Source organism: Arachis hypogaea, chromosome 14 (genome assembly GCF_003086295.3).
Source record: "Arachis hypogaea cultivar Tifrunner chromosome 14, arahy.Tifrunner.gnm2.J5K5, whole genome shotgun sequence".
NCBI lineage: Eukaryota > Viridiplantae > Streptophyta > Magnoliopsida > Fabales > Fabaceae > Arachis > Arachis hypogaea.
In genome coordinates, this window is record NC_092049.1 from 136,541,700 (window position 1) to 136,685,878 (window position 144,179).

Consider the following 144,179-nt stretch of genomic DNA (forward strand, 5'->3'; position numbering starts at 1 on the left):
ATGCACTCTTTTTCCTGAAAAGGTTTTTTAATGAGGCACCAAGTTGAGATCCAGACTCTATCCGACTTAAAGGGATGAAAAAATTCCCACATGTATATATTTGCACCTTTACTTCGAATAAAGTTTATTTAGATATTCTACAAAGAATTCAAGACGCATTAATCTGAAGAATTCATCGTCCGATTATAAAGCGACAGGTCGGCAGAAAGTGAAAAACAATTTCACTGCATGACCACGATAAAGATAATCCGTCCGATAAAGGTGAAAGCACGATTCACCCAAAGGACGATCTAAAGATGCCAACCACTTTCTACAAATCGGCAAAGATGAACACAGAATAATGTAAGAAGTTATCGAAAGCAATCCAAAAAGAACCTGACGAGGTCATACGGATAGCTAAAATAATAACTTAAAAGACTGGCCGACGTCCAGAAGTCGGACCAAGTCAACTCAAGTTATAAGTAAACCCTGGAAAGAGGTCTGGCCGACCCTTTTAAAGAGGACTACTTTAACTTAGAAGGGCTCGACCTAACAAAGTCAGCCCAAAATAAAAAGGTTATAAAAGTAATCCCTGAAAGAGACCTGACAAAGGTCCAAGAAAGAGGATTACAAAAATAACCTAGAAAGAGATCGACCTAACGACGTCGATCTCCTACAAAATATGAAAAGTTATAAAAGTAATCCCTGAAAGAGACCTGACAAAGGTCCAAGAAAGAGGATTACAAAATAACTTAGAAGAGATCAACATAAAGAAGTCGGTCTCCTACAACGAAAAGTTATTGTTCCGAGGGTTACCTGAAACTGTAGGTCGATCTCGGACGAGATCTTCTGTACTGGTCGGAGCTGTTGTGTCCGACTTGTTGATGGTGGCCAGAGCCGCCGCGTCTGACTTGTTGGACTGGCTGCACTGCTGATCCTTCGTCACCGGAGGGTGGGGGTACCTGCAAGAGACTCCGATACTTAAGTTAGCATGGGTATTAAACAGGTTTTTAGTAGAATCAGAGTATGAGTTATACCTGGGTGCTCCAGTGTATTTATAGTAGTTGTAGAGTGACCGTTCTGGAAATAAGATAGTTATCTTATCTTATCTTATCTTATCTTATCTTATCTTTGAATGAGGTCATCTTATCTTCTGGGGAACCGCCTTTATCTTTCTAGGCTTTAGCTGCCTTTAGATTGGGCTGTGTTCCTTCGTTTGGGCCTACTTGGGCCTCTGTAGCATTTTGTCCGACCTCTTTGTGAAGAGGTCCGATATTGGCCGAGCTCTTTGAGAAGAGGTCGGGTAGTCTGACCTGAAGAGGTCGGTCGGCTTGTCGCTAAACATCCTGGGTCGGATAGCTTGACCCAGGGTATGAACAGTGCCCCTGCTTGAGTTCGATCTTTCCATGAGACCGTGCTTTCGGAGCTTTGATCTCTTTGAGGAAGTCGTGCTCAAGCATCCTGACTTTGGTCGATCTTGAGTAGTTTCTCCTTGTGCGAGTTTGGCATTGCCCCTTTTTGGTTTGTTGAGAGGTCTTTTCAGCCTTCTTCCGACTTGTTTGTCTTCACTGCTCGAGCTTTTTGGTCATAATCCAACAAATTTTTAGGTAGTGTTCCGATGGGGAACCTTTTTATAGTTTGTTTGGATGACTTTTTAGCTCTGTCTTTGAGGCTGTGCTTTTCGCTTTTTAAGTAGTGTCTTTTTTCAAGACTTCGTACTTTTCAGCGAAGCACTTCTGGCTTTGGTCTTTTGACCTGCCTTTGTGAGATGTCTTTGTCCCTTTTTGTGGATCTTTGTAGAGTGTTGGTACTTTGTTGTCCGACCTCTTTTGATCACTTCTGGTTTTATCCACTTTCGGCTTGGTCGAGGTGGTCCTTGGGGCTAACTTGTACGACGACTTTTTAGTGTTCTTGTAGAACACTTTTTACTCAGTCTGAACAATTTTGATAGCTTTGTCGTGGAGCCGTGGCTTTTTGGGCAAAGCTATGTCCCTTTTAGTGCACGCTTTTCGTTGGTCCGACTTCTCGTGTTAATCCGAGCTGTAGCTTTCGTTGGTCCGACTTCTTCCTGTCGGTCCAAGCTGTAGCTTTGGTTGGTCCGACTTCTTCCTGTCGGTCCAAGCTGTAGCTTTCGTTGGTCCGACTTCTTCTTATCGGTCCAAGCTGTAGCTTTCGTTGGTCCGACTTCTTCATGTCGGTCCAAGCTGTAGCTTTCGTTGGCTCGGGCTGACTTCTTCATGTCGGCCTCTTCTAAGTTACTTTTGTAATCCTCCTTCTTGGACCTTGTCAGGTCTCTTTCAGGGATTACTTTTATAACTTGTTTGTAGGAGGTCGTCGTCTTCTTTCTAAGTTATTTTTGTAATCCTCTTTCTTGGACCTTTGTCAGGTCTCTTTCAGGGATTACTTTTATAACTTGTTTGTAGGAGGTCGACTTCTTTGCATCGTCCTCTTTCTAAGTTATTTTTGTAGTCCTCTTTTTTGGACCTTTGTCAGGTCTCTTTCAGGGACTACTTTTATAACTTTTTCATTTTGGGCTGACTTTGTCATGTTGGACCCTTCTAAGTTAAAGTAATCCTCTTTAATAGGGTTGGCCAGACCTCTTTCCAGGGTTTACTTATAACTTGGGTTGACTTGGTCTGACTTCTTAACGTCGGCCAGTCTTTAAGTTATTATTTTAGCGATCCGTAAGACCTCGTTAGGTTCTTTTTGGATCACTTTCGATAACTTCTTACATTATTCTGTGTTCATCTTTGCCGATTTGTAGAAAGTGGTTGTCATCTCTAGATCGTCTTTCGGGTGAATCGCATTTTCACCTTTATCAGATGGTTTATCTTTATCGTGATTGCGCGGTGAAATTGTTTTTCACTTTCCGCCGATCTGTTGCTTTATAATCGGGCGATGAACTCTGCTTTCACTTTTTTGCCGACCTTGTCGAAATCGGGCGATGAATTCTGGTTTCATCTTTGCCGATTTTTATCGTGATCGGGCGGTGAATTTGGTTTTCACCCCGTCGACCTTGTCGTGATCCGGCAGTGAAATTTGCGTTTCAGATTAATGCGTCTTGGTATAGCAGTGAATTTTGTTTTCACTTTGTCGACCTTTGTCGAAATCAAACGATGAATTCGGTTTTCATCGTGGTCGGGCGGTGAAGTTGGTTTTCACCTTGCCGACTTGTCGCTTTGTAATTGGACGATGAATTTGGTTCTCATCTTGCCGACTTTGTCGTGGTCGGGCGGTGAATTTGGTGTTCACCTTGCCGACCTGCCGTAGTCGGGCGTCTTGGTAGGAAACTTTTTAGGGAATCTGCAATCTTTTAAACAATAAAATGAAGATAAGAGTGTGTACATGTTAGTACTTACCTTTCTAGGTCGGACAATCTTTTTGGATCTCAGTCTGGCGCCCTTTTTGGATTGCAGGCATGCCATGACCTTGGTAGCTCTTGCCCCTCGAGGTTGGACACTTTGTAGCAACCTTTCCCAATTCTTCTGAACAATTTGGTATGGTCATTTCCAGTTGGCTGCTAGCTTCTCTTCTCCTGACCGACCTATTCTGATGTCATTTTGGATTAGGATGAGATCGTTGTTGCTAGATTACCTTCCGATTGTATCTTGAGGCCATTTGATGTTTTAACGCCTCTTCCTTGATCCGAGTTTTTTCTCGGGTTTTTGGAGGTAGGTCAAGTTCTTCCTTTTGAAGTTGGGAGTTGTCCTCTTCACTGTAGTGGATCATTCTGGGCGATCATTCTTTGACCTCCACTGGGATCATTGCCTTCATTTCGTAAGCTAATCGGAAGGTGATTCCTTTGTAGTGGAGTGTAGGTTTGTCCGATATGCCTATAGGACTTGTGGGAGCTCTTCAGGTGGGGCTATAGGGAAGTTGGCATGCTTTTGATATAAAGCTTTAACTTTGTATTTGGATTTTTGCTCTGAAGAACTTTGGTTCTTTCTGCAAAGAGTTTGCATCTTTGATCGTTTGTTGTCACTTCTCTTTGTCATTCTCCTTTGAAAAGAATGTGTGCTTTGCTTAGGGTTTGGTTGTTGTTCCTGTTTCTTTTCATCGTTGCCTGACTCCTTTTGTACAAAAGTTCTAGCTTTTGTTTTGACTTTTTGTGTGAGAGGTGTTCGGACTGTTTGGGTATAGGTTGTCGACTTCTTTTTTCTGTGTTCTTGCCCTATTGTTGCCTCCAAAGGGTGCCCCTGGACCTTTGTGTGGGTCCTGGGGTTTCCCTTTTACTGCTGTATCTGACACCTGATGTTTTGTTGTTATTGTCCGAGTTGTTTCCTTATTTGCCCGAGTTGTTTGGTAGTAACCCCATAGTTGACCTATGTCTTTGAGATGTCTACTAAGATCCCAGACGGCATGTCTGGTTGGCTGGATTCCATAGTTTTAATGCGTGTTACTGTGGCTGACCCTGAGTACATTCCTTATACCGCCTTCGAGATCGACTTGTTGTGGTCTTGTAATGTAGCCTGGATGAGGCTTCTGTTATTGCCCCCTGGTTTGGTGTTGGCTAGTTTTCAAAATGCATCAGCTCGGGCATTCTGCTCCCGAGGTATGTGTCGGACCTCATATCCCCGAATTGACCGAGCTGTTGGTGCTGGCTGGTTTTGAAAATACATAAGCTCGGGCTTTCTATGTGTCGGACTTCATTTTCCCCGATTTGTCCGAGCTGTTGGTGCTGGCTGGTTTTGAAAGTGCATTAGCTCAGGCATTCTGCTCCTGAGGTATGTGTCAGACTTCATGTTCCCCGAATTATCTGAGTTGTTGGTGCTAGCTGGTTTTGAAAGTGTATCAGCTCGGGCATTCTGTACTCGGGGTATGTGGTGGACCTCATATTCCCCGAGTTGTCCAAGTTGTTTTCTATTTTTGTCCAGGGTCCCCCGAATTGTCCGAGATGTTCTCTGGTTTTGTCCAAGGTCCCCCGAATTATCCGAGCTGTCATCTGTAGGATTCTTCCAGCTAAGTTTATTTTCTGTAGGATGCCTTTTATGGGCTGGTTGGTCCGAACTCTGATAGTGTGAGCTTGAAAGTATGGGTGGAGTCGTTGAGAGGTGAGTATGTGGGCTCAGGCAAACTTTTTCTATCTTTTGATAGTTTAGTTCGGCCTCTTGTAGAGCTTTACTGATGAAGTAGACAGGTTGTTGCCCACTTTCGTCTTCTCTGACTAGAGTTGAGGCAATTGTCCGGCTTCCCACTGCGAGGTATAATATGAGTTCTTCACTTTCCCGTGGTCTGGAAAGAATATGTGGTTGCCCCAAGAATTTTGAAATCTCAGAAGGCTTGTTCGCACTCCGTTGTCCTTTTCAACTCGTCCGACCTCTTTGGTGTGAGGTGGACGTTCAACTCGTCCGACCTCTTTGGTGTGAGGTAGATGTTTAACTCGTCCGACCTCTTTGTTGTGAGGTGGACCTTCAACTCGCCCGACCTCTTTGGTGTGAGGTGGACCTTCAACTCGTCCGACCTCTTTGGTGTGAGGTGGATCTTCAACTCGTTCGACCTCTTTGTTGTGAGGTGAACCTTCAACCCGTTTGACCTATTTGTTGTGAGGTGGACCTTCAACCCGTCCGATCTCTTTGTTGTGAGGTGGATCTTCAACTCGTCCGACCTCTTTGGTGTGAGGTGGACCTTCAACTCGCCCGACCTCTTTGGTGTGAGGTGGACCTTCAACTCGTCCGACCTCTTTGTTGTGAGGTGAACCTTCAACTCGTCCGACCTCTTTGTTGTGAGGTGGATCTTCAACTCGTCTGACCTCCTTGTTGTGAGGTGGACCTTCAACTCGCCCGACCTCTTTGGTGTGAGGTGGATCTTCAACTCGTCCGACCTCTTTGTTGTGAGGTGAACCTTCAACTCGTCTGACCTCTTTGTTGTGAGGTGGACTTTGAACTCGTCCGACCTCTTTGGTGTGAGGTGGACCTTCAACTCGTCCGACCTCTTTGTTATGAGGTGAACCTTCAACTCGTCCGACCTCTTTGTTTTTGATTGGGCGAGGTGGTGAGATCTTCTCAGTGTTGCATATTTCTCGGTAAACATTCACAAGAGATAGGTTTCTCAGTGGGTTGGTCTTCTTTCTTCCTGGACTCTTTATCCTTGTCCCGTAGTGGGTTAGGAGAATCTGGTTTTTGAGCTGTCTCCCCATCGGGAGTTCTCCTCCATATTGATATATTTTTTCGCCCTTTCTTGAACTTCGTTTAGAGATGTTGGGTGCTTCTTGGATATTGAGTAGTTGAAAGGTCCTTCTCGCAGGCCATTAATGAGACCCATGATAGCTGCTTCTGTTGGCAGACTTTGCATGTCCAGGCATGCTTTGTTGAATCTTTCCATGTAGTTGTGAAGACTTTTCCGATCTCCTTGCCTGATTCCTAGTAGATTGGGGGCGTGCTTGGCCTTGTTTTTTTGGATGGAGAATCTGGCCAGAAATTTTTTGGCTAGGTCGTCAAAGCTTGAGATGGGGAGGATGACCCCAGCATTCTTCCAAGACAATCACAAAAGCTCGCTCAGCCTCATCCAACATTTCCCACGTATATCTGGAGACCCTCACATCTTTTTGCCATTCCAAGGGAAAAGCAGGTTCGTCATTTTCATCCAGAAAAAAGGGCCGAGCTCCTTCAATAGCTCGGACCTTGAAAAAGTAATTTTTAAAATCACGGAATGACTCGTCAAACATGGAAAAGACCTTCTTTCCCTGGGTGAAACGAAAGGAGACCTAAGCCGACTTCTTTTTTACCACACCGGACTTAGTCAAGACAAACAGATAGAAAAAGAGAGATTGGGAAGCAGGAATACCAAAACCATTGCACAACAATTGGAAAATTTTTATGAAGCCCCAGGAATTGGGGTGAAGTTGAGAGGGGGCAACATTACAGGACCATAACAGGTCGGTTTCAAATTGAGTAAAAGGAAGGGTGATACCCAGCTGACCGAAGAAAAAATCATAAACATAAAAGAAAGGGCGATCATCAACAACCCGAGTAGAAAAGCAGACTCTCTCGTCAGAAGAGGGAGGGACAAGCTCATAGTTCTTCTCATCGCTGGGATTACTACAAACACTATGAAACTGCCTAAGCTACGCACAAAACTCAGAATCAACTAGAGAGACACACATAAGAACCATCGAGTCCACCCAATCGGCTATACCCTCAGGAACCTGGGAAGGCATCTCTACAACGTTATTTCGGGAAGACATGAGGCCAACTAAATCCTACAAAAAGAAAAGGAGAATGAATTACTCAAAAACATCTCGGACAAAGGGGCATAACATCTCGACGGGCAAATACACAGAAAAGGAAAAACCCCAAGACTCAAACTGAAAGTCTTGGGGCATCCTTTGGAGGCAATAACAAAGCAAGATATCAAGGAAAATCTACTTACGTTCCGGCACCTCGCAAACAAAATAGAAGATCTCAAACAGCAAGCATTTTTTCATAAGAGAGAGACAAAACACAAACAATATAGAAAGTCATCTTCCTATAGTCTATCAGCAAGAAACAAACATCAAACATACCAGGCAAAAATCGTCAAAGATGCAACCTTTTTTTAGAATCAAACAAAATTATCATTCCAAAGCTTCAAAATCAAAAGCACTTCACAACATGCAAAAGCCCTAAAGGTATCAAGCAATAGGAAAAGCGAAAAAGACCATGCAAAAGACGAAGAAATTACGAGACACACAGTGATCAGGCACAGCGAAAAAGACAGAAAGATCCAAACTTTCTCCAGCCAAAATAAAAACTTTCTCAAAATAAATGGCGTAAAGGAGGGAAGGAAGATGAACCAAACCTGGAAAATGAGAGAAAGCTGCAAAGAAAAGCAGAAAAGCGGAAGGCAAAATCCAGAATCACCCCTTCCCCCACGAAAAAGGAAAAGTCACAAAGCAACGTCGCTGGGATTGAAACGCGAAAACTACAGGCGGAGGCTTCAGAAAAATCAAAGGAAAAAGTTGAAAGTGAGAAAGTAAAGGGAGAAGTTACGAAAAAGAAGCGAAGAAGAGAAACTGTTTTTTGATCGAGAAATTCAAAATAAAAGCCAAGAGAGAATGGGGGCAATTAAATGCCAATTAAATGCGGATATTAAAACCGCTTGCGTTCCCTAAAAAGCGCGCGCTTTTAGAGAAAAACGTTCTACATTCAAAAGCTGCTACAAAAAGGAGTCGACAAAATGCTTGAGTTCGGCTTCGCTACGAGAAGGACCGAAGTCAAGGACTCGACCTCGACAAAGAAGACCGAGCTCAAGCAGGGGCACTGTTCATACCCTGGGTCGAGCTACCCGACCTGGGATGATTGGCGACAAAGCGACCGACCTCTTCAAGTCAGGCTACCCGACCTCTTCTCAAAGAGGTCGGCCAAATCAACAGGAGAGCCCAATAAAGGGCCCAAATAGAGGAACACGACCCAAATCCAAAGGCAATCCAAGCTATAGAGATAAAGGCGGTTCCCTTGAAGATAAGCTGACTTCACCCAAAATAAAGATAAGATAAGATAAGATAACTAACTTATCTTATCAGAAAGGTCAGCCCCATCTATTATAAATACACTGGAGCACCCAGGTATAACTCATACTCTGATTCTACATAAAACCTGTTTAATACCCATGCTAACTTAAGCATCGGAGTCTCTTGCAGGTACCCCCACCCTCCGGTGACCAAGGATCAGCAGTACAGCCAGTCCAACAAGTCGGACACAACAGCTTCGGCCGCCACCAGCCAGCCGGACACGTCATCTCCGACCAGTACAAAAGATCTCGTCCGAGATCGACCTCCAGTTTCAGGTAACCCTCGGAACAATAGTCAAATTTATTTTTAAAAAATCACTTATTTTTAAATTAATTTTTAAATAATTTTTTTAGTCATATTAGTATTTGAAAGATAAAACGCAAGTCAAATTGGTCTTTCTATCAGTTAGACGATGACGTGTCACGTTAAGTGTCATATGACATAATGACGTGGTAGGTTAATATCACGTGTCACAAGATGATTGGTTGACATGTCAGGTCAGTGACATTTACCATGCCACATGTCAAGTGACATGTAAAAAAATTATTTATAATCAAAATAGTACTTGAAAGTTCTCACATAAGTCATTTTCATCTTTAAAATTTTAAAAATTAATCAAATTAGTCCTTATATATATATATATATATATATATTTAATTTTTTTATACTACTAATTTTAATATTATTTTATAGACCTTAATAAACAAAATTCTCTTTACATAAAATAATAACAATAATTAAATTATAAAATTATTTTGTCATTTGTATTTTAAAATTTTATATTTTTAAATTATAATTTTTTTATAGTGAAATTTTTTTATTTACATGAGTTTATCAAATTATTATTAATTATATATTTAAAAATTTAATATTTTGAATCTCACTAAATAATATAGTAGTTATTTTAAAATTTAAATCTTTTAGATTTTTTTAAATTATAATTTTTATTATTGTATAATTTATATGGTAGAACTCAATAATTAAAAAATCGATTTGTAAGATCAATTGTTGAATTTTAATATTTTAAATAGTTTTTTAAATAGCTACTATATTTATTTAGTGAGATCTAAAAGATTAAAATATTTAAGACCAATGCTAGGGAACCAAAAGGGTATTAGCCAAAAATCAGCCAAATACCTTTGGCTGAATCCAAAATTTCTACGAGTTAATATATATGGATGTTTCTTCTGCTAAGTATCGGAATGTTTCTTTTCCATACTAAATGGATGTTCTTTTATATATTTTTCGAATTTTTTTATATTGCAAATGTGAATGTCTTTATTTCTTTAAGAATTTCATATTTTTTTAAATTTTATAGATATTTAATTATTTTTGCTAAAATATAATTAGATGTTTCTTTTGTTAAGTATTAGGATGTTTTTTTTATACTAAATGAATGTTTTTTTTTTATATTTCTGTAATTATTCAATTTTAGCTAAGATCAAGTGTGTAGTTTACAGTCTCTTTAATCATCAAAACGGCACCTAAATATCCACCAAACTATAGGAGAACGAAATGCGCATTCCCCCTACTCATCATCAAGAAGATCTGAGGAATATCAACACCCTTCATGAACCACAAGAAATCCGACACGTTGAACTTCCCGCTCAGCTCCACCGTGTCCTCCCCCACCTTTCTCAGCGCCTCCGCCTCTGCCTCATCGTCATCATCGATATCACGTTGTTGGTCAGCATCATGAGTTCTGCCCCAATATCCACGGCCTCACCGGCCAACCCTTTCTTCGCCAAATCGCTAAGGAACCTCTTCCTCTCTTACTGCCTCACGTGGAGGAGCTGGTGGAGCATTTTGCCGCCCAGGAACTCTAACATGCACACCTTCTTCATGAACTTCCAATAGGATCCGTACGGTTTGTGTGTTGGGGGGGTGTCGGAGAAGGAGGTTTCGTGGATTTTGAGGAACTCTCTGGCGGCTTCAGCGGTGGAAGCCATGACGCAAGGCGGAGAGGGTTGAGAGAGAGAGAGAGAGAGAGAGAGAGGGGTCTGTGTGATTGTTGGAGGTAGGTAGGTTAATGTGAGAGAGGAGAGAAAGGTTTTCATAGGTTTTAATTAGGTTTATCTAATCAATTTTAAATTTTTTAAATTTTGAATTTAAAAATTTAAAATTAATTAATTATTAATATAAATTATTGTGGTTTTGTTTAATTTTTGGCTGGTAAGCTTTTGGTTCCATATTCTTTTCCAATATTTAAAATAACTTCGATATTTATTTAGTGAGATCTAAAATATTAAAACTTTTAGTATATAATTAATAATATTTTGATAAAATTATTTATATAAAACAATTTCACCAAAAAAATTGAATTTGAAAATAAAAAATCTAAAAATACATATGTGAAAATAATTTTGTAACAATTTAATTATTTTTATTATTTTATTTGAAATTTTTTTATTAAGGTGTAAAAAATAAGATTAAAATGAGTAGGATTAAGAAATATTAAAAATTTAATATTATAAAAAAAATTTATATAAGAACTAATTTAATCAATTTTAAAAATTTTAGGGATGAAAATGACTTACATATGTATTTTTAGGGATTAATTTGATTATAAATAAATTTATGACATATCAAATGACACGTGGCATGCCAGATGTGACTGATCTAACACGTCAACTAATCATCTTATGACATATAACATTAACTTACCATGTCATCATGCCACGTGATATTTAACATAACACGTCATAATCTAACTAACAGAAGGATTAATTTAATTTATGTTTTATCTTTCAGGGGCTAATTTAACTAAAAAATTATTTGAAGATTAATTTAAAAAATAAATAATCTTTCAAGAACGGTTAACCCCTTATTTCAAACCTTATCTTATCGAGAAGAATAGCCTTTCTTTAGTTATCCTCCACAAGCATCTCTCTCTTTTCTCTGCTTTCTATTTCATATATATATGTAGTATAGTTCTTTCACTATATTTTTGTCACTATTTTTGGGTGCAATTTTTTGTTCTTATAAAAGTAACTTTTTTAAGTATACATAAGAGCAGGTGTAAGACTCAGAATTTTCTAAAAATCTTATTATGAGCCAATTTCAATTTATTTATTTATTAAAGATTTTAATTTTAAAAATTATTTTATTAAAGCTAATTAAATCAAATTTTAATAATTAAATTAAAAATTTTATCTATACAATTATTGGGTAATTTTCATATTTAAATTATAAAATTTAAAATTCGTAAAATAATAAGAATTTACATGATTTGATTTAAATAATTGTGATTTTAGAAATTAATACTTTAATTTTTATGAGTAATGAAAATTAATTATATTATCTATAGTGATCGAATTAGAATTATTTATTTAAAAATAATTTGTAAATTGATAGTTAATTAGTATTTTTAATAAATATTAGTGTTGAATTAAAATAGGTTTTTAATTATCCTATTACTCTTAATTTTATAAAATTGTTATATTACTCATATAAATTTTATCCTAATTCTAAATTCCCAAATAAAACCCTAATTGAGGCAACAATCCCTAATTCTTTCTAACCTACCCTAACCACCCTTGTTTCCCCTTTCTAACAACATATACGGCAGCAGCAGTAGGAGGCAAAAAAGAAAGAAAGAAAGAAAGAAAATGAATGAATGAATGAATGAAAGAAAGAAGGAAACAGGAAAGGGAAGAACGGAGAGGGTGAGAAAAGGGGAAGAGGGAGAGGGAGACTGTGACTGGCGCCGCCGCCGCCTCGCCCAGCTGCCATGCTTCTCGTCGTCGCCGCCGAAGGGGAGAGGGAGAGAGAGCGCCGTCGAACAGAACACGAGAAGGGAGAGGATCTGTGTTCTGTTGTTGACGTCGCACCACTGCCACGCCGCCGTGCTGTGCGAAGTCACCGCCGTCGCCTCGAGCCTCGCCGTCGCCTCGAGCCTCGCCGTCGTCGTCCTCGGCCCGAACCCTTGCCGCCGCGACTGTGGTTGCCAGAAACGGTGTTGTGGCCATCAGAACTGCTTGGAGATTGCTGCTGCTTCTTCTATCTCTGTTCAGATCCACTGCCGTCGCCGGGAAGACTCTGCCGTTGCCCTCGCCGGAGCTCCACACCGCCGCCACTGCCACCAGAAACCGCCACTGAGGCCTAAGTCTGTTTGGTAAACTCTAATCTTGCCTCAGATCTTCTTTTCTGTTAAGTTGGTTCTACTGTGAGTTGTTACTGGTTATACAGTCACCGCTGCTGCTTGTATGGCTACGCCGTGGTGGTTATAGCTGCCGTCACAGTCACCGCCCGAATGCCCTGGAATTTCTATTTTCTTGCCCCAATTCAAGTCCAGTGTCTCTATCCTGGTTTAACCTTTTTCCCTGGTTCTGTTTCACTTTTACACGCTAACCTGCCTTGGTTTCATTTATCTGTTTGTTCTGGTTTTAATTCCATTTCAGTTTCGGTGTTGTCTTGAACTTTCAGTGTTGTTCCTGCATTTGATTTCATCAAATTCGAATCCTGCTGCAACCATTGTCATTACCGTAGGAAAATTGACGCTGCTGCAAATTAGGAAGAAAAGGGGATTGTCGCGTTTAAATTCCACGAGTTTGGCTAATCGAGGTAGGGGCGTTTTCATTAAACTCATTTTTATTCTTAAGAGTTGTTATAAATTGATATTTAAGCAAATAAATATTTTTAGCCATTATGGAGTCTTATGAATTGAACTGAATTGCCTTGAATGAATGTGATTGCTTGTTTATCAAGTATAATTTGAGAATGAGAAAATGATTTGATGTTAGAGTTAATTTGGGTTTGAAAAATGGCTTGAGATTTGTGAATGACTCGGATTTGAAACTGTTGAAAAGGATTTGAGTAAATGTTGGTTGGCTTTGTTGGAAATGAATTGAGATCTGGAAAGGATTATAATATTAGAAATAAGCTTGATTTGTTGAAAAATGAGTTTAAATTGAAAATGGGCTGAGATATTGAAATTGGTCTGATTTTAAAATTGAATTGAAAGGAGTTTGAGAAATGGTTTTGTTGGGACCCGAAAAGGGTGGCAGAATCCGAATTTTAGAGGAGATGCTGCCGAAATTTTATAAAATTAGAAGTTTCATTTGAAGTAATTATTTTAAAAAGGTTTAGTTTTAAGCATTATGTGGTTTAAGATTACTTTATTTATCAAAAAAAGAATTATGTTTTGGATTGAGATTGTTGATTAACGGAAAGAAGGATGATGAGGATTGATTTGAAATATGATTTTTGAATGAATTTGGAAATGGGATATGGATTGACGAATGATGATGATATTGAGAATGGCTTAGATATTGATGAATGATGAATGAATTATTTATATGGCTTATGAATTTGAAATATCTGAGATACGAGGTTCCCTGGATTAAGTGCCGTGGCTTGCCACCACGTGTACCAGGTTGAAAACTCGATACTCTGTTGATCCTACGACGTAAGTGTGACCGGGCACTATATAAATTCCCGGGAATGTTACCCCCATTGAGCAATATTGATTATTTGAGAAAAAGCTATGCATAGACTCTTGGAGATGCACGTCGGGGGACAGTCTAAGGACAATTCAGACTTGTCGGGTTGGTTGGATAACCGACAGATGAGCCTCATCAGCCATAGGACAGGCATGCATCATATGCATTTGTATGCTTTACTTGGGTTTGAACTTGTTTTGGTTTGCCTAATTGCTAAACTGTTCTTAACTGCTACTTTAACTATTTGCTGTAACTGCTACCTACTTGTGCTTTCCTTGTCTGTCTTGCCTGTGTTTGTTCTGGCGTGCTACATTTGAGAATGAATTTTGGTGCTGAATTAATGATTGTGTTGTTTGATTGCCTGGTTGGCTTCTGATTGAGATTTTCTTATAAGAAAGAAAAGGTTCCGAATTTCTGAAAGATTAAACATTGTTTCTTTGAAAAGGTTTTGGACGATTACCTATTGGTTTTTAAAAGATTCATAAGGCAATGATAATCACTGAGCTTGAAAACAGTTTTTTTATTGAATATCTTCTTATGACAACTTTGAAACTCCGTGGTGAGACCATGTGGTTAGGTTCTCACCCCCCTACAGCTTTACCTTTTCAGGAACCGGTTGAAGCATTATGAAGAGTTATACTGCGCTTTGTTTATATGTTGTATTAATTAGATTATTTTCTTCCCTCGTCTCTATTATTACAAGTTTGTAAGAGGGATAGGAGTTGTATGTTTTATATGTATACTATATTATGAGATATTATGTAAGGAGTATTGTATATAAATCTATGCCTACTTGTAGTTTTTTTTAGATAAAGTATTTATTTTCGGTTTTCAAAGAAATCAGTGATACGATGTCGAGTCAGAGGCTCCTATTGTAATATTTAGTATATAAAGTAGTCGTAATACTTTTTGCTATCAGAGTGGCGCAGCCGGAAGCGTGATATTCTGGTAGTGAGGGTGTTACATTTTGGTATCAGAGCAGTTCATCCTAATTAGAGCCTTGGGAATGGACTGACTATGCTTCATTGCATATGCTGAGAGTTTGTCATATTGTAGGTCTTGTTCAGTTAACAAGAATTAAAGTTTTATGAACATGACTGTCTATTGATTAATGCTGTTAGCTTATCGTTGCATAACTGCTGATGTTAAGTCTGGCCAACTTAATGTTAATGGTTATGTCTACGAAGAAGTTAATGGGTTATCATAGATAAAGTAGGATTGATAAGTGATGCAATTCATGGGCTTTGGGAGCGTTAGAAATTAATTTTGAAGTTAATTCCGTTTTGGCGTATAATCCTTTAATCGTGCTTGGTGTTATCTCCTTCTCTATCAATTGCATTGGAATTCCTTATTCATTATTTCCTTCGTGAAATGTGATTGATTTAACTGCCAACCTTATCTTACCATTCATACATTGCCTTTGCTTGGTTTGTATTCGGTTGTTGCTTGAAACTTGAGGTATTTATTCTTATTACTGTTAATAGCCATCTTTATAAATTCTGTACTCCTTGAATTGATCTTGGATTTATTCTGGTGCCACAAATGATTCGCAGATCTCTGGAAACATTAGTGATTGATTTTAGCTACCCTCACTTGTGAGCCTTGTATTTCTTTCTAACTGGATGGTGTCAATTTATGTGCTGTGAATCGTACTATTGTATCTGACGTATCATTTATTTCTCTTTTCTTCATTTTGGAATCACTTGCTTGACTACATCTTGAAAAGCAATTTGAATTTTCTTACGCATAATCTAGTTGATCGGTTTTTAGTTTTCTCTTTTGGTTCTTATAATGTGGTCATCGATTTTGAATTCTTTTACATGAGCTAGAAAAACCCTTGAATTGACTCGAACCTGCATCGTTTATTTAATCCTCTCGAAAATTTTGTTTCAGACCTTTCTAAAGAAGTTTTAATTTGATTTGTTTTCTGTTTTAATATATTCCTGTAAGTTTGCTTGAATCTTTTGAAATATCTCTCTTAAGAAGTACATGCACAGCCCTTTAATTTTAAGCGGTTTTGAACTCTGAGAGTTACTGTCATAGTAAACTAATTATGCGGTTTAATCCTTCCGCTCTATGTTTTGCATTTCATTTGTATCTTGTCCTGTTGTGATACTTTGTGTCTTATAGCATTCTTTTTTAATTTTTACTTAGGATCTTTTAAAAGAATTTCACTTTTGTTTTTCTCTATTCGATTATGCCCACAACTATTCTTTGAAAATCTCAACAAGATTGTCCTTACTTTTGCATGTACTTTCTTATGTGGATGTTGAAAGCTTTTATGTGATTTGAATATAACTTAAATTCTTCCAACCATACTACAGTCTTTAATGCAAATTCTACTTGATTGTATACTTGAGTATCTTCTAAGATTTTGCATTTTCCCTAGTTAAAATTAAGAAGTTTTTTATACCTTATTTTGACTTAAACTTGTCTTGACATAATGCAACACTTATGTTTCTAAAATTTCTTTTGAAAAACGTTTGTTTCATATCTTCTTTTAAAAAGGTGAAATGATTTTCTTAGTTCTATCCATTGTGAATGGATGTCCTAATTAAGTGTGTTTCATGTCATCCTCTTAACATCTTGTAAACATTGTCTTGAATCATGTTATCTTCTCTTTTGCGAACTTTGTATGTCCTTTATTTGGCCTAAACTTGTTTCGGCTGGATATGTTAGCTTTTCTTATGGTTCCTATTGAAGTTCTTTGGTTTAGACCTCCTAAGAAAGATGTAAATTGACTCTCCTTCTGGAACATTTCATTGTTATTGTGCATTCCTGTTAATTTACGATTCTATTTATCCTTTCGACTTCATGCGAACGCTGTCCTTGTCATTTGATTTGCTCTTCCTAGGTGTTATATCCCTCTAAGTAAACTCGAGTTCTTCGGTGACTCCTAGACATGGGTAACAATAGGTTAGTTTGCTAGTACACAGCTTGTTAACGTAGGAGGTGAATTAGAAAATGTTGCAGGTTATGGCGTTTGATTTTGCACTGATGTGTTTGAGCACGTGTCAGGTTGCTAAGTTTTCGAACTAAGATCGATTGTTTAGGTCGCCGCTTAATAATGAATGAGTTTAAAACCTTGATTGAGTTTGTTGGAAGTCAAAGATAACGGTTGAACGTGGATACAGATGAGAATTTAAAAGGAATGGAAGTTAAGAAATTTTCATGTAAGATAAAGTGTGTGTACGAAAATTTTTACCTCGGATTTCTCTTTTCTAAATAGAGTTTGACTTCTATCTGTGGTATAACTTTTTATACACGTTTGTTTGAATATGAACCTCGAGAATTTTTGAACAAGCATTTGACTTTCTCCCAATTTTTTTTATTACCTTTGGTTGAGTTGTGTACCTAACTATCTTTCTAAAATATTTAAGAAAATATTTTTGCTTTTAATCCAACCGGTGTCTACTTCGTTTTATAAATTCTACATAATCTGTTTTAACATGAAATTGTATAAAAATAATGCCATATTTATACTTTTATTATTTCTTTTACAAAGTGTTTGATGCATACTTTTCCTTTGAAAATGTGAAATAATTTTTGAAATGTTTTTCATTCTCTATGAGCAATTCATTCGAAAGTATTCTTAATTCTACTCGAGACTTATGAGCCTTGTCTTTGGTCTTAGATATTCTTTTTTCTGTAAACCTCATATTCCTTGACTCGACTTAATTTTGCTTTAAACTACTACACTACTTTTCCTTTTGATATTCTATCGGATTTTGTTGATTCGGGAATCATTCTTATGTATTCCTGATTACTTGTGATTTTAACAATCCTTTCAAACCCTGGCGGATTTTGTCGCTTATTTTTTTTCCAAGGTCTTGTATTCTTTTGAATAAACTCAATGATTGCCTTAGAATCACGTATGACTTTTAAGGGTAGCAAATGAAACTTTAAAAATGCTATTCATAGACATGAAAGATGAATTGGTAAGCGTGCAACGTTATGAGGAGTATAGCAGTTTGTTCGTCGTAAAAGTTTACGGATGTTAGGATTGTGGCGGGTTTTGGAGTTGTGAAATGATTGATGGAATTGGGGGGCTGAAGTTCTAAAATGGGTAAGAGATCTATGAGCGAGCGTTATATCTGTTGTTTTGTACCAGCCTATTCTATAGTCCTTTTTGCCACACAAGCTACCGTTTTGTTTTGTAAACACCTATCTTGATTTGCACCCTATTTTGTTTCCGCAAGTTTTTGTAAAGTTTTGAACATTTATATATGCATACTAAGATTTTATACTTCTCTATTAAGTGTTTAAAAAGTAGAGTGCAAAGACTATGTATTACTTTAAATTTTCGAGGACGAAAATTTTTATAAGGTGGATAGGATGTAAGGCTCAGAATTTTCTAAAAATCTTATTATGAGCCAATTTCAATTTATTTATTCATTAAAGGTTTTAATTTCGAAAATTATTTTATTAAAGCTAACTAAATCAAGTTTTGATAATTAAATTAGAAATTTTATCTATATAATTATTAGGTAATTTTCATATTTAAATTATAAAGTTTAGGATTCGTAAAATAATAAGAATTTACATGGTTTGATTTAAATAATTGTGATTTTAGAAATTAATACTTTAATTTTTATGAGTAATGAAAATTAATTATATTATCTATAGTGATCGAATTAGAATTATTTATTTGAAAATAATTTGTAAATTGATAGTTAATTAGTATTTTTAATAAATATTAATGTTGGATTAAAATAGGTTTTTAATTATTCTATTACTCTTAATTTTATAAAATTGTTATATTACTCATATAAATTTTACTCTAATTCTAAATTCCCAAATAAAATCCTAATTGAGGCAACAATCCCTAATTCTTTCTAACCTACCCTAACCACCCTTGTTTCCCCTTTCTAACAACATATACGGCAGCAGTAGTAGGAGGCAAAAAAGAAAGAAAGAAAGAAAGAAAAATAATGAATGAAAGAAAGAAGGAAACAGGAAAGGGAAGAACGGAGAGGGTGAGAAAAGGGGAAGAGGGAATCAGATTTATCAAAATATATATAATTATAAATTTTTTTCACAATTTTATTTTTAATATAATAGTTACATAAAAGAAATATAACAATATCAATAATATATTATAAAATTAAAAAATACCAATAATTTATAGTGTGTTTAGTTAAAAATTATCACATATCTTATTAATTAAAATTAATTCTTTAAAAATTTTAAAAAATTTAAAAATTAATTATAAATTATTATTTGAGAGACGCAATAATTATTATTTAGAATATAAGATATAAGATATCTTTATAAATTTTTTAACACGTAAATTTAGAAGAAAAATGAATATTTTTTATAAAAAAAGAATATCTAAAGTACATAATGTGATTACCAAAATATAACTATGTAAGTCATTATTAATATAATAATATAAATGTTAAATATGTTAATATAAAAAAATAATTTTTTTTAAATAAATATAAAAATTATTATATAAAAACTAATTTAAAATGTACAAAAATCTGAGAGTATAATATTAAATTAATTAAGTAAAAGATATTAATGAATTAAATAATTAAATATAAATTTATTACATAATAAAAAATAATATATATAAAATTACTAAATTATATAATATATATTTTTTATTTTTTAAACACATATCTTATATATAAATATAATTTCTTAAATTTTGGGGTTATCAAAACCACTACTCACCATTCTCTAGGTCTGTTCCTGTTGTTCCTGCGTAAGAGGAAAAGTAGCTGCTGAACCGAAAGCATAAATACTATTGCTAACAAGGAAAATAATATTTGTATATCTTATTATTTAATGGTATAGATATTAAGTGAAGTCTAAAGTGACTTATTATAGCAGCTGCGGTAGTTATAAACTTTACCAGTAACTAAAACCTATTGCTAAAGTTAAAAACTTAATATCACACTTCTTTATATTTTTTGTGGTACCTTTTACGAGTTTAAACCCATTTTGGTTCTTGAGATTGGAAGGTTGTACTAATTTAGTTCCTGATTTTTTAATTGTTACAATTTAATTCTCGAGATTTAAAAAAGTACACTAATATAATCTCTCGTGCAGAAACGGTTCCAAGTGCATTGGTGTGGGGGCAAGTGCTCCCACTACAATTTGAAATTTTTTTTAGTAGTATATCATAATAATATTTATTTGTCCCTATTAAATTATTAAATTTGATCCTATAATAATTTTTTACTCAACTTTTGGTACTTAATCGTCAATTTAAAAATTTTATATTAGATATTTGTTAGAATGATCAATTCTCATATTTAAACGAAATTAGTGTTTTTTTTAAAAATCAACTCAAAAGAATATTATTTATCTTCTTTTCAAATTAGTTTTAATTTTTGCGTAGCAACTATATTAATTGAAAGAACTTTTTTAACTATGAATATCAATAAGAGTCGGCTTCTAATTGTGTTGGGAAGTGAATTTTTAAATAATTGTTTAGTAATATATTTGGAAAGAGAAAAATTTTGATGGTAGTATTAAGAAAAAAATTACTTAATTTTTTAAAAATATAAAACCTAAAAGAATAGAATTTTAAATTATATATTATTATTTAAATGACTATTTTAGTGTTTTAATTTGTATATTAGATATTTTGAAGGCTAATCATATTTTACAATAACAAAATATAATCATAACAATAATTATGTTATATGTACATAAAAAATAATTATCTGTATAAAATATATATTAAAATATAAAATATACATTAAAAATAAGTTAAACAATACATATATTTATATACAGATATATAGTAGTTAATAGATAATTTAATATTTAATTTTTTATATACACATATTATTTTTATTATAAAAATTATTATCATGTTATATAAATTTTGCCCCCACTACCAAAATTTTCTAGATCCGTCACTGCCCTCGTGTATCTTCCGTCGCTGGAATTCAACACTGTTAGTGGCGTAGCTCAAGTCTTGTCACGCTAGACATATTAAAATGACGTGGTATGCGTTTTGGCGCTAAAGAAGGCACTAAATGACGTCGTTTGAGGGTTTGAACAATACTAAAATGTTATATCCCTCCCTTTTGATATTGTTCAAACCCTTAAATGACATCATTTAGTGCTCTTTTAGCGTAAAAACGGGTACAATGTCGTTTTAATATGTCTAATATGGTAAGACTTGAGCTATCTCTCTAACGACGTTGAAGAGGGACTACATTGGTGCAATTTTTTGAATTTGGAGGACCAAAGTGTAGCAATTGAAAAGTCAGGGACCAAATCAGTGCAACTCGCCAATTTCGGGACCAAAATAGGGTTTAACTCCACCTTTTACCTTTAATTTTTAAATTAATTTTTTTAATATTAAAAATGTATTACTTTAATTTTAGCAATAAAAATAACATTAATACTTGTTCAAAATTACAAGAATTAGGCCGTTTTTGAGTCATATATCAACGTTCCAATAAAAAACATACAACTCGAGATGCTTTTACTATGAATACCATTTTTTCTAGCTTGCAATGACCTATAAAGCGAAAAAAATCATTGATAATAATTAGTGAAAACTAAACTCTCTTTGCAATCATTTTTACCATTTCGTTGAACGATCATTTAATTATGAATCAATCAATATGATGCACTAAGGTTTTTCTTAATGTAGACTAAAGTCTAACTCTTAACTTCAACTCTATTTTATTCAAAAGGGAAAAAATATATACATATAGCTATCTTGTATTTGTGTTTGAGTATCCAAACGCGACCTATATGAATTAAATTCTCAATATAAAACATAATTGAGAGGAATGCAGAAAAACGAAGAACACATTATACGAGATAAGTCTCAATGTAGTCTCTGAAGTTGCACTCGAGCCTCATAGTAGTCCCTGAACTTAAAAGTTCCTCAAAGTCATCCCCGAACTTGCACTCCGGGACTCAAAGTTGTCCTTCCGGCAATTTCTGGACACCTGGCGCAACCGGAAAGCTGAGCTGGCAGCCTTCGTGACACGTGGGCTTTACAACGGCTAGCTGATGTGGCAGAGTAAAGTCTCCCGTATCAATTTGGTCCCTCAGTTGAAGTTAAAACCCTAATCCCCAAATTTGAAGGCCACAATGCTCACTCTATTCTCTTCTCCTCGGTTCTGTGTTCTTATCTTCTCCATCTTTGAAGCCCGACGTGTAATACCCAGTCTAACCAAAATTTAGTAAATAATAAGTTAAATAGGAGCGAATATGGTTGGAAGATTTGGCAATTGGAATTTGATAATTTAAATATGATATTTGGATTCAGTGAATTTTTCCGAGTCGGAAAATATAGTTTTCTGCGTAAAAGTGCGCAGTGGAATTTTGACCGGCAGTACCGGCTGAGATCTGTCTGGTACTACAACTGAGGAAATTGATTACGGGTAAATAAGATTAAGAAATGAGGAATTATAATTAGGGAAGGTAGAAATATTTAAAGTGCGATTTAGAGCGCTAATCTTAAAGGTTTTGGCCCAAAATTGGGCCAATGGGCAAAAATAAGTGAACCGGGCCTAAGTGGGCCCAAGACCCAACATATATAAACATTAGTTGTGAGCATTTCAGCTCATTTTACCCTAAAAAGAAGGGTTGGGGCGCTGATTTGAGAAGAGAGAAGAGAAGAGAGAAAACCTAACTCTCTTTGATCTTCAAACCACCATAACTTGAGCTACGGAGCTCCGATTGACGAGCCGTTTGCGGCCACGCGTTTCTCTTCTCATCCTCTACAATTCTATCTAAGTTTGGTGGTGAGTATTTCATTCATCTCTGCCCAGTTTTCGAAATTCCCCACTGTTACACGTTTTTGGGTAGTTAGTGTTGAAATCTTGTGATTTTGGGTGTTTAGGGATACTCCAACATGGATTCTAAGTAAGTTCTATCCCTACTTCATATGGGCTGAGGTAAGAAGTGCTCAAACCCTTGTGATTTATCATTTTTATGAGCCCCAGGTTGATGTATGTATGTGACATTGGTTATATTAGTGTATTTGGTGATGTTGGTGCACAATTGGGAGATTGGTATTGCTTGAGGAGCTTTGGTAAGGCTTGGAGCTAAGGTTGGTGAAGAATTCCAAAGAAGAGGCTCAATTGGTTTGGCTACAAGAGGTACGGTTTAAGTTTCATTTAAATACCGTGTGTTGTGATGAGAATTCCTAGGCTAGATGCCCCTAGGATTAAGTTTGGATTGTGTAAATGGTTGGTGCTAATATGCATAGTTGATATGTAATGTGAATTAATGATTGGGTTGAGAATTGTGTGACCTTGTATGCTTGGTGTATTGAGAATTTGATGTACTGGGTAATGAGTATTGATTTGTGGTTTATGCATTTAAATTGTGAAAATTGGGCCGGAGGCCGTGAATTTTGGGCCGGAGGCCGGAAAGAGGTAAGAAAGGTAAGTCGATGTGTGCATTGTATGATGACACAAGTGATTGGATGAATTTCAGATAATGAATATATGAATGATTAGGTTGGTTATTGAATAATAAGGTTTGAGAAGTTGAAGTGTGGAATTTGGTAATTTTGGGTGAAATTATGTAGACGAGGTATGTTTGGTTCGGTTGAGATATATTATGTGATCATATATGTGATTATGATTATTGATGCCTTGATGGTATGATGATGCATTAGAGATATGTATGTTGTGATATATGCTTGGGGAATGATTAAGGTTGATTTGTGGGTGAAATCACGTGATAGTGAGTATGATATTGATTACGTATAATGATGGTTGATTGGAAATGGTATTATTGGAAATTGGGATGAGGAAGGATGTATGACATGATATTGTGTTTGTCCTTTAGCCATTTGATTGAGAAGTGTTAAAATGGTTAGATGTGGTTTTGGGGATTTTTGGTAAAGTGTCAATGTGTGAGTTGAGGATGGCTTGATGTGGATTTTGGTACATTTTGATTGATTTCAAAAAGAGTTGAAATTGGCATGTTTTGGTTGATTTTGAAAAGAGTTGAAAATGGCTTGTTTTGAAAATGGCACCTAGTGGTTTTGTATGAAAACATGGTTTTTGGGCATACTTTGACGGGACATAACTTGGACTACGGATCTCTGTTTTGTACCAAATCTGTTTAGAAATGAAATTGGATCCGGGATGTCCATGCCGTTTGAAGAACGGGTGAAAAATGATTTAAAATGAGAAAGTTATGTCCGTCGGAAGATTGGGGGTTGAATCTGTAAATTCTGCAGCTTTTAACTTAGAAAATTTTTAGCAGAATGACCCTCCACGCATAGGCGTACTTTGCGCGTACGCGTCGTTCTTCAAGAAGGCACTATCCACGCGTGCGCGTGGTGTGCGCGGGCGCGTCGATGCGCTGCACCAAATGCCCAGCTATTTTTCTGAAAGTTGTAACAGAGTTGTGCCAGTTTTGTGCCTGGGACGCAAGACCACCCACGCGTACGCGTGGCTGACGCTTGCGCGTCGTTTGGCTATTTTTCAACCCGCGCGTCCGCGCGTATGACGCTTGCGCGTTGATGAGTTTTGTGGCCATCCACGCGTGCGCGTGGAGTGCGCGTACGCGTGGCCCTGTTTTCATGCCAAAGTTGATTTTTAAGTTTTAAAAGCCAAATCTCATACTTCTAAGCCTCCGATCTCACCTCTTATGTATTAAATCATTCTGATATGCCTAGCAATGAGCTAGGGGATGTGGTAACTTGCGAGTGAAGCAAGGGGAAAAGTTATGATCAATGATGATCAAAGATGATTATATGAGATATGGAGGATGACGGTGGAAGTACCGTGTATGCCATGAACCGGAGGGCTAAATGGCCCGTTCTTGATTGGGCCATGATCCGGATGGCTGAGTTATTGCCGGGTTACGGCAAAGCCATTATTGTTTATGGCTGAGTATAAATGCATATATGATTAATGAATGAATATGTTAAATGGATAATAATGAAAAAATATTGAAATGTGATGTGCGACCCCGGGTAGTAGGCAGTGGCGTTGTCCACTTGCTCCGGGTATGAGACGGGAAAGGAGGATTATGATAAACGAGTTTAATCGTGGGGTTTTGAATAAATGTGTATTTGTGATACCTGGGTAGTAGCAAGGGTCGTGGTTCGTCCCGCTTGCTCCGGGTCATTGTCTGAGGACTGATAATAATGAAGGGTGATTATGAATAAATGTTTATTTGTGATACTTGGGTAGTAGCAAGGGTTGTGGTTCGTCCCACTTGCTCCAAGTTAATATTTGAGATTTGGTAACAATGAATGTTGATAATATGAATTGAGATTGAATGAATATATGTTTGAGATGCCTGGGCAGTAGCAAGGGTTGTGGTTCGTCCCACTTGCTCCGGGCCAATGCTTGAGATACCTGGGTAGTAGCAAGGGTTGTGGTTCGTCCCACTTGCTCCAGGTCAGAGATTGCGATGCCTGGGTAGTAGCGACAGTAGTGGTGAATCCACTCGCTCCAGGTTGAGCTTTTAGACACCCGCCTGGGTAGTAGCCGCAGTAGTGATTATTTCACTGGCTCTGGGCTGAGCGGGCAGTAGCAAGGGGTGTTTGTACAACTGAGAGGCCCCTCATGCTGGTGTCGGTGGGTGTGAGGGCTGTTCTTGATGGGATGAATTGATGATGTGATTGCATGATAATGTATTGATATAGAACTGCTGAGGCAGAACAACTGGTGATGGTTTTGCTTATGATTCTGAGTCTGATTCGTGGAAGAGTCAGCGAGTTGGGAAACATGTGAAACATGAATTGAATTTAGCACTCCCTTATGATAGTTGCCTATTCATGGATTAGCGAGAACCTAGGATGAATAATTGGTGAAGAAGTTTAGGATGCTTAGTGAGTTTTTGTTGCAGTACATTGAATTTATTTGGCACTTTTACCGTACTGGGAACCCATGGGCCCGGGGTTCTCATTCCGTATATATCTCTTGTTTTTCAGATACAGGTCCAGATGCTCAGAAGTGAGTTGTGGGTCGTCTGAGAGACGGCGAAGATCTTTATTTCCTCTACTTTGTGTTTTGATTAGAATCTCTCCACCTTTGTTTTGGAAAGTTTATATTATGTATTGAACTCTTTGAATTTGCCTATAGAGGCTCTCATGTTTCCTTCGGGAGAGATTAGGATATACTGTTGTCAACTAATTTCATAATGTACTCTAGCCGACCTAAATTTCGCGGGTCGCGACTAGTAGCTATTTACTTATGTTATATATATCTATCTGTTATCTATCTCTTAATCTCCTCTACGCCTTGTCCGTATATCGTTTTCGGATTCACGGTTTATCTTTTGTTGTCAAAACGTGAGAGATACGTCTTCGCGATTTTATTTCTACTCTTTTCAGGCTTCTCGATTAATACTCCTTTCGAAATTACCTATATTTATTTATTAAAAATCCACCTGAGAGTCGTACCACCGTAATATCATTGACTTATGACTCGAGCATAAGGATTTGAATATTAGGGTGTTACATTATGGTATCAGAGCAGTTCATCCTCGTGAGCCTGAGGGATGGAATTGCTTATGCTTCAATGCATACTCTGAGTCTGTGCCTGTGCTAGTTAGGGTATCTAATCGATACATCTAGCATGAAGTCCATGAGTGTACCTTTGGTACTTTGAAGCACTATACTTCTGATATTGAGACTGATCAACTTGATATCGATTGTTTGGTGTGTATAGGAACCAGATGGCACCTCGTAGACCCGGTCGGGGATGTGAAAGAGATCGTACTAACACGCAGGAACCGGAAATCAACCCGAATAACCCGGTAAATCTTATGGCGGCATTGGAGAATATGGCTGCTGCTATGCAGGCCACTACGGAGGCTCTTGGGCAACAGATGAACAATAATGGCAATGGCGGAAGGGAAGCTCAGGGTCCTATGACACTGGCAACCTTCTTAAAGGTTAATCCACCTAAGTTCAAGGGAACCACCAATCCGACTGAAGCTGATAGTTGGTTTCAGGCCATGGAGCGAGCACTGCAAGCGCAGTTGGTGCCTGAAGAGCAGCGTGTTGAATTCGCTACCTATCTACTCACGGGGGAAGCATCGCATTGGTGGCAAGGGGCTCGACATCTCCTGCAACAGGGGAATGATCATATCATTTGGGATGCCTTCCAAGTGGAATTCTATAAGAAGTACTTTCCGAATTCTACCAGGACAGCCAAGGAATTGGAGTTACTGTAGCTAAAGCAAGGTGCTATGTCCATATCTGAGTATACAGACAAATTTGAGGAGCTATTCAGGTTTTCCCGCATGTGTCAAGGAGCTCCGGGAGACTTCGAGGAATGGAAATGCATTAAGTATGAAGGAGGGCTCCGGAGCGACATCTTAAGTTCAGTGGGACCAATGGAGATCCGAACTTTTTCAGAGTTAGTGAATAAGAGCAGAATTGCTGAAGAGTGTGTGAAAAGGAGGGTTGCAGAGAAGGGAAGTAATAGAGAGCACAACCAAGGATTCGCACCAAGGGGTCGAGAGTTTAAGGAGAGAGGATACGTACAATACTTTCCCCAAGGACAGAATAACTTTGCGACGAGTAAGGAGTCCCAAAGGAATGGTAAGGGAAAACGGGCAGCGGCTGCTTCTGATGTTTCAAGCTGTCAGAGATGTGGAACTCATCACCCAAATAGGCCGTGCCGATTGGGGTTAGGTGTATGTTACAAGTGCGGGTTACCAGGGCATGTATCAAGAAATTGCCAACAAGGAGAGAGTCAGGATGCGGGCCGATTACGACAGTAAGATTGAGGTAATTACCTTAATACAAATGGATAAATGCCTGTGATGTAAATGACTTTCTGTTGAGAATGATGTGTTGTGTTTGTTATGTAGTTGGTTGATTTCTGGATTTTTGGTGAAATGGATTGAACTCATGAATTTTAGTTCCTTTGATTTAAATAGATAAGGGATGGTCCTAAATGATGGATTTGGAAACGTTAATTCGAATTGTCGGTCAAGTTAAGTGGTGGTTTAGTACTTGAGGAAATAAGTGATGGAACTAATACTTGACGAGAAATCAAGGTGGCATAGCGGAAGCTTGCTAAAGCGTTAGCATAATATGGTAATAATAAGGAAAAGTAGAGCATGATTGGAAATGCTTTATGCTTTGAGTACTTAAAATTTTAGTGAGCTTATGCAGATAATGATTCTAGGTAATTGGAATTAATTGTGGCTGTGAGCCTTGATGGTTCTGAAACGGATGAGGAAATTATCATTGATGCATAATTGGATTTAGATGATGAGAGAGTGCGAGTTGTCGTGTTTGAGAGATGAGTACCATGATGTTTGGTCATAGTGACCTTGGAATTAGATTGAGATTTATAATGATTGGTTTTGAAAGACGAATGTGAAAGCCACTAAATTGAAATACAGATGCAGTACTGAGATTGGTTTGAGGGAGCCCGTGACGGGTGGTAAACTCCAATTTTTGGGGAGGTACTGTTGAAAATTTTTCTCCAAAAAATTTGAAAGAGTGCTGGTTATGGTTTTGAGGATAATTTTTTTATATGAGTAACTTTAACGAAAGAGATGTGTCTCGAATGCTTTTATAGATTATTAAAGGAAAGCGGATTCTCATGATTTTTGTTAAATTGTTATTTCAAACTCATTTGCTTTCTAGAAATGAAAGGGGTTTTTGATTGATGAGTCAGAGACTTTATAACAGCAAGTCATGTAGAAATTCGAAGGTTTGAGAATAAGAAAGTAAGTTTGGAGGTTATGCTTGGAGTTGAGCTGTGATTAGTGGTAATTGGCTTGGCAAAGGGAGAGGATAGTGATGGATGGAATTTTCGAGGGCGAAAATTTCTGTTAGGGGGGTAGAATGTAATACCCGGTCTAACCAAAATTTAGTAAATAATAAGTTAAATAGGAGCGAATATGGTTGGAAGATTTGGCAATTGGAATTTGATAATTTAAATATGATATTTGGATTCAGTGAATTTTTCCGAGTCGGAAAATATAGTTTTCTGCGTAAAAGTGCGCAGTGGAATTTTGACCGGCAGTACCGGCTGAGATCTGTCTGGTACTACAACTGAGGAAATTGATTACGGGTAAATAAGATTAAGAAATGAGGAATTATAATTAGGGAAGGTAGAAATATTTAAAGTGCGATTTAGAGCGCTAATCTTAAAGGTTTTGGCCCAAAATTGGGCCAATGGGCAAAAATAAGTGAACCGGGCCTAAGTGGGCCCAAGACCCAACATATATAAACATTAGTTGTGAGCATTTCAGCTCATTTTACCCTAAAAAGAAGGGTTGGGGCGCTGATTTGAGAAGAGAGAAGAGAAGAGAGAAAACCTAACTCTCTTTGATCTTCAAACCACCATAACTTGAGCTACGGAGCTCCGATTTGCGAGCCGTTTGCGGCCACGCGTTGCTCTTCTCATCCTCTACAATTCTATCTAAGTTTGGTGGTGAGTATTTCATTCATCTCTGCCCAGTTTTCGAAATTCCCCACTGTTACACGTTTTTGGGTAGTTAGTGTTGAAATCTTGTGATTTTGGGTGTTTAGGGATACTCCAACATGGATTCTAAGTAGGTTCTATCCCTACTTCATATGGGCTGAGGTAAGAAGTGCTCAAACCCTTGTGATTTGTCATTTTTATGAGCCCCAGGTTGATGTATGTATGTGACATTGGTTATATTAGTGTATTTGGTGATGTTGGTGCACAATTGGGAGATTGGTATTGCTTGAGGAGCTTTGGTAAGGCTTGGAGCTAAGGTTGGTGAAGAATTCCAAAGAAGAGGCTCAATTGGTTTGGCTACAAGAGGTACGGTTTAAGTTTCATTTAAATACCGTGTGTTGTGATGAGAATTCCTAGGCTAGATGCCCCTAGGATTAAGTTTGGATTGTGTAAATGGTTGGTGCTAATATGCATAGTTGATATGTAATGTGAATTAATGATTGGGTTGAGAATTGTGTGACCTTGTATGCTTGGTGTATTGAGAATTTGATGTACTGGGTAATGAGTATTGATTTGTGGTTTATGCATTTAAATTGTGAAAATTGGGCCGGAGGCCGGAAAGAGGTAAGAAAGGTAAGTCGATGTGTGCATTGTATGATGACACAAGTGATTGGATGAATTTCAGATAATGAATATATGAATGATTAGGTTGGTTATTGAATAATAAGGTTTGAGAAGTTGAAGTGTGGAATTTGGTAATTTTGGGTGAAATTATGTAGATGAGGTATGTTTGGTTCGGTTGAGATATATTATGTGATCATATATGTGATTATGATTATTGATGCCTTGATGGTATGATGATGCATTAGAGATATGTATGTTGTGATATATGCTTGGGGAATGATTAAGGTTGATTTGTGGGTGAAATCACGTGATAGTGAGTATGATATTGATTACGTATAATGATGGTTGATTGGAAATGGTATTATTGGAAATTGGGATGAGGAAGGATGTATGACATGATATTGTGTTTGTCCTTTAGCCATTTGATTGAGAAGTGTTAAAATGGTTAGATGTGGTTTTGGGAATTTTTGGTAAAGTGTCAATGTGTGAGTTGAGGATGGCTTGATGTGGATTTTGGTACATTTTGATTGATTTCAAAAAGGGTTGAAATTGGCATGTTTTGGTTGATTTTGAAAAGAGTTGAAAATGGCTTGTTTTGAAAATGGCACCTAGTGGTTTTGTATGAAAACATGGTTTTTGGGCATACTTTGATGGGACATAACTTGGACTACGGATCTCTGTTTTGTACCAAATCTGTTTAGAAATGAAATTGGATCCGGGATGTCCATGCCGTTTGAAGAACGGGTGAAAAATGATTTAAAATGAGAAAGTTATGTCCGTCGGAAGATTGGGGGTTGAATCTGTAAATTCTGCAGCTTTTAACTTAGAAAATTTTTAGCAGAATGACCCTCCACGCATAGGCGCACTTGGCGCGTACGCGTCGTTCTTCAAGAAGGCACTATCCACGCGTGCGCGTGGTGTGCGCGGGCGCGTCGATGCGCTGCACCAAATGCCCAGCTATTTTTCCGAAAGTTGTAACAGAGTTGTGCCAGTTTTGTGCCTGGGGCGCAAGACCACCCACGCGTACGCGTGGCTGACGCTTGCGCGTCGTTTGGCTATTTTTCAACCCGCGCATCCTCGCGTATGACGCTTGCGCGTTGATGAGTTTTGTGGCCATCCACGCGTGCGCGTGGAGTGCGCGTACGCGTGGCCCTGTTTTCATGCCAAAGTTGATTTTTGAGTTTTAAAAGCCAAATCTCATACTTCTAAGCCTCCGATCTCACCTCTTATGTATTAAATCATTCTGATATGCCTAGCAATGAGCTAGGGGATGTGGTAACTTGCGAGTGAAGCAAGGGGAAAAGTTATGATCAATGATGATCAAAGATGATTATATGAGATATGGAGGATGACGGTGGAAGTACCGTGTATGCCATGAACCGGAGGGCTAAATGGCCCGTTCTTGATTGGGCCATGATCCGGATGGCTGAGTTATTGCCGGGTTACGGCAAAGCCATTATTGTTTATGGCTGAGTATAAATGCATATATGATTAATGAATGAATATGTTAAATGGATAATAATGAAAAAATATTGAAATGTGATGTGCGACCCCGGGTAGTAGGCAGTGGCGTTGTCCACTTGCTCCGGGTATGAGACGGGAAAGGAGGATTATGATAAACGAGTTTAATCGTGGGGTTTTGAATAAATGTGTATTTGTGATACCTGGGTAGTAGCAAGGGTCGTGGTTCGTCCCGCTTGCTCCGGGTCATTGTCTGAGGACTGATAATAATGAAGGGTGATTATGAATAAATGTTTATTTGTGATACTTGGGTAGTAGCAAGGGTTGTGGTTCGTCCCACTTGCTCCAAGTTAATATTTGAGATTTGGTAACAATGAATGTTGATAATATGAATTGAGATTGAATGAATATATGTTTGAGATGCCTGGGCAGTAGCAAGGGTTGTGGTTCGTCCCACTTGCTCCGGGCCAATGCTTGAGATACCTGGGTAGTAGCAAGGGTTGTGGTTCGTCCCACTTGCTCCAGGTCAGAGATTGCGATGCCTGGGTAGTAGCGACAGTAGTGGTGAATCCACTCGCTCCAGGTTGAGCTTTTAGACACCCGCCTGGGTAGTAGCCGCAGTAGTGATTATTTCACTGACTCTGGGCTGAGCGGGCAGTAGCAAGGGGGTTGTAGCTCAAACCTACTTGCTCCGCAAGGGGTGTTTCTGTCTAATGGTTAGCTACCAGGACATGTCGGGTTGGCTATATAACCGACAGATGATATCATCAGCCATAGGGCAGGCATTCATCATTTGCATATGTTTGAATTGTTTGGGTTTGCCATTTGTCTTGGATTTCTACATCATATATGCCATGTTACCTGACTATATGCTACTTGTTCTACTTGTATCATGTTTGTGTATTACCTGCCTGTATTGCTTGTGTTTGTACAACTGAGAGGCCCCTCATGCTGGTGTCGGTGGGTGTGAGGGCTGTTCTTGATGGGATGAATTGATGATGTGATTGCATGATAATGTATTGATATAGAACTGCTGAGGCAGAACAACTGGTGATGGTTTTGCTTATGATTCTGAGTCTGATTCGTGGAAGAGTCAGCGAGTTGGGAAACATGTGAAACATGAATTGAATTTAGCACTCCCTTATGATAGTTGCCTATTCATGGATTAGCGAGAACCTAGGATGAATAATTGGTGAAGAAGTTTAGGATGCTTAGTGAGTTTTTGTTGCAGTACATTGAATTTATTTGGCACTTTTACCGTACTGGGAACCCATGGGCCCGGGGTTCTCATTTCGTATATATCTCTTGTTTTTCAGATACAGGTCCAGATGCTCAGAAGTGAGTTGTGGGTCGTCTGAGAGACGGCGAAGATCTTTATTTCCTCTACTTTGTGTTTTGATTAGAATCTCTCCACCTTTGTTTTGGAAAGTTTATATTATGTATTGAACTCTTTGAATTTGCCTATAGAGGCTCTCATGTTTCCTTCGGGAGAGATTAGGATTTACTGTTGTCAACTAATTTCATAATGTACTCTAGCCGACCTAAACTTCGCGGGTCGCGACTAGTAGCTATTTACTTATGTTATATATATCTATCTGTTATCTATCTCTTAATCTCCTCTACGCCTTGTCCGTATATCGTTTTCGGCTTCACGGTTTATCTTTTGTTGTCGAAACGTGAGAGATACGTCTTCGCGATTTTATTTCTACTCTTTTCAGGCTTCTCGATTAATACTCCTTTCGAAATTACCTATATTTATTTATTAAAAATCCACCTGAGAGTCGTACCACCGTAATATCATTGACTTATGACTCGAGCATAAGGATTTGAATATTAGGGTGTTACACGACGATTATGGCAGCCTCGAGCTATGGCATAAGTACATAGATATCACACAATTGTGGCATAGGATTTACCCAATTGTTATGAAACTAGGCAGTGTATATTGGATAGAAATAGTGCCACGATACAAAAATTATGTAATCATGTAGCAGAGGAATTTCGATGAACAAAGCTGAAAACCACTCGGGCAATTTATTTATTTTTCCACTGTAACTCTTAAAAGGGTGCCTAATGATGTTAGTATATGGCATTGCGTTAAACATAGATCTTGTGGAAACCATGCTTTTCACAGAATATAGAATGTAAAGCCTTTCAACGGAGCAAAGTTAGCTTTTGTATCTTCAATATCTATCTGCCTACATATCTTCATTTCCAGAATGAAGAAGTGCCATTTACAACTATATGTAATCATACCTAGTCAGAGCCGTCCAACAAGACCCAATGCTAATGTACTCAGTTGCTTCTAACTGGTATTAGAAACTGATGAATGTCTGTGGAAGTGAATATCAGCTACATGAATGAAACCCTCTGCTTTAGAACAAACAGTAGCTCAAAGGGAGAATAGTATAATCTTATGATGACCAAAACAAAGAGCATCAGAAGCACTAGAAGTATGGAAATACAACGCATCACCTTAGATATTCACTTACACACAGTTACTCAATATTTGTGCACTATTCAACAGTAACTGCCCTATGATAGTTACTCAGTTTCAGATCAACTCCGATCTCGCTGGGAAATGGTCACAGCAAATTTATACCTTCTTTGCACCACCTTAGATAAATAAACATTTACACTCAACAGAACCAGAAAACAATCCCAAATATGCCACAGGGATAGTTTACATATTAACACACAAAAGGTAACATGACTTTGTTTTTCTTGTTCATCAAGGACTCTTATACATCAACATCACATTGGAGATCACTAGCTAATCCTAACTTAAAAAATGTCTTGAATGCAATGCGGATGACGAAAAATGTGAGGATAAGTAAGAAACAAAAATGATATCCATTGTAAGTAAATACAAGCTAAAGATTTCATCCATCTGGTGACCTTTAAGGATCTGATTTAACCGTTTGTATGATTTAAACAGAACTTAATAATACACAAATGGCTTGATCAGGACAACCCATCAAATTGCTCTTTCGAAGTAAGGGCATGAGAACATCAGTAAAATTCAGACAGTTTCTCACCAATAATTTTTTCCATTAAACAAATCTTCAAAACATAGCAACAAGTACGACCATCAATTTGATTAAAGAATCAAGTAAACTTCTACAATTAAGAAACAAAACCAGCACAAATCAACAGTAATCAGAATAAAAACGAGGAAAAGGAAAATTGATGAAAGTTTCAATGAGCTGCACTGCAGAAGACTGAGAAATAACATCAGGTATCATTTCTGATTTGAATTTTTCCTTTTTTTTCCCCACCGTAACAAACCTAGTAACTGATCAAACCTTAGCACAGAGCCCAAAACAGAGGCGTTCATAGCCATAGATTACATTCGAAAGAAACGGCCTGAACTTTGGTGAATGTTAAATTAACAACAACATCAAAACACAGAGAAAGCACATATTTTTTTTATTTTCGGCTTACCTGTGTCAGCGAAACTAGCCTTCCCAACTCTGGGTATGAAGGAGATGACAACAGTGATGCTCCAGGGCCTGAGTTTTCGACTGAAATCAGTGCGGTTAATGCAATCGCACATGCGCCATTGGTGACTGTCTTGGAGAAGAAGAAACCTCACTCTCTGTTGTGTTTGTTTTGTGTTTTGAGAGGAGGGAGGAAGGAGGAAGGAGGAAGGAGGCTTTCAGCATGAAACGACGTCGTTTCATCTCATTTTGGCGCCACAGCCAAAACAGTGTCGTTTCAGTAAGGCCCACGCGTCACGAAGGCTGCCAGCTCAGCTTTCCGGTTGCGCCAGGTGTCCAAAAATTGCCGGAAGGACAACTTTGAGTCCCGGAGTGCAAGTTTGTGGATGACTTTGAGAAACTTTTAAGTTTAGGGACTACTATGAGGCTCGAGTGCAACTTCAGAAACTACATTGAGGCTTATCTCCACATTATACGGTTCTTTTAATAATTATTGCAAGAAGACTAGTGGCTTCTGTGCTGTTTAGGGAATTGGTTGAAAAGAACTCAAACAATGCATGTGGAGATGAACTTGATGAGGAAGTCACAAAGGATCAACAACAAAACATAGCCAGTGATGATGAACTGCGTGGGATCTTCTGTGATGGCAGTGACAGCATTTTGTTCTTCTATGATCCAAACAAATACGCCTTAGAACTGCAAGAAAGCGACCTCTACTCATTTCTTTGAACAGAGATGTGTAGTTTTATTGACAATAATGTAAAATATGATGGGACATATCAATTTTGTTCTATGCATGTTTCCATATCTCAATAGCTTCAAATTTTACAAGGGATGTTAATCATAATTGCTAAAAGAAATTTAAAAGCATTGTTGACAAGAGTATATGACTATGCAATAATTCACAGTTAATAAGATCCTATTTGTAGTCATATGTGAACCATCAACATATATATAACGGATTAATTGCAGGAATCAATATACCAATTACTTCAACATATCTAATTGTAGTTAATTGTGCATTCTTAAAATCATCTGATGCAAACTTCTTTTGCAATCAAAAGAACCAGAATTCTACAGATTCCTTTCCATACTATGCTAAACTTCACATGCTTCACCCAAAAAACATGTTTATTGTTAGAAACAAGGGCAGACGAAACTTCTGGAAAGAAACGCAAACGGAACTGCCAGAAAGAAACATAAACTGAACTGCCACAAGGAAACACAGACGAAACGCAGACGGAACTGCCACGAGAAAATGCGGACGAAACTGGCGAAAGAGAGCGAAAACTATATGATTTCTTCATGAGAATAGGTAAGCAGCGGATGACAATGGTGTTTGATCATTCGACTCGAAAAAAAACACAAAATAGAGAAAATAGGCTAGTCGGTGAGGTGAAAAAAGCATCAAAGGAGTGACAAAAGGTTAAGAAAAATGGCATAAAAAAAAAGTGCAAAAACTACGGTGATTTCACCGCAAGGAAAACAACCTATCCTCTTCAAGGAGGATACCATGGCTCTGATACCATGTTAGAAACAAGAGACTAAACTGGAGGAAGGATTTGTGTATTATTGAGTATAATTAAGTTGTCTATTCAAGTTGTCTGAAATAATACAATATAGAATGGTATTTATATAAGTACTAAGAGAATCGAAATACTAAAGATGTGATATCCTATAATAAATATTCAGATATGCTAAATAATGCTAATTGATCATAATTGATCCTAATTATATTCTAACATTTATGAATACTGTATAGATGGATATGTTAACCTTTCATACTCATTGGTAATTGCTCTCTTTTTTTCAAGGCTATGGTTTTGTTCCCTTAATGGGTTGTTCTGTGCTTGCAGTGCTCCCTTTGATAGAGGTTATTGTCCCTATTTACAGGTGCTGTTGTAATTTTATTTTTTACTCTCCATTCGATTCCTATGAGAAAAATTAGTGCTCTTACTGTGAAAAAGAGAGAGATTGATCATCATTGCTTCTCCTTCCTCCTATGGTGTTGTTGACTTTAAATATTGAAAAAGAAGAGAAATAAAAGCAGAAGAAAATTCATGTTTTTGTTAGTAACTTTTTTAATGAAAAGATTTTAGCTTTTTGTATTTCTATATTAGTTTTTTTCCCTTCTCTTATTTAGAATATGGATATTGGTTGTAATTTTAGTTTTGTTCAAAAATCTCATTTATTTAGTAATGTTAGTGTTGGCCCAATTGATCTACTTATAATATTTTTCATATAAATGAATACTTGTTTTTTTGAAAAAAACAATTGCTTCTTTTTACATTTTAACATCCTGTCTTGAATAAGCATAAGCATAACTACTGCATAAGCATAAGAGAGAGTATGCAAAAGGAAATTGATTATTGTATGCAGTATGGCTTTTGTTATTCCAAAAATAGAAAAAGCAAAATAAATATATAACACACTATATTTTTGTTATTCCAAAAATAAAAATAATCTAAGATTACACACATGAAAAGAGCAACATCTAGACTTGTGACTTAAAAGATCTTTTTCAGCAACCTATAAACATCTACAGAAAAAGCATTTCCCTGTGCTAACCCAGCAACAAGGCCACCACCATATCCAATTAGAATTACCATCCAATACAATTCAAAGAAAGATCCTGACTCAGAATCTTGATCACCATAAGGTTTTTGCAATGGGGGCTTAGGATGATCTTCACATTTCTTCAACAATTGAATCCCGCACAAATCTTTATTTCCCTCAAATGAATTATTATCAAAGGTAGAAAGTTGGCCATTTTCTGGTACTGGACCTGAGAGATTATTGAAAGACACATTGAAGAAATCCAAGAAGGTTAGCCCTGTGAGTTGTTGAGGAATATTCCCTGACAAGTTACTGAGAGAAAGGTCCAGCACTTCAAGATTTGAAAGCTTTCCCAAGGAAGATGGAAAATGCTGCCAGTAAACATGTTATTGGATAAATTGAGCACAACAAGACGATTCAAACTTCCCATGATATCTGGAATCTCTCCCGAAATTTTGTTACATGAAAGATCAATGGCTACCATGTGATGAAGGTATTGACTCCCAAGATAATCCATGACAACTCCTTTGTTGGACATTGAAAATGGATGCCAATCAATATCTATTTCCGCATTGTCACTATGAATCACGTCCTTGAAATCCAGTTGCCTTTTGTTGGATATGATCATCGATCTGAAGCACATGATTATTTGTGATGTAAATTTCGTTGAGAAACCATTTTGAGAAAGATCAATGATTCGAAGGTGGGGAAATGTGTATTTCAATGGACACATTATAGCTCCGTGAAATTGATTATCACGTAAAGAAACAACCTTTAACTTAGGAAGAGATGCCAACCAGAAAGGAAATGAGTCATTGAAATGGTTATGTCTCACATCAAGAAACTCTAGCCTTCTGCAATTGACAAGTGCTCTTGGTAATTGACCGTACAACTTGTTAGAACTAAAATCGATCAACTGAAGGACATTTCCTTTCACATAAATTTGAGGAATATTGCCTGTCAATTTGTTTCCCGAGACATTCAAAAGTTGAAGGGATTGGCTAAAGCTTCCCAAACATGATGGAATCATGCCAACTAAATTGTTGGAAGATAAATCAAGATTCACAAGTGACTGCAGGTTGCATATCGAGGGGGATATTTCTCCCAACAATAGGTTGTTGGAAACTTCCAAACTCTCAAGAGTCGTTTTGTTCCATAACCAACTCGGTATTGTCTTTATGTTGTATAAAATTGGGAAAATGAACTAAGTTGCATGAACCTAAAATCAAAGCTTGAATTTGAGAAGGAAATGTTACGTTGGAAGAGTTCTTCCCTTCAAGAAAAGACAATTTGTTGCCTCCGCCTAAACCAAGAATAGTAAGCTTTTGGAGCTTTGAAAGCATGTGAAGCTCAATCTGTCCTTCCAACATATTACTATGTAGTTTAAGACCTGTAAGATTCTCTAACTTGAAGAGGAAATATGGAATTTCACCTTGAAGATCAAGTTGGAATTTCTCCATTTAAATTGCACCCACTCAATCCTAACCATCGAATTGGAGGAAGGATTGTCACATTGACATCCCTGTTTTGTGAGAACAAGGACAATTTGTTGTTAGACAAGTCAAGAATATTAAGCATCTTTAGCTTCAAAAACATGTCAAGTGTTAGGCGGCCTTCGAAAAAATTATAACTTAGAACTAGATATACAAGATTCTCTAGTCCAAAAAGAGGGCGAGGGATTTCACCATGAAAGCTATTATCTTCAAGAGCCAAGTGAGCTAAATTGGTCAGGTTTCCAATGGATGCAGGTAATGTGCCCTGCAGATTTTGGTTTTCCGCAAAATTCAAAGATGTTAAGTTTGCAAGAGAGAATATTCCGATAGGAAACTCACCATGCAGTTCACATTGGCGAAAAGAGAGTATTTGCAGAGATGTAAGGTTTGTGAGCGTGTGAGGTAATGATGATGAAATGGTGACAAAATTAAGCCGAAGTTGTTCAAGTCTTGTTGAGTTTTGAATTAAGCTTCGCAGAGTGGATTCCTTCAGTTGCAAACGGTTGATTAATGGATAATCAAGCTGTTTAATATAGCTGCGAAGATCAAGGGACAACAAGTTGAACAAACGGGAAATTTGAGTTGGGACTTCACCTGACAATGTGGTTTCACCAAATTGAGAAAGATTCAAATGCCTCAGTTGTGACAAGTCACCTATCCTGGCTGGAATTTGCGAGTGATTGAAGTCATTGTCTGAAAGATCAAGGCTTTGAAGATGCACAAGCGAGAAAAGGGTGCTATTGGGATCCATGGAACCATAGAGCAGGCTGCTACTAAGATCAATGGAAATGACATGACCTGTGAGTTCATCGCATTCGATGCCATCCCACAAGCAGCAATCTGTGGACGGATTCCAAGAAAGAGTTTTAGGATAACTGAAAGGATTGTAGGAAGCATACTTACTTATGAAGAAGCTTTGTTTAAAGCTGAGCAAGGCATTGCTTTCATGTTGATGGCATTCATGATGATGAGTAGTAGTTGAATCATTCAAAGTTAAACAGTTTGTGAACAGGGAGGATGAGAAGAGGAGAATGAACTGTATGGAGAAAGCAAGAGAACACAAGAACCCTATTATTGTCAGTTGAATTGCAATAGGTTTCAATGGATGAAATGTTTGGGACACTTGAATCATTTTTATAGGCAAGTATAAAGTGTCCGCGTTCTCTAAAATGGAGTGTACACTGGGTGGAGACTCTAACAACCATCTTTTTTCCCCTACTATTTCACTTTGCTAACAACTTTGCATTTGATGTTGTCGTTCATACTTAACTGTACATGCAACGTCATGACTTCTCTACTCATATAGTCATCTCTCACAAGTCACAGGGGACAAGGTATCTTTCAAACCTTATCTATATCTTTCTTTACCGCCACAAACTTCCTTGCTTTTGGCGTTCTAAAGTTACGCACTTGCAAAAAGTGATATGTATATGTATTTTTCTTAATTCCGTTGTAGTGACGATAGATCATACATTCATACTCAATAGAGTGTGAAATTGCATTTCCGTTTGTTTTGGTGAAAACAAGAAAAAATGGTCATACAAATTTTTGAATTGAAATAATGGAGTTATAGGTCCATAAAAATTCAAATATTCTCCGTATCATTTCCACGTCTCTTTAATCTAATTCACCTCACGCGTCACTATCTAACCAACTTTTCAATCAACGCGCAAATATATAATTGTTTTTTTCGAAAAGAATTTGTTTTCTTTTTCGAATTTCTTTAGTGTTTTCGATTTACGTTCTTTTCCATCTCTGCGTTTCTTTTCGTTCGTTCTCTGCATTCTTGTCATGGTCGAAAATGAGCCATGACCGGCGCTGAGGAAAATAATCCCCAAGCAACTCTAACTAACTCAAATATAAGTTGAATAAGAAAGTTACAAATATTTTAAATAAATTTACAGTGTCTAAAATGCATGGTTCTGAAAACCAAACTGGACCAGCCGGTTCAACTGAAAAAACCGGGAACCGATCACCTAGTAAACCGTCTAGCAAAAAATCGATGAGAAAATCAGTCGAACCGGAGGTTAACCGGTGAACTAGGAAAACCGTCCGGTTTTTTAGCAATTTTTGGTTTGGATATTAAACTACTAAACGGCGTCGTTTTGAAGGTATAAAAAAAAAGAGAAGCTAAACGCAACGAACCCTAATCCTAATCTCAGTCTCACACTCTCACAAGAGAAAGCACAGCATAGCCGCCACGGGCAGAAGAGAAAGCACCCATGGGCCACGATCGAGCAGCCCCTCTTCGCCGTCGCATAGCCACCACCATCGCCACCGCATCCCACCGCCATCGCCACCGCATCCAACATCCCACAGCCCCTCTTCGCCGTCCCACAGCCCCTCTTCGTTGTCGCCGAGCTCCCCTCCTCGTTGGTCGTCACCGAGCTAGCCTCCTCCATCGTCGTCGCCGAGCTCGCCTCCTCCTTTGTCGCTGTTACTCGCCACCGGTAATACTCTATTCTTATTCGTTTGCGCCTTCCACCTCGCCTCCTGTTTAATCGTCGCCTCCTCCTTCCACCTCACTGCCTTCTGATTTTCTGTGCTTGATTTTATGATTTATTAGCTTGCGATTTGTTCATGATTTGTTATATGTGCTTGATTTTATAATTTTTCTGTTCATGATTTGTTATCTGTGTTCATGTTTTGTTATCTGTATTCATGATTTGGTATCTGTTCATGATTTGTTATCTGGATTCATGATGAGGTCATCAGAAAAATTCTGTTTGAGTTGCTGTTCATGATTTGGTATCTGTTCATGATGAAATGAGTTACTGCTTCATGATTTTGGTTGCTGAATTATTTATTTGTTCATGCTGAATTACATGATTTTGGTTGCTGCTTCATGTTTATCTGGATTACATGGTTTTCTGAAGTTATTTTCTGGTCTTTGATTTTCTGATTGTTACAGATGGAACAATCACAAAGTAACCCATAGCCACAAGATAATGCTGTTCAAGATTCTCAAACTGGTTCATCCAGAGGTAAATCTGATCCAGCTTGGCAATATTTTACAGTGAAGTATGACAAAAATAATAAGGCTCAATATACATGTATTTTCTGCTTGAATACTTACAATGGAGGGGGGATATATAGAATGAAATATCATCTTGCAAAAATCCCTGGACAAATTAAAGTTTGTAACAAAGTAACTGAAGATGTTGAACTTCAATTCAAAAGGCTTTTGGAGGAAAACAAAAAAAATAAGGCAGAAAATTATGAAGTTGTTTGTGAACCTCTAATAATAAACTTTGATGTTTGAAGTTGTTTGTGAACCTCTAATATTAAGTTATGGATAATTTATTATGTGAAATTTTAAATTTTATTAAGTTAGAAATTATTGAATTTATATATTTAAAATTATTTTTAGGTTTTTTAATAATTTTATTTAATATTTTATTAAACCGGTTGAACCTCGATCGAACTAGTGAACTATTGAACCAATGACCTCACCGGTTATTGACCTGTCAGGTTCTCACAACATTGCTAAAATGTATAATTACCTATTTTTAACAAAAGGTAAAATAAATAAATATGGATGGATTCTGCCTGTGGCATATAGAGCATATACTTCTAGGAACTCGACAAAGAATAGGTACTCATTGCAGATCGTTTCTCTTGAATAGAAAATCTTACATAGTCAAGTATTTGTTTCTGAAAAATATTTTTAAAAAAATAGGGTGAATTTTGCAACTCAGTGACTAGACAATACATCTATAATCCATATGAGATCATATAAACGTTATTATCAAAGTAATTTTTAATTAGAAAATAGTAGTTGATAGTAATAAGTGAATCAATAAGGGAGTTTTCATACAGAAATCAAATCAAAAGTCTACACTTGGGCGACTCCACCTCTAACGGTTGCCCTTTCTTCTTGTGTATCTGTACGGAATAACAGATCCAACGTGTGGCCTACATGTTAGGCTAGCAACGCCTCTGCTAGCTGAGGTCTGAGCCAAATGCATCTAAATTAACGTCATAACCGTCGTTAACTACGATTTTCTAATACGGGCCTCCCAAACCAATTCAAACATATAATTTCGAATATAAAAAATTCTTCGGTCTTTCAAACATGAGGTATCAATTCAAATCAAATAATACTTTCTTATCTAAATCATATTCAATCATATTTTCTCAATTTTAAGGCATTTCAAACATATTTCACAATTTTAAAATAAGTGAGTACTAACAAATACATCAATGTTTCAAAAATACATATTCGAATAAAATCAAATACTTTAGAATAATATAAAACTTTTCAAAACATACATATAGTCTCATAAAAGCATATAATCTCAAGTGCATATTAAAATGAGCTTAACAAGTTCAAAGGATTTTAAAACCAATTTAAAATCCTTTAATTTAGATCTTTGTAAGTATAACTAAGTTCAAAGCACGTATATTGAAATAATTATAGATGTAAAGCCAAAACATTATAATTATAAATGTAAAGTCTACTCAGTATTTGATCCCAAGGGACCGAAAAGACCAAACCCAGAGTACCAAACTAATGGGTATGAAAGAGTGCAAAATTTGGACGGAGGCAGCGACAGCTCTGATAGGTAAGCAAAACAGCGAACAGGGGCACAACAGAACAGAAGCGACGACGGCTAAAGGTAGAGCAACGACGACAACATCAACAACTGTGGTAAAACAGTAGCAAAAACAAAACAGAACAAGCAACCACTAACCAGGTTCGAACAATGGTAAAACCGAATTAACAAAGGTGTGAAACGCTTCCTACGACATTTTCGAAGGGCCAGGATAGTGGCGGAAGGCTCCAGTGGAGGAGGAATGGAGGATAGAGCATGACCGGACAAGACAGCAGCTTTCCGACGAGCTCTCCTGCAGCAACGACACAGCAGCTCAGCGACTAGCTCCTTCAGTGACGACAGCAACCACTGCAATAGCCCCAACAGCGATGGCAGCAGCACTGCTCTCTCTCTCTCTCTCTGGCCATCACGTCCTCTCTCTCCCACTCCTATGGCCCCTCTCAAGTATGGTGATGGCAGTGGCAGTGACTCCCACTGGCGCCGCCTCTCTCTTCCCCTCTTCTCTTCTTCCTTCCTCCATCACTCCCCCTCTCCTTCCTCTTTCTCTTTTTTGTTGTCATCTGTCTGTAGGGTGGGGGTGTATGTGATAGAGTGAGTGTTAGTAGGTTTAATTTGGGAATTAGCGTTAGGATTTGGTAAAAGAAATAAGGGTAGTGTAGGAATTTTTATAAAATTGGAAGGTTTGATAATAATAAAAAAAATCAAATGCAAAATGTTTAAAAAAAATTCAGGACGTTACAATTCTCTTCCTTTGTTTTTCGCAATTTCTTTCGTTTTCTACATTTTTAAAATCAAGTTTTGAAATCAGATTTGAATAGTTATCTCATTGTTGAAAATAATAAATGATTCAAGTTTAAATTGTCAATTGAATCAGAGTGGAGTGGATTATTATTATGAATCCAATTAAGTGGCTGAAGTGTGGTTCGATTATATTTAATGTTTTTGTTAATAGTTTATGATTCGGTAGGCGAATAATGTTGTTTTGTTTGTGAAAGTTATTGTTCATCGTTGATAATTTGAATTGAATGTATGTAGGAGTTTTGCATCAAAAAAAATATTTTTGTGTATTTGCAGCAAATTTCAGTGTAAAACTAAGACATTGATGTGTATTGTTTAAGAATTTTCGGTGGATTTGTACTGATAAGTTCTATATAATTCAAAACTCTTCCTTTTCCTCCTCCTTCATCTTCTGCTGCTGCTTTTTTTTCATCATTATCACCATCTTCTTCTTCTTTTTTCCTTATTCATCTTTCCTATATCTCGTTACCTTCTCAAGCTTCTTTTTGTTTTACTCTCTTAACAAGAATAAAAACAAAAAAAATCAAACAAAGAAGAAGAAACACATAATACTGCAAAATTACTTGGAAGATGATGAACTTACATTCATTCAACTAAAAGAAAGAAACAAATAAGAAAAAAAGAAAAAGAAAAAAATGCAGCATTAGAGAAAATATTTTCGTGTAGTTGCAGCAAATTTCGGTATAAAACTAAGACATTTATGTGTATTGTTTAAGAATTTTTTGTGGATTTGTACTGATAAATTCTACATAATTCAAAACTCTTCATCTTTCTCCTCCTATCTTCTGCTACTTCTTCTTCTTCTTCTCCTTTTTCATCATCATCATCATCACCATCTTCTTCTTCTTTTTTTCTTATTCATCTTTCCTTTCTTGTTTTACCTTCTCAACTTTCTTCTTGTTTTACTCTCTTAACAAGAATAAAAACAAAAAAAATCAAACATCGAAGAAGAAGAAACACATAATATTAGAAAATTACTTAGAAGATGATGAACTTACATTCATTCAACTAAAAGAAAGAAACAAATAAAAAAAAGAAAAAGAAAAAAAATATAGCATTAGAGAAAATATTTTCGTGTAGTTGCAGCAAATTTCGGTATAAAACTAAGACATTTATGTGTATTATTTAAGAATTTTTTGTGGATTTGTACTGATAAATTCTGCATAATTCAAAACTCTTCATCTTCCTCCTCCTATCTTCTGCTACTTCTTCTTCTTCTTCTTTTTCATCATCATCATCATCACCATCTTCTTTTTTTTTCTTATTCATCTTTTCTTTCTTGTTTTACCTTCTCAACTTTCTTCTTGTTTTACTTTCTTAACAAGAATAAAAAAAAAAAAAATCAAACACAAAAGAAGAAGAAACACATAATATTGGAAAATTACTTAGAAGATGATGAACTTACATTCATTCAACTAAAAAAAAGAAACAAATAAGAAAAAAAAAAGAAGAAAAAAATACAACATTAGAAAAAATATTTTTGTGTATTTACAGCAAATTTTAGTGTAAAACTAAGACATTTATGTGTATTGTTTAAGAATTTTTGGTGGAATTGTACTGATAAATTCTGTATAATTTAAAACTCTTTCTTTTCTTCCTTCCTCATCTTCTACTGTTTCTTCTTCTTTTTTTCATTATCATCATCACCATCTTCTTTTTCTTATTCATCTTTTCTTTCTTATTTTACCTTCTCAAGTTTCTTCTTGTTTTACTCTCTTAACAAGAATAAAAATTAAAAAAATCAAACAAAGAAGAAGAAGAAACACATAATACTGTAAAATTACTTGAAAAATGATGAACTTACATTCATTCAACTAAAAGAAAGAAAGAAATAAGAAAAAAAAAAGAAGAAAAAATGCAGCATTAAATGAAATATTTTCGTATAGTTGCAGCAAATTTCGGTGTAAAACTAAGACATTTATGTATATTGTTTAAGAATTTTAGGTGGATTTGCACTAATAAATTCTGCATAATTCAAAACTCTTCATCTTCCTCCTCCTCATCTTCTGCTTCTTCTTCTTCTTATTTCATTTTCTCATAATTCTTTTCGAATTGATCAGCTTTGCAACTTCCTTCACTTTTCGCGACGATTTTGAGAGATTTTGATCGTTGTTTGAATTTTGAGCGTTGCGGTTTTGATTGAGGGAAAAGAACCATTTGCGCTATTCAAAAGTTGGGGACAAGTGCGTGTTTACACGCAATCTAAACTAAAGGTTGTTTTTGTTAGATTTGATCAACTTGTATGCCAAAAAGACTTGATAAAAATTTTACAATGTGAGACATGATTTATGGACCAATAAGTCTACCACCTTTTAAACTTAAAAATCCTAACCCTTAATTCTTTAGCATGGTACAAATTTATCACAAATTTTTTTGAATAATATTCTAAATTAATTCTTAAGAAATTTTTAATCGAATAGTTTAATCATTAATAAATTTTAATCATCAAATTAGTCTCTTAACTTTTATTTTGCCGGCAAATCAATCCCATGTGAGATTGTCTATCTATACGAAGGGACTTATCTGAAACTTATAAAAAATTTTAAGAATTATTATGTCTTTTAATAAATAATATCAGAAATTGATTTGTCTAACTTTTTACTTAAATTTGGCGTAGAAATTAATATGTCTAAGAAAAAAGGTGACGGACTAATTTAGTACTTAAAATTTTTTAAGAATTAAATTGTCTGACTAAAGATTTTTTGGACTGATTTGAAATATTATTCAATTTTTTTCTCAATAGTTTATTTAGTTCTTTTTATTTTTTAGAATATATAAGATTATCGTAAAACTTTTCAAAACCTACTAATTTTATTATTTTTTTTATGAACATATAGTAAAAACATCTATTAATAATTAATAATATATTAAAACAAAATACAAGATAATCTGCATATTCATTTTTAGCCTCCTTAGTTTCTATCATGAATTCATGATGCCACATAGGATTTGGTGGCTCTAAATTTATTCTTAGATTTTTACTCTTTTTTCTTTAAGTACAATAAAAAACAAAAAAAAAATTACGAAAATCATTATAAAACCTCTTATTAAAATTATGAAACGTAACGAGAAATAAAATTCAATGTAAATCAATGTAATAATTTCACTTTAATTAAATTTTTGAAATGTTATACTACTTTAAAAATTTAATGTACAATTATTATATATCTTACATTGATCCTAAGGTCACATTATAAGAAAAAAAAAAATTTTTAAGATGCTACTAAAATTATCAAATGTTACACAAAACCAAAATTAAATGTACAAATTCTTTTAAGATTTCACAAAAATTAAAAATTTAGATTTTTAACATGATGTAATGTCAATTTAAGTGGCTCCAAATTCATTATTCTTATCTTACTAAGTTTCTATCTTCTATCTTCTATCTTTATATTATATCCTAGGATTCTTATTATAGCTAGGATTTTTTTTAACCTTAACTTTTTATATGCTCTTTTACTTTATTTTTATGTAGGTTATATATTGTTTTTAATGTTAATGTTAATTCTTTTTAATAGGTATAAATTTGATTAAAATCTAATTTCTTCTCTTCTTCTTTTATATTTATCTCTCATTCTTATATTTACTATATAAATCAATATTCACTTCACACATTTTCTTTATCTCCTCACATAAACTCATACCTCTTTCTCTTCTTCCTCCTCTCTTTCTCTCCATTCTTACTAATTTTTTGCACAACTAAAATTTGGTTGATGAACATAATTTTTATTTTTATTTTTTTAAATTTGCTAAACATGTGTATTAAGTCATTGTGTGATTGTATTCATTAATTTTTTTATTTCTTTGTGTAATTGTATTCATAAAATGTTATATAGTGTATTTGTCACTTATATATCACTTTTCTTTTTTTCAACAATTTATATTTTCTTTAAATATCTTTTAGTTATAATAATATTATTAAAAATACATGTTATGATTCATGAAAATTAAAATTAAAAAATTGAATATCTTTTTAATTATCAAAATATTAATAATATTAATAATAGCATTTTAATAGTATTCAATCAATAGAACTAATGGTGCAAGAAAGCTGTCTTATAAAAAATAAAAATTTTAAAATAAATCACTTATAATTTGGTTTCTCACTTTCTTGAATACCAACTCAAGAATAAGGTAGTGAAATGTAAATCTATTTATCTATTAGTAATATATTAAAACAGAGTCTAAAATAGTCTTTACATACATTGTTAGTCTTTTAACTTTTTACTGTTATGCTATGTCGGTTTAAGTGACTAATTAATACATATTATCTAATTAAATTACCTTGTAATCCTTCTATTTTCTATTTAAAATATTTTTAAATTTTTCTATAAAATAAAAAGATCTGTTACTATTCTTATATTTATTATGCAATAAAAAATCCGTAACTCTATGTCATCCATTGCAACAACATAGAATGTTTATACTACCATAAAGAATAACATTTATATAATCAATCTAATATTGATCTTATAATTTCACACACTAAATGATCTAATTCTAAAAAAAAAGTTATAATATAAAAAATATTTATATTAATGATTTAATTCTAATATTGCATATTTTATTTGGAGAAAGATTTTATTTTATGATAATTTTTTTATTTATCTAATCTATCTATCTATCTATCAATTTATTTATAATGTATAAAAAAATTGAATAATAACACTTAACATATTAAATAACTTCTAATATTATCAAACAAATATTTTAGTCCAAACATTCAACCGGAGGAAAACAAAACAAGCTTCACCAACAAGTAACAACACAACAAAAAGGAAGATACCAAAAGCAAAAAAAAAAATGAAGTAGAAAACTATATTGAGAAACTTTTTTTTTTTTACCAAAGATAGGAGACTCAAAATCGCAACCTCTTGATTGAGTATGGAGAGACTATGCCATTTGAGCTATTACTCATTGGCATATTGAGAAACTTTTTTAAATTTACTACTTAATACATTTTAATCTTTGACAATTTCAAATGTATTAATGCATGATTACATAAAAAAATACACAACTATATTATTTATTACAATTATTCGATTAAATTCTTCATAAAAATATATACTATTTCATTTACACAAATTTATAAAATCTAATAAAAAACATTATGTAAAATTTATAATTCAAATTCTCCACGTATTGCGTGGGTTAAAATCTAGTAATATCCAAAATCAGTAGCATATTTAATGAAAATGTCGAATTAGTGAAGAAAGAGCACATTGGTACCTATTTACAAGAATAAAGGGGATATACAAAGTTGCAAAAATTATAGAAAAATTAAACTCATGAGTCATACCATGAAGTTATGGAAAAAGATGATAGAACGGAGGTTGAGACAAGAGATACAAGTAACAGAGAATCAATTTTACTTTATACCAGGCAGATCCACCACTGAAACTACATACTGTTAAGATGCACATGATGGAGCGGTATCCTAGTAATAAAAGGGATCTATATATATATGGTGTTTATTAATTTAGAAAAAGCGTACGATAGGGTGTCAAGAGAAGTCTTATGGAAGGTTTTGGAAAGGAAAAGAGTAAGGATCACATATATTCGTGCAATTAAAAACATGTATGATGGGGTTACAACTAGTGTGAAGACTCAAGGTGGTGTGACAGAGGAATTTTCTATCGGTATAGGATTACACAAAGGATCGTCTTTAAGTCTATACCTTTTTACATTAGTCTTGGAAGTACTCACAGAGTATATCGAAGAGCATGTACCATGCTGCATGCTTTTTGCCGATGATATCGTCCTTATGAGAGAGTCAATGGAAGATCTAAATAAGAAGTTGGATTTATAGAGAGAGGCTCTAGAAGTGTATGGTCTGCGTATAAGCCGTAACAAGACGGAATATATAGAATGTAAATTTGGCCGCTGAAGGGAAAACCCTAATATAGATGTGAAGATTGGAGAAAACATCCTACGAAAAGTTAAAAGTTTTAAGTATTTTGGATCCATTATACAGTATAATAGAGAGATTGAACAAGATGTAAATCATAGGATCCAAGCAGGTTGGTCAAAAGGTGGAGTGCGTATGGTTTCATATATGACAAAAAAGTGACTTTAAAATTTAAAGGTAAATTCTATCGTACTACTATCAGACTGGTTATGCTTTATAGTACAGAATATTGGGCGGCCAAAGGAGAGCATGAACATAAATTAAGTGTGGCAGAGACAAAGATGTTGAGATGGATAAGTGGTCATACAGATACATTGGATAGAATAAGGAACAAAGATATAAGAGAGATAGTTGGAGTAACACCTATTGTGGAAAAGATAGTAGAATTGCATCTCAGGTGGTTTGGACATGTGAGAAGAAGACTGACAAAGCACCCAATCAGGAAGGTGAGTGAGATGGAAGATGGATAAGGGGTGAAAGGTAGAGGATGACCTAGAAAGATTATTTATGAGGTGGTCAAATGAGATCTATATGTAAACAGTCTCTCTGTAAACATGATACATGATAGAGCTCAATAACGTCATTTGATCCATATAGCCGACTCCATCTAGTGGACAAGACTTTGTTGTTATAGTAGTAGCATGTTTAATATTATTGCCAACAAAATTATAATTTTTTTACACTTAATTTACAACCAAAAATCATTAAATAGCAGGGTTGACATGTGATTAGAAAGAAATTAAATTAAATTAAATTAAATAATCTTTCTATGAAATTTATTTCAATTATAACTTAAGCAACAAAAAACTTATGTTATTCTGTTTGATTAGATAGATATAATTGACAAATTGCTTTGAGGTCTATTTATTTATTCCTTTTTTTTTAAATAATTCATTTAATTTGTATCCTTCTTTTTGCTAACAGTAGTGTTTTGATTTTCATCCTTTTACTTTTTAGTTTTTTCAACTCCAAAACTAAATTCGTGGTGCAAGAGATGCTTCACAATTATAAATTCTATAGAGACTATAAATTCTATAGAGACTTTATTTTTAATAGATGTAAAACTTGTAATAATGTCATAAATACTAATAACATAAACTATACAAGTAAGCATGGCATGTAATAATGAACAAGGAATTCTTGATGCTATTGGAGCTAAATAAAAGATTTGCTCGGTTTTATTAATGATACTTGACTACTTGTTAATAATCAAAAGAATAGAATGAAGAAAGAGAAAAGGATAATTTAGTCCCTGACCTTTTAAACCTCAGACATTTTCGTTTCTGAGCATTGGAAAATACATTTAAATCCCTGACGTTCCTAAAAATAAGACCGATCAGTCCCTCCGTCCATGAGCCACCCTCAGAGCGGACGGAAAATGCTGAGCTGGCTCCCCCTATGCTTACCTGGCTCAACGGCGTTCCCACGTAGCACGTTAGTGGGATGGAGGTTTTGAAAACGGGACACATAAGTCCCTCTCACTCAAGTAAAATGACTACATTGCCCTTAACCATAATTCTATCCTCACCGCCTCTCTCCTCTTCACCTGCGCAGCCCCCAACCCTCCTCTCCTCACTCTTTCTGCCTTCTCAACCATACACACACAAAACAAATGCATTCACACACATGGAAGAGAGATCCGAGAAGGGAGATGCATCGCTGGTAGGGTGTGGGCCGCCGTCACGCCATCGTCAAGCTGGAGGGAGGAGCCGTCGCCGCCACGCCTCACCGTCGATCTCCTCTTCACCTGCGCAGGAAGAGTTGAACCGTTGAAGTGCATAAATCTCAAATTACGCCCTAATTCAGATTTTAGAAGGAAAAAAGTTGAAAACTCTTTGCATCTCTCTGAGACTCAGAAGAGGAATGAGGCCTCCGAAAAAGTCGATCCACGTCGTCACCACATGGGTGCGGCGGCAGCCTCCGAAGGTAAAGGCTTTTCTCACCGTCGTTTCGGGCATGGCGGCGCTCGTGTTTCTCCGCTTCATCGTTAACGATCATGACAACCTTTTTGTTGCCGCTAAAGCTTTCCACTCCCTTGGAATCTCCGTTCTCATCTACAAGCTCATGAAAGAGAAGACTTGTGCCGGTTACCCCTTCCCTTCATCTTCTCACAATTTAATTCAATTGCTCCACCGAATTTCTTGCTTTTCTCGACATATTTATGTATTAAAAATTCTTCTTGTTTCTTCGGTTCTTTTTGAAGACTAAATTGTTTGATGCATGGTTGGAAGGCTAAGAAAACACGGCAATAAAAAAGCTTAATTTTTATTTAACCGGGAATAAGATCATTGTGGCCAGAAAATTTTTTCCCCTTGAGATTATTGGCTTCTTTTGTTTGGTTTCATTTATAAAGCCAAAATCCCTTCTTCTTTTATTATGGTTGAGAAGGCAGAAAGAGTGAGGAGAGGAGGGTTGGGGGCTGCGCAGGTGAAGAGGAGATCGACGGTGAGGCATGGCGGCGACGGCTCCTCCCTCCAGCTTGACGATGGCGTGACGGCGGCCCACACCCTACCGGCGACGCATCTCCCTTCTCGGATCTCTCTTCCATGTGTGTGAATACATTTGTTTTGTGTGTGTATAGTTGAGAAGGCAGAAAGGGTGAGGAGAGGAGGGTTGGGGGCTGCGCAGGTGAAGAGGAGAGAGGCGGTGAGGATAGAATTATGGTTTAAGGGCAATGTAGTCATTTTACTTGAGTGAGAGGGACTTATGTGTCCCGTTTTCAAAACATCCATCCCACTAACGTGCCACGGGAGAACACCGTTGAGCCAGGTAAGCATAGGGGGAGCCAGCTCAGTATTTTCCGTCCGCTTTGAGGGTGGCTCATGGACGGAGGGACTGATCGGTCTTATTTTCAGGAACGTTAGGGATTTAAATGTATTTTCCAATGCTCAAGGACGAAAATGTCTGAGGCTTAAAAGGTCAGGGACTAAATTGTCCTTTTCTCATGAAGAAATCAAAGGTGAATAATCACGTATCCGGCAACATATAGGCCATGACCACCAACTTTATGGGAAACTAGAATGAGAACCGCGCAATGCGCGGAGAGTTAGATTATTTATACTATATAGTATATTTTAATAAATGTTATATTAAAAATATTTTAGAGAACATATTATAAATAGATTTTGAATTTATTTATTTTTAAAAAAGACATAGGTTATTTATATTAGAATTATACAAAACTGCATTTTTATTTTTTTTTCATTTTTTCGATTTACATTAATGGCTACACTTTATCTTTTCTTGTAGTTTTTTTGTTTGTAAATAATTAAAAAATAAATAAATGAGAATGAAAAATATATAAAAATATTATATTAAATTTAAAGAATTTTTGACAATTAGTATGAGAGATTAAGAAATGAAGAGTAGTAAGAGTGTCAATATGTATAAGTTGTAGAATTTGAATATTTGTAACTGAAATTTTTTATAATTATTATTATTATGACACTTTTAATGTATGCATGTTTATTGCATTTAATTAATACTTGATGTTTCAATTGAATAATAATATATAAGAGTTTTTCGTTTTAATTTTTTTAAAACATTTTACTAAATAGTGATTGGTTGATTTTCATCTTTTGCCAAGTCATTAGAATTGCTGATGTGGCATCATTAGCAAAGAAAAGACAGCTTAAACTCATTGTGGGTATTATATTAAATTTAAGGAATTTTTGACAATTAGTATGAGAGATTAAGAAATGAAGAGTAGTAAGAGTCTTAATATGTATAAGTTGTAAAATTTGAATATTTGTAACTGAAATTTTTTATAACTATTATTATTATGACACTTTTAATGTATGTTTATTGCATTTAATTAGTACTTGATGTTTCAATTGAATAATAATAAATAAGAGTTTTTTGTTTTAATTTTTTTAAAATATTTTACTAAATAGTAATTGGTTGATTTTTATCTTTTGGCAAGTCATTAGAATTGCTGATGTGACATCATTAGCAAAGAAAAGATGGCTCAAATTTGTGGAGAGAGTTGGTATCAGCTTTTAGATAGATAGATAGATAGATAGATAGATAGATAGATAGATAGATAGATGCAAAAATTTTCATTTTCATCCTACATAGCAAATAATTACAACAAATTATACGGATTTTTTTCTATTAATTAACTATGAGTAGCAACAATTAGAATAAAACATGTTATAAAATAATTTGTACTCACCTAAAGTGAAAGCTGAATTGACAATACTTCTTAATCTAAGACATAACTTTCTCTTCAAAGGTTGTAAAATTATTATTGAAGTAATTTTTTTTTTAAATTATCCCATGAAGTATTAAAGATACAAATAGGCTTCTCAATTTCTTTCTCAACAATTTGATTTAACTAATGGATTGGACAATCTTATTACACAATAAAATTGGAAAGATATCCATATTTTCCTACAGATTGCAAAATTAATATTCATGTGATTTTTTTACCCAAAAATTATCCTTTTTTCACCGATTTTTATGATTTTAAATATAATACAAAATATTTTATTTAAATTCTACGTAATGATTCGTAAACAATTACAAAAGAATTTTTTTCTATTCGTACCAAAAATCAATACAAAAAACAAAACAGAATATGTAAGATCCAGAATTTTTAAATAAATCTTATTATGAATTAATTTCAATTCATTTATTCATTAGAAATTTTATTTTCAGAAATTATTTTATTAAAGTTAATTAAATCAGGTTTTGATAATTAATTAGAATTTTACCTAATTTTATAATTATTGAATTATTTTCTATATTTAAATTACAAAATTAGTAACTATGGAATGACAAGAATTTTTATGTGATTTAATTCAAATAATTGATATTTCTATGATTTAATACTTTAAGTTTTAGGAATAAAGAAAATAAATCTTATTATCTTATAAATTCAATTAAAGAATTTGATTTCAAATCAATTGGTATTTTAATACAACAAATAATATTTTAAAATAATTTTGAGGATTAAATTAGATTTTAAATTAACATTCTATACCCTAATTTGATTAAAATTAACCAAATCCAAATTAATCCCAAAATCCCCAATTTCATACACAAACCCTAACCTTAATTTTACCCTAATCCTTACCCACACTCACCGCCACTCAGCACTCACCCTATTCCCCCCCTTTCCCCAAACACATATGCAGCAGGCAGAGAGAAAGAAAGAAACAGCAGAAAGAAAAAGGAGAAAACGGGAAAGAAAAAGAGGGAGAGCAGAAGGGGGAAGAGAGAGAGACGGCGTCGGTGGGCATCACTGCCACCGTCGCCGCCGCTGTGCTGTCAGGAGGGAGATCCGAGGGAGAGAGAGAGTGTGGAGTTGAGGGAGCAGAGAAGCACGCCGCCACCTCCAGACGTTGTTGCCGCCGCCGTTCGCGAAGAGGGAAGAGAGAGCTCACGGGTGAGAGAAGGAAGTCGTCGCGTCACTGTTGCGAGCCCACCGCCACCAAGGGCAGTCACCGTACCTAAGCTGCAGCGCTATGGAGCCAGCCTCGTCGCAGTCGCCGTTCGCGTCCCGTAGCCACCGGTGGAGGGAGGCCGCCGTTGCATCCTGCTACACTGTCACCACAGAACCACCGGTCCGTCATTAAGCCACCACTGGGAGTCAGACTCGCGAAAAAAAAAGAAAGAGGAATCTCGCGCGGCCTTCTCATCACTGTCAGACCCGCCGTTCGTCGCCGCTAGTCACCGCCGTGCCTTATCTGCCGCTGCCGAGCCGTTTCTCAGTCACCGTCGGTGGAACCCCTGTCTTCTCAGTAAGCATTTCGTTCTGGAACCTTTGAAATCAATACTCAGCTATAGCCTATTAGAGATTTTGAGATGTTGGTTACGTAGGGTTGTGTTCCGGTATTTGTGCGTCGACATTAAGGTTGCTGTTGAGCCACCGGAGCTTCTGGCCGCTATCGGAGCTTCTGCCAGGTCAATTCGGGATTGCAGCTGCTCCGTTCTGCTATTATCGTAAGTATATTTTATTTCGAACCCTTGTCGTTAGTATTCCATTATATATTATTAAAGATTTCGCTATATTAATGATTTAGGATTGGGTTATCAAGGTTGCATGTTACAATTAAAGCTACTGCTGTTATTGCGGAAGTAAGCGAAGCTGTGGATGCAGCCGCTGCTGTTGCAGCCAAGGGGAAAAAGGGGCTTATCGCGTTAAAATCACTGCGGGCTTGATTCCTCGAGGTAGGGGATTTTATAAAACTAATTTATTTTAAAGTAGAATTGTTATAAATTGATATGACGAGCGAAATGCTTTTCTGGTGATTATGTAAGTCTTATGCATTGTTTGATTTGTTTGGATGAGTATGGTTGTCTTTTAACTGAGATAATGTTTAATTTTGTTAAAATTGAGATTTCTGATTGGTTTGGCCTGAAATGATTCTTGATATTTAAAAGTCTGGATTTGGTTTATTTGGAAAACTGATTTGGTCTTGAACCTGTTGGAAAGAGTTGAGGATTTGTTTGGTTGGGACCCGAAAAGGGTGGCTAGATCCAAGTTTTAGGGGAAATGCTGCCGAAATTTTATAAAATTAAGATTTTGTTTTAAAATATGATTTAGAAAAAGAATGAATTTGAGAAGTTCCATTACTTTGTTCTTGATTTATTAAGAAATAGATATTTCGAATTTAATCTGTTTACAGGAAGTTTATATTTAAGATCGACTTAAATATGAAAGAACCTGTGTTTTGAAGTTTGACTTAAGAAGTACTTTTGGGAAGGTTACTGATTTAAGAACGAAATGGAATTGATCTGGAACCTAGTATTTTAAACATGTTTTGGATTTTAAACTTAGTTTGGAATTTCTTGATTTGGTTTAGAAACTTTCTTTGAATAACTCAATTTAAGGAAACAATGATTTTTTTAAGAATCTTTACTGAATTTATGGAAATGAGGTCGGTTGTTTTTCCCCTAAAGTCTTGAGACTGTTGAGGAGTTTGATGACCAAATTCTGACTTAGAATGAATGATTTTGAGTTTTCAGAAGAGAATTTAAAGGCGACTTTGTTTTGAAAGGAAATTGAATTGAGGAAAGGTGGCCCTTGAATATGTTGATTATTGAAAGTAAATGGGGGCAAGAATGATTTATTTTGAAATAAGATTTTAAGCCTGATTGATTATGGATATTATTGAAAATATGATGAGGATTTCTGGCCTGGCAAGGATGGTGGTATAGTCCCGCTTGCTCAGTGCGTAAACCGTTGTGCAGGGATGGTGGTTTTGTCCCGCCTGCAGTGAGGATGGTGGTTTTGTCCCGCTCACATACTGATAAATTATTTGGCAAGGACGGTGGTTAAATCCCGCTTGCGTGTTCCGGGCAAGGATGGTGGTTTAATCCCGCTTGCTTGTGGAACCTACGGATAAGGATGGTGGTTTAATCCCGCTTATCCGAGTCGGGTCTGGCAATATAACCGACGCGTGAGCTCATGGCCAGTAGGACAGGCATGCATCATATGCACTTATATGACATTGTTTGGGTGTGCATATTGTAATTGGTTTGCCTATGTGAATAGTTATATTTAATTGCTAATTGCTCTACTTGACATAGCTGCTTGATTGTGTTTGAATCTTCTTATTTGTGTTTGTGACTGAAAATTAGTTGGATTATGATGAATTGGTTGTTGATTGAGTTGCTTGGGCCTAGAGCCGTGATTGATTATGAGATGGGCTGAAAGCTGTGTTTGGTTTGTGCTTTGGGTTAGAAAAGTATGAAAAACTAAACTGGTTCAGCATAGACTTAATGAGCCTATGCTTGGAACAGTTTGGTCATTCATTCTGTCTAGGAAAAACTTTAAAAAAAAAAAAGGCTTTTAGATTTATGAGAAATTAACAACTTTCCCTTTTAGAAAGAATTTCGGATTTTGAATATTAAATCTTTGGTTTTGAAAAGAAGCATAAGGCGGTTATTAATCACTGTACCTTAATAAACGGTTTTATTCTCATGTCTTACTATAACAATTCTGTAACCCTATAGTGAGAACCCTTTCGAGGACGATGTTCTCACTCCCCTACAGATTTTTCCCTTTTCAGGATATGGGCGACGGAGCTTTAGAAGAGTTATATTCATTTTCTGTTTATTCGTCATTATTTTGTATTATCTTAGTTTTTGTCTTTCCCTCGCCTTTATTTCTAGCAGTTTTTGCAAGAGGGATAGGAGTTTTGATATGTGAAGTTTGCATATTGGTATGATGTATATATATTTATGTATTATTTGTAAGTAGTGTAAACAGTACTATAATGGATGGATAGAAGTTTTGAATATTCGGTTTTTAAGTTTTAAACAGGCTCATGTTTTACTATTAAATATTTAAAAAGTCGTCGTAATACTCGAGCTATTAGAGTGGCGCAGCCGGAAGCGTGACATTTTAATAGTTAGGTGTTACAATATGGTATCAGAGTGGTCCTTCCTGTAGAGCCTGAAGAATGGACCGACTATGCTTCAATTACATACTCTGAGCGTCTGTCATGTAATAGGTCTCGTTCAGATAACGAGAATTAGAGCTTATGCACATGACGGTCTATTGATTAATGCTATTAGTCTTGCATTGAATAATTCCTGGTGTTAAGTTTCGCCGGCTTAACACTAGTAAATTATTTATATGGAAGCACTAATGGGTTATCATAGACGATATGCGAGTCAGATAACGCGAGTCGCGGGTTTTGGGGACGTTAGAAACTAATTTTCGAAGTTACTCGGTTAGGTGTTCTGAACTTTGTGAATGTCATGTGACTTGTTCTCTCATAAATTTACCTTGGAATCCTCAACTGCTATTTCTTTCGGAAAAGTGAATTGATGTTTTCGCAACCCCATTCTTCTGTTCATATGCTTTCTCGTTTGATTCTTATCTACATATGTCTGTTTGAAATCCTGGGTTTATCTACCTCCTTTGTTTAAACTCTTCTTCTTGGTTCATGTATTCTTTGATACAACTTTAAACTTGTTTTGATGCAGTGTACCTTTTTAAGTTCCTATTCCGAATTTTTTTAAAGTTGTGATTTAATTTTTTTTCTTACTTGACTATATTTACAACCATTATTCTTGAAGCCTTTATAAAATTGTTTTTGATTCAATATAGCTTTCTCTATATGAAACTTTGAAATTCTTTATACAATTTAAAAACTATTTACTCCCAATACCTCATCAGTTCTTTTACTGGTTTATGAAAATGTACTTACTTTAGAAATACAACTTGATTTTCTAACAACTATATTACAATTTCTACAAATATCATTATTTGATTATGTATTTAGATGTTTTTTTTCAAAGAAAGATTTTTGCTTTTTTTTCAATTGAATTTCGTTTAATAAACTTCATCTAATTTATTTTTAATTTGAATTTGGTTTAGTATAACACATTGTCTATGTAATTGTTGTTCTTTTGAAAATGTCGGACTCATGTCTTTCTTCTTATAAACGGACCAATTCCCTTAAGCTTTTCATTTTTGTGAATGTCAAATTTGATTATGTTTTTAACTACTGTCTTACTTTTGTGAACATCACCAATAGTCTTAGTTTTCCTTTTCTTGTGAATCTCTTACTCATCGAGTCAACTCAAATTCGTTTCCATCAAGTGCATCGTTTGTCCTCTTATTTTTCTTTGTTTAGTCAGAGGTTCTTTCTCAAAAATTCACTATTGATTGAGTTATCTTTCCTTACAAGTTTTGTATTCTTTTGAATCGATTGAAAGCTTGTTTGATGTCTCATGCCTCGTGAATCTTATTTGAACTCCCTTGATTTAGGATTCTTCCTCGTATAACTTGATTTCTTTTTCAGTACATCTTAATATTCTTGAATGTCCCTAGATGATGACGATTTCAAGTGTATTCTTGAAGTTTTGGTGTGAATTTTAAAAAAAAAAATAAAATAAAAGAAAATTTTGGATTCCCTTAAGAAATTTTAAATCAAGTTTTTTTCGCTTAAATGCATCCATAGCTATTCTTTAAATTTGACAAAATTATTTTTAAAATTGGCATGTGCTATTTTAAATGAAGTTTTGAAAAGTTTCCTTATTTAGCGGAGACCTGTTTGTTTACAACGCATCACTTATTTCCTTTAGTGACTTATAAGCAAATTTTACCTCGGAATTTCTTTTCTAAATGGAGTTTGAATATGAACTTTGAAAGTTTGTGTAATTTAAAACGTTGCCCCAGATTCTCCTTTTCTAACAAAATTTGACTCCTTCCGACTTTGCCGCGATTTCATTGCACGACATTATTTGATTTAGTACCTATATGTCCTTCGAGAATGGTGAGACAATATTTTGGCTTTAACACAATTGATTCCCATTAAAAAAAAAAAAACCTCATATTCTGTCTTTTACTTGGAAACTGTTTGGACGAAATGCAATTAAATTTTCTTTTGACCATATTGCAGATTTAATATATGTTTGACATCCTTTTGCAAAATGCGAGTTACATATCTTTTCTTTTAGAACTTGAGGTGATTTTCCTTAAGTTTTTCAGTCTTTATATTTAAATGTATTAGGTGTTCTTAATCATAAAATTTTAAACCTTGTGAGCGTCATCATTGACTCTGGTTAACCTTTTATAATTTTACACTTCTGTAATTCAGCTTGAATTCGTTTCAAAATACTGCATTGTTTTTCATTTTATTGGTCTTATCAAATTTCTTCGATTCAAGAGTTACCCTTAAAGATATTAGTTGACTCTCTTTCCAGCACTCTTTATTACTTGTTCATCCTTGTCTACTTGTGATTTCAACAATTCTTTCAAATTCTCGCGAACACGGTCCTTGTCATTTTTCTTCCTTTTCTATGGTCACTATCCTTCTAAGTATACTCGAGATTAGTTTTGGCATTTTGTGCGACCATTAGACTTAGTAAACGACACATTAGTCCTTTAGGACACGTTTGGTGAATGCAAAAGGTGAAACTCATAAGTGTACGACATCACAGGGAGTTGTGAAACCTTGTTTTACGTGAAAGAGTTTTGTTGATGTGGGACTTATAACCAATAGTAAGGATTGCAAAGTGTTTAACAAAGTTGAGAACCTTCGGATGAGTTGCTCAATGAAGTACGGTTAAGAATGATGGAGATAAATTATGTTGAAGTTTGAATAATTGAATATCTAAAGTTGATATAAGATCAGTATGTGGACGTTAAGCACATCATTTTAACCCCAGCTTGTGTTATAACCTTTTCCCGCATTGCTTTACCATTACATGTTTGAAACATATCATCTTGTACATCAAACCTGTCTTGTAACTTCTGTTTCACCTCATACTTATATCCTTTATATTTTTATGCCATATGAAAATCCTGGTATTTGAAATTATATATATATATATTGAGGACTTGTTGCCATTTCTTTAAATAAGTTCAAGAGTGAAGTAATATGAAAATCTCTTTTATTTTGTATCAATTTTCGAGGATGAAAATTTTTATAAGGTGGATAGGATGTAAGACCCAGAATTTTTAAATAAATCTTATTATGAATTAATTTCAATTCATTTATTCATTAGAAATTCTATTTTCAAAAATTATTTTATTAAAGCTAATTAAATAAAAAATTAAATCAAGTTTTGATAATTAATTAGAATTTTACCAAATTTTATAATTATTGAATTATTTTTTATATTTAAATTACAAAATTAGTAATTATGGAATGACAAGAATTTTTATGTGATTTAATTCAAATAATTGATATTTCTATGATTTAATACTTTAAGTTTTAGGAATAAAGAAAATAAATCTTATTATCTTATAAATTCAATTAAAGAATTTGATTTCAAATCAATTGGTATTTTAATACAACAAATAATATTTTAAAATAATTTTAAGGATTAAATTAGATTTTAAATTAACATTCTATACCCTAATTTGATTAAAATTAACCAAATCCAAATTAATCCCAAAATCCCCAATTTCATACACAAACCCTAACCTTAATTTTACCCTAATCCTTACCCACACTCACCGCCACTCAGCACTCACCCTATTCCCCCCCCCCTTTCCCCAAACACATATGCAGCAGGCAGAGAGAAAGAAAGAAACGGCAGAAAGAAAAAGGAGAAAACGGGAAAGAAAAAGAGGGAGAGCAGAAGGGGAAAGAGAGGGAGACGGCGTCGGTGGGCATCACTGCCACCGTCGCCGCTGCTGTGCTGTCAGGAGGGAGATCCGAGGGAGAGAGAGAGTGTGGAGTTGAGGGAGCAGAGAAGCACGCCGCCACCTCCAGACGTTGTTGCCGCCGCCGTTCGCGAAGAGGGAAGAGAGAGCTCACGGGTGAGAGAAGGAAGTCGTCGCGTCACTGTTGCGAGCCCACCGCCACCAAGGGCAGTCACCGTACCTAAGCTGCAGCGCTATGGAGCCAGCCTCGTCGCAGTCGCCGTTCGCGTCCCGTAGCCACCGGTGGAGGGAGGCCGCCGTTGCATCCTGCTACACTGTCACCACAGAACCACCGGTCCGTCATTAAGCCACCACCGGGAGTCAGACTCGCGAAAAAAAAAAAAAGAGGAATCTCGCGCGGCCTTCTCATCACTGTCAGACCCGCCGTTCGTCACCGCTAGTCACCGCCGTGCCTTATCTGCCGCTGCCGAGCCGTTTCTCAGTCACCGTCGGTGGAACCCCTGTCTTCTCAGTAAGCATTTCGTTCTGGAACCTTTGAAATCAATATTCAGCTATAGCCTATTAGAGATTTTGAGATGTTGGTTACGTAGGGTTGTGTTCCTGTGTTTGTGCAACGACATTAAGGTTGCTGTTGAGCCACCGAAGCTTCTGGCCGCTATCGGAGCTTCTGCCAGGTCAATTCGGGATTGCAGCTGCTCCGTTCTGCTATTATCGTAAGTATATTTTATTTCGAACCCTTGTCGTTAGTATTCCATTATATATTATTAAAGATTTCGCTATATTAATGATTTAGGATTGGGTTATCAAGGTTGCATGTTACAATTAAAGCTACTGCTGTTATTGCGGAAGTAAGCGAAGCTGTGGATGCAGCCGTTACTGTTGCAGCCAAGGGGAAAAAGGGGCTTATCGCGTTAAAATCACTGCGGGCTTGATTCCTCGAGGTAGGGGATTTTATAAAACTAATTTATTTTAAAGTAGAATTGTTATAAATTGATATGACGAGCGAAATGCTTTTCTGGTGATTATGTAAGTCTTATGCATTGTTTGATTTGTTTGGATGAGTATGGTTGTCTTTTAACTGAGATAATGTTTAATTTTGTTAAAATTGAGATTTCTGATTGGTTTGGCCTGAAATGATTCTTGATATTTAAAAGTCTGGATTTGGTTTATTTGGAAAACTGATTTGGTCTTGAACCTGTTGGAAAGAGTTGAGGATTTGTTTGGTTGGGACCCGAAAAGGGTGGCTAGATCCAAGTTTTAGGGGAAATGCTGCCGAAATTTTATAAAATTAAGATTTTGTTTTAAAATATGATTTAGAAAAAGAATGAATTTGAGAAGTTCCATTACTTTGTTCTTGATTTATTAAGAAATAGATATTTCGAATTTAATCTGTTTACAGGAAGTTTATATTTAAGATCGACTTAAATATGAAAGAACCTGTGTTTTGAAGTTTGACTTAAGAAGTACTTTTGGGAAGGTTACTGATTTAAGAACGAAATGGAATTGATCTGGAACCTAGTATTTTAAACATGTTTTGGATTTTAAACTTAGTTTGGAATTTCTTGATTTGGTTTAGAAACTTTCTTTGAATAACTCAATTTAAGGAAACAATGATTTTTTTAAGAATCTTTACTGAATTTATGGAAATGAGGTCGGTTGTTTTTCCCCTAAAGTCTTGAGACTGTTGAGGAGTTTGATGACCAAATTCTGACTTAGAATGAATGATTTTGAGTTTTCAGAAGAGAATTTAAAGGCGACTTTGTTTTGAAAGGAAATTGAATTGAGGAAAGGTGGCCCTTGAATATGTTGATTATTGAAAGTAAATGGGGGCAAGAATGATTTATTTTGAAATAAGATTTTAAGCCTGATTGATTATGGATATTATTGAAAATATGATGAGGATTTCTGGCCTGGCAAGGATGGTGGTATAGTCCCGCTTGCTCAGTGCGTAAACCGTTGTGCAGGGATGGTGGTTTTGTCCCGCCTGCAGTGAGGATGGTGGTTTTGTCCCGCTCACATACTGATAAATTATTTGGCAAGGACGGTGGTTAAATCCCGCTTGCGTGTTTCGGGCAAGGATGGTGGTTTAATCCCGCTTGCTTGTGGAACCTACGGATAAGGATGGTGGTTTAATCCCGCTTATCCGAGTCGGGTCTGGCAATATAACCGACGCGTGAGCTCATGGCCAGTAGGACAGGCATGCATCATATGCACTTATATGACATTGTTTGGGTGTGCATATTGTAATTGGTTTGCCTATGTGAATAGTTATATTTAATTGCTAATTGCTCTACTTGACATAGCTGCTTGATTGTGTTTGAATCTTCTTATTTGTGTTTGTGACTGAAAATTAGTTGGATTATGATGAATTGGTTGTTGATTGAGTTGCTTGGGCCTAGAGCCGTGATTGATTATGAGATGGGCTGAAAGCTGTGTTTGGTTTGTGCTTTGGGTTAGAAAAGTATGAAAAACTAAACTGGTTCAGCATAGACTTAATGAGCCTATGCTTGGAACAGTTTGGTCATTCATTCTGTCTAGGAAAAACTTTAAAAAAAAAAAAGGCTTTTAGATTTATGAGAAATTAACAGCTTTCCCTTTTAGAAAGAATTTCGGATTTTGAATATTAAATCTTTGGTTTTGAAAAGAAGCATAAGGCGGTTATTAATCACTGTACCTTAATAAACGGTTTTATTCTCATGTCTTACTATAACAATTCTGTAACCCTATAGTGAGAACCTTTTCGAGGACGATGTTCTCACTCCCCTACAGGTTTTTCCCTTTTCAGGATATGGGCGACGGAGCTTTAGAAGAGTTATATTCATTTTCTGTTTATTCGTCATTATTTTGTATTATCTTAGTTTTTGTCTCTCCCTCGCCTTTATTTCTAGCAGTTTTTGCAAGAGGGATAGGAGTTTTGATATGTGAAGTTTGCATATTGGTATGATGTATATATATTTATGTATTATTTGTAAGTAGTGTAAACAGTACTATAATGGATGGATAGAAGTTTTGAATATTCGGTTTTTAAGTTTTAAACAGGCTCATGTTTTACTATTAAATATTTAAAAAGTCGTCGTAATACTCGAGCTATTAGAGTGGCGCAGCCGGAAGCGTGACATTTTAATAGTTAGGTGTTACAAAATATGTTATAAGACTCTTTTGTACTAACCTGAACTGGAAGCTAAATTGGCACTTATCTTTGACCGGAGTTATTACTTTTTCCTCATTCTTGCTTGTCTGAATTAGATAGATAGTGTTTCAAATAATTGTGTTTCTACATTTTTAAAATAGGCATCAAAAACGCCTTATGAATCAACTTACAATAAAATAAGAAAAGTGCAATAAAAATTATGTTAAACAAACCAAGTTGCAGAATTATATGTTGGAGGCACATATCTTGTCTTTTTTTTTTTTTTTGAAAGGATTGCTCTCCGCCTCCTTAATCTAGCAATTTTGGGTATAAACTCTTCCAGTCTGTCATTACCAGTGCAAATTCTTCTACAACAAAGAGAATAAGACATGGTCAAAGAATGATAATCCATTCCAAGTAAATTGTGGAAGCAATATTGCACATGTGGAATAACAATTTGAAAAGAGGAACACATAAATGTAGATTGTGGAATAATTTTAAATGCACATTAATTTTAGTTGTGACTGTTGGACAGAACTGTTAAAAAAAGAGGAATACATAAACCTGTACTACTTGCAATGATTTCACAATTAAAATATTATTTATAACAATAGAATGAGAAGAGTAAAAGACATTTAAAAATCTTTAGGAAAATACCTGGGAAGAATGGTGACGTTGGCCTGAGATCCAAAATCGAGCTCCGGCAGGAAACCGCAACAGGAGGAGTGGAGTTTAGCCTGGTTTCTGCAATTTATGCAATGCGGCTCCACCGAAGATGGATATCGCGATGGACAATTTGTTTAGAGGAAAAAACAATGGCTCATGGGACCGGAAGAGGATGTAGGTAGGAAAAAACAATGGCTCATAGGATGGTACAGAGAGGTGCGAAGAGGAAGAGGGTTTCTAAAAGTATGAGAAAGGTAAGGGGTTTTTTTGGGTAAATGTTAATTTGTGTTTTTGTTGTTTTAGAAATAAGGATTGATTTGAAAAAAGTTAAGTTGTTGGTTTTTATTGTGTTTTTTAGTTTTGTTTTGTATTTTTTTTTTTTTTAAATAAGAGTTGATTTGGCAAGATTTAATTGGTTGATTCTAACATTTTGCCAAGTAAGCAATGTGGCTGACATGGCTTTAAGAGAAATAGCTTCAAAGTAATGAGGGTAAACTTGTGTATCTACTCTTATATATTAAGAATAGAAGTGACACAAGATACATCGTAAGAACAGTATTTTAGAATAAAGGTTTAATTATGTTAGTTCTTATTTTTTTTTATTAAATTTATAATTAGATTTTTATATTTTTATTTTTTTAATTAAATTTTTATACTATTTTTAATTTTATAATTTAATAATTTTTAATATAAAAATATCAGAATTAATTGAATATTTTTTCGCCAATTGAAAAAATTCATAGTTAAAAACAGAATTAGATCTTTGGCCGCATATATTTTAAAAAAAATATTCTTTTGATTTTAATATTTTTAACATCATGAAAAGGATTTAGGCACAATTTGAATAAACAACTTAGTTAAACTATTTTGAAAAAAGAACTTAAAATATAAGGACTTATATTTAAAACAGCTCATAAATAGGTTATTTTGTGTTTGGATAAACAACTTAATTAAACTTTTTTTAATAAATGGGAGTGATAAAACAGCTTTTGAAAAGGAGTGTCACAACCCAAAATGAGTCATGACTGGCATTCAGAAAAATTGTCTCCTAACAAATCTAACAAGTTTAAATATAAATTGAATAAAAAAGTTACAAATATTTTTAATAAATTTACAATTACTAAAATGAATAGTTACATATTATTTTTAACAAAAGCATAAAATAGATCAATATGGTTGGATATAACATCTAGGAACTCGAGAAGAACTAGGTATCCATTGCAGATCATTATTCTTGAATAGAAAGTCTCATGTTCGAATATTCATTCTTGAAAAATATTTTTAGAAAAACGGAATGAATTTGCAACTCAGTGACTAGACAATATTTTTATAATCCACATGAGACCATATGAACCATATTATCCAAAATATATTTTATTTAAAAAATAGTAATTTATACAAATAAGTGAATCAATAAGAGAGTTCTCAATACCAGATTAAAGCTGTCATTTGTGAGATGATAAATAGCTTGCACCTGAGTCTGAATTCATTGATGGTGTAGCAAGAAAGGTTTGTGGTTGATGAAAAGATGTAGAGGGTGGAGGTGGTTGGCATGATTGAAGAGAGCCTTGATAGCTATGATCAAATCAAAAATAGCAATTTATAGCAATGTGACCTGGTCTATTACAGACTTGACAGATTTGCCTTTTGTTGAGTTGCCAAGAACTTCTTCCACCTCTCCATGATTGCCTCCTCTTCTTCCACCAAATCCTCTAGCATAACTTCTTTGTGTGGATGAAAAATTCTGAGCAAAATTGGCTTGAACCAAAGAGAGAGATATTGATCGAAAATTCTCAAGAGTATCCTCATGAGAGAATAGCCGATTTTTGACTTCTCCTATGCTAAATAGTTCAGGTTTTGCTTGAACAAAGGTGATGCAGCTTGAATAATCTTCAGGAATCCCTTTGCAAATAGCTTCAATGTAATCCTCATTAGTAATCTGATATCCAATAGCAATTGAAGAGTCTACCAATTTTTTTATCTGAAAAAGGTATTCTGTAATTTCAAGATTCTTTTTCTTCACCGCTTAAGTTGATTCTTTAATTGCTTGATCTTGGATTTTGTGATTTCAGCAAAATGCAATTGAAGAGTCTACCAGATTTCTAATGCTGATGCACAATGTGCAACTCAATTCTTGAATGATGAATCCACCGAAGCAAGAATCCAAGAGCTAAAATTGTAATCTTGTAACATCTATTTTGTGTATTTTGAAGAGACAGTACCAGCAGCTTTCAAAATTTCAGAATCAAACTGAGATGGAGTTTTACCTTTAATGATATAATCTTTAAGGTAGCGTTTGTTTTGAGGTACTGACACAGAGACTAGAGACTGAGAGACTGAGACTCAGTATCGTGTTTGTTAGTTCAGAGACTGGTACTAAAATTTCTGTCTCTGTCTCTAAAATTTCAGTATTTCAGTACTTCCAAAAAGTAGGGACACAGGGGACTGAAATTTTTAGAAATGGAAACTGAAACTTTAATAACATTTTATACCTAAAATACTTTCATTTCAATTAATTAATTAATTCCAATTTTACCCTTTGTGTAAATTAAATTAGAGTTTCATTCTTGTTTCAATTTCTATCTCCTATTTTGCACCAAACAGAATACTGAGATTTATTTTAATCCCTGTCTCTTAGTCTCTGTCTCTCAGTCTCAGTCTTTCCGTCTCTATCTTTCCACCAAATGCTACCTAAGAGATTTTGTCCACTGATTACGAACAAAGCATGTTGCTTCCAAATAACAAAGTTAGATTCATCTAACTTGTCTAGAATTGAGAAGAGAGAATTCTTTGAATTCCCGAAATTAATTGCTAAGGCCATGATTGAACCTTGCTCTTGATATCATATAAGAAGAGTTCAACGCTCTTTTGAGGAGAAGATAAACAACAGAACCATAAAGTAAACACTTAGTTATTCTATTATTATTGAGATATGCCTTATTGGTCCATACACATATCTATAATTCTATTTAGTATTTATACACTAAATAATACCCGAAACTTCTATGTTCTCTACAAGGTTATTGTCCCTATTTACAGGGGGTGTTGTAATTTTATTTTCTATTATCCTTCAATTCCTATGAAAAAAATTAGTTCTCTTACTATAAAAAAGAGAGATTGATCATTATTGCTTTTTCTTTCTTCTATGGTGTTGTTGACTTTTCATCTTGGAAAAAAAAAAGAAAGAAAAGCATAAGAAATTTCCTGTTTTTGTTAGCAACATTTTTTATAAAAAGATTTTTGTTTACTATATTTCTATATTAATATTTTTTTTCCTTCTCACACATTTACGATTTCGATGTCGAATGTAATTTTAGTTTTATTGAAAAACCTGATTTTTGTTATTATTGTTGGTTCAATTGATCAACTTATAATCTTTTTTATATCATAGAATACAAAGTATGACTTTTCTTATTTCAAAAAAAAAAAACAAAAAACAAAAAACAAAATAGATATATCACATACTATATTTATCTTTTTATCTTGCCTAATTTTATTTGGGTTTACATATAGCTGACTCTTACATAAGAGAAACACAATAATTTTAAATGCAAGCACAAAAATAAAAATAATATAAGATTACACACATGAAAAGACCAACACCTAGACTTGTGACTTAAAAGATCTTTTGCAGCAACCTAAAAACATCTACAGCGAAAGCATTTCCCAGTGCTAACCCAGCAACAAGGCCACCCCCATATCCAATTACAATTACCATCCAATACAATTCAAGGAAAGATCCTGACTCAGAATCTTGATCACCATCAGGTTTTTGCAATGGATGCTTAGGAGGATCTTCACATTTCTTCAACAATTGAATCCCGCACAAATCCTTGTTTCCTTCAAATGAATTATTATCAAATGTGGAAAGTTGTCCATTTTCTGGGATTGGACCTGAGAGATTGTTGAAAGACACATTGAAGAAATCCAAGAAGGTTAGCCCTGTGAGTTGTTGAGGAATATTTCCTGACAGGCTATTGAGAGAAAGGTCCAACACTTCAAGATTTGAAAGCTTTCCGAAGGAAGATGGGATGCTGCCAGTAAACATGTTATTGGACAAATTGAGCACAACAAGCCTATTCAAACTTCCCATGATATCCGGAATCTCACCATAAATTTTGTTACTTGAAAGATCAATGGCTACCATATGATGAAGGTATTGACTCCCAAGATAATCCATGACAACTCCTTTGTTGGACATTGAAAATGTAGACAAATCAATATCTATGAACATATTCTTACTAGGAATCAAGTCCTTGAAATCCAGTTGTCTTTTGTCGGATATGATCATCGATTTGAAGCACATGATTATTTCTGATGTTAATTTTGTTGAAAAACCATTGTGAGAAAGATCAATGATTCGAAGCTGAGGAAATCTGTATTTCAATGGACACATTATAGCTCCGTGAAATTGATTATCACGTAAAGAAACAGCCTTTAACTTAGGAAGAGATCCTAACCAGAAAGGAAATGAGTCATTGAAATGGTTATGTCTCACATCAAGAGACTCTAGCATTCTGCAATTGACAAGTGCTCTTGGTAATTGACCATACAACTTGTTAGAACTAAAATCAATCCACTGAAGGGCATTTCCTTTCTCATAAGTTTGAGGAATATTGCCAATCAGTTTGTTTCCTGCGAGCGACAAATATTGAAGAGATTGACTAAAGCTTCCCAAACATGATGGAATCATCCCAATTAAGTAGTTGAAAGATAAATCAAGATATATAAGGGATTGTAGATTGCATATCAAGGGGGATATTTCTCCTATCAATAGATTGTTGAAAATCTCCAAACCCTGAAGAGTTGTTTTATTCCATATCCAACTCGGTATAGTCTTTATGCTATTCTGTGTTATGTGAAGATTAGTCAACTCTTGCAAGTGCTGTATAAAATTGGGAAAATGAACTAAGTTACATGACCCTAAATCCAATGATTGAATTTGAGGAGGAAATGTTACGTTGGTAGTGTTCTTCCCTTCAACAAAAGACAATTTGTTGCCTCTGCCTAAACCAAGATAAGTAAGCTTTTGGAGCTGTGAAAGCATGCCAAGCTCAATCTGTCCTTCCAACATATTAGCACCTAGATCAAGACCTGTAAGATTCTCTAACTTGAAGAAGAAATATGGAATTTCACCTTGAAGATTATTTTGAGAAAGATCCAAGTAACTTAAAGTGGTTAGATTCATTATCCAAGTTGGAACTTCCCCAGCTAAATTGCACCTACTCAATCCTAACTCTTGAATTGGAGGAAGGATTGTGACATTGACATCCCTGTTTTGTGAGAACAAGGACAATTTGTTGAGAGACAAGTGAAGATCCTCAAGCATCCTTAGCTTCAAAAACATGTCAAGTGCTAGGCGGCCTTCGAAAAAATTAGAACTTAGATCTAAAGTTACAAGATTTTCGAGTCTAAAAAAAGACTGCGGGATTTCACCATGAAAGCTATTATCTCCAAGAGCCAAGGAAGCTAAATTGGTCAGGTTTCCAATGGATGCAGGTAATGTGCCCTGCAAATTTTGGTTTCTTTCAAAATTCAAAGATGTTAAGTTTGCAAGAGAGAATATTCCAATAGGAAACTCACCATATAGTTCACATTGGCGAAAAGAGAGTTTTTGCAGAGATGTAAGGTTCGTGAGTGTGTGAGGTAATGGTGATGAAATGGTGACAAAATTAAGACGAAGTTGTTCTAGTCTTGTTGAGTTTTGAATTAAGTTTCGCAGAGTGGATTCCTTGAGTTGTAAACGGTTGATTAATGGATAATCAAACTGTTCAATATAGCTGCGAAGATCAAGGGACAACAAGTTGGACAAATGGGAAATTTGAGTTGGGACTTCACCTGACAATGTGGTTTCACCAAATTGAGAAAGATTCAAATGCCTCAGTTGTGACAAGGCGCCTATCCTTGCTGGAATTTGCGAGTGATTGAAATCATTGTCTGAAAGATCAAGGCTTTGAAGATGCACAAGTGAGAAAAGGGTGCTATTGGGATCCATGGAACCATAGAGCAGACTGCTACTAAGATCAATGGAAATGACATGACCCGTGAGCTCATCGCATTGAATGCCATCCCAGGAGCAGCAATCTGTGGAAGGACTCCAAGAAAGAGTTTTAGGATAACTGGAAGGATTGTAAGAAGCAGACTTACTTATGATGAAGCTTTTTTTAAAGCTGAGCAAGGCATTGCTTTCATGTTGATGGCACTCATGATGATGAGTTGTAGTTGAATGATTCAAAGTAAAACAGTTTGTGAAGAGGGAAGATGAGAAGAGAAGAAGAAACTGTATGGAGAAAGTAAGAGAACATAAGAACCCCATTATTGTGATCGTATAGCAGTAGGTTTCAGTGGATGGAATGTTTGGGAAACTCTAATGGGTTTTTATAGTGAAGCAGTGATGGTGATGCTAAATTCCAATAGACAATAGTGATGATAAGTAAACTCTATCGTTAGACTTAATTTTTTCTCTTCAATTTGTTTCATATCATTGACTCTAAGTAAACTCACTGTGGCTTATACAGGAAGAGAGTTCAGATATCTTTGCATTGGTGCTTTAATTTTATATTATTTAAGGAAATAAAATAACTTTTTTTTAGAATAAGAATAAATTACTATTTATACCCATAAAAGATACAGATGCTGACAAATGTACCCATATAAGAATAAAGCGACAATTATAATCAAGGAAGATGGATTCCGTGTGCCAAGAGTACCCGGACGTTGGTCCGTTAGGGTATTCTTGGCACATGGAAGCTATCTTCCGTGGGTACAATTGTCATTTTATTCTTATATGGATACATTTGTCAGCTTCGTATCTTTCATGGATACAAATGGCAATTTATTCTTTAGAATAATATGCATTGGTCTTTAACACGATTTATCATTTTGTGAGGGACATATAAATTCCACCATTACCATTCTGTGGGGTTTTCATACAAGTCCATTACACAATTTTCTCAAAAATTATTTGATACTTGTGTAGTGCTTCTTACGCTACTTGCAACAGTTCTGGATTATGAGAAGTAGCTAGAAATATTGGCGTGCATTTTGAGCAAGAAAAAATGTTGCCATTCATCTCATTTTCAAAATTATTGATGATTCTAGTTGAACTTGAGAAGGGGGGGTTGAATCAAGTTAGCTTAAAACTTTAAGTTTCAAACTCTGTTTTTGCTGTTGCTCGAGTTGCAGGAGATTATTTGAAATAGTCTCATACGCAGAAAATTAAAAGTGCAGAGAAGAGGAGAAAGAGGCCAGCATGTATCCTGGTTCGGATTCTTTGTGCCATGAATCCTACATCCAGTCTCCACCACAAACCATGGTGGAATTTTCACTATAATTCTCAGGTTACATACACCAATACTATTGAATTACTCCCTAATTCAACTAGTATCTACCCCTAAGCTTTCTTCACCAAAGCTTAGCAACCCCAAAGTGCTATCCCAACTTGGAAGGGGAATCTACACAGATTCAATTCTCACCAAGTGCTAACCCAACTTGGAAAGGGGAACTAATCCTAGTTCATAAACCCAGATTACATCAAAAAATAAACAGTGGCTATTTCTGCATCACTCTTGCCTTTTCTCTCTTGGCTTTTGATCCTCACATGATTGCCTTTTTTTTTAAACAAAGAAAAACGCAAGACAGCCATAACAATAAATCAGAATTAAGCTTGAGTAGAAGAAAGAGATTCCAGCTCTGTGTTAGAGATGATGCTCTGAATGTGTGTGCTTTCTTTCTTGTCTTCAGAAATGGGAATGAAGCTTCTTTTATATCTTCAGCTAGGCTTCATTGTAGCTTCTTCCTTTCTTCTTTTCCTTGCTGCCCGTTGGAGTGGTCCTTGATGGCATGCAGTCCTTTCTTCATCCTGCTCCACTTCCTCTGCTGTCCGAGGAGCTTCACCACTACCTCTGCTGTCCTTGGTGTTTCTTTCATCCTTGGCATGTTCCTCTTTTCCATTCTGCTCCATTTCCTAGCTGCTTCTGTGTGTTCTTGCTCGATGGTGTTTTGCTCAACCACGATCCTTAGCAGTGCTCAGCTGATGTCCTTGAGTTAGTGGTTGTTCCCTTGTGTCCTTGGAGTGATGATAGTGTACCAGCTATCCTTGTTGCTTTATTATACCAACACTTGTCCTTTTTCTTTTTTCCAGCTGTCTTCCTTTAGCTTTTAGTAAGCCATATAACATAATGGACGTTGCTGTGAGGATGAGCTTTGGCTCATTGCTGAAGCACTTGTTGGACTTGGACTAAAGCAATTTTGAACTTGGATACTTTGGGCCTGCATCACTAACACTCTCATTAAACTATATTGGGCTTTCCACCCAAAACAATGTTTGTCATCATAACTTAACAAAAATCAAACTAGGCTCAACAATCTCCCCCTTGATGACAAACATGATAAAGTAGGGAAATTAAAAAATTAAATGAGTTAAGAACACTTCCCTTTGATGACATCCGGATTGTGAGTTGCTCCCCCTGAATGCTAGCATTACTCCCCCTTGACCATGGCTTACATCTTTTCCTGAACAAAACTTAAAAACAGCCAAGACCAATATTTCCAAACGCTATATCACAGTAATGTAAGCACAGAGCAATTAACACTAAGCACAACACAGGATAAATCATAGCAAAACATGATAAATCATAGCACCACAAAACATTGTTCTTAACTATTAAGCCAAAACTAACATTCCTTTTCTTTTCTCCCCCTTTTGTCATCAAGGGAGGAAAGGAAAAACCTGCACAAAATTTGTTAGTGGCTGGTGCAATTAGTCCAAGTAGCAGAGTGATTTAGTTACAGTCATCCAAAAGAAAGTAAAATAAACAAGTTCAAAATGAAAACAAGTCATATTCGCATATGAGATAACAAGAGCTAGGCATCAGAGTTGGATTCATCAGAGGTTCCATCGTCCTCCCCCTCATTGTCAGATGTGGTGAGGCCAACCTCAACATCCTCCACAAAGTCCCTCAGAATGCGAATCCTTCCTTTGGTCTTCTTAAGAGCATTCTCCTCCAAAACTTGATTCCTTTTGCGCTCAGCACCATGATGGAGAAGAAGGTCAGTCAGATTGATAAATTCTTCAAGCACATTCTTCAGAATGCGGGTCATGACCTTGATTGTAGTGGATGTGGAAGGGGGGATCAGAGGATCCTCATCAACAGAGGGAACATCAGTGCTGTCATCAGTTTGGCGACGCTTGGGAGCTGTTTTCTTTACTGCACCACCCCCTTTAATATATGAGTTACAATCTATGGCAATTTCAGCCCCAAAATCAACATTGTAGTATTGAAAAATTTTTGTAAGAAGCATGCCATATGGTAACGCATTTTTAGTACTAACACAAGCATACATATGCCTTACAAGTAAGTAAGCAAAAGAGATGGGAATTTTTGAAAGCAGTGCATACAAAACCAGTGTGTCACAGAATGAGACGCGTTGAAAAGAGCCGCTCTGAGGCAAGATGACATGGTTCACAATCCTATGCAGCTGGGCACGGACTGGACCAAGAGACTTATGAGTTGGAGTGTTACCTTCTAAGAGAGGGATATTAATGCAGACAGTACTTAGGGCATCAAAGTATGAAACATTGAGTGTTTCGTCCCACTTACCAGAGGTGTAGACATCAGGGCCTCGATCCTGGTAATCTAGGGCTTTGCCTAGGTGATATTTGTCAAGAATAATCACTTTGCCTTTAACAAAAGAGGCGATTCTCCCTTCTTTGTAGGACATGTTGCTATAGAACTGTTTTACCAAATCAGGGTAAATTTTCTCTTTGATGGACAGTATGGATGTCCAACCTTGATATGCAAACAATGGGGTAAAGTTCAGGCCTTTCCTATGGAGTTTGTCAAGATTGACAAGCTTCGAGGGACAGAGTTTACGCTTGTAAACATCTTTGCAGAAAAACAGATAGTTCATGAGAGATTGAAAACGACGACGATCAAAGGACTCATCAGGAAAATCAGCATAAAATGACTTGTAAGCAATAGGATTTGAGAGTCTAGGTTCAGCAACAGGACGGAGGTCAAAGCCAATGACTGTACCGCGAGTATGGCGATTCTGAGTGGGGCGAGTCTCTTCGTCTTCGTGAAGAGGCCTCTTTCCTCTGGAAGAGCTAGGTTTGGAAGAACTAGGCTGAGACATGTTTGGTGGAGGAGGAGGAGGTGTAGGGCGAGGGGCAACGCCAGGGCGGCGAGCAGTGGTCTTCGTGCGGGCCATGTCAGGAGAAGGGTTTGGTGGTGGAGATGGAGAGGAATGAGTGGGGGAATGAGAGGGAGAAGAGTGTGTGTGATCAGAACGGTGGGTGCCGCTGTGGGAGCCTCTGTGAGCAACTCTCTTCTTTCGAGCCATATTTATAGAAGCACTGGTTCGGAGAAGATGAAAGAGTGGAGAGTGGAGAGTGTGGTGTGAATGGATGCATGCAGTGGGAAGTTATTATAAACTTAGAGAAGTGTAAAGGTTGCACCTTGAAAAAATAAAAATCCCAACTTTGAAAACGCATAGGAAGTAACAGCTGTAATTGTTGTACGTTGCAGATGGGAACAAAAGCAAAATAAAATTTGGATTTGAAAACAAATGTTAAATGAGGCCCAAAAACTTATTTTCAAAAAATGAAAAAAACAACTATGAAATGGGCTTAATTGGATTCAGTAAAGAAAGCTCATATGTCGAGACTGCTCCAGCACGAGATGTTCATCATTCAGGCCTGAATCCAGTAGGCTTCATAGTGACTCAATGAAGGTTACTCATCATCTGCCAAAAAATCTCACCGCGATTTATGAGACAAAATACAAAAGATCTCATTATCAGAAACATTAAGAAAACAGAGATGAAGTTAGAATGCCCAGTTCAGTTCTCAACTTGCAGAACCTCTCATCTATCAATGGTTTGGTGAATATATCAGCTAGCTGACCCTCAGAATTAACAAACTGAATATCTAAATTTCCATTTTGCACATGTTCTCTTATAGAATGAAAACAAACTTCAATGTGCTTTGTTCTTGAGTGCAAAACAGGGTTTTTGGAAATATTGATAGCACTCATGTTGTCACAAAATAATGGAATGTTTGAGACATTCAATTTATAGTCAGCTAGTTGAGTTTTCAGCCATAATAATTGAGAACAACAAGAGGAGGCTGCAATGTACTCAGCTTCGGCTGTTGAAAGTGCTACCGTAGCTTGCTTTTTGCTAGACCAAACAATGAGGGATTTCCCAAGAAAACAGCACATGCCACTTGTGCTTCTTCTATCGACCCTATCCCCAGCAAAATCTGCATCACAGAAACCCACTAATTGAAAAGAATCAGTCTTAGGAAACCATAACCCATAATTAGTGGTACCAAGTACATATCGGATGATCCTCTTGACAGCAGAGAGATGTGACTCCTTAGGCTTTGATTGAAACCTTGAGCAAACTCCAACACTTTGGATGATATCAGGCCTTGAGGAGGTTAGATACATTAGGGATCCAATCATCCCTCTGTAACGAGTCTCATCAACATCTCTACCATGTTCATCCTTATCAAGCTTGATGTTAGGATGCATGGGGGTTCCCATAGGCTTAGCACATTCCAGCCCAAACTTCTTGACAAGTTCCTTTGCATATTTTTCTTGATGGATGAATATGCCTTCTGCAGTTTGCTTGATTTGCAGGCCTAGGAAGAAATTGAGTTCTCCCATCATGCTCATATCAAATTCATTGGTCATAAGCTTAGCAAAATCTGCACACAAATCCTCATTAGCCGAACCAAATATAATATCATCAACATAAACTTGCACAAGAATAAAATGATCATGATAATTTCTAATAAATAAAGTGGTGTCAGTGGCTCCTCTTTGAAAGTTATTTTTCAATAAAAATGAGCTAAGCCTCTCATACCAAGCTCTAGGAGCTTGTCTTAAACCATATAAGGCTTTAGCTAGTTTGAAAACATGGTTAGGAAAAGTTTTGTTTTCAAACCCAGGTGGTTGAGCCACATAAACCTCTCTATCTATTATGCCATTGAGGAAAGCACACTTTACGTCCATTTGGAACAATTTGAAACCACAATGAGCTGCATATGCAAGGAGCAATCTGATGGCTTCCATTCGAGCTACAGGTGCAAATGATTCATCAAAAGCAATCCCTTCCTCTTGATCATATCCTTGAGCAACCAATCTGGCTTTGTTTCGGACTATGGATCCGTCTTCACCCAGCTTGTTTCTGAAAATCCATTTAGTGCCAGTGACTTTCTTTCCATTTGGATAAGGCACTAATGACCAGACCTGATTCTTCTCAAATTGCTGCAATTCCTCCTTCATGGCTAACACCCAAGATGGATCAGCAAGAGCTTCTTGGATGTTTTGAGGTTCAATCTTTGATAGAAGAGCAATGTTGTTGGATTCGGCTCTTTTCAAAGATGAACGAGTGGTCCTACCAGTTGAGGGATTTCCAATTATGAACTCGTCAAGGTAGTTTTTCAGAAACCTCCATTCTCTTGGTCTTCTTGACTGGTTTGAGGATTCAGATTCCTCTTGGTCAACAATGGCCTCTGCATCAGTATTTTCTGCAGAAACAGGAGATAATTCCAAATTGTCTCCTGCAGAATTGGGATTTTCGTTGCTAGCAGGTGCAGCTTCATGAGAACATGGATTTTGTGGAACTGTTTCACTGTTCTTAGGTACTTGAACTTCAAAACCTGGACTATCATCAATGAAAACACTAGGAACAGAGTTAGATTCACAGAATGTGACATGCATGGTTTCCTCAACGGTTTTGGAGTTCTTGTTATAAACTCTATAGGCCTTGCTATTAGTGGAATAACCAAGAAAAATTCCTTCATGTGTTTTGGGATCAAATTTTCCTAAATTTTCTTTGATGTTCAAAATGAAACACTTGCAGCCAAACACATGAAAATAACTAAGATTAGGAGGATGCCCTTTCCAAAGTTCATATGGTGTTTTCTTCAAAAACTTCCTAATGATGGTTCTATTTAAAACATAGCAAGCTGTGTTCACAGCTTCAGCCCATAAGAACTTAGGGATTTCATATTCACATAACATAGCTCTAGCCATTTCTTGTAAACTTCTATTTCTTCTCTCAACAACACCATTTTGTTGAGGTGTTCTTGGACAAGAAAAGTTATGTGATATGCCTTGTTCATCACAAAAAGATTCAAAGTATTGATTTTCAAATTCTTTACCATGATCACTTCTTATTGAAATAATTTTTGAACCTTTTTCATTTTGAATCTTTCTGCTGAATTTTTCAAAAACAGAAAAGGCCTCATGTTTATGAGCAAGAAAGAACACCCAGCCAAATCTAGTATAGTCATCCACAATTACCATGCCATAACTCTTTCCTCCAAGACTTTGAGTTCTAGTAGGTCCAAACAGATCAAGATGCAACAACTCCAATGGTTTCTTAGTAGAGACATCTTCCTTGGGTTTGAAAGAGGTTTTAATTTGTTTACCCATTTGACAAGCATCACAAATGATGTCCTTATCAAATTTTATATTAGGAAGATCTCTAACTAAGCCTCTCTTTACAAGCTTAGAGATTTGGAACATGCTAGCATGTCCTAACCTCTTATGCCACATCCATTTTTCAGATTCCATTGAAGAGAAACAAGTTACATTTTGAACTTTTAGATCATCTAGAGTGATACCATAAACATTGTCACTTCTTTTGGCAACAAATAAAACAGCCCCTGTTTTCTCATTTATGACTCTACAATCAGATTTTCTAAAGGTTACAGCATATCCAAGATCACACAGTTGACTTATGCTCAATAGATTATGCTTTAACCCATCAACTAAAAAGACACTATCAATGCAAGTTGAAAAATCTTTGCCAACCTTACCAATGGCAATTATTTTACCTTTACTATTATCTCCAAAGGTGACAAATCCTCCATTATACTTGTTGAGTTTAATGAAGAAAGTATCCCTTCCGGTCATATGCCTTGAACATCCACTATCAAGATACCACATGTCCATTTTCTTCTTGGATGCAAGGCAAACCTGCATGTTCTTCAACTAACCTTAGGTATCCAAATCCATTTGGATCCTTTGATGTGAAATCTTCTTGGTTGCCCAAGAGCATTAAAATCATGAACAACTTTATATAGCTTACTATCATTACCAAAAGACTTAAGAAAGATGAAACATTGAGGAGGATCATGATCATTTCTGTTGCACTTGTAGCAATGATTCTTGCTTACTGATTTTTTAGGTTTGCTGAATCCTTTAGGTTTGAAAAGCTTGGAAGAGGAGGCTTCAGATTTTTTAAAGTTTTGTTTGAAAACAGCCTTGTTTTCCTCTATGAATCCAAGTCCAGATTTTTCAGATCCAAACCTTTGACAAGCAAGTAGTTTGTTCAGATTTTGAGAACCTTGAACAAACTTTGCTAAGTCTTCATTCAAACTTTTTATTTGTTCATTCAGCCTTTTGTTTTCAGAAATCAAATCAGTGGAGGCAGAAACTTCATGCTTGAGTTTGAATTTTTCTAATTCAGTTCGCAAGACAATGTTTTCTTCTTTTAAAAACTTTTCATTGTCAGTTTCATTTGCCTTAACCTTTTTCAAAAGAAGATCATTTTCTGTCCTCAAAGTCTCATTTTCTTTCTTACATTTAGCATACTTATCCAAGAGTTTCTTAGAGCTCACAGAAATGTCTTTGATAATGTAGTGCAGTTCATCAATAGATAAGTCAGAGAGATCTACCTCATCTTCATCATCATGATCTGCCATCAGGCATAGTTGAGCTTCCTGATCTGAGCTTTCTGAGCTGGTGTCGTTCTCCAAGTCCTCCCATGTTGCCATCATCACCTTCTTTTTGTTTTTCTTGAAATTTTCGCCTTTCTTAAGTTGAGGGCAATCTGATTTGAAGTGACCAGGTTCCTTGCAGTGATGGCATGTGAACTTGACTTGATCTTTCTTGACCTCTTTGGATGAAGAGCTTCCTTTGCCTTTGTTTTTGTATCTTAGTAGTCTTCTCATTTTCCTTGCAAAGAGCACCATTTCTTCATCTGAGAAACTGTCATCAGATTCTTCTCCTTGGGCTGTCATTCTTGATTTTAGTGCTATACTTTTCTTTTTGTCATCTTTGTCTTGAGACATGTGAGTGGTTTCATAAGCCAGCAGCTTGCCTCTCAGCTCATCATAGGTGATTTTGATCAAATCATTCCTTTCAGAGATGGCTGTGCTTTTCACTTCCCATTTCTTGGTAAGACTCCTCAGAATCTTCCTTACCAAGGTTTCTTCAGAGTAGTTTCTTCCCATGGCGTCCAGATTGTTGATGATTATTGAGAACCTTTCGAATATTTGATCGATGCTCTCATCTTCCTTCATACTGAACATTTCATACTCCTTCATCAGCATGTCAATTCTGGTCTCCCTCACTTGCTTAGTGCCTTCATGAGTGAGTCTGAGCTTATCCCAGATTTCTTTAGCCGTTTTGCACCTTGACACTTTTCTGAACTCTTCAAAACTAATTGCACAGTGCATCAGGTTGATTGCCTTGGCATTGAGTTCAACCTTCTTCTTTTCTTCTTCTGTCCATTCGCTGTCCTCCTTTGCCACAACTTCTCCATCAGCATTCTGTTTGGTGGGAACGTCTGGACCATTGAGAATGATCTTCCAGATGTTGTAGTCGATCGACTGCACGAAGATTCTCATTCTCTCTTTCCAGTAAGAGTAGTTGCTGCCATTGAAGTAGGGAGGTCTGTTGTTGGACTGCCCTTCAGTGAGAGTGAAAGCCACGATGTTGGGATTCATGTTGTTGGCCATGGATCTTTACTCCAAGCTGTGAAGCTTGTCTTCTTGAAACCAGGCTCTGATACCAATTGATGATTCTAGTTGAACTTGAGAAGGGGGGGTTGAATCAAGTTAGCTTAAAACTTTAAGTTTCAAACTCTGTTTTTGCTGTTGCTCGAGTTGCAGGAGATTATTTGAAATAGTCTCATACGCAGAAAATTAAAAGTGCAGAGAAGAGGAGAAAGAGGCCAGCATGTATCCTGGTTCGGATTCTTTGTGCCATGAATCCTACATCCAGTCTCCACCACAAACCATGGTGGAATTTTCACTATAATTCTCAGGTTACATACACCAATACTATTGAATTACTCCCTAATTCAACTAGTATCTACCCCTAAGCTTTCTTCACCAAAGCTTAGCAACCCCAAAGTGCTATCCCAACTTGGAAGGGGAATCTACACAGATTCAATTCTCACCAAGTGCTAACCCAACTTGGAAAGGGGAACTAATCCTAGTTCATAAACCCAGATTACATCAAAAAATAAACAGTGGCTATTTCTGCATCACTCTTGCCTTTTCTCTCTTGGCTTTTGATCCTCACATGATTGCCTTTTTTTTTAAACAAAGAAAAACGCAAGACAGCCATAACAATAAATCAGAATTAAGCTTGAGTAGAAGAAAGAGATTCCAGCTCTGTGTTAGAGATGATGCTCTGAATGTGTGTGCTCTCTTTCTTGTCTTCAGAAATGGGAATGAAGCTTCTTTTATATCTTCAGCTAGGCTTCATTGTAGCTTCTTCCTTTCTTCTTTTCCTTGCTGCCCGTTGGAGTGGTCCTTGATGGCATGCAGTCCTTTCTTCATCCTGCTCCACTTCCTCTGCTGTCCGAGGAGCTTCACCACTACCTCTGCTGTCCTTGGTGTTTCTTTCATCCTTGGCATGTTCCTCTTTTCCATTCTGCTCCATTTCCTAACTGCTTCTGTGTGTTCTTGCTCGATGGTGTTTTGCTCAACCACGATCCTTAGCAGTGCTCAGCTGATGTCCTTGAGTTAGTGGTTGTTCCCTTGTGTCCTTGGAGTGATGATAGTGTACCAGCTGTCCTTGTTGCTTTATTATACCAACACTTGTCCTTTTTCTTTTTTCCAGCTGTCTTCCTTTAGCTTTTAGTAAGCCATATAACATAATGGACGTTGCTGTGAGGATGAGCTTTGGCTCATTGCTGAAGCACTTGTTGGACTTGGACTAAAGCAATTTTGAACTTGGATACTTTGGGCCTGCATCACTAACACTCTCATTAAACTATATTGGGCTTTCCACCCAAAACAATGTTTGTCATCATAACTTAACAAAAATCAAACTAGGCTCAACAATTATGATGTAAAATATAGAAAATCAAAATGAATTAAGCAGTTATTGAGTCATAAAGAATTGAATAAAGCTTAGCAAAGACCAATAATCATGTATCTTATTAAGAACACAGTACATGACTCTGAAAACAGCACAATAAATCAGTGTAAAGAGAGAGGGAAAGGGAGGTGTGCTTGAAGCATACAAACCAAGAGATGCTTTTACTATGAATACCATTTTTTCTAGCTTGCACCAAACACCAAATGAAGGAACAAAGCAGAAAAGAATCAACTAATATACTGCATCATTTTAAAAAGAAACTCTCTTAGCAAATGTTTTTTACTTTGATGTTTTTCTGTAGACTATAGTCTAATGCTTAACTTCAACTCCTATTTTATTCGAAAGTGTATTTCTAGCAATATAATACTTAGCTTAATTGAAATTAAATTAAATGAAATTTGCTTATGAAATTTAAATTAGAACTTAAGCGCCAACTAGGATGGTGTTTTGATAATTTTTGCGTGCATTTTGGGCAAGAGAAGAAAAATACTGATAGTGCTTTCTGGTTTTGATTAATTGGAATAATGTGATCATTCATTTCATCTTACGACTCTAAGATTTTTCTAAATTGGTGATGCTAAATTCCAATTGACAATAGTAATGATCAGTCATACTCATCCCTCCTTATACGTCCATCTCTAGTTGGATTATTGATCAATTTCTCTAAACTAATTGAAGTGCTGCTCACTTTCGGTTCCATTAAAACATTTTGTGCATATAATGGAGCATGTCACATTATCAGTCAATGCCATTTGTCATGCTAATGGAGCACTAAACAATGCTAGTTGACTACAAAATAAAATTACTTCCGAAATAATTTCAGGTCTAAAACTAAAATTTTAAAATTCTGAGAAGTAAAGAAGAAACGCATCTGCAATTTTGTTAAAACCAAATTCAACCAACCTCTAAAAAGAAATTACTTCCTCTAATGTATGCACACAAGTGGAAGCTGCTCGAGCCTATGACATAGCAGCAATTGAGTGCAGAAGAATTAATGTTGTAACCAACTTTGATTAAGTAATTACTTAAGTTATACTGACAATAATGTAAAAGATGATGGACATATCGATTTGTTATGTTTTCATATCTCAATAGCTTTAAATTTTACAACGGATGTCAATAATAATTGCTAAAATTAAAGAAAAATCATGGTTGGCAAGAATATATGAATATGCAATAATTCACAGTTAAAAAGATCTTATTTTGTTGTTATATCTGAACCATTAACATATATAAAAGGGATTAACCATTGTTAATTATGCTTTTCTTAAAAGTTAAGAATCATCTGATCCAAACTTCCTTTACAATCAGAAGCACCAAAAAACTCAGCTCTCTATTTTTCATGAGTCTGAGACTATGGTTCTGTACACTTGACAGGTTGTTCTGTGCTTGCTTTGAAAGAGATTATTGTCCTTATTAATGGGGGGGGGGGGGGGGTTGTAATTTCATTTCTTGCTTTCCTTTTGATTCCTATGAGAAAAATAAAAATCAGTGCTCTTACTATGAAGAAGAGAGAGATTGATCATCATTGCTTCTTCAGTTCTTCTTCTTTCAATATTTTTCCATAAAAAAATTTCTTAGTTTTCTGTATTTCTATATTAGCTTGTTTCTTTTTCTTTCTCTATAATATAATGCTGGCTGTAATTTAGTTTTTTTAAGAAAATATCATTTTTGTTATTATTGTTTGCTCAATCTATCCTACTTATAATTAGATTCAAATTAATGATTTTTTTTTTTGAAAAAATTGCTTTGCTTTACTTTTTACAGTTATCCTATCTTGCATGGGCATAATCAAAAGATTGAGTATACAAACAGAAATGAATTATTTGTATGGAAATAGACTATTGTATGCAGAAAAACACAATGTATGACTTTTCTTATTTTAAAATAGAAAAAGAAAAATAGATATATAACACACTATATTTATATTTTTACTTTATCTACTTTATTTGGAATTACACATGACCCACTCTTACACGAGATAAACACAATAACTTCAAATGAAAACACATAAATGAAAATGAATAATGATCTAACATTACACACATGAAAATAACAAAATCTAACATTGTCTTTATGCTATTGTCTGATATGAAAAGATCTGTCAACTTTTGCAACTGTTGTATAAAATTGGGAAAATGAACTAAGTTGCATGAACTTAAATGCAAAGATTGAATTTGAGAAGGAAATGTTACGCTGGAAGTGTTCTTCCCTTCAAGAAAATACAATTTGTTGCCTCCGCCTAAAGAAAGAAAAATAAGCTTTTGGAGCTTTGAAAGCATGTCAAGGTCGATCTGTCCTTCCAATATATTATTAGATAGATCGAGAACTGTAAGATTTTCTAACCTGAAGAAGAAATATGGAATTTCACCTTGAAGATTATTTCGAGAAAGATCCAAGTAACTTAAAGTGGTTAGATTCATTATCCAAGTTGGAACTTCCCCAGCTAAATTGCATGAACTCAATCCTAACCATTGAATTAGAGGAAGGATTGTGACATTGACATCCCTAACTTGTGAGAACAAAGACAATTTGTTGCCAGACAAGTCAAGAACATTAAGCATCTCTAGCTTCAAAAACATGTCAAGTGCTAGGCGGCCTTCAAAGAAATTATACCCCAGAGACAAATGTTCAAGATTTTCGAGTCTAAAAAGAGACTGCGGGATTTCACCTTGAAAGCTATTTTTTCCAAGAGCCAAGCAAGCTAAATTGGTCAGGTTCCCAATGGATGCAGGTAATGCACCATGCAGATTTTGGTTTTCCGCAAAATTCAAAGAACTTAAGTTTGGGAGATAGAATATTCCAACTGGAAACTCACCACATAGTTCACAGTTTCGAAAAGAGAGATTTTGCAGAGATGTAAGGTTTGTGAGAGTGTAAGGTATAGATGATGAAACGCTGACATAATTAAGGCGAAGTTGTTCAAGTCTTGTTGAGTTTTGAATTAAGCTTCGCAGAGTGGATACCTTAAGTTGTAATTGGTTGATCACTAGATTTTCAAACGGTTGGTCAATATAGCTGCGAAGATCAAGGGACAACAAGTTGGACAAATGGGAAATTTGAGTTGGGACTTCACCTGACAATGTGGTTTCACCATATTGAGAAAGATTCAAATGCCTCAGTTGTGACAAGTGACCTATCCTGGCTGGAATTTGCGAGTGACTGAAGTCATTGTCCGAAAGATCAAGGCTTTGAAGATGCACAAGCGAGAAAAGGGTGCTATTGGGATCCATGGAACCATAGAGCAGGCTGCTACTAAGATCAATGGAAATGACATGACCTGTGAGCTCATCGCATTCAATGCCATTCCAGGAGCAGCAATCTGTGGTTGGAATCCAGGAAACAGTTTTAGGATAACTGAAAGTATTGTAAGATGCAGACTTACTTATGATGAAGCTTTGTTTAAAGCTGAGCAAGGCATTGCTTTCATGTTGATGGCATTCATGATGATGAGTAGTAGTTGAATCATTCAAAGTTAAACAGTTTGTAAACAGGGAGGATGAGAAGAGGAGAAGAAAATGTATGGCCAGAGCAACAGAATGCAACAACCCCATCATGGTCATTTGTATCGAAATAGGTTTCAATGGAAGAAATGTTTGGACACTCTAATCGGTTTTTATAGTGAAGCAGTTATGGTGATACTATGCAGAGTAGCCCCCGGCTTCATTAAATGCCTTCGGCAAACTGAACTATCTTGTCCCTTGTTACAACTTCATAGTGAAGTTCCTTGATAGTATATTTTTGTCACTACTATTTGACTTTGTTAACAACTTGCATTTACGCCCTTCATGCTTAAATTTCTCATAATAATTGTACATGCACCTTCATGACTTCTCTACTCATATATAGTCATCACCCGCAGGTACCTTTCAAACCTTAATTATCGTTCATTTTGGGGACACGGTATCTGCAGACCCTTCCAAAGTTCAAAGTACATGCATGAAGGCTGAGAGCCTGAGACATTCATGTCATTTTCCCATACTTAGCTTACGTTGGATTCCTTCTAAAATAATGGTACTATTTCAATGTAATTGCTGCATCAAACCTCTGTACTTGCATTGGTTATCCTCCACAAACATAACTCTCTTCCTCATACTCGAGGTTTTGGATCTTTGTCTCTGATATTTGAGTTTGCTAACTTGCATTCTATCGTTATTATTAATCTTCTCTCTTTAATTTCTTTAGTATCATTGACTCCATAGAGTAAAATTACTTTGGCTTATAATATAGGGAGAGAGTGTACATTTTTTTGTTGCTTTAATTTCAATATTATCAAAAGGAAATAACTATTTTTAGAATAACAGAAAAAATAGGTCTTTAACAAATTTTCTAGTAAACTTACACGTTTTTTGAAAAAAAAAATATCAAATAAATTCTTCAAGAATTGAAACTCCTGATTTATAAGTCAGTGAAAATATTATACTAAACATGCTTATCATTTGTCAGGGACAAATAAAGTCCACGCTTACAATTCTTAAAAAATTTGGTACAAGTCTAATTATAAAATTTCTTCGAACTTATTTGATACTTTTTATTTCTTAAAGACCTTCAATAATTCAATTCAATTGTAAAAATTTTTAAAACTATTTGTTTTATCACTTTTTATCAAGTACACATGAGTGGAATGTTACTTCTAAAATCAGCATGTTATGGTATATACTATATATTATTGCAAAAACTTTATATATTTTTCTGTACACTTAATTTACAACCATAAACCGTTCATTAGTCTAACTAACTTTCTCTAACTTGGCTGATATCCCTAACACAGCTCAAGGGATGCTTCGTTTATGAACACCGTTTTTTCGACCTTGCTTGCACTTAAGAGCGACTACATGAGCAATACCATACAAATTGAAACATATTGCCAAACCTTTTTTCGTTTTTCATTTTTTATTTTATTTTTTTCTAAATAAACCTGTGAATGAGCAAAACTCTCAAGTCACAACAATTAACGTAGAGCAGTCAAATATCATCACCTGTATACTAACTGTTCTTATTAAATTATTAATACACATATCTTATATGTATTTAATTTATATTTTTAATATAATATATATAATCGAGTCAGCTCACTAATTAATGAGTTGAGCTTATCCACTCACGAGTTCAACTTATTGAGCTATTAATGAGTCGAGTTCGAGCTGGCTCATGAGCTGGCTTGACTCACTTCCAGCCCTATTAATACACATAATTTTTATTTTCCAAAAAAAGAAAAGACTCATACGTTTTGTATTTATTAATAGTGGAAATTAATTATATATAGCTATCTTGTATTTCTGATTGGGTATCCAAAAGCAACCTATATGAAATAATTCTCAATACAAAACATAAATAGCAGGAATGCACAAAAGCAAAGAACACATTATATGATTTTCTTTCAATAAAGTTTTATTGCACAAAGAGTAGTGGTAGTCTTTATGAACACGGCACAAATGTGCATTTTGGGGTTGGATATGAATCACTAATGCTTTGTCAATGTTCTGCAGGCATCATCAGAATGGAATAGTTCTTGGAAACAAATATCCTTACCTTGGAACATACATACAGTATGTTAAAATCAACACAACTCAACAAAGGCTCAATTTGCTCACTCAAAGTTTCAAGCGTGCTTAAGTCTCTTAATTTTCAAATTTACTACTTAATCCCTAAAATTATATTCCCTTAGTCATTTTAGTCTTTGATCGGTTAACAACAACAGTTTTGTTGATGTGCCATATCAGCTAACATGTTAGCATACAATGTAGCATCTCACATCACTGGCCAACACCAAGTTGACTAACAGTTGACTGACTATAAAATATAATTATTTATGAAATAATTTCAGGTCTTAAAGGTTAATTTTAAAATTCTGAGGATTATAGAAGAAACACATTTGCAATTTCGAAAACCAAGTTTAACCAACCTCTAAAAGGAAAAATGGAAGTAACATTTTTTTAACTAATGCAGGCACCAGGCACACAAGAGGAAGCAGCACGAACCTATGACATAACAGCAATTGAGTACAGAGGAATTAATGTTGTCACCAACTTTGATTTAAGTAATTACATAACATGCTTGAAGCCTTCACACCAATACTCCCAACACCTTAAACTTGAGACTCAAGTACTACTAAACTCTCAAACACTTCTCCATCCAACTATTCTCCATCCATCTGTATTTCTATAATAAATATTTTTTTTTCTTCTCTCACATTTAGCATTTAAATTGATCCTACTTAAGCTTTTATTCATATCAGCGAATACTTTTTTTGGAAAAAAAAATTGCTTCTCTTTAGTCTTTACCTTTTACAAGTTTTCCTGTTTTGGCATAAGCATGAGAGAGAGTATGCAAAGGGAAATGGATTATTTAAGCAAAGAACACAATGTATGACTTTTCTTACATCAAAAATAGCAAAACAAAATAGATATATAACAGACTATATTTATCTTTTTTCCTTGCCTACTTTTATTTGGGTATACACATAGCAGACTCTTACATAAAAGGAACACAACAACTTCAAATGCAACACACAAAAATAAAAATAGTCTAAGATTACACACATGAAAAAACCAACATCTAGACTTGTGACTTAAAAGATCCTCTTCAGCAACCTATAAACATCTCCAGCAAAAGCATTTCCCAGTGCTAACCCAGCAACAAGGCCACCCCCATATCCAATTAGAATTACCATCCAATACAATTCAAAGAAAGATCCTGACTCAGAGTCTTGATCACCATCAGGTATTGTTGGTAGTGGAAGCTTAGAACGATCTTCACATTTGTTCAGCAATTGAAACCCGCATAAACCATTGTTTCCCTCAAATGAATTATCTTGAAAAGTGGAAAATTGTCTATTTTCTGGGATTGGACCCGAGAGATTGTTGAAAGACACATTGAAGAATTCCAAAAATGTTAACTCTGTGAGTTGTTGGGGGATTTCCCCTGACAGGCTATTGGCAGAAAGGTCCAAGGCTTCGAGATTTGAAAGCTTTCCGAAGGAAGATGGGATGCTGCCAGTAAACATGTTATTGGACAAGTTGAGCACAACAAGACCATTCAAACTTCCCATGATATCTGGAATCTCACCGAAAATTTTGTTACATGAAAGATCAATGGCAATCATGTAATGAAAGTATTGACGCCCAAGATACTTCATGACTACTCCTTTGTTATGCATTCGAATTACAAACAAACTAAGATCAACCCAAGTATGTTGCAATTGATAAACGTCGTCCTTGAACTGTACTTGGTGGCTTGTGTTGGAAAGTGTCATCGATTTGAAATTCTTGATTGTTTCTGATGACAATTCTCCAGAAAAATCATTTTGAGAAAGATCAATGATACGAAGCTGAGGAAATGTGCATTTGAATGGACACTTTATAGCTCCGTGAAATTTATTATCACGTAAAAAAATGAGCTTTAAATTAGGGAGAGATCCTAACCAAAAAGGAAATGAATCATTGAAATGGTTATGACTTACGTCAAGAAGCTCTAGCATTCTGCAATTGACAAATGATCTTGGTAATTGACCACACAACTTGTTTGAGCTAAAATCAATCAACTGAAGTGCATTTTCTTTCGCATAGTTTTGAGGAATATTACCTATCAATTTGTTTCCCGCGAGCCTCAAAATGTGAAGAGATCGGCTAAAGCTTCCTAAACATGATGGAATCCTGCCAATTAAATTGTTGGAAGATAAATCAAGAAACCCAAGTGATTGTAGATTACATATCAAGGCGGGTATTTTTCCTATCAATAGGTTGTTGGAAATATCCAAACTCTGAAGAGTTGTTTTGTTCCATAACCAACTCGGTATTGTCTTTATGCTGTTGTTTGATAGGTAAAGATCAGTCAACTCTTGCAAGTGCTGTATAAAATTGGGAAAATGAACTAAGTTGCATGACCTTAAATCCAAAAATTGAATTTGAGAAGGAAATGTTACAATGGAAGTGTTGTTCCCTTCAAGAAAAGATAATTTGTTGCCTCCGCCTAAACCAAGTACAGTAAGCTTTTTGAGCTTTGAAAGCATTTCAAGCTCGATCTGTCCTTCGAATAAATTTCTACCTAGATCAAGGCCTGTAAGATTCTCTAACTTGAAGAGGAAATATGGAATTTCACCTTGAAGATTATTTCCACGAAGATCCAAGTGATTTAAAGTGGTTAGATTCATTATCCAAGTTGGAATTTCTCCATTTAAATTGCACTGACTCAATCCTAACCACTGAATTGGAGGAAGGATTGTCACATTGACAGCCCTATTTTGTGAGAACAAAGACAATTTGTTGACAGATAAGTCAAGAGTATTAAGCATCTTTAGTTTGAAAAACATGTCAAGTGCTAGGCGGCCTTCGAAAAAATTAGAATATAGAAATAAATCTACAAGCTTCTCTAGTCCAAAAAGAGAGCGAGGGATTTCACCATGAAAGCTATTATCTTCAAGAGCCAAGAGAGCTAAATTGGTCAGGTTTCCAATGGATGCAGGTAATGTGCCCTGCAGATTTTGGTTTTCCCCAAAATTCAAAGATGTTAAGTTTGCAAGAGAGAATATTCCGATAGGAAACTCACCATGCAGTTCACAATGGCGAAAAGAGAGTTTTTGCAGAGATGTAAGGTTTGTGAGCGTGTGAGGTAATGATGATGAAATGGTGACAAAATTAAGGCGAAGTTGTTCTAGTCTTGTTGAGTTTTGAATTAAGCTTTGCAGAGTGGATTCTTTGAGTTGTAAACAGTTTATTAATGGAAAATCAAATTGTGGATTAATATAGCTGCGAAGATCAAGGGACAACAAGTTGGACAAATGGGAAATTTGAGTTGGGACTTCACCTGACAATGTGGTTTCACCAAATTGAGAAAGATTCAAATGCCTCAGTTGTGACAAGTCACCTATCCAGGCTGGAATTTGCGAGTGATTGAAGTCATTGTCTGAAAGATCAAGGCTTTGAAGATGCACAAGCGAGAAAAGGGTGCTATTGGGATCCATGGAACCATAGAGCAGGCTGCTACTAAGATCAATGGAAATGACATGACCTGTGAGTTCATCGCATTCGATGCCATCCCAGGAGCAGCAATCTGTGGTTGGAATCCAGGTGAGAGTTTTAGGATAACTGAAAGGATTATAGGAAGCAGACTTACTTATGAAGAAGCTTTGTTTAAAGCTGAGCAAGGCATTGCTTTCATGTTGATGGCATTCATGCTGATGAGTAGTAGTTAAATCATTCAAAGTAAAACAGTTTGTGAACAGGGAGGATGAGAAGAGAAGAAGAAACTGTATGGAGAAAGTAAGAGAACAGAAGAACCCCATTATTGTGATCGTATAGCAGTAGGTTTCAGTGGATGAAATGTTTGGGACACTCTAATCGGTTTTTATAGTGAAGCAGTGATGGTGATAGTATGTAACAGACATGCACCATGTAACGTTACATGCATTTGTATTATTGCGAGTGTGATATTGCCTCTCATTTCGCGGAAGTTCCTTGATAGTATATTTTTGTCATTACTATTTGACTTTGTTAACAACTTGCATTGATGTCTTTCATGCTTAATTTTCTCGTTATCTTTTATCTTTCATTACCACCACAAACTTCCTTGTTTGAGGTGTTCTAAGTAAGGCACTTGCATAAGTGACATGGATGTATTATTCCTAATTCTAATAGTGATGATAAATCATACTCATGAGAGTGTGATATTGAATTGCCGTTCATTTAGGGGAAGACAAGAAAACTATTGATTGTGGCGGCTTCTGCAGACCCTTTCAAAGTTCAAAGCACATGCAGGAAGTCTGAGATATTCAAGTAATTTTTCCATACTTAGCTTCTAAAATGGTGCTATTGAATGTAACTGCTGCATCTAAAAACCTCTGTGCTTGGTTATCCTCCACAAACTTAACTCTCTCTTTGTCACACTCAAGGTTTTGACATCTTTGTCTCTAATATTTTAGTTTGCTAACTTGCATTCTAGAGTTATACTTAATCTTCTCTCTTTAATTTGTTTCATATCATTGACTCCATCAAGTAAACTTACTTTGGCTTATATAAGAACAGAGTTCAGATTTTTTTGGTGCTTTAATTTCAATATCATCAGAAGAAAATAACTTTTTTTAAATAATAGAAAAATAGGTCTTTAACAAATTTTGAAGTAGATTTATACAGTTATACGTTATTTAAAAAAAAATACCAAATAATTTCTTTAAGAATTGAAATAATAAATTTATAGGTTCAAGAAAAATTACAATGCTAAACACGATTTATCAATTCCATACTATTAAAAGTTTTCAATCAGGCAGAAAAAGTCCACTGTTACAATTTTTTGGGGATTTGATACAAGTCCATTACAAAATGAGTTTAATTTTTATGTAATAGTTTAATACTTTAATTACATTCGTTATTTTAAATGATCATTCACGCAATCAATGTAAAAATGACTTGATGAGTGTGGAAAACTCTAAATTAATATTTGTGATGACTAAACATTATTAATATGATTAATTGCAAAAATATTAATTTATATATGTTGATTAAATTAATTTTTGCAATGCAGATTCTGCTTGGGCCGAAAAATATTGGCTAGCCCAACTTGATGAAAAATATTCAGCATTGATACAAAAAGTGCTTTGATTATTATGGCTGAATTATTATTCTTGGGCCAGTTTGATTTATCACTGCAAGTCCAAATGTGCCTTTAAAAATCAAGTCTTGCTCAAAGTATGGCATGTTATATGGCTGATGAAATTTGTGTTTAATTGGCCAGTTTTTATTAAACTTCAACATTAAGCCCATATCAAACCAAAGATCCAATGCTTGGTCCGAAACATAATGAAAGAAAGCACATTGGCTCCATGCTTCCAACGGATTCCATTTCTTATTGAGGGATGGATTTCAAATTTTAATTTACTAGCATTGGAAACATAAATGAGAGAGAGAGTATGAGTGACATGATTGATTTGTTTAATGTTGCACGCCACTCAAGCAAGGGAAGTAAAAGCAATCCCATTTCAATTAATTTGTTCCATTTCAATTAATTGCTTTTTCTCTAATTCTATCTTCTCTCTCATCTTTCTTTCTTCTCTTTCGGTCATTACCAGCAACCATGGAAGCTACACCTAGCCACCGAAAAGAAGATAGAGCAAGCAACAAGACCATCACAATGATGGCAAGAAAAAGCAAACTAAAAGTATGTAGTGGCTGAGATTCTCACCAAGAATGGTAAGATTCGGTGAGGTAATCTCGGGCTCCTCATACCCAAAAAGAAGAAGAAGATCTCGGCCAGCAAGGAGAAGATCTTTGGGATGGCTTGTCTCTGCTTTTGAGTTCACTCATCACAGAAGGTAGCTAGGGTGGCTACGTGAGGGAGGAAGCAAAAGTGGAGCAGATGAAGCTATCATCCTCATGAAGCATCAAGGGCCAAAAATTCACCTTGGAGAGCAAGCCAAGGACGAAGCGCTCGGATTGATGAAGATTGATGACCAAGGAAGGACTAGAGGTAATTGCATGTTGGGTTTTGCATGGGTTATCTCTTCTCTCTCTGGCCGAACTGGTTCTGTTTCTTGGAGAAGAAGAAGTTGGCTTGGTTTTTGGTTTCAACTATGGAGGCTTTCCCCTTTTATAAAAAGGGAGAACAGCCACGGCTTGAGACAAGGAGAAAGTGTGAGAGTGCAAGGCACAGAGTTCTCAGAGCTACCTGAGCTAACAGATTTCTCTTCTCCTTCAATGTATTCTGTTTTGTAATTTTTCTATTTAATTTTGTCATGTCTTGAGTCTCATGGAAAAAGGCAAACAGTGAGGTTTGTATGAAAAATCCATAGAGCGAAAAAAGGCAGAGAGTGCAAAATTAAAAGAAAAAGCCATAGATGTCCTTAGAGTTCCTTTGTTCATCTATGTTGTGTTTCATGATTCTGTGGGAATCTCCTTGAAAGTTGGGTTAGCACTTTACAGTCTGTAATCAAGAAGATTATAGTGAAATTCTATCATTGTTGTGATGGAGACTGGATGTAGGTTGCACTGCACTTAGCAGCTAAACCAGGATATATCTGGGTGTAATTTTCTCTCTTCTCTACTCCATTTCTGTTTCTACTACATAGGAGCTAAAACTGAAAAATATCTCGTGCCAAGTGACGAGACAAAAATAAAAGTCTCGTGGCTAGGGATGAGACAAAAATCAAAAAGTCTCCTGAATTTATTTCAAAGACCAGCAAGTGTTACTGAGCAAAAAAGGGGGCTAAGATTCAATCCCCTTCTCTTAGCCACTGAAAACCATCAATTGGTATCAGATCTTGGTCTCAAAGAGATCAAGCTTTGCAGCTTGGAGAAAAGATCCAGATGACAGAAAGCAGTGGCTCTAATCTGGTGTCCTACAACCTTACAGAAGGACAGTCAAGCAACAGACCGCCTCTTTTTAATGGGAAAAACTATACCTAAGAAAAGAGAGAATGAAGATCTTTGTGCAAGCAGTAGACTACAGACTCTGGAAGATCATCCTGGAAGGTCCTCAATTTCCAACTAACATAAGTGCTGAAGGAGTAGTCACTCTTAAACCAGAAGCAAGCTGGACCGAGGAAGATAGGAAGAAGGTGGAGCTAAATGCCAAGGCTGTCAACTTGCTCAACTGTGCTATCAGCTTCGAGGAATACCGACGGGTATCACGATGCACAATGGCAAAGGAAATCTGGGACAAACTGCAAATCACTCATGAAGGAACCACTATTGTAAAGAAGACTCGGACAGATATGTTGAACAAAGAATATGAAATGTTTGCAATGAAGAAAGGAGAGTCCATAGATGAACTGTTTAAACGATTCAACATCATCATTGTTGGCTTAGATGCTCTGAAAATTACGTATCCTGATTCTGTGCTTGTGAGGAAAGTGTTGAGATGTCTCACAAAAGAGTGGGAAACAAAAGCTTTAATTATTTCTGAGAGCGGTAGCTTAGAATCCATGACATGTGATGATTTGAGAGGAAACCTTCTTGCTTTTGAAAACACTTATTTGAAAAAAGATTCAAAAAAGAAAGGAATTGCTTTTTCTTCTGTAACTAACCCTCTGGATGGTGAATCCAGTGATAACTCTTCTGAAAATGAGTTTGTATTGTTTGCAAAAAAATTCATGAAAATGGTAAAGCTCAAAGGCAAAGGCAGCAGCTCAAGGAAAATGAAGAAAGACCTTAGCAAAGTAACTTGTTACAACTGCAAGGAAATGGGGCATTTCAAATCTGATTGTCCCAAGTTAAAGAAGGAGGAGAAGCCAAAAAGAGGAAAAAAGAAGGGACTGGTGGCTTCATGGGAAGATTTGGAAAATGACTCAGATGATGATGATGAGGAATCCGAGACCAAGTCACAACCGTGTCTCATGGCAGATCATATAGATCAGGTATTCTTTCACAACCCTAACACTGAAGATATTCATCTTATGATAGACCACCTTTCTGAAAAAATAAGATGCTTCTTACTGGAAAATCAAGAACTTGAACAACAAATCACCATTCTTAAAGCTGAAAACAGTTTTCTTAAAGAGAAAGTAAGGGAGGTCAAAACTGCTTGTGATCTTGTTGAAGAAAATAAGCAGTTAAAAGCCCAAATTAGGAGCTGTGAAAGTGATCATTCTGTTGTTGCATATGTGGACTGTTTTAAAAGAAATGAAGAGTTGCTTAAAGAGGTCAAAAGGCTTAAGGAGGACTTAGCCAAGTTCACTCAAAGTTCTGAAAATCTGAATCAAATCTTGGCTAGTCAAAAACCTCTTTATGATAAGGCTGGGTTGGGATTTTATAAATCTGCTGAAAAATCTCATTTTGAAAACTTTGCTTCATCCTCTAATGATACAAGATTTCAAGACCCCACCTACTTTAACAAAACAGCAACTCCAAGGTTTTGTAGATTATGCAACCGAAATGGACACTTTCCTATACAATACTTTTTTGGTGAAAGAATGATTGGTGATAAAGTTTACAAAGTTGTTTTTGATTATAATGACTTAGGACATAAGAGATGGTTTAACGTGAAAGGATCCAAGAAAATTTGGATACCTAAGGTCACTTGAGCTTATTTTGTAGGTGTGCCTAGCATCCAAACTGAAGGAGAATATGTGGTATATGAACAGCGGATGCTCTAGGCATATGACCGGAAGGACAACCTTCTTCATAAAGCTTGATGAATATGATGGAGGATTTGTCACTTTTGGTGATGATGCTAAAGGAAAAATAGTGGCTATGAGGAAAGTTGGTAAAAACCTCTCATCTTGTATAAATGATGCCCTTCTTGTTGATGGTTTGAAGCATAACTTACTTAGTGTTAGCCAAGTGTGTGATTTAGGTTTTGAAGTTATTTTTAGAAAATTTGTGTGTTTGGTTGTTTGTGAGAAAACTGGGGATATCTTATTTGAAGCTAAAAGGTGCAATAATGTGTATGGATTGACTCTTGAAGACTTGAAAGAATAAAATGTAACATTTTTACCTCTCTTGAATCTGAAAAATGGCTATGGCATAGAAAGTTGGGTCATGCTAGCATGTACCAAATTTCTAAGCTAGTCAAGAAAATTTTGGTTAGAGGAATTCCAAACATCAAGTTTGATAAGGATCTTACTTGTGATGCTTGACAATTGGGCAAACAAGTAAAATCCTCTTTTAAATCAAAAGATGGAATCTCAACCAAAAGGCTATTAGAGATGTTACATATTGATCTTTTTGGTCCTACTAGAACTCAAAGTTTAGGAGGTAAACACTATGGTCTTGTGGTGGTAGATGATTACTCTAGATTTGGTTGGGTACTTTTTCTTGCTCATAAGAATTATGCTTTCCATGCTTTTTCAACCCTTTGCAAGAAAATTCAAAATGAAAAAGATTTAAAAATTGCCCATTTGAGAAGTGATCACGGAAGAGAATTTGAAAATCAAGACTTTGAAAAATTCTGTGATGACTTTGGAATTGCTCATAAATTTTCATGCCCTAGAACCCCTCAACAAAATGGGGTGGTTGAGAGAAGGAATAGAAGCCTTCAAGAGATGACTAGGGCCATGCTATGTGATAATGAGATTCCTAAATTCCTATGGGCTGAAGCTGTAAATACAGCATGCTACATTTTGAATAGGACAATTATAAGAAAAGGGTTGAAGAAAACACCATATGAGCTATGGAAAGGAACCCCTCCAAATCTTAAGTACTTTCATGTTTTTGGATGCAAATGCTTTGTACTTAACAACAAAGAAAACCTTGGCAAATTTGATCCAAAATCCTATGAAGGGATGTTTGTTGGATATTCTACCACTAGCAAGGCCTATAGGATTTATCTCAAAGAACATAGGACCATAGAGGAATCCATACATGTTACTTTTTGTGATTCTAATTTATTTCCCAGTACTATGATAGATAATGATTCAGATTGTGAAGAAGCTGGAACAAGTAAAGAAAATCCCAAATCTGCTCAAAATGAAGAATCTGCCAGCCCAGTTTTGTCTTGTCAGATTGGAGGAGAAATTTCCATTTTGTCTCCTGAGCAGGCACGAGAAACTGAAACAGTGAAACCACCAGAAGCACTTCAAAGTTCAACACCTATCCGAAAGCCTAGAGAATGGAAGTCCATGAGGGGTTATCCTCATGACATCATTATTGGTGATCCTTCTCAAGGTGTAACAACAAGATCCTCCACCAAAAGGCAATCCGAACCAAGAAATTTTGCCCTCTTGTCACAAATGGAGCCCAACAATGTCAAACAAGCTCTTGAAGATCCATCATGGGTCAAAGCAATGCAAGAAGAGCTTGCTCAATTCGACAAGAATGAGGTTTGGATACTAGTATCCCATCCGGATGGTAAGAAAGTTACGGGTACTAAGTGGGTATTTAAAAACAAACTTGGTGAGGATGGACAAGTTGTTCGTAACAAGGCTAGATTAGTGGCCCAAGGTTACGATCAAGAAGAGGGTATAGATTTTGATGAGTCTTTTGCTCCGGTAGCTAGAATGGAAGCAATTAGATTGCTTCTTGCCTATGCCGCCCATAAAGGTTTCAAAATGTTTCAAATGGATGTTAAATGTGCTTTCCTTAATGGCTTTATTGATAGAGAAGTGTATGTGGCACAATCCCCCGGTTTTGAAGATAAAGAGTTTCCAAATCATGTTTTCAAACTATCTAAGGCTCTTTATGGTCTTAGACAAGCTCTAAGAGCTTGGTATGAAAGGCTTAGTGCCTTCTTGTTGGAAAATCAATTTCAAAGGGGTACCACCGATACTAATTTATTTATTAAAGCATCTAATGATGATATACTCCTTGTTCAAGTTTATGTTGATGACATTGTATTTGGATCGGCCAATGTATCCTTATGTGAAGAGTTTGGAAAACTCATGACTAGTGAGTTTGAGATGAGTTTAATGGGAGAGCTAACTTTCTTTCTTGGCCTCCAAATTAAACAAACTCCTAGTGGTACCTTTATTCACCAAGGAAAGTATGCAAAAGAACTTATCAAAAAGTTTGGCCTAGAAAATTCCAAACCAATGGGTACATCAATGCATCCTAACACAAAAATTGAAAAGGATGATGATGGCCAAGATGTGGATGAAATAAGGTATAGAGGAATGATAGGTTCACTTATGTACCTTACCTCATCTAGACCGGATATTGTCCAAAGTGTGGGTGTATGCTCAAGGTTTCAATCTCACCCAAAAGAATCCCATCTTTCAGCTGTTAAGCGCATCATTAGATACATTAAGGAGACTTGTGATTATGGATTGTGGTATCCTAAATCTGATGACTTTTGTGCAGTAGGGTTTTGTGATGCAGATTATGCGGGAGATAGAGTGGATAGACGAAACACATTCGGCATGTGTTGCTTCCTTGGAAGCTCACTCAACATGTGGTCAAGCAAAAAGCAAGCCACAGTGGCTTTATCCACAGCTGAAGCTGAATACATTTCCGCATCTGCATGTTGCTCTCAATTAATTTGGTTAAAAACACAGTTGGAAGATTACAAATTAAAGATCAATAGTATACCCTTATTTTGTGATAATATGAGTGTTATAAACATTTCAAAAAATCCTGTTCTGCACTCTCTACCAAGCACATTGAGATAAAATATCATTTCATTAGAGAACATGTGCAAAAGGGTACTATTGATATTCAATTTGTAAAATCTGAAGACCAACTTGCTGATATTTTTACAAAACCCCTCTGTGAAGACAGATTCTGCACCTTGAGAAAAAGTTTGGGAATGTTTGATTTAAGTTCCATTGATAACTTATGAAATATTGATTCTGACCAGTTTTATCTCGTAGGAATGGAGGAGATAAAAATCAGAGTGTGTTGAATGGGCTTTGAACAAGGGGGAGGCTGCGCAGAATTTAATTTTCATGGGGTCTACCAAATCTCTTTAACCCCACCATGACGGTTTTGTTAGTTCCTCATTTTTGAAAATCACAATCTTTTTGTTGTCTCATCAAATCTTATTGGAAGAGGATGATGTCAAATCAAATCTTTCCTTTCAACTAATCCCTTGATTCAAGGAAACCACCTTTTTCAGTTTATTTCAAATAATGGAAACCCCCTTGGTTAATAACCGCACCCTCTTGATGGTCATTAACTCCCTCCACTATCTCTTTCCAATCAGCATTTAATGACTCTCTAACCTCCCTCCACTCACCTAACCCTTCGGCCTTCTCTTCAACCTCCATCTCCATCCATTTTCACTACCATGAAAAAGAAAACTGCTCCCAGAAAAAGCAAACGCATTCTCTTCTCTCAAAAACCGTCCACTCCATAATCTCACACTCATATCCATATTCACTCTACATCATCATCCTCTCCTTCACCTCCCTCAAAGCAAACCGACACCATGAGAAGGAAGGTCATTGCCACGAAAACCTCTTCAAGAAAGAAGAAAGAGAGAGTTCCCGTGGAAGAAGAGGAAGAGTCTCACACATCACCCATTCCGTCTCCACCACCATCTCCACAGAAGAAAGCCACACCCGGGAAGAGTGGCCAGAAATCAAAAGGATTTGCTCTGCACAACACCAAAGAACCTGCTAACCTAGAATCTCTGGACTTCAAGAACAAATTCAGCCAAACACACTCTCACTATGACCCTGCCCGATTCAACTCCTGTGCATCATATGAGTTCCATAAAGAAGTCCTGGAAAAGCGTCATCTCTGTGCAACCTACCTTGTCAACCTGGACTCTCTCACCAGCAAGGGGATAAATGTGTCTCCTCTTTTTGAATTGCTTCAATGGACTCCTCTACTTCACATCCAGAAGCCAGTTTACCCAGGCTTAGTCCGAGAATTCTATGCCAACATGAGACTTATTGATGGTACCATACATTCATATGTGAAGAGAGTTCACATCACTCTTGACACTGCCACCATTGGGACGGCCTTGGGGTACAAAGAGGAAGGACCGAGAACTTACATGGCCGACAAGTGGGACACACAAGTCGGCATCACCTATAAGGTTGTTCTTCAACGAATCTGTGAGAATCTCTCCGACTTGGATGGCACTACTCCTACCCACAAAGCCCTTGGTCCCACCAACTCACTGCTTCATCGGATCATCACCCACATTTTGACTCCTCAAAGCGGCTCCCATAATAGAGTAACACTTTCTGACTCTCTCATCATATTTGCACTTGTTACATCTACTCCTATATCTTTTGGTTATCTTATGATTCGGCATATGTGAGAATCGGTAAAGAGCACCAAAAAGGCAAATCTGCCCTATGGTATGTTCTTAACCAGCATCTTTGAATATTTTAAAGTTGATCTTCTGAATGAGGCTGTAGAGAACAAAGTGTCGATGATCAAGGGAGGTGGAGCTGTTAAGGGAACAAAGGGAAAGAAATATGTGGCTTCTGATGATGATTTTGAAAGTCGGCCAGAATCCTTCAAAGCAACCGAATATATCAGAGACATTCTCACAGAATTTTCAAACATGTCAGAACTCATGGTACAATTTCATAAGTCAGCACGCAAACTAGCCTATGAAAATAAGTCGGCTTGGAAGAAATACAAAGATAGGGTCAGTCTAATGCTGGAAAGCCTTGAGGAGGAGTTGGGTAGTGAGGCAGGGGCTGAGGAGTCTGATTTTCATCTTTCTGATGATTAAACTTCTGTTTAGTGTTTGATATTGGCTCACTTAGGCTCAATTTGATACTCTGTTTTGGCTTGTTACTGTTAGTACTATAACTCTGTGATACTCTGTGGACACTTTTGGAAATATTTTGGATATTATGCTTGCTATGTCATATTCTTTTTCCAGGTACCCCTTGATGCCAAAAGGGGGAGGAATAATTCTGAAAATTGAAACTGAAAAACAGGGGATGAAATTCTTTTAAAAGAATTCATGATCACCCTTGTTGAAATGATACAGCTGATGCTTGATAAAGCATGTTGATAATGTTGATAATGTATTTGCTTTATCCTGTGATTGCTGCTATTGATTGAGATTTATCTTAGTAAAATGCTTGGTTGATTATAAGTATGATGCATTTGTTTAACCTTGATATAATGTCTGCTATTTTGATTTATTTTTTGCAGTTTCTTTTAAGCTGAGAAATATGAAGTTTACTATGGTTTGAGTTGATCATGAGTGTTTAGAAATTTTTTTTTGCTATAATCAATTTGCCTTGCTTTGATTAGAAAATATTCAGGAAACATCATGCTGTTTGCTTCTGTATGATTGATCAAAAAATCAAAATTTTGATAACAAATGAGTTTTGATTATCATTCAGTTCTACTCATAGATCAAGCCATTCAACACTACATAATGAATATGTTGAATTACATTGTTGCCTTAGGCTTGATAAAATTGTTACAGGTATAAAAGCTTCCCTTGGTAAAATAGCATACATTGAGGGGGAGCTATGTGACAATTAAAAAGGGGGAGAAATACTAATTTTCAAAAGGGAGTATTCTATACTTCAATCTTTAATTTCTTTCCATTTCAATTTTAATAATGTTTGTCATCAAGAGGGAGATTGATGAGTTTGGAAAACTCTAAACTAATATTTGTGATGACTAAACATTATTAATATGATTAATTGCAAAAATATTAATTCATATATGTTGATTAAATTAATTTTTGCAATGCAGGTTCTGCTTGGGTCGAAAAATATTGGCTAGCCCAACTTGATAAAAAATATTTAGCATTGATACAAAAAGTGCTTTGATTATTATGGCTGAATTATTATTCTTGGGCCAGTTTGATTTATCACTGCAAGTCCAAATGTGCCTTTAAAAATCAAGTCTTGCTCAAAGTATGGCATGTTATATGGCTGATGAAATTTGTGTTTAATTGGGCCAGTTTTTATTAAACTTCAACATTAAGCCCATATCAAACCAAAGATCCAATGCTTGGTCCGAAACATAATGAAAGAAAGCACATTGGCTCCACGCTTCCAACGGATTCCATTTCTTATTGAGGGATGGATTTCAAATTTTAATTTGCTAGCATTGGAAACATAAATGAGAGAGAGAGTATGAGTGACATGATTGATTTGTTTAATGTTGCACGCCACTCAAGCAAGGGAAGTAAAAGCAATCTCATTTCAATTAATTTGTTCCATTTCAATTAATTGCTTTTTCTCTAATTCTATATTCGCTCTCATCTTTCTTTCTTCTCTTTCAGTCATTACCCAGCAACCATGGAAGCTACACCTAGCCACCGAAAAGAAGATGGAGCAAGCAACAAGACATCACAATGATGGCAAGAAAAAGCAAACTAAAAGTATGTAGTGGCTGAGATTCTCACCAAGAATGGTAAGATTCGGTGAGGTAATCCCGGGCTCCTCATACCCAAAAAGAAGAAGAAGATCTCGGCCAGCAAGGAGAAGATCTTTGGGATGGCTTGTCTCTGCTTTTGAGTTCACTCATCACAGAAGGTAGCTAGGGTGGCTACGTGAGGGAGGAAGCAAAAGTGGAGCAGATGAAGCTATCATCATCATAAAGCATCAAGAGCCAGAAATTCACCTTGGAGAGCAAGCCAAGGACGAAGCGCTCAGATTGATGAAGATTGATGAACAAGGAAGGACTAGAGGTAATTGCATGTTGGATTTTTCATAGGTTATCTCTTCTCTCTCTCTGGCCGAACCGGTTCTGTTTCTTGGAGAAGAAGAAGTTGGCTTGGTTTTTGGTTTCAACTGTGGAGACTTTCCCCTTTTATAAAAAGGGAGAACAGCCACAGCTTGAGACAAGGAGAAAGTATGAGAGTGCAAGGCACAGAGTTCTCAGAGCTACCTGAGCTAACAGATTTCTCTTCTCCTTCAATGTATTCTGTTTTATAATTTTTCTATTTAATTTTGTCATGTCTTGAATCTCATGGAAAAAGGCAAACAGTGAGGTTTATATGAAAAAGCCATAGAGCGGAAAAAGGCAGAGAGTGCAAAATTAAAAGAAAAAGCCATAGATGTCCTTAGAGTTCCTTTGTTCATCTATGTTGTGTTTCATGATTCTGTGGGAATCCCCTTGTAAGTTGGGTTAGCACTTTACAGCCTGTAATCAAGAAGATTATAGTGAAATTCTATCATTGTTTTGATGGAGACTGGATGTAGGCTGCACTGCACTTAGCAGCTGAACCAGGATATATCTGGGTGTAATTTTCTCTCTTCTCTACTCCATTTATGTTTCTACTGCACAGGAGCTAAAACTGAAAACTATCTCGTGCCAAGTGACGAGACAAAAATAAAAGTCTCGTGGCTAAGGACGAGACAAAAATAAAAAAGTCTCCTGAAGTTATTTCAAAGACCAGCAAGTGTTACTGAGCAAAAAAGGGGCTAAGATTCAACCCTCATTCTCTTAGCCACTGAAAACCATCATGAGTTATTTTTTGCTATCGTTACGTATTTGAATATATGTCTAAAAAATCATTTGATACTTTTTATTCCTTTAGGACTTTTAAGTATAGCAAAATTTTTCAGAACTACTTGTTTTATTATTATTTTATTTATTTATTTATTTATTTTTTTGGTATCAAATACATGTGACTGGAAAAGTTAATGCTAAAATTAGTCATATTTTGATATATACTATTGTAAAAAAAGAATTGTGTATTTTTATGGTTAAATGTTAGAGAGTGAACAACATTTATTATTATTTATCATCAGTTAGTTATTAATGTTTAAAAGTGTGAACTTAAAATATATTATTAAAATATTTAGTGTACAACTATAAACAATTAATTGGTAGAGTTAACAAGTGACTAGAAATAAATTAAATTAAAATTCGTTTATGAAGTTTCAATTAGAACTCAAGCACCAAAACTTATGTTGTTCAGTATGATCTACTAATTTAAGAGACATACATAGATGGATGGGTTGGTTTGAGGTTTATTTATATATTTTTCTTTTTCTTTTAAATTCCTTTTATTGTACGGTTCTTTTTGCTAACTATGTGTTTTGAGTTTCATTCTCTTACTTTTTGGAACATGCATTGCAATTGGATAGTGGTGCTAGAGTTTTATGTTGTGCATAGTAGTTTTTCAAAGGGTTAATAGTCAAATTCGTTCATAAAAGATCATTTATTTTTTAAATTAGTCTTTAAATAATTTTTTTAGTTATATTAATCCTTAAAAGATAAAACATAAGTTAAATTGGTCTTTTTGTATGATGACATATCACGTTAGTGTCATGTGACATGATGACGTGATAGGTTAATACCACGTGTCACAAGATGATTGGTTGACGTGTCAAATCAGTGACACCTAGTATGCCACGTATCACTTGACATGTAAAAAAATTATTTATAATCAAAATAGTCCATAAAAGATCACACATAAATCATTTTCATCCTTAAAATTTAAAAATTAATCAAATTAGTCTTTATATAAATTTTTTTTATTTTTTATAATATTAAATTTGAAATATTTTTTATACTGCTAATTTTAATATTATTTTGTAGACCTTAAATTCTTAATAAACAAAATTCTCTTTACATAAAATAATAAAAATAATTAAATTATAAAGTTATTTTGTCATTTGTATTTTAAAATTTTATATTTCCAAATTGTAATTTTTTTATAGTGAAAATTTTTTATTTAAATGAGTTTATCAAATTATTGTTGATTATATATTTAAAAATTTAATATTTTGAATCTCAATAAATAATATAGTAGTTATTTTAAAATTTAAATCTTTTAGATTTTTAAAAAATATATTTTTTATTATTGTATAATTTATATGATAGAACTCAATAATTGAAAAACTGATTTGTAAGATCACTTGTTGAATTTTAATATTTTAATATAATTTTTTTTTAAATAGCTACTATATTTATTTAGTGAGATCTAAAAGATTAAAACAATGGTTAACTACGATTTTGGTCTCTAAGGTAGGGGCTGAAAATTTTTTTCGTTCCCAACCTTTTTTGCTTACAAAATCGTTCCTAAGGTAATTTTAAAATCATCCTTCAGACCAAAGTATCCCTTCTCCTTCTTTCCCAAAATCAAGCAGAACCAGAACCAGAAGTAGAAGCAGAATCAGAAGCAACAACAATGAAACAATGTAATAAACATTAAAAAAATGGATAATGGATCAACAAATCTGTATAATGAAACAATGAAACGATGTAATCAACCAGAAGCAGAAGCAGAACAACAACAACAACAATGAAACAATGTAATCAACCAGAAGCAAAAACAACTAGAAGAAAAAAATATAAAAGAATCATAATCAGAAATCAACAACATAATAGAAACAGAAGCAGAAGAACAACTACAGCAGCGAGTGATCGGCGAGGAGCAGCGACTGAGCGAGAAGGAGAAGCAGAAACAGCGAGTGGCGCGCAACGTCCACCCTCGCGAATCTGCTGGCGTCGACGTCAAGGAACAGTGGCAAGGACCGAATGACGAGGAACATCGGCGAAATCCAAAGACCGAACAATGAGTAGCGGTGGCGGATTCCCTTCCCCACCTTCACTTCCCCCTCTTTTTGTAACACCCTACCACACATAGTCTTATGCTTAAGTCATAAAATAAAAGTAGCGAGGTATTACGACCTCTAAACCCTCTGAACAGAAAAGCGCATCACTCTCGAAAGCGTTAAACGTAAACCAGACGACATAAGAGCAAAGCAACACACACACACAGGAAAAGAGTTTCAAAGATACAAATAACAAAGCTTCTGACTGGGCTCGCGAAATAAAAACTGGCAAGAGCATATACATATATACAAGAAAAACCCCAAAGGCCCAAAAGACCGTTTACAGAACCTGTTTCTTCAAATCAACCTCTAAGAAGGATATATATATATATATAGTGGAGATATAAAAGTATCTATATATACATCAAAATTAAAATAGAGTCCCAAAACACAAAAGATCTTCTCTTTCAGAAGCTCCCAGAATGCCTCAGCGAGGTGTCTCATATCCTGCATATGAAAACCACAATATTTGTATGGAATGAGAACCGGAGGTTCTCAGCATGGTAATGGTGCCGCATACATAAGATATAAGGTCCTGGAAAAGGCAAAGGCAATCCTATAACTCCAACACTCAGATTTAAATCTTAAAATTATAGTTTTAATCCATAAGTATCGTAGGTTGTCTAAGGATCTTAAAGTCCTAACTTATCCTTTTTGTATCTCGAATGATAACTCTAATTCTAACTTAACCCTTCAATTCCTACTTCCTCCAACCCTCTGAAATCCTGGTGGAACTGCCCTCGTCACTCCTTCGCCAGACAAGGGGCCTCTCAGTTGCACAAACAAGCAGTATAGACAAAGCAAACACAACTAGAATACAGATACAGCAGGTAGCAAATTTAGCAATTAAGCATAATAATCACATAAGCAAGCCCAAATAATGTACAATCACACAAAACAAGCATATGCATATGATGTATATCTACCATATAGCGAATAAGCTCATTTGTCAGCTATACAGCCAATCCGATATGTCCGATAGCTAATCCGGGCACAGTCTCTCTGTTGCGCATTAATATCATTAGAGAGAGTACGTGCCCTGTCACCATTAGAGAGAATCTGTGGCCTGTCACCATTAGAGGGAATAGGTGTCCTGTCATCCTTATAACCAGAGAGAAAACATAGACATACTCATCATCAATTAACCACAATCATGCCTCGTTTATCATATTCATTTAATCTCATAATTCAACTTATCCTAGGTTGTCTAGCCTATGTTTTTACAAGACATTATATATTATATACAAGACACCAAAATCATACCTTGACCGATTTCTCGTAAAACCCGGAACGTCATAATTTGTCACCGTTCCACAATACCCAAGCTTCCACAGTCACACCATACCAAGTCTCCAACCCCACCAATTTGTTTCCAAAATACACAATCCAAACTAATTTCACAAAATAACACTAAAATTATCATAGAGTTCACTAATTAGATAACTTAACAAGGATTAGACGTTCCTCACCTTACCAACAGAAGAATTGAGCCAAAATCCAGCACACCCACTAAGTTAGTTTGATCCTAAACATCAAAACCAACAAAATCTCAACACTCAATTTATAGGATTTTCGAAATTAGGGAAGGAAGAAATTGAAACTGAAAAGTGACTCTCTTACCTAATTGAGTATTGGACTTTGTAGAGCTCGACGCTGTGATTGCGTGGCCGCAAATGATTCGTCAATTGGAGCTCCGAATCAAAAGTTATAAGGAATTGAAATTTAGGAGTGAGGGTGGTGTCTTCTGCCCTTGCCCAGCGTGTGTGTGTGTGTTAAATAGGAGGAAGAGGAGATGTGCCCTTCATTAAATCAATGTTGGGTTGGGTCTTGGGTTCATTATGGGTTTGGTTCGGTCTGTTCGGCTTAATTTTGGCTCAATTTTTTTAAAATTAGTGTCGAAATTCATATTTTAATTTTTTCTACTTTATTAAATTATAAAATTTAAGTTTTTAATTTCTTTAAATAATAATTAATTTATTAACTAATTATTTATTAATTTTACAAATTTTACACTTCTTCCCTGAAAACACCCCAGCATGGTTCCCTTCCCCTGTTCCCCAGCATTTTAACCCATTTTTTTCTTTTTTTTTATTTTATATTTTTTTAATTAGGATTAATTTGGTAATAAAAATTAAAATTTTGGTAAAAAAAATGATTTTAAAACTAAATTAAACTTTAAGGATGATTTTGTAAGCAAAAAAAAGTTGGGGACGAAAAAAATTTTAAACCCTCTACCTTAAGGATCAAAATCGTACTTAACCTTTAAAATAACTTTTATATTTATTTAGTGAGATCTAAAATATTAAAAATTTTAATATATAATTAATAATAGTTTGATAAAATTATTTATATAAAACAATTTCACTAAAAAAACTAGAATTTGAAAATAAAAAATCTAAAAATACATATGAGAAAATAATTTTGTAACAATTTAATTATTTTTATTATTTTATTTGAAAATTTTTTTTATTAAGGTGTCAAAAATAAGATTAAAATGGGTAGGATTAAAAATATTAAAAATTTAATATTATTAAAAAATTATATAAGCATTAATTTGATCAATTTTAAAATTTTAACTATCAAAATGACTTACATTTGTATTTTTAAGGACTAATTTGATTATAAATAAATTTATGACATATTAAATGACACGTGGCATGTCAGATATTACTAACTTGATACGTCAACCAATTATCTTGTGACATGTGGCATTAACCTACCACGTTATCATGCCACGCGGTACTTAACATGACACGTCATCATCTAACTAACGGAAGTATCAATTTAACTTATGTTTTATCTTTTAGAGACTAATATGACTAAAAAAATTCTTTGAGAATCAATTTAAAAAATGAGTAATCTTTTAAGGACGAATTTGACTATTAACCCTTGTTTCAAACTTTATCTTATGCCGAAGAATAGCCATTCTTTAGTTATCCTCCACAAGCATCACTCTCTTTTCTCTGCTTTCTATTTAATATATATGTAGTGTAGTTCTTTCACTATATTTTTGTCACTACTTTTTGGTGCAATTTTTTGTTCTTATAAAAGTAACTTTTTCAAGTATACATAAGAGGAAAAGTAACTGCTGCCAGAACCCAAAGCATAAATAGTTAAATACTATTGCTAACAAGGAAAATAATATTTGTATATCTTATTATTTAATGGTATAGATATTAAGTGAAGTCTAAGGTGACTTATTATAGTAGCTGCGGTAGTTATAAATTTTACCAGTAACTAAAACCTGTTGCTAAAGTTAATAACTTAATATCACACTTCTTTATGTTTTTTGTGACACCTTTTACCTTTAATTTTTTTTAATATTAAAAAATATTACTTTAATTTTAGCAATAAAAATAACATTAATACTTGTTCAAGATCACAAGAATTGAGCAGTTTTTGAGTCATATATCAATGTTTCAATAAAAAACATACAACTCAAGAGATGCTTTTACTGTGAATACCACTTTTTCTAGCTTGCAATGACCTATAAAGCAAAAAAAATCATTGATAATAATTACTGAAAACTAAACTCTCTTAGCAATCATTTTTACCATTTTGTTGAACGATCATTTAATTATGAATCAATCAATATGATGCACCATTCCGAAAACAAGGCTAAGGTTTTTCTTAATGTAGACTAAAGTCTAACTCTTAACTTCAACTCTATTTTATTCAAAAGGGAAAAAATATATACATATAAGCTATCTTGTATTTATGTTTGAGTATCCAAACGCAACTTATATGAATTAAATTCTCAACATAAAACATAATTGAGAGGAATGCAGAAAAACGAAGAACACATTATACGGTTTTCTTTTAATAATTATTGCAGGAAGACTAGTGGCTTCTGTGCTGTTTAGGGAATTGGTTGAAAAGAACTCAAACAATGCATGTGGATATGAACTTGATGAGGAAGTCACAAAGGATCAACAACAAAACATAGCCAGTGATGATGAATTGGGTGGGATCTTCTGTGATGGCAGTGACAGCATTTTGTTCTTCTATGATCCAAACAAATACGCCTCAGAACTGCAAGAAAGCGACCTCTACTCATTTCTTTGAACAGAGATGTGTAGTTGTATCGACAATAATGTAAAATATGATGGGACATATCAATTTTGTTCTATGCATGTTTCCATATCTCAATAGCTTCAAATTTTACAACAGATGTTAATCATAATTGCTAAAAGAAATTTAATAGCATTGTTGACAAGAGTATATGACTATGCAATAATTTACAGTTAATAAGATCCTATTTGTAGTCATATGTGAACCATCAACATATATAGAACGGAGGAAATCAATATACCAATTACTTCAACATATCTAACTGTAGTTAATTGTGCATTCTTAAAATCAACTGATGCAAACTTCTTTTACAATCAAAAGAACCAGAATTCTACAGATTCCTTTCCATACTATGCTAAACTTCACATACTTCTACCGAAAAACATGTTTATGAATACTGTATAGATGGATATGTTAACCTTTCATACTCATTGGTAATTGCTCTCTTTTTTTCAAGGCTATGGTTTTGTTCCCTTAATGGGTTGTTCTGTGCTCCCTTTGATAGAGGTTATTGTCCCTATTTACAGGTGCTGTTGTAATTTTATTTTTTACTCTCCATTCGATTCCTATGAGAAAAATTAGTGCTCTTACTGTGAAAAAGAGAGAGATTGATCATCATTGCTTCTCCTTCCTTCTATGGTGTTGTTGACTTTAAATATTGAAAAAGAAGAGAAAGAAAAGCAGAAGAAAATTCCTGTTTTTGTTAGTAACTTTTTTAATGAAAAGATTTTAGTTTTTTTTCCCTTCTCTTATTTAGAATATGGATATTGGTTGTAATATTAGTTTTGTTAAAAAATCTCATTTATTTAGTACTGTTAGTGTTGGCCCAATTGATCTGCTTATAATCTTTTTCATATCAATGAATACTTGTTTTTTTGAAAAAAACAATTGCTTCTTTTTACATTTTAACATCCTGTCTTGAATAAGCATAAGCATAACTACTGCAAAAGGAAATTGATTATTGTATGCAAAGAACACAAAGTATGGCTTTTCTTATTCCAAAAATAGAAAAAGTAAAATAAATATATTACACACTATATTTTTGTTTTTATCATGTCTACTTTTATTTGAGTTTACAGATAGCTAACTCTTACGTAAGAGAAACACAATAACTTTAAATGCAAACAGAAAAATAAAAATAATCTAAGATTACACACATGAAAAGACCAACATCTAGACTTGTGACTTAAAAGATCTTTTTCAGCAACCTATAAACATCCACAGAAAAAGCATCTCCCACTGCTAACCCAACAACAAGGCCACCCCCATATCCAATTAGAATTACCATCCAATAAAATTCAAAGAAATATCCTGACTCAGAATCTTGATCACCATCAGGTTTTTGCAATGGAGGCTTAGGATGATCTTCACATTTCTTCAACAATTGAATCCCGCACAAATCTTTATTTCCCTCAAATGAATTATTATCAAAGGTAGAAAGTTGGCCATTTTCTGGTACTGGACCTGAGAGATTGTTGAAAGACACATTGAAAAAATCCAAGAAGGTTAGTTCTGTGAGTTGTTGAGGAATATTTCCTGACAGGCTATTGAGAGAAAGGTCCAGCACTTCAAGACTTGAAAGCTTTCCGAAAGAAGATGGGATGCTGCCAGTAAACATGTTATTGGACAAATTGAGCACAACAAGACCATTCAAACTTCCCATGATATCTGGAATCTCTCCCGAAATTTTGTTACATGAAAGATCAATGGCCACCATGTGATGAAGGTATTGACTCCCAAGATAATCCATGACAACTCCTTTGTTGGACATTGAAAATGGATGCGAATCAATATCTATTTCCGCATTGTCACTATGAATCACGTCCTTGAAATCCAGTTGCCTTTTGTTGGATATGATCATCGATTTGAAGCACATGATTATTTCTGATGTTAATTTCGTTGAGAAACGATTTTGAGAAAGATCAATGATTCGAAGTTGGGGAAATGTGTATTTCAATGGACACATTATAGCTCCGTGAAATTGATTATCACGTAAAGAAAGAACCTTTAACTTAGGAAGAGATCCCAACCAGAAAGGAAATGAGTCATTGAAATGGTTACGGCTCACATCAAGAAACTCAAGCATTCTGCAATTGACAAGTGCTCTTGGTAATTGACCGTACAACTTGTTAGAACTAAAATCGATCAACTGAAGGAGATTTCCTTTCACATAAATTTGAGGAATATTGCCTGTCAATTTGTTTCCTGAGACATTCAAAAGTTGAAGGGATTGGCTAAAGCTTCCCAAACATGATGGAATCATGCCAACTAAATTGTTGGAAGATAAATCAAGTTCCACAAGTGACTGCAGGTTGCATATGGAGGGGGATATATCTCCCATCAATAGGTTGTTGGAAACTTCCAAACTCTCAAGAGTTGTTTTGTTCCATAACCAACTCGGTATTGTCTTTATGTTGTTGTTTGATATGGAAAGAGTAGTCAACTCTTGCAAGTGTTGTATAAAATTGGGAAAATGAACAAAATTGCATGAAGTTAAATCCAAAGCTCGAACTTGAGAAAGAAATGTTACTTTGGAAGTGTTCTTCCCTTCAAGAAAAGACAATTTGTTGCCTCCGCCTAAACCAAGAACAGTAAGCTTTTGGAGCTTTGAAAGCATGTCACTTGAAGAGGAAATATGGAATTTCACCTTGAAGATCATTACGGGAAAGGACCAGGTAATTTAAAGTTGTTAGATTCATTATCCAAGTTGGAATTTCTCCATTTAAATTGCACCCACTCAATCCTAACCATCGAATTGGAGGAAGGATTGTCACATTGGCATCCCTATTTTGTGAGATCAAGGACAATTTGTTGGCAGACAAGTCAAGAATATTAAGTATCTTTAGCTTCAAAAACATGTCAAGTACTAGGCGGCCTTCGAAAAAATTAGAAAATAGATCTAAATTTACAAGATTCTCTAATCCAAAAAGAGAGCGAGGGATTTCACCATGAAAGCTATTATCTTCAAGAATCAAGTGAGCTAAATTGGTCAGGTTTCCAATGGATGCAGGTAATGTGCCCTGCAGATTTTGGTTTTCCGCAAAATTCAAATATGTTAAGTTTGCAAGAGAGAATATTCCGATAGGAAACTCACCATGTAGTTCACATTGGCGAAAAGAGAGTTTTTGCAGAGATGTAAGGTTTGTGAGCGTGTGAAATGGTGACAAAATTAAGGCCAAGTTGTTCAAGTCTTGTTGAGTTTTGAATTAAGCTTCGCAGAGTGGATTCCTTGAGTTGTAAACGGTTGATAAATGGAAAATCAAGCTGGTCAACATAGCTGTTTAGATCAAGGGACAACAAGTTGGACAAATGGGAAATTTGAGTTGGGACTTCACCTGACAATGTACTTTCTCTAAATTGAGAAATATGCAAATGCCTCAGTTGTGACAAATGACCTATCCTGGCTGGAATTTGCGAGTGATTGAAGTCATTGTCAGAAAGATCAAGGCTTTGAAGATGCACAAGTGAGAAAAGGGTGCTATTGGGATCCATGGAACCATAGAGTTGGCTGCTACTGAGATCAATGGAAATGACATGACCTGTGAGCTCATCACATTCAATGCCATCCCACAAGCAGCAATCTGTGGACGGATTCCAAGAAAGAGTTTTAGGATAACTGAAAGGATTGTAGGAAGCATACTTACTTATGAAGAAGCTTTGTTTAAAGCTGAGCAAGGCATTGCTTTCATGTTGATGGCATTCATGATGATGAGTACTAGTTGAATCATTCAAAGTTAAACAGTTTGTGAACAGGGAGGATGAGAAGAGGAGAAGAAACTGTAAGGAGAAAGCAAGAGAACACAAGAATTCCATTATTGTCAGTTGAATTGAATAGGTTTCAATGGATGAAATGTTTGGGACACTTGAATCGGTTTTTATAGGCAAGTATAAAGTGTCCGCGTTCTCTAAAATGGAGTGTATACTGGGTGGAGACTCTAACAACCATCTTTTTTCCACTACTATTTCACTTTGCTAACAACTTTGCATTTGACGTCGTCGTTCATACTTAACTGTACATGCAACTTCATGACTTCTCTACTCATATATAGTCATCTCTCACAAGTCACAGGGGACAATGTATCTTTCAAGCCTTATCTATATCTTTCTTTACCGCCACAAACTTCCTTGCTTTTGGCGTTCTAAGTTATGCACTTGTAAAAAGTGATATGTATATGTATTTTTCTTAATTCCGCTGTAGTGACGATAGATCATACATTCATACTCAATAGAGTGTGAAATTGCATTTCCGTTTGTTTTGGTGAAAACAAGAAAAAATGGTCATACAAATTTTTTAATTGAAATAATGGAGTTATAGGTCCATAAAAATTCAAATATTTTCCATATCATTTACACCTATAAGTCCATACAAGTCTCTTTAACCTAATTCACCTTACGCGTCACTATCTAACCAACTTTTCAATTAATGCGCAAATATATAATTGTCTTTTTCGAAAAGAATTCGTTTTTTTTCGTATTTCTTTAGTATTTTCGATTTACGTTCTCTTCCATCTCTGCGTTTCTTTTCGTTTGTTCTCTGCATTCTTGTCATGGCCGAAAATGAGCCATGACCGGCGCTCAGGAAAATAATCTCCAAGCAAGCCTAACTGACTCAAATATAAGTTGAATAAGAAAGTTACAAATATTTTAAATAAATTTACAGTGTCTAAAATATATAATTACCTATTTTTAACAAAAGGTAAAATAAATAAATATGGATGGATCCTACCTGTAACATATGGAGTATATACTTCTAGGAACTCGACAAAAAATAGGTACTCATTGCGGATCGTTTCTCTTGAATAGAAAATCTTACATAGTCAAGTATTTGATTTTGAAAAATATTTTTAAAAAAATAGGGTGAATTTTGCAACTCAGTGACTAGACAATACATCTATAATCCATATGAGATCATATAAACATTATTATCAAAGTAATTTTTAATTAGAAAATAGTAGTTGATAGTAATAAGTGAATCAATAAGGGAGTTCTCATACAGAAATCAAATCAAAAGTCCACACTTGGGCGGCTCCACCTCTAACGGTAACCCTTTCTTCTCGTGTATATGTACGGAATAACAGATCCAACGTGTGGCCTACACGTTAGGCTAGCAACGCCTCTGCTAGCTGAGGTCTGAGGCAGATGCATCTAAATTAACGTCATAACCGCTGTTAACTACGATTTTCTTATACGGACCTCCCAAACCAATTCAAACATATAATTTCGAATATAACAAATTCTTCGGTTTTTCAAACATGAGGTATCAATTCAAATCAAATAATACTTTCTCATCCAAATCATATTCAATCATATTTTCTCAATTTTAAGACATTTCAAACGTATTTCACAATTTTAAAATTAGTGAGTACTAACAAATACATTAATGTTTCAAAAATACATATTCGAGAAAATCAAATGCTTTAGAATAATATAAAACTTTTCAAAACATATATATAGTCTCATAAAAACATATAATCTCATGTGCATATTAAAATGAGCTTAACAAGTTCAAAGGATTTTAAAACCAATTTAAAATCCTTTAATTTAGATCTTTGTAAGTATAACTAAGTTCAAAGCACGTATATTGAAATAATTATAGACATAAAGCCAAAACATTATAATTATAAATGTAAAGTCTACTCACAATTTTATCCCAAGGGACCGAAGAGACCAAACCCAGAGTACCAAACTAAAAGGTACAAAAAAACGCAAAATTTGGACGGAGGCAGCGGCAGCTCTGATAGGCAAGCAGAACAGCAAACAGGGGCACAACAGAACAGAAGCGACGACGGCTAAAGGTAGAGCAACGATGACAACATCAACAACTGTGGTAAAACAGTAGCAAAAACAAAACAGAACAAGCAACCACTAACCAGGTTCGAACGGTGGTAAAACAAAATATTTCAGGACGTTACAATTCTCTTTCTTTGTTTTTCGCAATTTCTTTCGTTTTCTACATTTTTGAAATCAAGTTTTGAAATCAGATTTGAATAGTTATCTTATTGTTGAAGATAATGAATGATTCAAGTTTAAATTGTCAATTGGATCAGAGCAGAGTGGATTATTATTATGAATCCAATTAAGTGGCTGAGGTGTGGTTCGATTATAGTTAATGTTTTTGTTAATAGTTTATGATTCGGTAGGTGAATAATGTTGTTTTTGTTTGTGAAAGTTGTTGTTAATCGTTGATAATTTGAATTGAATGTAATGTAGGAGTTTTGGATCAAAAAAAATATTTTTGTGTATTTACAGCAAATTTCAGTGTAAAACTAAGACATTGATGTGTATTGTTTAAGAATTTTTGGTGGATTTGTACTTATAAGTTCTAAATAATTCAAAACTCTTCCTCTTCCTCCTCCCTCATCTTCTGCTGCTGTTTCTTTTTTTTTTCCATCATTATCACCATCTTCTTCTATTTTTTTCTTATTCATCTTTCCTTTTTTTGTTTTACCTTCTCAAGTTTCTTTTTGTTTTACTCTCTTAACAAGAATAAAAACAAAAAAATCAAACAAAGAAGAAGAAACATATAATATTGCAAAATTACTTGGAAGATGATGAACTTACATTCATTCAACTAAAAGAAAAAAAAGAAAAAAAAATGCAGCATTAGAGAAAATTTTTTCGTGTAGTTGCAACAAATTTCGGTATAAAACTAAGACATTTATGTGTATTGTTTAAGAATTTTTTGTGGATTTGTACTGATAAATTCTGCATAATTCAAAACTCTTCATCTTCCTCCTCCTATCTTCTGCTGCTTCTTCTTCTTCTTCTTTTTCATCATCATCATCATCATCATCATCATCTTCTTTTTTTTTTTTCTTATTCATCGTCTTTCCTTTCTTGTTTTACCTTCTCAACTCTCTTCTTGTTTTACTCTCTTAACAAGAATAAAAACAAAAAAAAAATCAAACATAGAAGAAGAAGAAACACATAATATTGGAAAATTACTTAGAAGATGATGACCTTACATTCATTCAACTAAAAGAAAGAAACAAATAAGAAAAAAAAAATACAGCATTAGAGAAAATATTTTTGTGTATTTACAACAAATTTTAGTGTAAAACTAAGATATTTATGTGTATTGTTTAAGAATTTTTGGTGGAATTGTACTGATAAATTCTGTATAATTTAAAACTCTTCCTCTTCCTCCTTCCTCATCTTCTGCTGTTTCTTCTTCTTTTTTTTTTCATTATCATCATCACCATCTTCTTTTTCTTATTCATCTTTTCTTTCTTATTTTATCTTCTCAAATTTCTTTTTGTTTTACTCTCTTAACAAGAATAAAAATAAAAAGATCAAATAAAGAAGAAGAAGAAGAAACACATAATGTTGTAAAATTACTTGGAAGATGATGAACTTACATTCATTCAACTAAAAGAAAGAAAGAAATAAGAAAAAAAAAAGAAGAAGAAAAATGCAGCATTAAATAAAATATTTCTATGTAGTTGTAGCAAATTTCGGTGTAAAACTAAGACATTTATGTGTATTGTTTAAGAATTTTTGGTGGATTTGCACTAATAAATTCTGCATAATTCATAACTCTTCATCTTCCTCCTCCTCATCTTCTGCTGCTTCTTCTTCTTCTTCATCTTCTTATTTCATTTTCGCATAATTCTTTTCGAATTCAACTTTGAAACTTCCTTCACTTTTCGTGACGATTTTGAGAGATTTTTATCGTTGTTTGGATTTTGAGCGTTGCGGTTTTGATTGAAGAAAAAGAACCATTTGCCCTATTCAAGAGTTGGGAAGAAGTGCGTGTTTATACGCAATCTAAACTAAAGGTTATTTTTGTTAGATTTGAGCCAACTTATATACCAAAAAGACTTGTATATGTAGTAGACCTGATAAAAATTTTACAATGTAAGACATGATTTATGGACCAATAAATCTATCACCTTTTAAACTTAAAAATCCTAAACCCTAATTCTTTAGCAACATGGTACAAATTTATCACAAATTTTTTTGAATAATATTTTAAATTAGTTCTTAAGAAATTTTTAATGGAATAGTTTAATCATTAATAAATTTTAATCATCAAATTAGTGTCTTAATTTTTATTTTGCCGGCAAATCAATCCCATGTGAGATTGTCTATCTATATGAAGGACTTATCTGAAACTTATAAAAAATTTTAAGAATTATTATGTCTTTTAATAAATAATATTAGAAATTGATTTGTCTAACTTTTTACTTAAATTTGGCGTAGAAATTAATATGTCTAAAAATGGGGTTACGGACTAATTTAGTGCTTAAAATATTTTAAAAATTAAATTGTTCGACTAAAATTTTTTTGGACTGATTTAGAATATTATTCAATTTTTTCTCAAGAGTTTATTTAGTTCTTTTTATTTTTTAGAATCTATAAGGTTACCGTAAAACTTTTCAAAACCTACTTATTTTATTATTTTTTTATGAACATATGAGTAAAAACATCTATTAATAATATATTAAAACAGAAACAGAATACAAAATATTCTGCATATTCATTCTTAACCTCCTTAGTTTTTATCATGATGCCACATAGGATTTGGTGGCTCTAAATTTATTCTTAGATTTTTACTCTTTTTTCTTCAATTACAATAAAAAACAAAAAAAAATTACGAAAATCATTATAAAACCTCTTATTAAAATTATGAAACGTAACGAGAAATAAAATTCAATGTAAATCAATGTAATAATTTCACTTTAATTAAATTTTTGAAATGTTACACTATTTTAAAAATTCAATGTACAATTACTATATCTTACATTGATCCTAAGGTCAGATTATAAGAAAAAAAAATAATTTTTAAGATGCTACTAAAATTATCAAATGTTACACAAAACCAAAATTAAATGTACAAATTCTTTTAAGATTTCACAAAAATTAGAAATTTAGGTTTCTAACATAATGTCATGTCAATTTAAGTGGCTCCAAATTCATTTTTATCTTACTAAGTTTTTATCTTCTATCTTCTATCTTTATATTATATCCTAGGATTCTTATTATAGCCTTTTTATATGCTCTTTTACTTTATTTTTAGAGAAAATAACACTCCCCTCCCCTGCGAGATACTAAAATGACATTCCCCTCCCCTCTATTTATAAAATGTACACTCTTCTCCCTTATAACTTTTAGAAAACCTCATCTTTAATCCATTTTAATTTTTTTGTGTTAACTAATGTTAACTTTATCTATTTTTCAAGAAAAATAAATTATTTTTAACAAAATACTCTTTAGCAAAAAATTTATTTTTTTGTCATTAAATTTTACTTACCAAAATACCCTTTAATAAATTATTTTTTATTGATTAAATTATATTTTTACCAAAATATTTTTTAAAAAAATTAATAATTAAATTATTTTTTTTTAAGATATCCTTTCATAATTTTTTTAATTATTAAATTATAATTTTACCAAACTTTTTGTTAATATTTTTTTATATTTTACTATTAATTTTTAATATCAATATATATTATTTTAACATTAAATAAAAAATCATACCATTGTTAATATGTATAACAATTAATAGATATTGATATTAATATTGAAAAATAATCTTACTAAGATTTTTTTAATATTAAAACATTTTTTTAACACAAAAATTTTTTTGTGTTAACTAATGTTAATTTTATCTATTTTTCAAAAAAAAATAAATTATTTTTTACAAAAATACCTTTTAACAAAAATTTTATTTTTTTGTCATTAAATTTTGTTTACCAAAATACCCTTTAATAAATTTTTTTTATTGATTAAATTGTATTTTTCTCAAAATATTTTTAAAAAAATTAATAATTAAATAATTTTTTTCTAAGATACCTTTTAATAATTTTTTAATTATTAAATTATGATTTTATCAAAATTTTTGTTAATATTTTTTTAATATTTTACTATTAATTTTTCAATATCAATATATATTATTTTAATATTAAAAAATCTTAGTAAGATTATTTTTCAATATTAATATCAATATATATTAATTGTTATACATATTAACAATGGTATGATTTTTTATTTAATGTTAAAATAATATATATTGATATTAAAAAATTAATAGTAAAATATAAAAAAATATTAACAAAAAATTTGGTAAAATTATAATTTAATAATTAAAAAATTATGAAAGGATATCTTAGAAAAAAATAATTTAATTATTAAATTTTTTAAAAAATATTTTGGTAAAAATATAATTTAATCAATAAAAAATAATTTATTAAAAGGTATTTTGGTAAGTAAAATTTAATGACAAAAAATAAATTTTTTGCTAAAGAGTATTTTGTTAAAAATAATTTATTTTTTTTGAAAAATAGATAAAGTTAACATTAGTTAACACAAAAAAATTAAAATGGATTAAAGAGGAGGTTTTCTAAAAGTTATAAGGGAGGAGAGTGTACATTTTATAAATAGAGGGGAGGGGAGTGTCAATTTAGCATCTCGCAGGGGAGGGGAGTGTCATTTTCTCTTATTTTTATGTAGGTTACATATTATTTTTAATGTTAATGCTAATTCTTTTTAATAGGTATAAATTTGATTAAAATCTAATTTCTTCTCTTCTCCTTTCATATTTATCCCTCATTATTATATTTACTATATAAATCAATATTCACTTCACACATTTTTTTTAATTTCTCACATAAATTCATACCTCTTTCTCTTCCTCCTCCTCTCTCTCCATTCTTACTAATTTTTTGTACAACTAAAATTTGGTTGATGAGCATAGTTTTTTTTAAAAAAAAATTGCTAAACATGTGTATTAGATAATTGTATGATTGTATTCATTAATTTTTCTACTTCTTTGTATAATTGTATTCATAAAAAGTTATATAGTGTATTTGTCGTCTATATATTACTTTTCTTTTTTTCAACAATTTATATTTTTTTAAATATCTTTTAGTTATAATAATATTATTAAAAATACATGTTATGATTCATGAAAATTAAAATTAAAAAATTGAATATCTTTTTAATTATTAAAATATTAATAATATTTATATTTGTATTTTATCTAATAGTTTATTGTTGTATTATAGTATTTAATAATATTATTAATAATAGCATTTTAATAGTATTCAATCAATAGAATTGATGGTGCAAGAAAGCTGTCTTATAAAAAATAAAAATTTTAAAATAAATCACTCATAATTTGGTTTCTAACTCTCATGAATACCAACTCAAGAATAAGGTAGTGAAATGTAAATTTATTTATCTATTAGTAATATATTAAAACAGAATCTAAAATAGTCTCTACATATATTATTAGTCTTTTAACTTTCTACTGTTATGCTACGTCAATTTAAGTGATTAATTAATACATATTATCTAATTAAATTACCTTGTAGTCCTTCTATTTTCTATTTAAAATATTTTTAAATTTTTTTATAAAATAAAAAGATCCGTTACTATTCTTATATTTATTATGCAATAAAAAAGTTACTCTATGTCATCCATTGCAACAACATAGAATGTTTATACTACCATAAAAAATAACATCTATATAATCAATTTAGCATTAATCTTATAAGTTATAATTTCACACATTAAATGATCTAATTCTACAAAAAAAGTTATAGTATAAAAAATATTTATATTAATGATTTAATTCTAATATTGCATATTTTATTTGGAGAAAGATTTTATTTTATGATAATTTTTTTATTTATCTAATCTATATCTATCTATCAATTTATTTATAATATATAAAAAAAATTGAATAATAACACAATAAATAGTTAACGTATTAGATAACTTCTAACATTATCAAACAAATATTTTAGTCCAAACAGTCAACCGGCGGAAAACAAAACAAGCTTCACCAACAAGTAGCAACACAACAAAAAGGAAGATACCAAAAGCAAAAAAAAAAAAAAAATGAAGTAGAAAACTATATTGAGAAACTTTTTTAAATTTACTACTTAATACATTTTAATCTTTGACAATTTCAAATGTATTAATGCATGATTACATAAAAAAAATACACAACTATATTATTTATTACAATTATTTGATTAAATTCTTCATATAAATATATACTATTTTATTTACACAAATTTATAAAAGCTAATAAAAAAAATATTATGTAAAATTTATAATTTAAATTCTCCGCGTATCGCGCGGGTTAAAATCTAGTAATATCTAAAATCAGTAGCATGTTTAATGAAAAAGTCAGATGAGTGAAAAAATAGCACATTGGTACCTATTTACAAGAATAAAGGGGATATACAAAGTTGCGAAAATTATAGAGGATCAAACTCATGAGTTATACCATGAAGTTATGGAAAAAGATGATAGAACGAAGGTTGAGACAAGAGACACAAGTAACAGAAAATCAATTTTACTTTATACCAAGCAGATCCACCACTGAAACTACATACTGTTAAGATGCACATGATGGAGCGGTATCCTAGTAATAAAAGGGATCTATATATGGAAGGTTTTGGAAAGGAAAAGAGTAAGAATCGCATATATTCGTGCAATTAAAAACATGTATGATGGGGTTACAATTAGAGTGAAGACTCAAGGTGGTGTGACAGAGGAATTTTCTATCGGTATAGGATTACACCAGGGATCATCTTTAAGTCCATACCTTTTTACATTAGTCTTGGAAGTACTCACAGAGTATATCGAAGAGCCTGTACTATGGTGCATACTTTTTTGCCGATGATATCGTCCTTATGAGAGAGTCAATGGAAGATCTGAATAAGAAGTTGGATTTATGGAGAGAGGCTCTAAAAGTGTATTGTCTGCGTATAAGCCGTAACAAGACGGAATATATAGAATGTAAATTTGGCCGCCGAAGGGAAAATCCTAATATAGATGTGAAGATTGGAGAAAACATCTTACGAAAAGTTAAAAGTTTTAAGTATCTTGGATCTATCATACAGTATAATAGAGAGATTGAACAAGATGTAAATCATAGGATCTAAGCAGGTTGGTCAAAAAGCGGAGTGCGTCTGGTTTAATATATGACAAAAAAGTGACTTTAAAATTTAAAGGTAAATTCTATCGTACTGCTATCAGACTGGTTATGCTTTATAGTACAGAGTATTGGGCGGTCAAAGGAGAGCATTAACATAAATTAAGTGTGGCAGAGACGAAGATGTTGAGATGGATAAATGGTCATACACATTGGATAGAATAAGGAACGAAGATATAAGAGAGAGAATTGGAGTAACACTTATTCTGGAAAAGATGGTAGAATTGCGTCTCAGGTGGTTTGGACATGTGAGAAGAAGACTGACAAAGCACCCAGTCAGGAAAGTGAGTGAGATAGAAGATGGACAAGGGGTGAAAGGTAGAGGATGACCTAGAAAGATTATCTATGAGGTGGTCAAACGAGATCTACATGTAAACGGTCTTTCTGTAGACATGATATATGATAGAGCTCAATGATATATGATAGAGCTCAATGACATCATTTGATCCATATAGTCGACTTCATCTAGTGGGACAAGACTTTGTTGTTATAGTAGTAGCATGTTTAATATTATTGCCAACAAAATTATAATTTTTTTACACTTAATTTACAACCAAAAATCATTAAATAGCAGGGTTGACATGTGATTAGAAAGAAATTAAATTAAATTAAATTAAATAATCTTTCTATGAAATTTATTTCAATTATAACTTAAGCAACAAAAAACTTGTGTTATTCTGTTTGATTAGATAGATATAATTGACAAATTGCTTTGAGGTCTATTTATTTATTCCTTTTTTTTTAAATAATTCATTTAATTTGTATCCTTCTTTTTGCTAACAGTAGTGTTTTGATTTTCATCCTTTTACTTTTTAGTTTTTTCAACTCCAAAACTAAATTCGTGGTGCAAGAGATGCTTCACAATTATAAATTCTATAGAGACTATAAATTCTATAGAGACTTTATTTTTAATAGATGTAAAACTTGTAATAATGTCATAAATACTAATAACATAAACTATACAAGTAAGCATGGCATGTAATAATGAACAAGGAATTCTTGATGCTATTGGAGCTAAATAAAAGATTTGCTCGGTTTTATTAATGATACTTGACTACTTGTTAATAATCAAAAGAATAGAATGAAGAAATCAAAGGTGAATAATCACGTATCCGGCAACATATAGGCCATGATCACCAACTTTATGGGAAAAGTGACACAAGATACATCGTAAGAACAGTATTTTAGAATAAAGGTTTAATTATATTAGTTCTTATTTTTTTTATTAAATTTATAATTAGATTTTTATATTTTTATTTTTTTAATTAAAATTTTATACTATTTTTAATTTTATAATTTAATAATTTTTAATATAAAAATATCAGAATTAATTGAATATTTTTTCGCAAATTAAAGAAATTGATAGTTAAAAACCTAATTAGATTTTTGGCTGCATATATTTTAAAAGAAATATTCTGTTAATTTTAATATTTTTAACATCATGAAAATGATTTAGGCACAATTTGAATAAACAACTTAATTAAACTATTTTAAAAAAAGAACTTAAAATATAAGGACTTGTATTTAAAACAGCTCATAAATAAGTTATTTTGTATTTGGATAAACAACTTAATTAAACTTTTTTTAATAAATGGAAGTGATAAAACAGCTTTTAAAAAGGAGTGTCACGGCCCAAAATGAGTCATGACTGACACTCAGGAAAATTGTCTCCTAACAAGCCTAACAAGTTTAAATATAAGTTGAATAAAAAAGTAAGAAATATTTTTAATAAATTTACAATTAGTAAAATGAATAGTTACATATTATTTTTAGCAAAAGCATAAAATAGATCAATATGGTTGGATATAACATCTAGGAACTCGACAAGAACTAGATATCCATTGCAGATCATTATTCTTGAATAGAAAGTCTCATGTTCAAATATTCATTCTTGAAAAATATTTTTAAAAAAACGGAATGAATTTGTAACTCAGTGACTAGACAATATTTCTATAATTCACATGAGACCATATAAATCATATTATCCAAAATATATTTTATTTAAAAGATAGTAATTTATACAAATAAGTGAATCAATAAGGAAATTCTCAATACCAGGTTAAAGCTGTCATTTGTGAGATGATAGCTTGCACCTGAGTCTGAATTCATTGATGGTGTAGCAAGAAAGGTTTGTGGTTGATGAAAAGATGTAGAGGGTGGAGGTGGTTGGCATGATTGAAGAGAGCCTTGATAGCTATGATCAAATCAAAAATAGCAATTTATAGCAATGTGACCTGGTCTATTACAGACTTGACAGATTTGCCTATTGTTGAGTTGCCAAGAACTTCTTCCACCTCTAAAGAACCTACCTCCATGATTGCCTCCTCTTCTTCCACCAAATCCTCTAGCATAACTTCTTTGTGTGGATGAAAAATTCTGAGCAAAATTGGCTTGAACCAAAGAGAGAGATATTGATCGAAAATTCTCAAGAGTATCCTCATGAGAGAGTAGCAGATTTTTTACTTCTCCTATGCTAAATAGTTCAGGTTTTGCTTGAACAAAGGTGATGCAGCTTGAATAATCTTCAGGAATCCCTTTGCAAATAGCTTCAATTTAATCCTCATTAGTAATCTGATATCCAATAGCAATTAAAGAGTCTACCAATTTTTTGATCTGAGAAAGGTATTCTATAATTCCAAGATTCTTTTTCTTTACCGCTTTAAGTTGATTCTTTAATTGCTTGATCTTGGATTTTGTTATTTCAGCAAATTGCAATTGAAGAGTCTACCAGATTTCTAATGCTGATGCACAATGTGCAACTCAATTCTTGCATGATGAATCCACCGAAGCAAGAATCCAAGAGCTAAAATTGTAATTAATTGTCTAGAATTGAGAAGAGAGGATTCTTTGAATTCCCGGAATTAATTGCTAAGGCCATGATCGAACAACGCTCTTTTGAGGAGAAGATAAACAACAGAACCATAATGTATAAGGTACAGAGAGAAAAAAAAATTGTGCAGTAAAAGTAAACACTTAGTTATTCTATTATTATTGAGATATGCCTTATTGGTCCATACACATATCTTTAATTCTATTTAGTATTTATACACTAAATAATACCCGAAACTTCTATGTTCTCTACAAGGTTATTGTCCCTATTTACAGGGGGTGTTGTAATTTTATTTTCTATTATCCTTCAATTTCTATGAAAAAAATTAGTTCTCTTACTATAAAAAAGAGAGATTGATCATTATTGCTTCTTCTTTCTTCTATGGTGTTGTTGACTTTTAATCTTGAAAAAAAAAAAAAAGAAAAGCATAAGAAATTTCCTGTTTTCGTTAGCAACATTTTTTATAAAAAGATTTTTGTTTTCTATATTTCTAAATATTTTTTTTCCTTCTCACACATTTAGGATTTCGATGTCGAATGTAATTTTAGTTTATTGAAAAACCTGATTTTTGTTATTATTGTTGGCTCAATTGATCACCTTATAATCTTTTTTATATCATAGAATACAAAGTATGACTTTTCTTATTAAAAAAAAAAGGAAACAAAATAGATATATAACATATTATATTTATCTTTTTACCTTGCCTAATTTTATTTGGGTTTACATATAGCTGACTCTTACATAAGAGAAACACAATAATTTTAAATGCAAGCACAATAATTACACACATGAAAAGACCAACACCTAGACTTGTGACTTAAAAGATCTTTTGCAGCAACCTAAAAACATCTACAGCGAAAGCATTTCCCAGTGCTAACCCAGCAACAAGGCCACCCCCATATCCAATTAGAATTACCATCCAATACAATTCAAAGAAAGATCCTGACTCAGAATCTTGATCACCATCAGGTTTTTGCAATGGAGGCTTAGGATGATCTTCACATTTCTTCATCAATTGAATCCCGCACAAATCCTTGTTTCCCTCAAATGAATTATTATCAAATGTGGAAAGTTGTCCATTTTCTGGGATTGGACCTGAGAGATTGTTGAAAAACACATTGAAAAAATCCAAGAAGGTTAGTTCTGTGAGTTGTTGAGGAATATTTCCTGACAGGCTATTGAGAGAAAGGTCCAACACTTCAAGACTTGAAAGCTTTCCGAAGGAAGATGGGATGCTGCCAGTAAACATGTTATTGGACAAATTGAGTACGACAAGGCTATTCAAACTTCCCATGAAATCCGGAATCTCACCATAAATTTTGTTACTTGAAAGATCAATGGCTACCATGTGATGAAGGTATTGACCCCCAAGATAATCCATTATAACTCCTTTGTTGGACAATGAAAATGAAGACAAATCAATATCTATCAACATATTCTTACTAAAAATCACGTTCTTGAAATCCAGTTGTCTTTTGTTGGATATGATCATCGATTTGAAGCACATGATTATTTCCGATGTTAATTTTGTTGAGAAACCATTTTGAGAGAGATCAATGATTCGAAGTTGGGGAAATGTGTATTTCAATGGACACATTATAGCTCCGTGAAATTGATTATCACGTAAAGAAACAACCTTTAACTGGGGAAGAGATCCTAACCAGAAAGGAAATGAGTCATTGAAATGGTTATGTCTCACATCAAGAAACTCTAGCATTCTGCAATTGACAAGTGCTCTTGGTAATTGACCATACAACTTGTTAGAACTAAAATCAATCCAGTGAAGGGCATTTCGTTTCACATAAGTTTGAGGAATATTGCCGGTCAGTTTGTTTCCTGCAAGCGACAAATATTGAAGAGATTGACTAAAGCTTCCCAAACATGATGGAATCATGCCAACTAAGTAGTTGGAAAATAAATCAAGATATATAAGGGATTGTAGATTGCATATCAAGGGGGATATTTCTCCTATTAACAGGTTGTTGGAAATTTCCAAACTCTGAAGAGTTTGTTTTATTCCATATCCAACTCGGTATAGTCTTTATGCTATTCAGTGGTATGAAAAGATCAGTCAACTCTTGCAAGTGCGGTATAAAATTGGGAAAATGAACTAAGTTGCATGACCCTAATTCCAATGATTGAATTTGAGGAGGAAATGTTACGTTGGTAGTGTTCTTCCCTTCAACAAAAGACAATTTGTTGCCTCCGCCTAAACCAAGATAAGTAAGCTTTTGGAGCTGGGAAAGCATGCCAAGCTCAATCTGTCCTTCCAACATATTAGCACCTAGATCAAGACCTGTAAGATTCTCTAACTTGAAGAGGAAATATGGAATTTCACCTTGAAGATTATTGTTATGAAGATTCAAGAGATTTAAAGTGGTCAAGTTCATTATCCAAGTTGGAATTTCTCCATTTAAATTGCACCTACTCAATTCTAACCACTGAATTGGAGGAAGGTTTGTCACATTGACAGTCCTATTTTGTGAGAACAAAGTCAATTTGTTGAGAGACAAGTCAAGATCCTTAAGCATCCTTAGCTTCAAAAACATGTCAAGTGCTAGGCGGCCTTTGAAAAAATTAGAAGTTAGATCTAAAGCTACAAGATTTTCGAGTCTAAAAAGAGACTGCGGGATTTCACCATGAAAGCTATTACCTCCAAGAGCCAAGTAAGCTAAATTGGTCAGGTTTCCAATGGATGCAGGTAATGTGCCCTGCAAATTTTGGTTTCTTGCAAAATTCAAAGATGTTAAGTTTACAAGAGAGAATATTCCAATAGGAAACTCACCATATAGTTCACATTGGCGAAAAGAGAGTGTTTGCAGAGATGTAAGGTTTGTGAGTGTGTGAGGTAATGATGATGAAATGGTGACAAAATTAAGACGAAGTTGTTCCAGTCTTGTTGAGTTTTGAATTAAGCTTTTTAGAGTGGATACCTTGAGTTGTAAATGGTTGATCAATAAATTATCAAGGGGTGCCACAATATAGCTGCGAAAATCAAGGGATAACAAGTTGGACAAATGGGAAATTTGAGTTGGGACTTCACCCGAAAATGTGGTTTCACCAAAGTGAGAAACATTCAAATGCCTCAGTTGTGACAAGTCACCTATCCTGGCTGGAATTTGCGAGTGATTGAAGTGATTGTCTGAAAGATCAAGGCTTTGAAGATGCACAAGTGAGAAAAGGGTAATATTGGGATCCATGGAACCATATCTGTGGACGGATTCCAAGAAAGAGTTTTAGGATAACTGAAAGGATTGTAGGAAGCATACTTACTTATGAAGAAGCTTTGTTTAAAGCTGAGCAAGGCATTGCTTTCATGTTGATGGCATTCATGATGATGAGTAGTAGTTGAATCATTCAAAGTTAAACAGTTTGTGAACATGGAGGATGAGAAGAGGAGAAGAAACTGTATGGAGAAAGCAAGAGAACACAAGAACCCCATTATTATCAGTTGAATTGAAATAGGTTTCAAAGTTAAATAGGTTTCATAGGCAAGTATAAAGTGTCCGCGTTCTCTAAAATGGAGTGTATACTGGGTGGAGACTCTAACAACCATCTTTTTTCCACTACTATTTCACTTTGCTAACAACTTTGCATTTGACGTCGTCGTTCATACTTAACTGTACATGCAACTTCATGACTTCTCTACTTATATATAGTCATCGCTCACAAGTCACAGGGGACAAGGTACCTTTCAAACCTTATCTTCATCTTTCTTTACCTCAACAAACTTCCTTGCTATTGGTGTTCTAAGTAACGCACTTGCAAAAGTGATATGGATATGTATTTTTCCTCAAAAATGCTATTTGTACACTAAAATCAGCCACTAAAATTAACTACCAATATATTTGTGTATAAATACATGTGTAGTTTAATTTATTTTTAATATGTATTTATATTTTAACATGTATTTTATATTGGTAGCTAACTTTAGTGGCTGATTTTAGTGTACATGTAGCATAGTCGATTTTTTCTAATTCCGATAGTGATGATAAATCATACTCATGAGAGTGTTAAATTGCATTGCCGTTTATTTTAGTGAAGACAAGAAAAAATGGTCAAACAAATTTTTCAATTGAAATAATGGTGTTATAGGTCCATAAAAATTTTACAATGTGAGACACGATTTATGGGATCAACAAGTCTGCCACGTTTGAAACCTAAAAACCCTCATCCTAATTCTTTAGGAAGATGGTACAAGATGCTTTGAGGTCTATTATTTATTCTTTTTTTTTTTTTTTTTTGAAATAATTCATCCTTTTACTTTTTTCAACTCCAAGAGATGCTTCACACTTATAAATTTTATAGACTTTATTCTTGATAGATGTAGAATTTGTAATAATGACATAGATACTAATAACATAAACTATACAAGTAAGCTTGTAATAATGAAGGAGAAATTCTTAGATGCTATTGGAGCTAAATAAAAGATTTGCTCTGTTTTATTAATGATACTTGTTAATAATCAAAGAGTAGAATGAAGAAATCAAAGGTGAATAATCACGTATCCAGCAACATACAGGCTATGACCACCAACGTTATGGGAAATGTGACACAAGATAGATCATAGGAACAGTATCTTAGAATAAATCATGCAAACTTGCTTTCCAAAAAGCATCAAATTGCTTCTTTCATGAAAAGTACTTGTCCTGTTTTGCATAAGCACGTATAAGAGAGTGAGAAAAGCAGAAGGAAACGGAGGTGTACTTCAAAGATACAATTAAAATTGAGTGACTCATTCACTCTAAAAGTTAGTTGAAGAGGTGAAGGATGTTCCTCACTTACAGCTGATAACTAACTTAAGAATAGCATAACTACATCCTAACATTATAATAACAGCTGTCATATTTTCTAACTAACTTTCTCTAACACAACTCAATAACTCATCAAGGGATGCTTCTTTTATGAACGCCATTTTGTCGACCTTGCCCTTAACAATGATAAATGAATAAAGCAGAAAATCATGATTGATACTAAATTACCAAATCATTCCATGGAATTAACATGAGTAATAGTGTAATACCATACAACTTGAAACATATTGCCAATCCTTTTTCTTTTTTCATTTTTTAATTTTTTTCTAAATAAACATGTGAATGAGCAAAAGTCTCAAGTCACAACAATTAAAGTGGAGCACTCAAATATCATCACCTGTCTACTGACTAATGCCTATAATGAAACAAAACTTAAAGAAAGATAAGTATACAATAATAATACGAGTAAATGGTAATAATAATATGAGTAAATTATCAAATTCGTCTTTCAAATATTTTAAGTTAGCAATAGAAGTTATAAAGAATTAATATAACTAATTTAAAATCTTTAAAAAATAAATTTGATTAAAAAAAATCTTTTGAGAACCAATTTTAAGAGCGAATAATCTTTCATAGACAAATTTGATATATTATTTTCATATTTCAATAATAGAGAAAGCAGCATACTATATTTATCTTTAATTTTACATACAACATACTTACAAAAGGCAAATATAATAATTTCAAAAGCAAACATATAAAGAAAAAATAATCTTAAGAGAGAAAAACAAAACACAGAATTCAGTTATCATAGCTATCTAAACTGTTCTAAGTTCTTTTTCTTTGTGATTTTTTATGTTGTATATTTTTTTTTCAATTAGTCTGTCTGAGTCTAAATGAAAAAGACAAACATAGTGAGGTTTGTAAGAAAAAGCTAATGAGAAGTAAAAGGCAGTGAGATAAACTTTGAGAAAAAGCCAACAAACATTATTTTTTATTGGGTTAAACACCCGATTAGTTTTGATTATGTTTGGTCAAGTGTTGCATGCCAAAAAATAAAAGATTCCGAAGCCCAATTGGAAGGAACAAATACATGAATATTGGTGACACAACCCAAAGTCATCATGCAAAGAAATCACTTAGGCCGAATAGAATAAAACAAACTCAAGTCGAAGCCTCTCACCCAGTTGATCCGCCAAAGCCAACGTTCACCTTTGCTTCTGTCATAGCCCAAAATGAGTCACGACTGATGCTCAATGAAATAGTCCCCTAGTAAGTCTAACATATTCGAATATAAGCTAAAGAAAAAGGTTACAAATATTTTGAATAAATTTGCAGTTGCTAGAATGAATAATTATATATTTTTAATAAGAGATAAAATAAATAAATATAGATGGATCATGTCTGTGACATATAGAGTAGATGACATCTAAGAACCCAATAAAGAATATGTATCGATTGCATATCATTACTCTTGATCAGAAATGCTCTCATAATCAAATATTTATTCTTAAAAAATATTTTTAAAATAACAGAATGAGTTTTGCAACCCAGTAACTAGAACAATACATCTACAATTCACATGAGACCATATAAACATTATTATAAAAATAATTTTAGTTAGAAAATAATAATTCATATGAATAAATGAATCAATAAGGGAGTTCTCATTCAGAAATCAAATCAAAAGTCCACACTTGGGCGACTCCACCGATGGGTAGCCCTTTCCTCTAGTGTGTCCGTACAGAATAACAGATCCAACGTGTGGCCTACACATTAGGCTAGCAACGCCCCTGCTAACTGAGGTCTGAGCCAGATGCATCTAGGTTAACGTCATAACCGCCGTTAACTACGGTTTTCTAATACGAGCCTCCCAAACCAATTCAAAACATATAATTTTTAAATATAACAAATTCTTCAGTGTTTCAAACATATCAAGTATCCAATCAAATCAAATAATACTTTTTCATTCAAATCCTTCTCGATCATATTTTCTTAATTTTAAGGCATTTCAAACATTTCACAATTTTAAAATAAGTAAGTACTAACAAATACTTCAATACTTCACAAAATACATATTTGAGTAAAATTGAATAATGTTTTACAATAATATAAAGCTTCATCAAACATGCTTATAATCTCATAAAAACATATAGTCTCATGTGCATATTAAAATTAGCTTAACGAGGATAAATATTTAGTTCTAATAAATCAATTATTCAATCTAATTTAAAATCCTTTGATAATAATCTTTGTAAGTATAATTATAAGTTTAAAGAGCCGCATATCAAAATAATTATAGATGTAAAGTCAAACAATTATAAATGTAAAGTCCACTCACAAATTGGTCCTCAAAGACTAAAAAGACTAAACCCATAGTGCCAAATTAAAGGGTGAGGATGGTTGAAATAGAGTGGATCAAAAGAACACAGAATTAGGCAGTGGCAACAGCTTTGACTAATCCCGCAGCAACAACATTGTGATAATCGCAGTTATGGTGGCTGAAACATAACAGAACAGAAACGATGTAGCATAAATGGAATAGCAGCAGAGCAAAAGTGGAAACGAGGCAAGTTAAAGGGAATGACCTAGACCAGAATAGAGGCACTTCACCGGCATTTTTTCAGAAACCGCAATAGTGACGGTGACAAAAGCTCTGGTAGGATACTTAAACTGGAAGCAGAGGCAACTACCAGCAGCGGCGCTAGCAACGAACGGCTCTGACGGTGGCGCGCAGCTCAACAGTGACCTCCTTCCCCAGCAATGGCAGCAGCAGCAACAGCACGCCACCGGTACCCCTCTTCTCGGCGACGAGCTCTGTCGCGTTCTCCTTTTCCTTTCATGAAGCCTCTCTCTTTCTCTTCGACCTCTTTGGCGGCACAGTAGTTCGATGACGGCGAGGCTGGCTTCAACGCCGGCAGCTAGGGCTCCAGCAGTGACGGCGCGTGACAGAGCCTCCCTCCGACGTTCATCATGCCTCTTTTTGCCGCACGTACGGTTCTCTCTCCTCGGGCTTCCCTCAGCGACGGTGATGGTCTTCCATGTGCAGCCACCACGACGACAGCCTGTCCCTAACTGGCGTCGTCCTCCTTCCTCCCTCTTCTTCCTTTCTTCTTCCTCTCCATTTTCCCTCTCTCTTTTTTCTTCTTCCATTCTCAGCCGTGTGTGTGAGTGTGTTAGAAAAAGGGTTAGGATTTGGTTTGAAAAAAAGAGGAATAAAGGTATTGTAGAGATTTTACAGCTTCGGTCAGAACTAGTGAGAGAGAGAGAGAGAGCTTCTTCTTGCTCATTTCATCAAAAAAGAAAGAAAGAGAAGGGTTAAGCAAAAAGCAAATGTCTAATCGCTAAAATCAAACCGTGTTAAGTTAAGTCAAAAGATAAAGGTGATTTATTTTCATTTGCATGCACTTTATTTTCTTCACTCCATCTCCAACTCTCTGCGACACTATTTTTGGATAAATGGCAAAAGGTATTTCTAATCTATGTTGCTGTAAATCAATGGTTCACAAAGTTACTTGGAGTCAAAGCACAATATTAAAGGTATGGATTTGGGGCCTATTACTGAACAACTATTCTTGCTGCTCAGTTGACTTCAGTCAAGCAAGAGAATCAAATTTGAAATCCCTAACTTGGGGGTTAATGGAAGAAAGTGAATTGTCACCTCTGGAAAGCACAAAGCTCGAAAAGTTGACTTGGAAGAAAGTAAATTAGCAATATTGAAAGAGGTACAAAAAGAAATTTTCTTCTTCTTTCGGAAGACAAGGAGAGAGAACCAGAGTTTGAGTTTCAAAGAGAACTTATTGAGAGGGTTCAACATTTTGGACAGTGCTATCTAGAGAAAGAAGTATTTCGCCAAGATGAAGAACTTGATTAATATTTGTTCAACCCGGTTCAACACATAGCAACAGAGGCTATTGAAGCATCAATCTCCTTCATGTTTTACAGATAGTAATTTCATTTTTAATGTATATCTTTCTTTAATTTCTTGAGTGATAAAAGACAAAAAAAGAGAGCTCAAGTAAAAGCCATTAAGTGTTAAAAGGCTGAGTGATACACTTGAGTGAAAAGTCTAGAGTGATTTCAGATTTCTTTAGGTTGTTTATTATGTCTTGTATCTTGTACCAGTGAGGTACCCCATTCTTAGTTGGGTAAGCACTAAGAGTGAATAGTTAGGTATTAGTATAGCCAAGTCAAGTTAGGTTAGAACTTGAGAGAGAAAGAATTGTGTCAATCCTATAGAATTGGTGTATGTAATACTTTAACTATAGTGAAAATTTTATCACTGTTGTAGTGGAGACTGGATGTAGGTTGCATTGCACAAGGCAACTGAACTAGGATACATAATGGTGTCAGCTTCTCTCTTCTCTTCTCTATTCTGTTTTCTGACATTCTTGAGACAAAAAGAAATTGTCTCATAAATTTTTCGCTGCTAAGTTCAAATAGAATAAGACTGAAAGTTTGTATTTAAATGGTTATTTTATTAAAGCAAAAGAAGGTCATAGATTCAAACCCCCTTTTCTAAGCCTTCTACAACTTTCAACATTTTTTTGTTTTGTGTCATAATCCTGTGGGAATTTCCTTATAAATTAGGTTAGCACTTGACTGTTGAAAGCTAGCTAGGTTGAGTCCTAGTCAAATTCAGATTAGGTTAGAATTTGGATTTGTCTCAAATAGGATTGAGTAGATCCTAGAAAAAAAAAATGGTGTCTGTAATTTTGTGAAAATTATAATGAAATTCCATCATAGTTGTGATGGAAACTGGATGTAGGTTACATTGACTATTGAGTAGTCGAACCAAGATACATCGTGGTGCAAATCTCTCTTCTCTTCTCTGTTTCTGGCTCTACTTAACATGAAAGACAAAAATAATTCATCTCTTGAACCATCACAAGTTTTCCAGCTTTATCTCATAAAGTGATAGGAGACAAAAACAAAATATCTTCTAAGTTTCTTTCAAAGAAAAGCTAAGTCACAAGTTTGAAAATGGGTGGCCAAGATTCAAAATCCCATTCTCTTTACCACTGATAACCATCATTTAGTATCAGAGCTTAGTCTCAAAGAGATCAAATTTTACAGCTTGGAGGAAAGATCTTAATGACAAGCAATAATTGTTCCAACGTGGTGGCCTATACTCTTACTGAAGGGCAATCCAACATCAGCTTCCATTTTTCAATGGAAAGAACTACAATTACTGAAAGGAAAGAATGAAAATCTTTGTTCAGTCAATGTATTACAACATATAGAAGATCATCATGAATGGTCTTTAAGTCCCAACCAAAACAGGAGCAGATGGTGTAGTTATTCCCAAGACTGAAACCGAATGGAATGATAAAGATAAAAAGAAGATAGAACTCAATGCTAAAGCTGTCAAAGAATACCGAAAGGGACCATTATCTATTTAATATACTAAAACTGTGTTTTCCCCCAGCTAATGAAGGTGAGGTGTCGATCTCTCGTGACTCCGTTTTCCCTCCAAAATGAACTTTCCTATTCTCTATTCTAAATTATTTTATAAAAAATATCTTTATTGTAATTATATTATAATTAATATTTAATGAATAATACATAATTATACTAATTTAGAAACATATCTTTATTATAATTATATCAAATCAATATTTAATGCATTATTAAACTACTTATCAATTATTAATTAAAAATACTTTTAATCATTTTAATAATAATAATAATAATAATAATAATAATAATAATAATAATAATAATAATAATAATGATAATTACCCATGATATCATTTATTGAAAAAAATATAACATAAAAAAAATCATTTATTTAAAATAACATTTATTGCCTATAATTCATAAAAAAATATATTTCACTTTTATTATTGATTAGAAGATAACCTATTTATATTTTGATTAATTTTATTTATTATTATTATTATATTTAATTTACAGAAAGATAAATTAATAACCATATTATTATTTATCAATATATTAATATTGATAATGATTACATACAAATTATTTAATATTTAATAATTTTATATTATTTATTTTTTATATATTTTGATATATTTATAAATATTTTTTATTATTTTTATATGCTATATATTTACCTCCACTATTTAAAATTTCTGGATCCGTCACTACTTTTGAGCGTGTTTCTTAATTTATTTTTTATAATTCATTGAATACAATTTATTACAGTAAATTAATAATATCAACTAATTAATTTGATTAGATATTTAAATATCACATGATTTATTATCATTCATATCAATCAAATAATTATAATTTATTATACAATTATTTTAATTCATTAATTTATAAGGTACATAATAACATAAATGATTTGTTACTTATAATGATTAAATACAATAAATACAGATTAATTTAGTTAAAAAAATCATTGTCTCATATGTTTTTCTATTATTTTTTAATTTATTAAATCCAATCAATTATAATAAATTAATTATATATCAACTAATTAATTCAATCAAATATTTTCTAATTTATTTTTTGAATTCAATAAATCAAATAAAATCAATTATACTAATTATTTGTATCAACTAACTGATTTGATTAATTCTTAAAAATATTTTATTTAATTTATTTTATTTATTTAAATATATGAATTATAACTGATTAGTTATTTAATTTTATTACGATAAATATCAAATTCTATACTGAATATAAAATATAAAATTTTATTCCTTCTATTTTTATTTTACCACTATAAAAGACCATATATGCTAGAAGAAAATATCATTAATTTACCAATTACTCTTTCATTAGGCAGCTTTTACAACAATTATTTTTCTTCCTATGAGGTGTCGTCGCAAGAAGTCAACTATCGTTGACACAAACCACCACACACTCTTCAACTTCCGTGCTCATCATTCAGAGCAATATATGATATGTTATTCATGAAGCATTTATAGACCATGGTGTTATCATGAATGCATAAATAAAAAAAATTTCGTAATTAAACTTAAGTCATTTACTTGTTTGTGTGGTATCTTATAGTGTGAAATTACTTTCAATTTGTGTTGTGCAATGATATTATGGTTTAATTTAAGCTTTTGTTTTAGAATTGTGTTATGATTTTATCTCATCATTTTCTCTTAAATATCAAGTTGATATATTTTTATTTATTATTATTGAAACGGATGTGATATAAAATTTGTAAAAAAAAAACAAAATTCTCATACTCAATTTATTTTATTGTAGTCTTTTATCTCTTCTATCTCTTTTTATTTTCTTCTTATTCATTTTATTTTTTTAAATATCATATAATTTATTATAATTTATACCAATTAATTAATTATAATTCATTATATCAGTTAGTTTAATTCATTAATTTATAATATGCATGATAAAATATATTATTTGTTACTTATACGTTTATTCTTCTAAAATCTAAATCTGAATAATTATATTTTTAGTTTTAGTTATGAACAAAATATCTACTTATCTATATACTTAATATACTAAAACTAGGTTTTTCCCCAACTAATGAAGGTGAGGTGTCGATCTCTCGTGACTCCGTTTTCCCTCCAAAATGAACTTTCCTATTCTCTATTCTAAATTATTTTATAAAAAATATCTTTATTGTAATTATATTATAATTAATATTTAATGAATAATACATAATTATACTAATTTAGAAACATATCTTTATTATAATTATATCAAATCAATATTTAATGCATTATTAAACTACTTATCAATTATTAATTAAAAATACTTTTAATCATTTTAATAATAATAATAATAATAATAATAATAATAATAATAATAATAATAATAATAATAATGATAATTACCCATGATATCATTTATTGAAAAAAATATAACATAAAAAAAATCATTTATTTAAAATAACATTTATTGCCTATAATTCATAAAAAAATATATTTCACTTTTATTATTGATTAGAAGATAACCTATTTATATTTTGATTAATTTTATTTATTATTATTATTATATTTAATTTACAGAAAGATAAATTAATAACCATATTATTATTTATCAATATATTAATATTGATAATGATTACATACAAATTATTTAATATTTAATAATTTTATATTATTTATTTTTTATATATTTTGATATATTTATAAATATTTTTTATTATTTTTATATGCTATATATTTACCTCCATTATTTAAAATTTCTGGATCCGTCACTACTTTTGAGCGTGTTTCTTAATTTATTTTTTATAATTCATTGAATACAATTTATTACAGTAAATTAATAATATCAACTAATTAATTTGATTAGATATTTAAATATCACATGATTTATTATCATTCATATCAATCAAATAATTATAATTTATTATACAATTATTTTAATTCATTAATTTATAAGGTACATAATAACATAAATGATTTGTTACTTATAATGATTAAATACAATAAATACAGATTAATTTAGTTAAAAAAATCATTGTCTCATATGTTTTTCTATTATTTTTTAATTTATTAAATCCAATCAATTATAATAAATTAATTATATATCAACTAATTAATTCAATCAAATATTTTCTAATTTATTTTTTGAATTCAATAAATCAAATAAAATCAATTATACTAATTATTTGTATCAACTAACTGATTTGATTAATTCTTAAAAATATTTTATTTAATTTATTTTATTTATTTAAATATATGAATTATAACTGATTAGTTATTTAATTTTATTACGATAAATATCAAATTCTATACTGAATATAAAATATAAAATTTTATTCCTTCTATTTTTATTTTACCACTATAAAAGACCATATATGCTAGAAGAAAATATCATTAATTTACCAATTACTCTTTCATTAGGCAGCTTTTACAACAATTATTTTTCTTCCTATGAGGTGTCGTCGCAAGAAGTCAACTATCGTTGACACAAACCACCACACACTCTTCAACTTCCGTGCTCATCATTCAGAGCAATATATGATATGTTATTCATGAAGCATTTATAGACCATGGTGTTATCATGAATGCATAAATAAAAAAAATTTCGTAATTAAACTTAAGTCATTTACTTGTTTGTGTGGTATCTTATAGTGTGAAATTACTTTCAATTTGTGTTGTGCAATGATATTATGGTTTAATTTAAGCTTTTGTTTTAGAATTGTGTTATGATTTTATCTCATCATTTTCTCTTAAATATCAAGTTGATATATTTTTATTTATTATTATTGAAACGGATGTGATATAAAATTTGTAAAAAAAAAACAAAATTCTCATACTCAATTTATTTTATTGTAGTCTTTTATCTCTTCTATCTCTTTTTATTTTCTTCTTATTCATTTTATTTTTTTAAATATCATATAATTTATTATAATTTATACCAATTAATTAATTATAATTCATTATATCAGTTAGTTTAATTCATTAATTTATAATATGCATGATAAAATATATTATTTGTTACTTATACGTTTATTCTTCTAAAATCTAAATCTGAATAATTATATTTTTAGTTTTAGTTATGAACAAAATATCTACTTATCTATATACTTAATATACTAAAACTAGGTTTTTCCCCAACTAATGAAGGTGAGGTGTCGATCTCTCGTGACTCCGTTTTCCCTCCAAAATGAACTTTCCTATTCTCTATTCTAAATTATTTTATAAAAAATATCTTTATTATAATTATATTATAATTAATATTTAATAAATAATACATAATTATACTAATTTAGAAACATATCTTTATTATAATTATATCAAATCAATATTTAATGTATTATTAAACTACTTATTAATTATCAATTAAAAATACTTTTAATTATTTTAATAATAATAATAATATATGATCGTGATATCATTTATTGAAAAAAATATAATATAAAAAATATCATTTATTTAAAATATCATTTATTGTAAAGAATTCATAAGAAAATATATTTCACTTTTATTATTGATTAGAAGATAACTTATTTATATTTTAATTAATTTCATTTATTATTATTATTATATTTAATTTATAGAAAGATAAATTAATAACCATATTATTATTTATCAGTATAAATATATTGATAATGATTACATAAAAATTATTTAATATTTAATATTTTTATATTATTTATTTTTTTTATATTTTGATATATTTATAAATATTTTTTATTATTTTTATATGCTATATGTTTACCTCTACTATTTAAAATTTCTGAATCCGTCACTACTTTTGAGCGTGTTTCTTAGTTTATTTTTTATAATTCATTGAAATAATTTATTATAGTAAATTAATTAAATCAACTAATTAATTTGATTAGATATTTAAATATCACACGATTTATTATAATTCATATCAAACAAATAATTATAATTTATTATATCAATTATTTTAATTTATTAATTTATAAGGTACATAATAGCATAGATGATTTGTTACTTATAATGATTAAATACAATAAATACAGATTAATTTAATTAAAAAAATTATTGTCTCATATGTTTTCCTATTTATTTTTTTAATTTATTAAATCCAATCAATTATAATAAATTAATTATATCAACTAATTAATTTAATCAATTATTTTTTAATTTATTTTTTTGAATTCAATAAATCAAATAAAATTAATTATACTAATTATTTGTATCAACTAACTGATTTGATTAATTCTTAAAAATATTTTTATTTAATTTATTTTATTTATTTAAATACATAAATTATAACTGATTAGTTATTTAATTTTATTACGATAAATATCAAATTCTATTCCGAATATAAAAATATAAAATTTATTCCTTCTATTTTTATTTTACCACTATAAAAGACCATATATGCTAGAAGAAAATATCATTCATTTACCAATTACTCTTTCGTTAGGTAGCTTTTACAACAATTCTTTTTCTTCCTATGAGGCGTCGTCGCAAGAAGTCAACTATCGTGGACACAAACCACCACACACTCTTCAACTCCCGTACTCATCATTCAGAGCAATATATGATATGTTATCCATGAAGCATTTATAGACCATAGTGTTATCATGTATGCATAAATAAAAAAAATTCCGTAATTAAGCTTAAGTCATTTACCTGTTTGTGTGGTATATTATAGTGTGAAATTACTTTCAATTTGTGTTGTGCAATGATATTATGGTTTAATTTAAGCTTTTGTTTTGTAACTGTGTTATGATTTTATCTCATCATTTTCTCTTAGATATCAAGTTGATGTATTTTTATTTATTATTATTGAAACGGATGTGATATAAAATTTGTAAAAAAAAAATAAAACTCTCACACTTAATTTATTTTATTGTAGTCTTTTATCTCTTCTATTTCTTTTTATTTTCTTCTTATTCATTTTATTTTTTTTAAATATCATATAATTTATTATAATTTATACCAATTAATTAATTATAATTTATTATATTAGTTAGTTTAATTCATTAATTTATAATATGCATGATAAAATAGATTATTTGTTACTTATACGTTTATTCTTCTAAAATCTAAATCTGAATAATTATATTTTTAGTTTTAGTTATGAACAAAATATTATTAATAATAAATGATAATTAACCACTCATACTTTTAATCAAAATGTTTGGATGATTTTTATATTTATTAATATTAATTGTTGATTATTTTTCGTCAATAAATTGTATTATAATTTTATATTAGTTCATAATTGATTAATGATTAATATTCATTAAGCTATGTTATTATAAATTTTATATTTTACAAATATTTTATTTAAATGCATTTTAAACATAAAAATGTATTATTTTTAATAATATCATACTTTTACTTTTTTTAATTATTCTAAATGAATATTTTATCAAATACTAATTAAAGTCATCCTTCCATTTGCTTTTACTAATTTATTATCTAACTATTATATAAAATTAAAATCGTATTAATGAATTTAATATTAAAATTAATTTGGCTTTTTATTTAAAGTATTTTTCGATATTTTTAGTCTAATCAACCAAAACTATTCAATTATAAATAGTCACTTTTATCTCATTTTATATTATTAACTAATTAAAATTACTAAAATTTAATAATACAATTCTGTTTTATATTTTTATATTTAGTTCAATCCACCTAAACTATATAATAATTATTTTAATTTTTATATTTTATAATGTAATACTACATACATTAATAGTAAAATAACATAGTAAATTTTCATGTTTTAATATTAAATATAAAATTAATACGTACAAAATTTTTTTACTTTTAAATCAATACAAATCATTGTAAATAATACTTATTTATGGCATAAACAAAGAAATACAGAATCTTAAGTTTAGCATATAAAAATTTAGGAACATGTTATATGTACAAATGTAATTGCATAGTATTATTTTTTTTAGTGGCGTAGACCAACAACTCTAATTTTATTTCACAGGTCAAATTAAAAAAAAAGTCGTAATTTTAAAGGTAGTCAGAAAAAAACAACAAAATTAATAAAAAAATAGTTAACTTATATTATTCTATGAATTTATTTAATATATTAAATTATTTTTATTTATATTAAGATTAATTTTAAATATTTTAAAATAAAAAGTATAATTAATTATAATTTGCATCTTAAATTATGTTGAGTACATGATATTCTATTGTGCTGCTAAAAGTAAAAATGAGATAACAAATATAATTTTATCTCTTAATTCAGTATATTTATTTATATTTTATACT

The 144,179-nt window shown here is 33.8% G+C and overlaps 9 protein-coding genes across 16 annotated transcripts; 1 reads left to right on the forward strand and 8 right to left on the reverse strand.

Moving 5' to 3' along the window:
- Positions 1-11,934: 11,934 nt before the first annotated feature.
- On the forward strand, positions 11,935-42,089 carry LOC112744451 (uncharacterized). Of its 8 annotated transcripts, none has more exons than XM_025794082.2 (4): positions 11,935-12,581; positions 12,656-12,774; positions 12,893-13,030; positions 14,504-14,712. In XM_025794082.2, exons 1-4 carry the CDS (start codon positions 12,088-12,090, stop codon positions 14,536-14,538), a joined length of 786 nt encoding a protein of 261 aa, XP_025649867.1. In that variant the 5' UTR covers positions 11,935-12,087; the 3' UTR covers positions 14,539-14,712. The 8 variants fall into 8 exon arrangements, 6 of the variants coding, with proteins under 6 accessions (XP_025649867.1, XP_029148188.1, XP_025649866.1 ...); XM_029292355.2 differs by lacking the exon at positions 14,504-14,712 and adding an exon at positions 41,738-42,089 and having other exon boundaries at positions 11,955-12,581; positions 12,656-12,792; XM_025794081.3 differs by lacking the exon at positions 14,504-14,712 and adding an exon at positions 25,793-25,923 and having other exon boundaries at positions 11,955-12,581; positions 12,656-12,792.
- Positions 38,774-39,958, reverse strand: LOC140178394 (receptor-like protein 6). Its single transcript, XM_072215306.1, has one exon. The coding sequence runs from the start codon at positions 39,956-39,958 to the stop codon at positions 38,774-38,776; it is 1,185 nt and encodes a 394-aa protein (XP_072071407.1).
- A 27,309-nt stretch (positions 42,090-69,398) lies between the features above and the next one.
- LOC112743310 (receptor like protein 27-like) lies at positions 69,399-72,360 on the reverse strand. The gene has a single exon (XM_025792525.3). The coding sequence runs from the start codon at positions 72,271-72,273 to the stop codon at positions 69,574-69,576; it is 2,700 nt and encodes an 899-aa protein (XP_025648310.1). The 5' UTR covers positions 72,274-72,360; the 3' UTR covers positions 69,399-69,573.
- Positions 72,361-76,765: 4,405 nt separating this feature from the next.
- LOC140178766 (uncharacterized) lies at positions 76,766-81,717 on the reverse strand. Its single transcript, XM_072216011.1, has 5 exons — positions 79,972-81,717; positions 79,274-79,729; positions 77,995-78,823; positions 77,074-77,721; positions 76,766-76,887 (listed from the first exon to the last, which is right to left on the reverse strand). The coding sequence occupies exons 1-5, from the start codon at positions 81,715-81,717 to the stop codon at positions 76,766-76,768; spliced, it is 3,801 nt and encodes a 1,266-aa protein (XP_072072112.1).
- A 3,327-nt stretch (positions 81,718-85,044) lies between these two features.
- On the reverse strand, positions 85,045-86,732 carry LOC112743311 (receptor-like protein 40). The gene has a single exon (XM_025792526.2). It carries the CDS (start codon positions 86,650-86,652, stop codon positions 85,045-85,047), a length of 1,608 nt encoding a protein of 535 aa, XP_025648311.1. The 5' UTR covers positions 86,653-86,732.
- A 2,685-nt stretch (positions 86,733-89,417) lies between these two features.
- Positions 89,418-92,421, reverse strand: LOC112744453 (receptor-like protein 40). Its single transcript, XM_072215501.1, has 3 exons — positions 92,204-92,421; positions 90,674-92,140; positions 89,418-90,367 (listed from the first exon to the last, which is right to left on the reverse strand). The coding sequence occupies exons 1-3, from the start codon at positions 92,370-92,372 to the stop codon at positions 89,661-89,663; spliced, it is 2,343 nt and encodes a 780-aa protein (XP_072071602.1). The 5' UTR covers positions 92,373-92,421; the 3' UTR covers positions 89,418-89,660.
- Positions 92,422-112,209: 19,788 nt separating this feature from the next.
- On the reverse strand, positions 112,210-113,682 carry LOC114924119 (receptor-like protein 54). Its single transcript, XM_029292356.2, has one exon. It carries the CDS (start codon positions 113,680-113,682, stop codon positions 112,210-112,212), a length of 1,473 nt encoding a protein of 490 aa, XP_029148189.2.
- A 13,777-nt stretch (positions 113,683-127,459) lies between these two features.
- LOC112743313 (uncharacterized) lies at positions 127,460-130,076 on the reverse strand. The gene has a single exon (XM_029292542.2). The coding sequence runs from the start codon at positions 130,000-130,002 to the stop codon at positions 128,722-128,724; it is 1,281 nt and encodes a 426-aa protein (XP_029148375.1). The 5' UTR covers positions 130,003-130,076; the 3' UTR covers positions 127,460-128,721.
- On the reverse strand, positions 127,460-130,396 carry LOC114924026 (uncharacterized). Its single transcript, XM_072215154.1, has 2 exons — positions 130,076-130,396; positions 127,460-128,638 (listed from the first exon to the last, which is right to left on the reverse strand). The coding sequence occupies exons 1-2, from the start codon at positions 130,356-130,358 to the stop codon at positions 127,620-127,622; spliced, it is 1,302 nt and encodes a 433-aa protein (XP_072071255.1). The 5' UTR covers positions 130,359-130,396; the 3' UTR covers positions 127,460-127,619.
- Between the last annotated feature and the right edge of the window lie 13,783 nt (positions 130,397-144,179).

Bases quoted from the DNA above. Each gene is read 5' to 3' on its own strand.
- LOC112744451 (XM_025794080.3), top strand. From the start codon at position 12,088: ATGAATGAAAGAAAGAAGGAAACAGGAAAGGGAAGAACGGAGAGGGTG. The intron at 12,582-12,655 runs GTAAACTCTAAT...CTGGTTATACAG, and splicing joins CTGAGGCCTAAGTCTGTTTG to TCACCGCTGCTGCTTGTATG. The intron at 12,793-12,892 runs GTTCTGTTTCAC...TTGAACTTTCAG, and splicing joins TGGTTTAACCTTTTTCCCTG to TGTTGTTCCTGCATTTGATT.
- LOC140178394 (XM_072215306.1), bottom strand. From the start codon at position 39,958: ATGATTCAAGTGTCCCAAACATTTCATCCATTGAAACCTATTGCAATT.
- LOC112743310 (XM_025792525.3), bottom strand. From the start codon at position 72,273: ATGGGGTTCTTATGTTCTCTTACTTTCTCCATACAGTTTCTTCTTCTC.
- LOC140178766 (XM_072216011.1), bottom strand. From the start codon at position 81,717: ATGGCCAACAACATGAATCCCAACATCGTGGCTTTCACTCTCACTGAA. The intron at 79,730-79,971 runs GTTAGTTGAAGA...GATGGGTTAAAG, and splicing joins AATGGATTTGGATACCTAAG to CATAATCTATTGAGCATAAG. The intron at 78,824-79,273 runs GTAATTGTGGAT...TTTGGCTGCAAG, and splicing joins GAGGAAAGAGTTATGGCATG to TGTTTCATTTTGAACATCAA.
- LOC112743311 (XM_025792526.2), bottom strand. From the start codon at position 86,652: ATGACCATGATGGGGTTGTTGCATTCTGTTGCTCTGGCCATACATTTT.
- LOC112744453 (XM_072215501.1), bottom strand. From the start codon at position 92,372: ATGGGGTTCTTCTGTTCTCTTACTTTCTCCATACAGTTTCTTCTTCTC. The intron at 92,141-92,203 runs GTAAGTCTGCTT...TTCCAACCACAG, and splicing joins TAAACAAAGCTTCTTCATAA to ATTGCTGCTCCTGGGATGGC. The intron at 90,368-90,673 runs GTAATATTCCTC...AATTGTCATCAG, and splicing joins CGCGGGAAACAAATTGATAG to AAACAATCAAGAATTTCAAA.
- LOC114924119 (XM_029292356.2), bottom strand. From the start codon at position 113,682: ATGATCTTCAAGGTGAAATTCCATATTTCCTCTTCAAGTGACATGCTT.
- LOC112743313 (XM_029292542.2), bottom strand. From the start codon at position 130,002: ATGGATCCCAATATTACCCTTTTCTCACTTGTGCATCTTCAAAGCCTT.
- LOC114924026 (XM_072215154.1), bottom strand. From the start codon at position 130,358: ATGGTTGTTAGAGTCTCCACCCAGTATACACTCCATTTTAGAGAACGC. The intron at 128,639-130,075 runs GTAAGTATGCTT...TGTCGCTTGCAG, and splicing joins TAAACAAAGCTTCTTCATAA to GAAACAAACTGACCGGCAAT.